The sequence below is a fragment of the Indicator indicator genome, chromosome 12, assembly GCF_027791375.1.
Source record: "Indicator indicator isolate 239-I01 chromosome 12, UM_Iind_1.1, whole genome shotgun sequence".
NCBI lineage: Eukaryota > Metazoa > Chordata > Aves > Piciformes > Indicatoridae > Indicator > Indicator indicator.
Genome location: NC_072021.1, coordinates 21041935 through 21186113, shown reverse-complemented (window position 1 = coordinate 21186113; position 144179 = coordinate 21041935). Strand labels below are relative to the sequence as shown.

General features: G+C 41.1%; 2 protein-coding genes across 2 annotated transcripts; one reads left to right on the top strand and one right to left on the bottom strand.

The window, feature by feature from the left end:
• The first annotated feature begins 38676 nt into the window (after nucleotides 1–38676).
• Nucleotides 38677–71009, top strand: SLC45A4 (solute carrier family 45 member 4). Its single transcript, XM_054385364.1, has 8 exons — nucleotides 38677–38914; nucleotides 63668–63856; nucleotides 66671–66850; nucleotides 66961–67172; nucleotides 67227–68036; nucleotides 68500–68599; nucleotides 69567–69778; nucleotides 70618–71009. Exons 1-8 carry the CDS (start codon nucleotides 38677–38679, stop codon nucleotides 70978–70980), a joined length of 2304 nt encoding a protein of 767 aa, XP_054241339.1. The 3' UTR covers nucleotides 70981–71009.
• Nucleotides 71010–83315: 12306 nt separating this feature from the next.
• Nucleotides 83316–122096, bottom strand: DENND3 (DENN domain containing 3). The gene is made up of 23 exons (XM_054385380.1): nucleotides 122013–122096; nucleotides 115918–116191; nucleotides 115110–115225; nucleotides 114458–114597; nucleotides 108825–108936; nucleotides 107148–107267; nucleotides 105547–105765; nucleotides 104083–104204; nucleotides 103488–103643; nucleotides 100743–100839; nucleotides 98843–98946; nucleotides 98356–98534; nucleotides 97047–97568; nucleotides 96651–96913; nucleotides 96028–96198; nucleotides 94983–95112; nucleotides 94395–94502; nucleotides 92421–92560; nucleotides 91158–91318; nucleotides 89456–89589; nucleotides 88345–88460; nucleotides 88081–88218; nucleotides 83316–83812 (listed from the first exon to the last, which is right to left on the bottom strand). Exons 1-23 carry the CDS (start codon nucleotides 122094–122096, stop codon nucleotides 83612–83614), a joined length of 3807 nt encoding a protein of 1268 aa, XP_054241355.1. The 3' UTR covers nucleotides 83316–83611.
• Between the last annotated feature and the right edge of the window lie 22083 nt (nucleotides 122097–144179).

The window sequence follows — 144179 nt, the reverse complement described above, 5'->3', positions numbered from 1 at the left end:
AACTGTGAACAAGCAAACAACACTCAATTCCATGAGACAAGAGATACTCATAGGTCATTAGAGAGAAAGTAAAGTCAATGAATGCAACACACACACATAGAGAAACCATCTTGTACTCTGAAAATAATGGGAATTTCTGCATCTGCATATGATTTTAGAAAGGTAAATCACACAGATCACCACTGAGGCAGGTGGTGGAGTATCTGTCCCTGCAATGTGTGAAATCTTTCTGAAGTTTTTTGTGGTTCTAATAATATTTGTGAGCTGAGTTGGAAATGGTCATGGATCAGCTGAAGAGCTTCACTTTCTTCCTGTCATTATCAGCACAGTTGCCAGAGGTCTGCTACAACCAGCACTGTATTTTTTGTCACATACAGATTGAAAGCAAAAGTTTGAATGGCTGTAAGTTTTCAGGGGGCTGGATTCAGGAACAGAATTCAGACAGTGCTCAGAGGACTGAGGCAAACACAAGCCCTGGAAATACAGAGGACTCCTGTTTATAGGCTTGTCCCTGTCCCTGAATTTTACGTGTTTTCCAAGGACATGAAGTTGGTCCAACAGTATGTCCCCTTTCCTGACAACTTTTAAACGTCCTGGCTTCAGCTGCATTTCAGAGGGAGGCAACACCAGAGAGTGGATGAAATGCTGCAGGTTTGTTAAAATAAGCACTTAGAGGAGACAGTTTGCAAGTGGTTCATCTGGAATACGGATTTTGTGGTATTTGATGTGAGTAAATCCACTTGGTGAAGAGACTTTGTATCTGCTTAAATCGCAAGATTCTGATTTAAGTTTGCAGTCAACAGCAAGGCACAGACCCATAGGAAGAAATTGTTTGGTGGAATACCTCATTAGCAGTAAGCAGAGCAGGGGAGGGAAAAGGGAGTGAAAGAGAAGCAGTGTCTCTCATTTCTGGGAAGTGAAGTGCAAAACAAGCCAGAAAGGATGACGTAAAGCCAACATCCCCTAAAACCCACACTTGCCCCTCTAAAAAGGAAGAGTTTCTGCAGCAAGATAATGGAAGATAAATACAAAAGAACCAGGCCATCTGACAACTGATTACCAGGACTATCTATTAGGACAAGACAAAATACATTTCAGCTCAGTTCAAAGCCCATAGTCCCCAAATTCTCCTCTGAACTTCTCTAGCCACACTCTAACCACAGCCTCACCAGCCCATGCTGCGAGGTGGTGAAGTGTTGTTCCTCAAGGGTCAAAAAATAAACCTCTAAAGGCAACATCACGGGCTTGTTGGGCATCACAGAAGGAAGGTGAAAGGCACGGTGAAGTGTGGAGCCAGCACTAGCAGATCTTCAGTTCCAGTCTAATAGATGGTGTCTGGTGTCTGCTCTGTACCTGTTGTATTGTGAATACCTGTGTATTTGTGTCTCCAAGGGCGCTGACTGGCAATTTTTGAAAGGCCTTTAAGAAAATATCAGTTGTGAAAACATTTTTTCTGGCAGATTCTCCAACATATGCTTCTGGTCTGACCCAAACCACTAACAAGGCAGGGGAAGGGACGAAGAGCAAGGAAAATACATGAAACACTTGCCAGTTGGGAAAAAATATTACTTTGTTCAAATTTGGAACAATCCATTCAGGCCAGTTCTTGTTTAATTGGGACTGGAGAGGGCGTTTTTTAGCAGAAACACAACTGATTAGTTGACAGGAAAAATCCAAACTCCTCAAAAACATTTCTGGTCTCTTTTCGAAATTCTCCACAGCAACAGCACTTCCCTAGGGAACTTGTTAAACCTCCCAAATAACCTCATTGCTAGAAACCTGCTCTCCTTTTAGTTTTATTAATTTCTTTATCTCAATCCATAACCTCTTGAATCTGCTCTCAAGGTTGTAAATAATCTCCATTCAAATCACTACATTCTGAGCTCCTGTTTCCTTTATATGCTCTGGCCCAGGTAAGTGCTCAGATGTCCTTACGGAGAGTATCCATCTGCACTCAGCATAAATGCATTGCCAGTCCAGAAAAATGGCCTGACACTCATTCAATTCAACCCATATTCCAAAAAATACTCCCTGCTGCATTTTATTCACTAATGACAGGAGAGAAAAGGAAAAAAAAAAAGGTAATACAAATTTCTTGGTCCTAACAAAGCAATCTTTGAGATACTTAAATTAGGAGCTTAGTCACCAGGCTCCCTTTATAAATAAGGAAATAAGTTGCTGAACTGATAGGATTGTCCAAGAGGAGCAGCAGGAAGTACATCTCTGTGCTGTTGAAAGCATATGTCACACATAGAGCTCTAAAAAAGACCAGTGCCATCTCCAGGTCCCCCTCCAGCAGGTTACGTTGTAGCCCTAGGAAGACCTGATAGGTGTGGGAGAAAGATTATGAAAATGCTTAAGAAGAAACTAGAAAGTTCTGCTGGTTTTATAGAGGTCAGAAGTGAGAACTGGAGGGTGACTGACCCAGGAAGAGACATTATTTGCAAGGGCCTGACCACTACCTGCCAGCCTTCACAAGCTGAAACAAGGCTTAGGACTGTTGCATGAGTCAGTCAGCATGATTTACCCAGCACAAAACAATTCCTTTTTTAAAATAGGGTTTCCTACCAAATTGTCTGGGTGAATAAACTCATCCTGAGAACACACGATCAATGGATGAAGAGGCAAACTTGCTCCTTTTGAGACCAACTAGCTTTTACATCCTTTGAGCTGTAAAGCAAAACTAGCCCCCAAGAACAGCAGTGTACAGTATCCACACTGTGCTTCAGGTAGAGGGATTTCAAGCACTGCACAAAAATTAAGACTGGAGTGACATTCAGTTCTAGAGAAAGGGAAAAAATTGTTGAGCACAATTGTTTTGAGGGGGGTTGGACTAGATGGTCTTTCAAGGTCCCTTGTAGCCCCTAACATTTTGTAATTCCCAAATGATGAATCTGTCACTTTTCACCCAACCGTTAGTGGGGAGAAGCAATTAAAAGAATATTTTTAAATCTCAGTATTTTGCTGAGGAGCTTATTTCCACTCCAATTAACTTTGGACTTCGGAAATGCATTTTATTTTTTCCTGAAAGTTTAAAATTGCTTTCATATGAGACACTTTGGGGTCTGAAGTTGTTTGGTTGTGTTTGAAAATCAAAGCAATTAGACTAAAAACTATTCACCTAATTCATTTCAGTTTCTCAGTCACAACTACAACAACAGTCTGCTCCGGGTTATTCTTGAAACTTGGGTTGCTTAAGTCATTTAAATATATTTCTATTCCAGAAACAAAATGAGAGCCAACAATTTCACAATTAAAGGCTTGAGGGCTATAAAACTTGGCTTCACCTAAGACTCTTAACATTGTTTTTATTATCTTAATCACTAGGTTCTTTACATACTAATTTTCCATCCCATTGCCAACCAGTGCCAATCCAACTCACTTTTCCATTGCCCAGGTGAGTGTTACTCATTTTTTCAGGGGAATGTAAAAAAACCCTGAATGTAGTCAGCACAGCAGCACCTATTTTTTGCAACTGCTTGTGGACCTCTGCTAACACTGAGTCACAGCTGCAGAAGTCACTAGCCTAGGTGTAGCTCCTTCTATGTTGCTTCCTAGGGTTTTCCAAAACCAGAAGGAACACTGCTGGTTTTCCAGATGCAGCTCTGATGACACAGGACTAAACAATTTGAAATCCTGTCTATGTTGGGACCCATAATATTGCAAATGCCAATTAGGTACGTGACTGATTAGGCAAGGGGAGAGATGAGATAAATCACAACTGTGGTTGTAACAGGCCTTAGCAGAGCAAAGATTAAAGCAAGTCCTCCAGGAAGGCTATAGAGGATTCAGGTCCCACCCAGGTGATCAAAACAGACGTGCTCATTAACACCTGCACAGTTTGAATCCAGCTGTAGCTAAAAGGCTGCAAAACAAGAAGGTGACTTGAACAGAGATAAATGTTCAGTTAACTAGAGGTCATGTTTCAGTGTCTAGAGCTATAGACCAAGCACTTGTGTTGGGACCAGATAAAATATGGTATTTTATTCTGCATTGGACCAACTGGCTATCATCTATAAACTAGGTTGTGGAGAGTTCTTCCCTAGAGACTTTCAAAACCTGCCTGGATGCGTTCCTGGGAGGCCTGCCCTAGGTGATCCTGCTTTGCCAGGGCAGTGGGACTAGATGATCTCTAGAGGTCCCTTTCAACCCCAAACATTCTGTGATTCTGTGATTCTGTTAACTAACCCATGAAAAGTTGTGTTATTACAAGAAAGCATTAAAGAACAAAGACCTCTCAAGTGAAACTCCAGTGGAGTTGGATTTCCAGCAGGAGCCTGTGCAACCAGAAAATGAAGTGGTCCTTTTTACACATCCACCAGTGTAAACTGACAATAATTCTAGCATGCATTCACCAGGGTAAGGCTGATGAGAGTCACTTGAAAAAAAAAAAAAAGAAAGTCACTTGAAAATAATTTCAGACTTAACAACCTCTTGTACTTCAAGCTTTGGCTCAGGATTTTGGTTCATTGCAAATGCCAATAGGATGAAAATGTATCCATTTTTCAATTTGGCTTTTACTAAACATAGAGAGAGCAAAGTAGAAATATTTCTGTGCAGCAATGGAAACCTCATAAACATCACAGTCATGGTTTAGCATAAGGCAGCTCAGAAGGAAAACTGACTAATCGCAATTCATTGCTGAGGCTATGAGAAACAGAGCAGTAAACTGCATAAAAACCCAGAGAAGCTGGTCTCTCCACTGCAAGGCCAGAAGTGACTGACGTGAGTGAGCCCTGCAGTTGTCAAATGCTATCTAGCAGCATTTTACCTGCTCTTGACACTTAAGTGAGGTCTGAAACCCACAGTTCTTGAAGACCTGTCAAGTCATCCCATGTCAACTACAAACTGCACTGGAGCTTAATTCTTCACAGTTTCATTGTGAAGATAATTATAGACCACATAAATTCAAGAGGCAGGATAAATTTTTGCAACTGGTAATACCACTTTTTAGCTGTGCAAACCAGGAAAATAATGATAGGGAACTCTAATTTTTCAAGGCATCAGCTCCTCATGAGACCTCACAAGTGGCAGCAGCAGCAGCAAACGCTGTATTGGCATCTTGCCAACGTAACTGCTGTTGGCTTGAGCCTCTACCACAAGCCATTGATTTTCCATGTGGGGATGGTGTGGGAATGTATCCACTGCTTTTACTGCAAATTTCAGCCCAGGAGAAAGGCAAAGAGATCCTATACATGCGCTGCCCTGTTAGCTTAGGACTGTTGACATTGCTCTAGAGTAACAAGAACCAGCTGGCTCCAGAAAGGTAAACTCTGGGAAGAAGATGGGGCAAAGAGCTAGGTCATGGTCTGTACCTGCAGGTCCTGTCTGAAGCCATTTGGCTCTCAGAATTCAAAGTCAGTTTTAGTTACCACAGGCAACCTAAACTGACCAGCAATTCTGCCTGTGTGGGTTCCAGTCACAAACTCATAGGTGGCATCTCACTGTCCATAAGACCTTCTCAAGGCTTGTCTGCGTCTAGATGAAGTATCTTTGGTTGGCTTGCTGCAAGCCTACAGCCCTCATCCAACAGGCAGAAACAGAAGCATCCCAATGCTTCCCAATGCTTCTAGAGAAAAAATTTTTGAAAGCACCAAGGGACACTGGCCACTTTACATAGATATTAAAGTTCCAGCTTTATGACAGCGTATGTTGGAGGAGGTTGGGAAAGGTAAACAGCATCTTCAAGGCCAGACCATGAGTTTCCCATCAGATACCTCACACTTAGTGAGAGAGACTCTGAAGTTACAGGCCAAATGTGTAAAAGATGAGACCCATTTTTCACATCTTGTTTACAAATGTCCTGGCTAGAAGACCTCACCTAAACTTCTGGGTGCTCAGATTTTCTTCAAGTCTAGCCTCAGGCTTCCCAAACCCATGGCCACTCCCCATTAGGAGAAACCTCTAAGAGGTCAAACTTCATTAAGCCTGAAAGCAAGTCAAAACAATCCTGTGGGCTTCTGTCCACCGAGGTGAAGAACTACTTTTTTATTCTGAAGTAACAGCTTTCAAGGGTTTAGAAGCCCCAGCAGTCTCATGAGGCTTGGATAATCTAGGAATCCCAGCGTTTCATATAAAGCAATTCACACTAGATCTGAACACTGGCAAACACTCAGCTAAATCCATTATCGCATGATAATGTTCAAACATTTCATTAATTCCTAACCAGCTGTCCTCTGCTCCCTTACCCCTTTCATCATACAAACATTTCTTCAACTGTCTGAGGGAGGGGAGAGGGAGGATCAGACACAGCCTCATAAAATTCCTTCACCCACTTTGCCTGCGGCAAGTTCTTTTGACACGCATGTAAAATAATAGTGGGGGTGTTGTTTGTTTGGCTTGGCTGGGTAGTAAATTTTCATAACAATTTTGTAAGCCAAGTACCTGTGAAATGGAGTAGAGAGAACTCAGGCAGCTTGTTGATGATCCCAAGTCTGGTTAATTAATGTATCTCATTAACTAGGGAAGACCCCTTGCTCCAATTGTTATGCCAAGATAGAGGGAGAGGCTTTTAGAGAAGGATATTGCTCTGCAGTATTCAAAGGTCCCATAGATTTTTATGTTTTAAGTCATTACCAAACAAATCAGTGGAAGCAAGGATAAGGGATCAGCACCTTGGGGGTTTCTCAAACTTTATTACTCACAAAATAGAAACACACATAATCAGGAGTTCTAGAGAGAGATTTGAAGGTCACTTCTGGATGCTTTCTTTAGCCCTGGCACTATCATTGAAGTGGCTCAACTTGCTACACATCAAACTGAGAAACAAGACTTGCAAACATCACCCTGCTGAGGAGGAATCTGCTCACAGCAGACCCTCCAAATGGAAGGAGAGCTTGCCTCCATCCTGGCACTCAACCACAGTTTAGGTGATTTTCTCTGAGTCCCACAAACATCAGTGCATCTCCCAGGCAAACACAGCACACGCCTGGACAGCACATCAGCCTCTTGACTGACACTCAAGTCTTCCATGCCAAGACTTGAGGATACACTTATTTATTATGGGTTAAATATTTGGAGTTGAGTAAGAACCTCAGAGGGAAAAGGTGGGTCTGCTTCCCTGGATTATTTTTCTTCCACCCCCTCACTCTCATTATGGAAAACTGGATTTTTTTAAACTAAAATATTTGATAGAAAATTACCCTTTCTGACTCTAGGCTCAGCTAAGGGCTAACAACTCTGAAGTGAAAATCACATGAGGAAATACAATGGAGAAATATCAGGACATGTATGGATGTTGCCAAAACAGGTCTAAAATGTCAGCATGAGGAAAGGACTGTGTGTTGCGACAATAGCATGAAGCAAAAGGACCCCCCCCCCCAAAAAAAAAAAGTGTTTTCATTTCTTTTTTAAAGGGAAGCGAACACATGTCAGGGAGCCCAGGCTGCCAGGCTGCCATACATTTACAGGTAACAGGAAGCACGCTTTACTTTCAAGATACAACTATGCTTGTACCTTGAGATCCCTACTCAGTGATTTCAGTTGTGTTAGGGTCTCATATAATTTCCACTAAAGTCTTTTCTCTTACCATGAGTCAGTAGACTTTTCTACTACTATAAATATATTTTGGTTTTACTGAGGAATAAACTTTAATGTTTTATTAAGCCATACTGCACACATTCGGTTGTGATATGATGGATGTTGTTTTACTGTCAAGAGTAGGTGTTACACGGGGTTGTCATCAGGATGGTAGTTTTATCTTTACCATTTGGGCAATTAAGAGAATTATTATGCCGCATTTTTTTAAAAAAGCTAACAATGTCATTACAACATTTATAAACAGCAGTAGTATGTCCAAAAAACCATCATTCTTTGGATAGACTTTGGAATCCTCACCAGATTAGTGCCCTGTGTATGATTGTGGTCATGCATGCTTTTCAATCTTTGGTTTGAATTAGCCTAAAAATAGATACATATTGATAAGAGCATTCTAGAACAAGAGATTAATGTATTTTTTTGTTTGTTTCTTTATGGCTTGCAGTCTCAGTGCTTTTGTTAGTCTCAAGACTCATACTGCTTTTTTTAGTGTGTAGATGTGTATAGTTCTTCCATTTTGCCTTCTGTGGTTTTCCTTTTTCTTAAGCCTGGTATCCTTCATGGTTTGTTTATTCATGGGCTGCACAATTTAAAAAAATAAATTGTTTTGGAATATATAGCTAACGGCATGTCAAGAAACAGCCAAAAAATACACTTATGCAATGTAATGTGCATTTTTACATGCCACTCACACACTACGTTATGCGTCCCTAGTTTATATAAGTAATGAAGTATTACGCTACTCTGTCCAATATAGTCAGCAAATTAAAACTAGGAGACATTAAGTAATTAAGAATAAATCCCACATGCCTGTGCTAAAAAAATGTGGTATTTTATGGCAAGTTTGTAGGGGGTGCTTACAATGTGACAGCATTATGGCTTCAATGAAGACCAAAGTGTACAATCGCTGCAAGCTGCATATGGATTGCAGCAATACTGTGGGTATGGCAAATGCTAATTGCCCTCTTGCACAGAGCAGGTGAGGGTGACCTGGTGTGGCACACCCTGTTGAAGCACTAGGCTGGACATATGGAGAGGAGATAGAGCAGCAGAGACGAGGAGAGGAGGCAGGATGAAACCCTTCATGTGGCCAAACCTGAGGGGTGTTATTTTTCCCTCACAATAAAGAAAACTTTTGACAATTTTGAGTTGAACATTTGCAGTATCTCAGGTACAGAATTGTTTTGGCTGGAAAAGAACTTCAAGATCATCAAGTCCAACCATTATCTAACTACCAAGTCTAGCATTCAACCATGTCCTTCAGCACCACATCTATGCATCTTTCAAACACGTTCAGGAACGTGGTTTCAACCTCTCCTTGAGCAGCCTGTTCCAGGGCTTGACAACCCTTTCAGTGAAGAAGTTTCTTCTAAACCTCCCCCCTGTTGCATCTTGAGGCCATTCTCTCTCATTGTATCACTGGTTACTTGGAAAAGAGACCAACATCCACCTCACTCCACGTCATTTCATGTAGAGCAAGAAGGTCTTCTCTCAGCCTCCTCTCTCGACTAAACAACTCCAGTTCCCTCAGCTGCTCCCTCACCAGACCCGTTCACCAGACCTTCCTTCGCCAGCTTTGTTGCCCGTCTCCGAACCCACTCCAGCACCTCAGTGTCCTTCTTGTAGTGAGAGGCCCAAGATCGAACCCAGTACTCAAGATGCAGCCTCACCAGTTCTGAGTGCAAAGGGCAAGCACTTCCCTCGTTGTGCTGGTCACGCTACTCTTGATAAAGATAGGGAAGGACGTCCACTCCTTCACTTTCCAAGTTGTTAAGGTGGAGTTGCACTTGTCACCACTTTTTCGGACAGAGAAGCCGGGCCCTGCACCACGCCACTGCCAATTTTGAGTGGCAAACACGGCTGCCCCGGCGCGCAGATCAGGCGGTAGCTTCCAGCCAGCCTCGGCGACTCTTCGCGCTCTCTTTCCGGCCTGGAGCCTCTCTTCTGCCGCGGCACAGGTACTCGTCCTTGCCCCCAGCAGTGGGAACGGCCGCTACACCTGCCTCAGGGCCGGCAGCCACCCACCCCAGCTCTCCTCAGGCGACACCAGCGCCCAGCGCCCCCTGCCCCTGGGGGGATGCCTGATCGCCCCCGTAGCCCGCCCGTCCGTCTGTCACCCTAGCAACGCCCCCCACCCCCCTGGGCCACTCCTCTTACTGCATATTCATGACCCCCGGAGCGGGGAGGGGGCGGAAGCGGAAGCGGGAGACGGTTTCCGAGGAGCCCGGTATAAAGCGGCCGCTGCTGCCCGGTGTCGCCCGTGCTCCTGCTGCCGTGAGTGACCTCACTCCTCCCTCCTTCCCCCCCACCCTCCCCGCCGGTCGCCGCGGCCACCTCCCGGCACCGCCGCCTCCCCCGCCGCACGGAGCTGGTCCCGGGTGCAGGGGGAGACCCGGGGGCAGGTAAGAGGGCCGGCGGGTGACGGGTCTCGGGTAGAGGGAGCGGGCAGTTGGTCCCGGGAGTGAGGGCGGCTGAGGTATGAGTGGTGCCTGAAGTGAGAAGGGGCGTATGAACTTAAAGGAGCCGTTGGGGAGCTTCGAGAGGAGGAGAGAAATGAAGGGCTGGTGAAGGAGGGTTTGGGGTAAGGAACGTGAGGGTCTGGCGAAGGTGAGGGAGGGTTTGGGGTGAACAAGGAATGAGGAAAAGAGTTTAGGGTGAGGAAGGTGACGGAGTGAGGAGGTTTCGGGGTGAGACAAGGGGTTGGTGAAGGTGAGAGGGTTTGGGGTGAGGAAGATGAGCTGGTGAAGGTGTGGAAGAAGGGTTTGGGGTGAAGGAGGTGAGGGGCTGGTGAAGGTGTGGAAGAAGGGTTTGGGGTGAAGGAGGTGAGGGGCTGGTGAAGGTGTGGAAGAAGGGTTTGGGGTGAAGGAGGTGAGGGGCTGGTGAAGGTGTGGAAGAAGGGTTTGGGGTGAAGGAGGTGAGGGGCTGGTGAAGGTGTGGAAGAAGGGTTTGGGGTGAAGGAGGTGAGGGGCTGGTGAAGGTGTGGAAGAAGGGTTTGGGGTGAAGGAGGTGAGGGGCTGGTGAAGGTGTGGAAGAAGGGTTTGGGGTGAAGGAGGTGAGGGGCTGGTGAAGGTGTGGAAGAAGGGTTTGGGGTGAAGGAGGTGAGGGGCTGGTGAAGGTGTGGAAGAAGGGTTTGGGGTGAAGGAGGCGAGGAGAATTCGAAGAGCTGTGGGACTGAAAGCAAGGAAGGGCTGAGAATCTTTTGGGTGAAGGACTTATGGGGCTGGAGAGGTGAGAAAAGGATAAGGAGCTTTGCGGTGAGGGGATGGGGGATGTGGGGCTGTAAAGATGGGAAGGAGATGAAGAGCTTGAGTGAGATGTGAGGATGCAGAGGAGGGGAAGGGTGTGAGAAATGAGGTGAGGGAGACATGGCGTTTCAGACGTGGAAAATCAAAATTGTTGAACTCTATGGTGAGGGCAAAGGGGATGTGGGGCTGCAGAGGTTGGGAAAAGATGAGAAACGAATGTTAGGATTGGAAAGGCTTGGTCAGGATGTTCTGGGATAATGAGCCCTAATGAGGGAAAGATGAGATGTGAAAGAGGTGGCTGTGTGCCCCTTTGGGGTTATGTTGGGTGGTGAGTATGCTGGAAAAGGATTTGACAAAGGGACAAAAGATGGAAATTAGTGTAGCTTTTCAGACTACTAAACTTCACCGGCCTTGCATTTGAATCATTCCATGCTTAATCTGTAACCTGATCTTTATCATGAAACAATTGAGACTCACCTGACTTAGTCTGTGATGGTGAGAGAGTTCTGGGGGAAGAAACTACTTGACACCTGAATCTGCTATGAAAGCTGCAGTTTTCTATAAGATCATGTTATCAGTGATTTGCCCTAATTTAGCACCTTAGCAGGTGCAGCAAATGTTTAACCTCGAAAAATACTTAGCCTGTGGGGCAGTTTTGTGGTAGTGATTGGCCTGCAGTATTCTCTGTGAGTAGAGGCGGGAGGGAAGGAGAAGAAAAGATCTAGCCAAGGCTTGCTCTTGGCACTCGGTGGAGTGAGTGAATCGATGTTGCTAGGGCTTGGCGAATGCAAAGAATTACAAATGGGAAAGGATAGGAAAGGTACTGCAGGATTTTGAATGTTGGGTGGAGATTTCTTCAGGAGAGATGTTAAAGAAATGAACCTCCATGGTCAGGCTGCACAGACAGATAACTGCAATGTTATGAGGATTCTTGAGATGAAACTGCGTTATTACAGTACATATCCTTAGTGCTATGTATAACCTGCTCCAGTATGATCTGCATCATATTCCACTGCCTTGATCAGAGAGTGCTACAAAAATATTTAATGAAATATGGTTTGGCAGGCACTTGAGTTCAAAGAAAGAGCTGGTGAATGCTTTGTTTCCCTCTAGAAGTCAGACTTTTTCATGAATATCTGGCAGAAGTTCTTGCTGATATGATTGCAGTGACTTAGCTTGTGCATGCTTTCTTCCCTCACACCAGTATTGCAAAATTTTCTTCCTTGGTTTAATGACTATACTGGATTGATAATGTTCAACAAGTCTAGTTTTCCCTTACTAAATAAGGTTTTTCAGACAAAAGATATTTATTTGATACTGGCTGTAAACGCTTCCAGAAGTATTTTTACTGTAGGTTTGAAAAGCTCACACTACCTTAAGCTTCTAAGACTTCATCCAGTAGTCTGGTATCCAAATGAGTTCCCATGTCTGTCAAAGGTAGTGGCAGCTGCTGTCTTGGAAGTGAGAGCTTCATTCCAATATTAATGATATTAAATTAGATATTTAAGGGAGCTTCATGACAAAATAACAATTTCCATGATGCAATAGAAGGGATCAGTGGAACAACTTCTCTTTCAGTTAGCTATTTGTAATATCAGAAGCCAGTTTACATGGGTTGGCTTATGCTGCTCTAGCAAGTAAATGATAGTTCTTGCACTCAATTATGAATGACTGAGGCATCTTCAGTAAAATTGAAAACGTATGGTTCTATAGATAACTCTCTTGCGTAATGCCTGTTAACTCCTGGTGGAACCTGCTGCTCTCTGGGAGTTTGTTGCCAAGAAAGGAATGAGCAGTATCTGCTGACATGATCGTGTTTGGATGCTGGGGGGCTGCTTGCAGTTGAAAGCAGTCCTTTCCTTCAAAGTTAAAATGTGTTTCACAATTCAGTTTGTTTTAAATATGCCTGTACTGCCTTTAGCTGACAAAGGATGTCTTCTGTTGGAGGTATCCTTCATTAGTGGTAAGAGTGGTTAGAAGACTGACATAGTAGGCAAATGTCACTCCTTCTGTGTCATATTACAACAAAATTCATGAAGTGCAACTTCTGTTCATGTGCCCTTTTCAGTGGGGCAGCGAGTACAATATTTACAAGGCTTCCAACCAAGTGTGGTGTAACTGGGACTGAAACAATAGACATGCTTGTACATCTAAGTACATGTGACCTTAATTTTTCACACTGAGGCAAATGTGTAGCCTATTTGAGGAGCTTTCTGAAGCAACTCCCTTTTGTCATGCTGTGTGGAAATACATGGCTCTGAAGAGCTTAGAGAAAGCAGGCTGCATTTGGACCCATCTCACAAGGCTGTGACCTCAGAGGTTAATTACCTTTAAACTCACTCCAGTTCTTTTACACAGTAGCATTTGATCTTGTCTGGCTTAATCTGTAAACTTTGCCTGTGACACGCTGCTGTTGTTAGTTGAATACTCATGACTTCAAGTTTACTTTTCTAGAGTAGGTAGCCTGTTTTGCCCACAGTATGTGAACACATCTACTTGCATGTTAGGCAAAACAGTGAAATCCTTTCTCATAGTCCATCACAAGAAGCTGTGCACGGTAGTTCCTTTTGAGTTTAACCCCCTGCTGTGACTCCTGACAGTAGAAGCCACCCCAAAAACACTTGTATCAAGTGAAGCAATGTGTTGAGCAGCAGTGCACATGTGGTTGTGTCATGCTTGAAATATAAACAAGCTTCACTTGCACTTCGAACTGACTTTAATGTGATGGTTAGTGTAAAAGCATGCTGAACAGAGGCAAAGCTGTATGATTTGAGTGGGGCTTTCCAGTTGATCTGCCAGGAGAGCTCCTGTGGAAATGCTGAGACTGTCATGTGATGGAAGGGGAAGCTGTAGCAGCTTGCAGTGTAACTGGTAACATGAAGAACTGTTTGTACTTGATTTCAGTTTTGCAAGGATCACTCCCATGACCTTTACCTGCACTGTCTCCAAGATCCTAGGCCGTGACCTATTCCAGCTACTGGCATAAGGTTCAGCAAAACTGCACTGACGATATGCTGTTTCCATTAGAAGGGTTAAATGATTTGATAACTATTCTGCTGGAGCTCCTGGTCCTTCTGTGTGCAGCATGTTATCAGTGTTATTAAACAGCTTCTACTCAGTGTGGTCAGCTTGGTGCAATGGTTATCACTTGGAAAATATGCTAAACTCAATACTTTTCCTAAGAAGAGCATTACTCTTGCCTTGTAACTGCTTTAGTGAGTTCAATATTCTCTAGCAAGCCTAAGCATTTAAGTTGCCCTAGAGAAAATATAAAGAATTCTGGCAAATTCAGTTGCTATGAAGTTGAAGGAGAATGTCTGCTGTAAGCATGAGTGACACTGCACTTTAACTTGATGGAGCTGGTGTTTCAGTTTGAGAACTGCCTTCAAGATCCTGGACAGATGAGAAGTGAAGCCTAGAAGCAGATGCATTTAAGCTATGGAGCTGTGCTGTGAACTAAAGACTTTACATGCTTTTGGTAAGCTGCTGCTGGTCAGGTGACTGTTTTATGGTCAGCAGCTTATCAGTTACACACATGTCTTGCATTTGAGTCCCAGCCCTATGTGGAGGAACCACCCAGAACTTCCATTAGTAAAGGATATTATGGCCTCCAACTGGGACTGTGAGGGTCTCTTGAATCCAACCATTTATTATCCTGAATAAACTGGTTATTCTGTTATACTTCTGTATCACAGTTCACTTCTCCAAGTGCAGTAAGATACTCTGCATAAAAGAGATGAGTTCATACTATTAAATTTAGACCTCTGATAGAGTTGAAGACTGAATTTGCCTCCAGTTAAAAGCTGTACTTTAGGCATCTCAGCAATGGATTCAGAGCACTGCAAGGTGTAAGTCAGAGTGGCTGGTGTGCTGTTAACTACCATCTCAGGGAGACTGGCACACAGTAGCTTAATTAAAGCCCCTTACTGCTGGTGTTTCCAAGAAGTGCTGTGAAGTCATTTATACTGCAAGTGGCATGCTGCATTGTAACAACTCGGGAGAAGCAGCCAGGTTTTCTCATCAAATGTGCTGTTGGCAAGTGACTCTGGCAAACATCAGGACACAAGGCATTTGTTGGGTAATGATTTGGTTTGGCTTAGGTGCTGTTTCTGACCTTGGTTTGGCTCTTCCTGACATGTAGTCTGTGCTTGAACATGAATTCCAATCTAGAGGTGATAGCAAGTTGGTCTCCTTACTATGGACAACTAATAAAACTCTTAAACCCCCATTAGAGTTGAGGAAGACTTGCTTTCATGTCCCATCCATGAAGGCTATAGGCTATTGAGCTATAGTCCCTTTAGCTTGAGGACACCTGGCTGGTTTGATGCTTTAGGTGTGACCTAGTAGTCTCTTTTGCAGTGTTATATGAAGACTGATCTGGGGGCCTGAGGTGCTCAGGGAATGGACTGAGACCTGCTTTCCTTGCAAGAGTGAAGCTGTCAGTCAGTTGCTTCTACTTATGTATCAAGGCATAAAAGGGTAGGAGTTAAACAAAGCTTAGCCCTAAAGAATAGACTGAGAACGCTTTTAGAAACCTTAATGTGTAAGCAGCAGTGGGAAAGCATTGCCCTGAACTGTGTTGCTAAACTATATCCAAGGTGGATTTTATCAGTGCTGTGGGGGAAGCAAGACTGTTGCTCTTAACAGTGCACTGAGTTTCCTCATCTTGTTTTAAATGAGAGCTCTAATGTTTTTGTAACTGAAATTGAAACCAGTGTTATGCTGACCCTGCATATTTTCTATCCTCTGCTGGCTGGCCTGGACTACTTCTGCATGCAGTACAGTTCATTTATTTTGGAGACTTGAAAACAAGCCTCTATCACCCTTCAGTGCCAGATAAATAAATGATCTAACTGGGGGCTGAACCCAAAGTGCTCTTTTACAAAAGCACAACTGCATATCACACTTATCTTATTAGTTCTGTCCTTGAATTATGATCAGTCTTCCTGGACCACATCCAGAAACCAGTGGCTTAACCCAACAAGCAATGACTACAGAGCAGTCAGATTTCTGTGCCACTTAATTTCCTATCATCACTTACATGCAGCAAATGATCTTCCAGAATACACTTAATCTGAGCACTGTTTAACTTACAAACTTGATTATCAATCAAATGGGAGTACAAACAGGAGGAACAGGAATTAACTAAATAAAATAGTCTTGATGCTGGATCTTTGCTTCCAGATAACAGCTTCAGGGTTAGTGGCTTTGGTTGCTTGTTTTGCTTTGTTTGGTGTGTATGTGTGTTTTGGTTGTGTGGGGGGGTTTGTCTGGGGGGTTTGTTTTGGTTGGTTGGGTTTTTTGTGGGGTGGTGGAAGGCACATGTAAGGCAAAATTACTTCTCCCATTTTATGAAGGGAACATCTGAGCAAGTATACTGGCCTGTGCAGTCTGGCTTTGGGTACTCCCAGAGGAGTGATTTGAAAGTCTGAACTATTGCTCCTTAGAGTAATGTGGCTGGCCAGCAAAATCCCAGGAGTTCAAAAAATAACCCAAAACAAATGCACAACTTGCTTTAACTTTTACACATCTAGTGCATGTCCTGTTTGCTGTCTGAAAAGTGTCTGAGGGAATCAGCTAATAATGTAGGTTTGTTCTTTTTCTTGGCTCTTGTTCTGCTTCTAACTTCAGTATAGAGAGAAAAAGGCTGACACTTCTCAATGTGGGAGTTACCATGATTGTTTCCAACATCACAGCACTTCTGTAGCTCCAGCTGCCCTTCGCATTGGTTGTCGCAGCAAAGAGGAGTGTCTCAACAGTTACCTGTACTCTTCCTGGTCTTACCGTTATTGGTGGCCTTACATGTTGGAGGTTTTTCTGCTCCTTTGCTTTCAAATCACATTTCAAATTTGTCATCTTCCAGGTAGGATCTCTTCTAAACTCAATATGCAGCAGCTCAGTATTAGATTTGTCTACTAGAGAAACTACTGAACCAGATAAGATGCATTCTCTTCCAGATGGTTGATGGAATACTTTGTGTGATAATTCAGGATGCCCTTTGAAAATATGCCTTTTCACCCTATAATACTAGTGGGATCTCTGATATGAGCTGGACTCAAGTGCTAGATAAAAGTATATCTAATGTGGCCTTTCAACTGTGTATAATCCTCATTTAAGATGTGTGTAAATGGATTTGGGTTCCCATCCAGTCAGTTGTGTGCTAGAATCTTCCATAGGTGCCTGTTCATCCAGTGGACTTGATACTAAATTGGTAATAATTCTTGTAGTTGGGCATGTAATAGTCTCTGGTATGGTGACTTCAGACAGAACTTCACTACTTTCAGGGTATTTTTAGCCTGTTCATGGCTAGATCTAAGTACTATCAGAGTAGTGAAACGCTTAAACAGGTTGCCCAGAGGTGGTAGAAACCTCATCCCTGAAAATATTGAAGGTCAGGTTGGATGGGTCTCTGAGCAACCCAATCTAGTGAAAGATGTCCTTGCTCACTGCAGGGGAGTTAGACTTGATGACCTTTAAAGGTCCCTTCCAAACCAAAGCATTCTATGAATATCACTTTATCTACATAAAGCCTAATGTGTTAGGGATGTTTAATATAAACCTGACGCTGTACTCCTGGAACAGGTTTCTTTGCATTGTCCTATGTACAAGTCACTTCATGGAAAGTTACTTACACACCCTCCCAGTGCTCAATAACTGTAGACAACTAAACATATGCTCATCAGACTACAAAATTTCAGCTCATTTCAGCAGTCTAACACTGCACAGTATTTCCCTAAGATGCACTTAAATATCTCTTACTTATTAACTATGCTCCTAAATTAACACTTTAAGAGTGTTCCAGTTCAGTGTTAAGGCTGGTTACTGAATAACTGATTGTAATCAATGCCTAAATTTATCACTGGTATAATAATAGCTACACTATTCGCTTAACTTAAGCCTCTTTCAGAAGCTTTTGGTCAACAGACTCCTGTTGGCTAAGTAGTCTGTGTAGGTATTTCTAAATATCTCGCTTGCCTTGATGGTGGAACACAACCTCCTCCTGCTGGGAATTTAGTAATTGTGTCCCTGACAGCCTTCACTGACCTTCAAAATTTTAGGGACTTTCCCACTGACAATAGGCTTGTAAGTAGCCCATGGTCGAACTTCCCTACAAGAAAAAGCTTTAAGTCCCTACATAGCAATTACTGTATTAATACTAAATACACTATAGCTTGCAAAAGTCAAGTTTAGGGAATAAGAGTTAAACATTACATGCAGAAATTGCTGCAGTCCAAATGATTTGGAGATCTTGCCTTTAGGAAACAGGATAAAAAAGCTGCTGTAGCTCAGTGCTTAAAGCATTGCATTCTCAGTAAAATTGCTTTATGCTTCAAAAAGTCTGAACTACAGAGATGTTCTAGGAGAGGTCTTGGTAATAGTTCCCGAAGCTTTAATACTAAGGGTATATTGTCTGATAAAGGCAGTCTCATGTTAATGTTTATTTCAGTTTCGTGTTTATATCTCTGCCATGCAATATCCAGCTTGCATCTAAATTAGTGTGGTCATGGTGGAAGCACTGTGCAAATGAAAGCAACACTTTGTTTATCTCTAGTGGCAGCATTCAGTTCATTAATATTGCATCTACCTTAGCTTGGAGAATGAGGAAAATGGAAAACCTGCCAGTGACAAATATTAAATAAAAATGGGTTCCTTGTTTTTGCTTCTCTGACTGACCAGCATATGTCCTAATTTTTACCTGGTGTAGTTGTGCCAGTGCTATTAGTATGCTTTGTTTTCTTGCTCACTGATATAAGAATTAAATTGCTTTCTTTTTAATTGTCTGGGTAGTAGTGACATCTTTTCAAATAACAATAAGAATATGGGCCAATTCTTGGCTTGCATTACATTTTTAAAATATTGGACAGAATGGAAGCAAACCAGGAAGCCAAGGCTGGAAACTTCTTGACTCCATCATATCTGATAAAGTAAGTGAGAGCCCAGAACTTTCCTTCATTAATTTGTAACTTCACTGCACAAAGTTGCTTGATGGGAGCAGCTCAGACTTAAAGCTGTGTAAGTCTGTCTTTTTGTATCTGAAAAGATTTAGGCCTGTAATAATGCTGTCACCCTTCAAAATTTTCAGGAAAGATTGGGAATACAGAGGGCTTACATGACGACTAGTTTTTTTGTTTGGTTTTGTGTTTGTGGTGTTTTGTGTTTCTTAATCTGGGTTTGTAGTTTAATGCTAGATCTGCATTCATAAGACTTCTATTCAGGATGTTGGTCACAAGTTTGAACTGCAGATTATGCAGGGAAAGCCTTCAAGTCTGGGTAGCTTTTCTCATCAGTTAAGTGCAGTTTCACTCACAGCATGTGTGGGGAGGTTGTGTCCAAAATGACAGACAAGTGTCACTGCTCATGATCTAGTGCAATTGAGTGTATGGCTTTAGCCTGTGACTGCCAACACTTCTGAAATCAGCTTAATTGCAGTAAATTGTGGTCACACCTTCTCCTAATGGTAGGAAGTGTTCAACAGAAAGCATGTGAGAAGGTACCTACATGGGTTCAGTTTATTTTTCCACAGTGAAGAAATGTGGGATCAGATCACCTGAGATCCTATGCAGATGACTGGGTTAGTAACCCCATGTCTGTCCTGAAGTAAACTGGAGACATGAACTAATGTATCCAGGGGTAATCAGCGTTTCATGCTGAAACTGGGAAACTTGTCTGTGCTAATCTTGGTTCTGTGTTCTGAAGGCTGATAACGCTTTATTTGCAGAGTTCTGCACTCCACATGAGTGAAGGTTTAAACTCTGGTTGAAGCTTAGTTTTTACAACGCAAGAGTTTTTATCAAGGAAAATACAGGATATAGCTGTCTGTTTCTTCAGGCTGTGTACGCTGAGTAGTGACCATGGTATGTCCTTGAAGGTGAGCTGAAGAGTTTTCATAGCCAAAACTTTCTTGTATTATCTGCAGTCAGTGAAAATTGTTTGTGTGTATAAGTAGGAAGAGCTTTGAATTCTTTTCTTTCAGGATTTTTTTCCTAGTAAATGAGTAAGTTCATAGAATCACATGGGTTGGAAGGGACCTCTAAAGATCATCTAGTCCAACCCCCCTGCAGTGAGCAGGGACATCAACTACATCAGGTGGCCCAGAGCCTAGTCAAGCCTCACCTTGAATATCTCCAGGGATGGAGCCTCAACCGTCTCTCTGGGCAACCTGTCCCAGTGCTCAACCACCCTCATTGTAAACAACTTTCTCCTAACACCTAATCTAAATGTATTCTTCTCTAATTTCAAACTATTTCCCCTTGTCCTGTCACTGCAGGTGTTCATAAATGGTCCCTTTCCAGCCTTCTTGCAGGCCCCATTCAGGTACTGGAAGGTGGTGATTAGATCTCCCTGGATCCTTCTTTTCTCCAGGCTGACTGTCCCCGGCTCCCTCAGCCTGTCTTTGTGGCAGAGGTGCTCCAGCCCCCTGATCATTTTTGTGGCTCTCCTCCAGACCCACTCTGTCAGGTCCATTGAGGGCTCCAGAGCTGGACACAGAACTCCAGGTGTGGTCTTACCAGAGCAGAGTGGCAGAGTCACCTTTCTTGATCTGCCAGCCATGCTTCTTTTTGATTGGCCTTCTGGGCTGCAAGCATATGCTGTCTGCTCATGTCCAGCTTCTCATCCACCAGCACCCTCAAGTCCTTTTCCACAGAGCTGCTTCCTATCACCTCCCCCAGCCTGTCTACCCCAGTTAAGTTATCTTAAACTCGCTGCCTCTTGATTGAAAAAGAGAATGCGAACTAAGATTGTGTCACATCATGGCTGTTGTACTGTGGAATTTCAACCTACAAACTTAAGTATCTTTTGGCTTAAAAATAAAGGCTTAAAACAAAATGGAAATGACCTTTTGATCTGTTTTGCTATATGATCTGTACTTCCCAGAAGTTCATGGGTCAAAAGTCTGACCTTTTTAAAATATTTTTTTACAGGAAATATGTTCAACTTAGAAATGTGCTACTGGAAGAACAGAAACTCGAAGCTGTTACAGAATTACAAAGGCATCGTACTTTAATGAGATAACAGATGTGGTGCCCCTGTTTTGTCTGTTAAATTTTGGCTGCTACACAAAACAACATTAAGAAACTTCAAGTCTATTTAGGCTCTTAAAACCTAAAACATTGAATTATATATTATGCTTAACTGTGCACTGCTTTAATCAAATCTTGTTCCTCCCAAAAATCTGGCAGGTGATTGTTCAGACAATAAACACATAAGTTTATTGCATAATATGGTACTGTAATTGGAAACGTAGAATGACTAAGCAGAGTGTTCTAGGTAAAGCTGCCAAAATACAGCCCAGAAGAGCAAGCTATGCTTTTCATTAAAGTAAGCTTCAACAACCATGAAACTTTTTACCCTAAGGGCTTCCTCACCCTGACAAGTCACTAAAATGGCAAATGTCTCCATGTGCAGTCCAGTAACTTACATCAACTTTAAGATCTTAGTCAAATACTGAATGTATTTTTTTGTTCACATTACACAAGAACTGAATAGTTTTCTTCCTCAGCTTCCTGTTAGCACTGAAAGCATGCCACTGCACATGCAGCCTATGTAAACGTGCTTGTGGAACTTGGTAGCTAAGCCAGAGTGTCTGTGCTCACAAAGATGCAAGAATTGAGCAAGCTCAGCTAGTAGAGCCATGAGAAAGTTATCAGTAAGTGTGGTGAGGAAGGAGTGAACCTTCTTTAGTCATAATGGCTAATAACACTTCTATTACTGACAGCATGTAGAGAATATGGTAAAATTCAGGTTATTACCTGGGCCAATCATTGCTTTGATGGAAGGATCACTTCATGGTGTTCTTTAAACAACTTTTATGCTTCAGACCTACTGTCATGCCTTCCTTTGTTTAACTGAATAATCTCATGCCCTTCAGATCCAGTCATGTCTTCTGGCTGTTGTCCTTTCCATTTCCTCCTCCCAGCTTTTTCCACTTGGGTCAATCTATTTACCTACTGCATGCTTTGCTTACTGAAGTGTTCAGGCTAAACGTTGTTGTGCTTGATAAGGAATCATTAATCATGAGGTGATCCTTATTTCTAATGTAACACAGGACAAAAGTTAAAATACCAGCAAATAAACAAGATACTGACTTGGGTTCTGCTTCTCTGCTATAATCCACGAATCTTTCTGAAAAATATGTAATCATTTCTAGTTAAATTGCTACCATGAGTAGTGCTTGAATAAATATTTGCTGGGTTTTGGTTTTATTTCAAGCTGATGATTCTTCTGAACCAACACTAGGAAGCTGCCAAAATTCTATTTAGAAAAGTGTCCCACCTGCTTCTGTGATAATTTCATCTGTTACCTTATACATTAAAATATATAAATGTTACTCTATACCTTAAAGAGCTTTAATGTATGGATGTGTAGCACCTACCACAGCATGTAAGACTTGTGAAACCCTACGTAACTGCTAATTTATTAAAACTTTAATGTGCTTTGAAGCAGGGCTTATTTCTGGAAGACATCTTGAGTGACCAAATTCCAATCATCTGGAATTGATTCTAAAGGTCTCTGAAACCAGGGAAAGCTTATAACAAACCAACCAGTATGGCCAAGTGCTTGCAACACTAGGCAAAATTAATATCAGTGTGACCTGGATAACTGTGCTCAAAGCTTTATTCAATTGATATTTTTGCTTTGCTTGCTCATGACTGCCATATACCATAAGCAGGTACAATACTTAAGGTAATTTGGACTAATATGTACATTGCTATATACAGATGACAATTTTTTCTGGTCCTCAAGGACTTAGCAAAGTACATGGTAGAGTTGTTCCTTAACCCAAATGAAAAGTCTGTAAATTCCAACAAGCTGTTTCATATAAACACCTTGCAAGCAGTGAAGGAATGAGCCAAAAGCAGTGATACAATTCAGGAGTAAATGTGCTATCCCTTATCACCTCCTCATGCAGTAAATAGATGTAGCTACTTCTGATGTTAGAGAAAGGAATCCTGTGAGTTTATGGGAACTAGGTTGGAAGCCAAGCCCCTATCTTGTACCAGAATAAACTGATAAGAGAAAGTATTCAGTTGAAAGTAGAGCAGTTCTTTTCAGGTCTGCAGATCTAAAGCTTTTGAAAAGATGAGGTTAGGTAATATTGTGCAGTATTCAATCAAGTACCTCTCTTTCATTTTGGAACTTCAACTCACTCATTTGTTGTGGAAATGGACTGCCTTCCTGTTTTTCCTCACAGATGAAAGCTTGTGATTTCCTCTGCATCACAAATAAAGCATCCCATTCTCAAATACATGTAGTTAAATACCAAACAGGTGTATGTGTGTTGACATACTTTCTGACCTCTGCTGTTGTGGGCAGTTGTCATCTCCTGGAAGTTGGACATCAAATCAGTTTTGAAAATGGAGGAACTGGTGTGTTACAGCAAGTAGAAGCCACGAAGACTTGATCTGGAGTGACAGATCAGGGAACTCTATGTAACATCTGGAATACTGTATGATAAGACTCAGCTTTCTAGAGGAGCAATGAGAGAAATGTATCCATTCTACTTTTGGGATTGGAGAAAAGGCAGCAGTGAAAACTTCAAGATAAGATCTGAGTGTCTTAGCTTCCTCTATGCAGTTTTCAACAGCTTCTGCTGAACCACAAAAATTAAACCATAGTGAAGAGTAGAGGCAAAAAATCTTGCACCAGTATTTCTTTTACCATACAAGCAGAGCAGCTGAGGTGCAGACAGACTAAGAGTTGGACAAGGTGAGGGAAAGTCCATGGTGCCACCACAAACTATTTTAAAAAATATTTTACTTTAGTTCTTTATTCTTAAAGTCACAAAACCAAACCTTTTTCATCAGGTGGTCCAGTTACTGCGACATCCCCCAATCTCCCAAATTTCCCACTTGAGACTTCAGCATCTATGCAGAGTAATAGAGTGAGAAATTATTGCTTGTTCTGTGACTGAGTGCACTTGGGTAAAGGGTCTGATGCCTTTTGAGGATATTAGATGTCTAGCAGGACAACCTGCCAACTCAGCTGTTGCACTTCAGTATCCTGCTGTTCTGGAAATTTTGGTATTGCCCTTATTGTCCTTCTCATGCTGTTTTGAGTGTCTGGACATACCAAAGCAGCTTTACCTGCCTACAGAAATACCTGTGATAGCATCTGACCACAAATTGATTCTGCCTCTGAGAACCATCTGGAAAGGTACTCAAGCTCATATCCAATTAGCTGTGCAAAAAGAAACAACCACTAGATTAGCTTTGTTTTCTAAACAATCAGCTTGTATGGGCTGAACATCTCACTACCAGCAATGCAGCATCTAGAAAATGAGTTACATGCAATCACTTTGAGCTTAGAGCTAAATTAATACCGTCTGTGAGTTCTTGACCTTAAATAGCAGTTTTATGCAAAGAAACTCTCCTCCTACTAGAAGAAGCCTGTCTAGTCCAGTAGAAATTATTGCAACAGCATTTTTGTCCTTATGGACATTGGAGAAAAGGATGTTTTAGGTAACTTAACACTGCACATCTGATAGTAACCTCCAACAGAAAATGTTTGTAAGGCCAACCACTATTGAAGCTGGCTAAATGTAGGCTAGCATCTTTACTGCCTGCATGGCCTGCTTGTGGTAGCCCCAGCTGGCTCATAACATAGTTATAGTGCAGCTAACAAAACCATCATGCTAATTCCACTTAACCCCCCTACTCCTGGAAAATGCCCGTGGGAATGTAAAGGGGCACAGGTGCTATACCCTAGATCATACAGTAGTGCTTACAATTGCATCGATGAGATCTTCCCCTATCTCACAGTGCAGCTTTGTCCTTAAAGGATTCCATAGGTAGTCATCCCCCCTGCACTTAGCACTGGTGCAGCCTCACCCCAAGTACTGTGTTCAGTTCTGGGTCCCTCAGTACAAGAAGGACATGGAAGTGCTGGAGCACGTCCACAGAAGGACAGTGAGGCTTGTGAAGGGCCTGAAACGCATGATCAGATGTGAGAAGCATCTGAGGGTGCTGGAGTTCTTCACTCTGGAGAAGAGAAGGCTGAGGGGAGACCTCATCATACTCTACAACTCTCAGAAATTTCTTCACTGAAAGGGTTCTCAAACATTGGAATTGTCTGCCTGGGGCAGTGGAGTCACCATACCTGGAGGTGTCAAAGCAGCATGTGACCTAGTGCTTAGGGACATTTATTGTTGAATCTTTAGTGCTAATGTTAGGCTTGGGCTGGATGATCTTTGAGGTCTCTCTTCCAACCAGACGTATTCTACAGTCCTATGATACGTAAAACTTCTGTTGAAGATGGCAGCTGTAATTTTTGCAGTAAGCATACAGAAAAAGGTGATGGACTGACAGAGCCTGTGGCTGTGAGATGTGTTTGCTTTAATTTTCACCAGTAAGAACTGCTGTAGTGACTGCTGACAAGACAGCAGACTACTGAAGTGCTTCAGGTTTGGTACAGAACTGCTGTAGCGATCCAGATGTGTGCTGCTGGTGACATGGATGCTGGATCTTGTGCATCCTAGAAGAGGAGAGTGGCTGGTGGTCATTCCCAAATTAGGTGGAAATTAACAAATTCTGACAAGCCTTTGCCAGGTGTTTCATAGTGCTACAAAGTAAAAACTGGAAGGGGGTCTAAGTATTTCCCTGCTAGCAGGTCTTCATGTATCAAGTTCAACTTCCAAGCACTTGTAGCCTCTTATTATTTTAGCATGTATGTCCGTAAATATCTTACTTGGTAAAACATATTACTAAAATAGCATGTTTGTAGTCCACAAACAAAATATGTCCTGATCAAGCTGCTCTTAAATGCAACCACCAGCTTTCTACAAGGTTGCTTACAAATTGGGTGCCTAAATCCTGTTACTTGTACTAAATTTTTCTAAAGCAGATGGTTTATAAATACACTGTGTTGGTCTAGGTGTTGTCTGTCCCTTCATTATCTGTATTTCATCTCCTAGAAGGTGTAAATCAAACTGTACAATTCATCTACTTTGCTTGAAATACTCTTTATGGAAGTTCTTACTGTATTGTTCCTAAATGCTGTAGATATCTTCTGAAATCAGTGTGATCATGCAGCCCTTCCAAGCACCGATTTATCTGTATTACTGACAAAACAGTATTCCTCTGGTATTACTAAGATTTATTTTATTAATTATTTTGTTAAGAGGGAATACTTAATTTTAGTTCTTTATCTTGTACCTTACTCAAAATATATGGGCTGTGCATCACTGCTAGGTCATTTCAAATGTTTATTGAAATGATTGAGGAACTAAATCAAATAGCTCTTCTTCATGGTAATGAACATAAGCATGTCTTATGCTGGTATTTGGGACAGCCTGAAAAACTGGACCAGGGATCTGCTTCAGTGTTGCAGCTGCACTTTTGTGGACTGTTTCCTCAGTATTTGTTTGTAATCACTTGCGCTTCAAAAGGGTGGCACTGAAGATGTTTGCCAAAGGTGCTGCACCATAACTGCAGCTCTGACCTAGAGCTGTTTTCTCTGCTAGCACCAACTAAAGCAAGGCTTGAGGTCATAAGACTGAGCAGCAACTATTTTGCTGCACCCTTTTGCAGCACAGTTGCATTAAGAGGAGTTAGACCTTGGGTGCCAGGGAGGAAGTAAGAAAGAAATTATGTCTAAACACCTTTATCCCTTTCTTTCAGTACCATAGCAGTCAGCTCCATTTAACATTTCATCTGGGGAGGTAAGAGTATTTCACTTGGCCTAGATGGAGGGAAGCTATGTGAAAGGGGAAAGAGATGAAAGAGGAGGGATGTCTTTTGTTTAGGTTGTAAATGATTGCTTAATGCCAAGTTATAGTGATAGTATACCAGTTTGATATGTGTGCCCACTTAAAGGGAAATGAGGATATTTAGAATGAGATGATATAACCAGTTGTAGCTGTTTACAAACCCTTTGGAGAATCTGAAATGTGAGACACTTCTGTGTTGTTTTGGTTTTTCTGAGGGAGTAATTATTTCCTCAGACATAGTAAAATTGGGGCAACATCTAGCTGCTCCATCTCTGTCAAAGGGTGAACAAAATTCTGTGGAAGCTTTCAAAAGCTTAGCTTAACAGTTTTCTGAGATTGAATGATGGTAATGCGTTTAGTGACTGGTAATTGAAGATAATTCTAATGAATTAGACTTTGCAGACGTTAATGATATGCTAGAGGAAGTCAGCTTATGAAGATCTATGCTGTGCTCTTTTTTGTCTTGATCTGTTGAATAGCTTCTGTAATTGTCTAATACATATTCTGGCAGTATTTTGGTTTCTTAAGCATTTACAGTCTGAAAAACACAGCCTGCAAATTTTTGGAGCAGTTGAATATAATTAGTCAAAATGCCAGTACATGAAAATGAAGTTGCACTCTTCATTGCAGGTACAGTAGCATCTGCAAGGGATATCTAACTTTGCATATTAAGTAATTGGTGTGGCAGTTTCTTACGGCTGAGTATCCATGCAAAACAGTAGTCTCAACCTACTGTCGAAAGTATTGCTCATTCTGGCGAGTGATTTGCAAATGGTTACAGTGGTGTACTTTGTTTCCTACACCATGTGATAGGGAGGACAACCTTGGTGAAGGAACTTGCAAAAAACGAAACAAAAACAAAACACCAAAAAAGGCAAAAAACCAAACCAAACAAACAAAAAAAAAAAACAACCAAAAAAGAGCAGCTAGTGGTAGTGATGTACTGCTAGGATTATTCTTGCCCCACCAGCCCTGCAGGGTTAGACATTGTCCTTCCTTCTCAGGAAAATAAGATTGTTGCAGTTAATCTTCTTGGTAATGTATTAAGATGTTCTCTGATGATAGCCTTTTTTTTTTTTTTTCTCTAGTGTCTTACCTCATTGAGACAGAGGGAATGAATAAATTTGAATCTCATAGGAGATGACTCTTGTGTTCAACATGGTTTATTAGGCCATGCCTAAGATGGGCCTTACTTAGCTTGTGCTGGTCTGCAGTTTGGCTGTGCTTGTTTGAGCAAATTAGTGGATTTTCTCAGTGATGGTTACTTGCATCAGTGTCAGACCATAACAGCACATTTCTGTGCTGGCCTGAGTGATTTCTGTCCCTGTGAGTTTTTTGACTTCTTTGTATTTATGAAGTGACTAAGTTGTTGGGTTTTTTGTTTTGAAAGTACTTAACTGTTAGTGCTCACTGTCTTGCCCTTACGTTAACATTTACCTAATTTTGGGGGTACAATCTGCTACCTGGAGATCCACCTGTTATGAGTAAGTCATGCTTGGCTTTGTACCTTAGTGCCTCTTTTTACCAGCATCACTGGTCCCAGCTGTCACACTTTCTGTTAGCTGAGAAGGCTTCTCTATTGCTATTTACACCCATACTGCCTTAGCTGTTTACTTGCTTAGTAGCTCTGTATTAATAAAAGTAAAGGGAACAGGAGCATGTAAGAAGTTTTTTACCTAGCAGTAAAACAAAAAATTTAATCAAATAATACTATCTCCCCAATTTAAGACAATGAAGTATTTCCTACTGAAAGCAGGAGCAGGAGTCATTTAAAAATGTAATCTGATCTAATATTAGTAACAGCTTGTGCCTTCAGGGATCAGCATTGTGTCCAATCCACTGAATAAGGTCTGTCTCACATTAAATTCTGGATCCCTTTTAAAAAGATGGCTTCCTAGCATTGTTTCAGTAACTTCATAAAGACCCATAGTTTTCTACATCTTTTTCCCATTAATATGATCAGGCTGGGGAAAAGACATTGGCCCCCCAGCTGTCTTAAGAAGATGTTCTCCCTGATGCCATGAGGACCTTCATTGCGCCACCTTATGTCTTAAGCTTTCTATTCCTCCTTGCATGTATGGGCAGGAAAAAGCCTTTAGGGAAGTTTGTCATGGACAGATTGCCATCCATGAGCCAGAAAAATCTTGCTCTTGATTATTTTCCAACTAAGCTGGAAGGGGGTGGAAAAAGGGTCCCAAGAAAGCAAGGGAGCTTCTAGTCAAGGCCATGTTTTATGAAAAGAATCCCTACAGAAGACTTGGTATTATCAAGGCTGGAATTGTAAGCTGGTTTATGCCAGGTTTTAGTAATTTCTGAAATTTTGTCTACATACCAAGGAAAGGGTGCAACAAGTTTTCATTAACCCTTTCAAAATGAAGCAGCACACACCCTTGCTCTTATATTTAGGGAGAGAATTGTTTGGATTTTATTGGTTTGTTGGGGGAGTTGAGGAGTGAAGATGTTGTGTGTTCATCCTTAATATCAGGAGAGCTACCAGAATAATTTGCTTCTCCTAGATGAGTATATTTTTCAAAAGTTACACCCTCTTTTAAAAATCATCAAGGCAGACGTTGTAAAAGGCATCAACTAATTACAGTGTGTGGAAAGCACTGAGGGCAGGCAAAAGTTTGCATTGCAAGAAGTGGAAAAAATGCTGCTTCTGAGTGAGGTGGATTGCTCCATAATGTTTTCATTAGCAATGTGCTGCAGAATGATTTTTCCCTGTCCTAGACCTTCCTTTGGTGGCCTAAATTGTGTGGTAGCCTGAGAAGTAGGTCATGATGCAAAAGCATTGTGCTAGGTCCAGTGGCATTTTAGTTGATTTTTTTGTTTTGTTGGGTTTTTTGGTTGGCTGTTGGGTTTGTTTTTAAAAACTAATCTTATGTTTCAAGATAAATTCATAAAGCTCATCCAAGCCTTCATTTGATGTCAGTCGGAGGGTTGCTTAGGCATGGTATCCTTGTAGAACAAGCTGGTTTGGGCTGTTGTTTCAATGGCTTTGATTACCTGAATGGTGAATTAAATGTTAGTGCATGTCAAGCGTGGTTTTGTATTGCACCGAGTTAGCCTTAACCTTTTTCCTTCGGCAGGCTTTTAGTGATTCAAAACAGGTTAGTCCAGTTTAATGTAAAACTCTCTTAAAATCAGAGGTTGACTATCCTCTCAAGATCTGGAGTAAGGTTGCTCACATATGGAACTGTTAAGTCATGTGGTATAACTGCATTTTAAAAAAATTATTCGTGATCAAGTTTGTCTTTCACCTTCTTACAGGGTTAATACAGTTTTGGGTTTGGACATGAGCCAGCTGTGTGCCCTTGAAGCCCAGAAAGCCAACTGTACCTGGGGCTGTGTCAGAAGCAGCATGGTCAACAGGGGAGGGGAGGTGATTCTACAGAATCAGAGAATCAGCCAGGTTGAAGGAGACCTCCAAGATCATGAAGTCCAACCCATCACCCAACCCTATCTAATCAACTAGACCACGGCACTAAGTGCCTCATTCAGGCTTTTCTTAAACACCTCCAGAGACATCAACCCCACCACCTCCCTGGGCAGCCCATTCCAACAGGCAATCACCCCTCTACTGAAAAAAAAACACTTTTACTAGGCTTTAAACTAAAAAAGAATAGATGAGACTAAATATAAGGAAGGAGGAAACATTTTGCAATGAGGATGGTAGAATACTGGCACAGGATGCCAAGAGAGGTGGTAGATGCCCCATCCCTGGAAACATTAAAAATCTGGTTGGACAGGGCTCTAAGCAACCTGATGTAGTTGATGTCCTTACTCACTCCAGGGGGGGGTTGGACTAGATAACCTTTAAAGGTGTCTTCTAACCCAAAACATTTTCATATTCTATGAAAGCAGTAGTTAAATGTCTTCCTGTTTGCATTTATGTGAGAAATCTTAATGGGAATTTAAACAATAACTAGCTACTTTCTTGAACCAAAGGCCTTAATGACTCATGTGCTGGTGCTTCTAGAAGTCCTAGAGTTTCTTGAGTCTAAGCTTCTATGAAGGAAGAACTTAATCAGACCACAGAAGGATGTAGCCCCTTTGAACTTCAAGTAGATTAGTTGAGCACATTTTTCCAGCTGGGCCAGAAGCTCAGGTATGTTTTCTAAATGCTTTTCTTCCTAGTGCAGTGGCTGAACACTTGTCTTGACATGGGCAGAAGCAGCTTCCCCTGTGGCCAGTTCAGTTACTATAAACGGCTGCTAATAATTATCAACAGAGCCACAAAACAACTGGGGAGAAAATAGCTGCCTGTTGGCTGAGCAAGTTATGTTCTGCCTTGCATCTGGCAAGTATGAGGAAGCAGAATGTGATAGCTCTCATAGCATGACTGAAGAGCTGCCTTCTGCCTTCTGAAAATGAGACCTCTTAAGCTGGGCAGGTGAGTCTGCTTTTTGACCTTATAGCCACAGGGATCCACTGACAACTTTTTTCTGTTAGCTGCAGTTTTATGCTGGCTCTGGGTATTGCTACCCAAAGTAATACTTCTGGCTGCCCCCACTCCTTCCTTCTGTCCTTATGTTGGTACGGAGCCATGCAGCTGTGCAATCAGATAAAACCAAGCTGACTTTATAAAGTGTGGTTTTAGCTTCTTGAATGTGTTTTTGTCAGCTTACTTTTCAACCTAGATCAGTTACGCTGTCTGGTTTAGATGCTTGTGTGGCTGTGCAGGAAGGGGTGGGAGTGAGGAACTGGGGTGAAGAAAAGGAAGAATAGACTGCAGCTTTTAGAGGAAGTACTTGTTTATGCCAGCATAAAGCGATTGAGAAACCTGTAGTGTAAGCAGTAAAATAAGCCAGTAATGTGTTTTATGTGATATTCCTATACAAACAACTGACTGTAAAACAAAACTACCTTTGCTAGCAAAACAGGCTGTCCCAGCAAAAGTGTAGTTTGCTGTTAAAATTTGAAACTACAATCAGTTTTGTATTGCAAGGAGTATCTATCTGGTTTCAGCTGCTGCTACCTCTGTAGTGGAATCTGTTGTCCCTATCGCAGATCTGTAGAACACAATTATGGGTGAGTCATCTGTACAAAGTGGGAGGGATCACCATCTTGTGCTTGAGAATTGTCAAGTTTTTCTGAGGTAGTGTAGCCATACTGCAGAGGAATGAAGGTCAGCCTTGCCGTTAAAAATTGCTTTTTCACAACAATATGCTATTTGTCTACTGGCATGGCGGAGCACCAGAGGATTTGAACTCAATGTTACTAATTATCCTTGGACAAATGCCATTTTACTCTTGAAAAGGCACAAGTCCAAACAATGTATCATTTTGTAAGCCAGTCAGATGCTGAAGCAGAACCCAGTGTCCATTTTGCATTTAATCATGGAAGGATTAATAAATGTTTGTCTGAAACATAGGAATAGGAGTGTTCAGCCAAACATTTATTTAATCTGAGAAAAGGCCAGATAAACTCAGGATGCCTTTCTTTCCAATGCTAATGTTAAAGTTTTACTTAAATTGGTCTAGATAACTTCAAAAGATGGCCAGCTTACTTGAAAACCTTAGCATAAACAAACTTGGCAGAAAAGTTAAGTATTTGAGAAATAAATGGAAAGATGGGGCAGTTATAGGCTTGCCAGCTGAGCATGATTCCCAGGTAAAATAGTTGATTACTGACAAGCATATGTCTGGGATGCACTCACTGAAGAAGGGAGGGTAAGGTGTGCAAAATTCTGGAAGGAAAAAATCTTGTCCTATTAGACTGGCAGCTTCTGGACTCTTACACATTTCCTGTCAAACATTCAAATATTTCATGAAGTAGAAGTACATCTTCCTTGGGTTTTTTATCGGTGGTTTTCTTGATGTGTCATACAGAAGGGTCTCATTAGGATTAGTTAGTCATCCAATGACAACTGTGAGCAGAGTCATTAAAGCCTACTTAAATTCTGTAAGAACTGGCTCTTAGTTTTTTTGCCTTACGAAGTGGTAAGCAATGAAAAGACATTTGTATGCAGTCATGACTCAAGGCGTCTCTTCATCCTTCCTTCCGGTGCTAAGAAGATCATAGAATCAACCAGGTTGGAAAAGACCTCCAAGATTATCCAGTCCAACCAATTGTCCAGACCTAAGCAATCAACTAGACCATGGCACCAAGTGCCTCTTCCAGTCCTCTCTTGAACATCTCCAGGGTCAGCGACTCCACCACCTCCCTGGGCAGCCCATTCCAATGGGCAATCACTCTCTCTGTGAAGAACTTCCTCCTAACATCCAGCCTATACCTCCCCTGGCACAACTTGAGAATGTGTCCCCTCATTCTGCTGCTGGTTGCCTGGGAGAAGAGACCAACCCCCACCTGGCTACAACCTCCCTTCAGGTAGTTGTAGACAGCAATGAGGTCACCCCTGAGCCTCCTCTTCTCCAGGCTAAACACCCCCTGCTCCCTCAGCCTCTCCTCATAGGGTTCGTGTTCCAGGCCCCTCACCAGCTTCATTGCCCTTCTCTGGACATGTTCCAGTACCTCAACATCTCTCTTGAATTGAGGAGCCCAGAACTGGACACAGTACTCAAGGTGTGGCCTGACCAGGGCTGAGTACAGGGGAAGAATAACCTCTCTTGTCCTGCTGGCTACACAATTCCTGATACAGGCCAGGATGCCATTGGCTTTCCTGGCCACCTGGGCACACTGCTGGCTCATGCATGCTCAGGACCTAGCAACGTTCTTAAACTCTTCCTGGGATACCTCCCCTTTTTTCCAAAGGTGATACACCCTCTTTTTTTTCCCTTAATTCCTTTAGAAGCACCTTGCACATCCAGTCTGGCTGTCTCCCTCATCTACCCCTCTTCAAGGTAGAATTCTTTTAAACTATAGAACCTCTCTTTGAGCTAGAGTATTTCTTGCATCACTACACAGTTCCTGTGGAGCAAAACTGAGTGCTGTTCTTCACTATGATTCAAGGAGACTTGTATGTAAAAAAGTAATTATCATGTAAAAGGCAGATCTGGAAGACAAGAGATGGCTAAATAAGTGATTGGAAGTCAATGCAGCAAACTTTAAAGACCAGGATGGGAAGGGAGTAGTTTGCCTCTGCTCAGCCCCTCACCTTGTTCCTTTAGATATTAAATAGTCTTTGTACAGAACCATCTCCATCCTTTTCAGTTTGCTCATTCCAGTTTTTCTTAGATTGTGCTTATTTTTCCCTTCAGTATTTGAGATTTTGTCACTTGTAGACACACTAATCCTGTTGTCATGAATAGTTTCTTATACCAATAAATGCCTTAGGAATTGCCTAATGGCTTCAGAGGAAAGGCCTCCTAAAGATTCAAAATTTTCTCTTGGTGTCCAGTTGGGCCCATTTAACTGTTTTCTACTTGCCAAGCTTTATTACTGCTTACTAAAATACGTGTGATTACGTGAAACTTGCTGCATACTCCATAGCTTAATTAAAATCATATGCTTCAGCAAGGGTTCAGAAAATCTAGTTACTTGTCAAACAGTACGTGCCTTATTAGCAGGAGCTATCTGGAAACATGCATTAAAAATAGTTCAGTCTTAAAGGATTCAGGCAGGATTACTGTTAACACCATTTATTTTGGTATTGATGGGTTTGCTACCACTCTTCTGACCTCCAGGTGATAGTATCAAGTGCAAAAACAGTTCTTGTCAGCCCCTAAGTCCCAGACTAAAAGCATGCTGCGAAGCGTGATAGAAGGCATTTTCTTCAGGCATTGTGTTGCATAATTGTCTAGCATGGGCTTTTTGTGCATCTCTAGCATCTTAAGGCTTGCTAGGGAAAACCACTGAGTTTTGTGGGCCAGAAAGGTGACCTGTACAGCTATTCCTCTTCGAAAATGCATAAAGGCAGGCAGTAATTTTCCTGTGGTTCAATGTTTCACATTCTTTGTCTGAACACTACATATTTCAGGCACAGGATTGTTGTGATGCAGCCTTGTCAAGCCTGCAATATGTTTTGTGCTTCATACAGTCTTGTTATGACTTATGTATAGTAAAAATAAGGCAGTAAAAAATAAAACAAGTAAGATTACAAGCAATTTAAGCAGCTTGTATAACATTTTGCTTACAGCTTAGTTTTCAGACTATATTACTTGCTTGTTTTGTTGAAATATTAGCAACAGCTTTATAGGTTTTGTCATTGTTGCAATATGGCCAGAGGTCAAACTAAAACATGTGCAGTTCGGTTGAAGAAGAGCTGGTGTAAGCACTCCCCTCCTTCCGTAAACACTTCAAGATCAGGATTATTTCTTTATCTAAACTTCTCTTCATGCCCAACCTCTGTACAACACCCGACATGAACCTCTTTCTATGACTGAAATTCTTCATTCTACTTCCTTATTACTTCCTTAGTCATGAGAATGCCTTTTTAAACTTTATGGAAAATATAGTGAGAGTGCCTGGCAGAAGGGCAGAAGCATTCCTGAGATAACTGCTTTGTCATGCTTGTTTACTTTTTAAAATCATTGTTTACCTGCTATGTGGCTGGCTGGTCAGAAAAGTATAGATGAAAAGGAAGCTGTCTTGAACTCTTTGCCACCATCCCTCTTGGCATCTGCTTGAGGAAGGGATGTCTACTCTTAGTACCCAGTCTGCTGCCATGTAAAATGTGAGCTTAATTCATCCCTTCTTAAAAAAAAAGAGGTGGTGTGTTGCTTAGGTGCACTCCACACAGTAAAGCCTTTGAACCACGTGAGAAAAGGGACTGTATTGGAAATTGCCGTGGGTGTTCAATACCAACGTTTTTTACAGTTATTGTCAGTGAAGGTTTGTTTTGTGTAGATGCTGATGTGGGAATGTGCCCTCTTGTCAGAGAGGCTGCACAGAGACTCTAGATGCCCCTTTCCTGGAAGTGTTCAAGGCCAGGTTGGATGGGTCTCTAAAGCAACCTGGTCTAGCAAAAGGTGTCCCTGCCCATGGCAGGAGGACTGGAACTAGATGATCTCTAAGGTCCCTTCCACTCCCAACTGTTCTAGGATTTAGTATTTTAATCCAGCTTCTCTTTAGATGCCATCTGGGAGTTCTTTGCCTTTTTAAATAAAAGCATCTGTAATATTTACTTCCAGTAAGGAAGTAAGGAAGAATGTCACCATTCAAACATGCCAAATTCAGAATGAACTTAGAAAAAGCAACAGGAGAATCTAGATTGGTCTAAAATGAGTATGAACACAACCGAGCAGGATTTATGAAAGATCTGGAAGACCTTTCTGAAAGGCTCTTGTTATTCTCTGACTCTTGTGTTAGACACACACTTGGAGACAGATGAAAGTGGTGCAGGAAGACTAGCATTATGCTTACCACAAAATTGGCATAATGGAATGGTAATTCTCTGTTCCTTCAGATAAAACCTGTCCATTGTGCCTCTTGCTATTTTGCTTGAATACTGTAACTGCTTTCTCTGGCATGTTTAAAATGCACTGCTGTTCTTATCTGCATCAATTACAGCTTCAAAGTCTCCATCTATTATCTATTATTCCTGTCTCATAAATTATCTGATTGCTCCCCATCATCTTCTATTTCAAGAATAACTTTTCCAGTCATCCCTTAAGAGTCTCACTCAAATGGGCTAAACTTCAGAAATCCTCTTTTGTCCTGCCTCTTTATCCTTTCCAATGACCAATGCTCCCAATCTGGTGGCATCCTGCTTGCGTATGCAGGCTGCCCCAGTGCATCATGAAACACGCTGCTGTGATGAACTACCTTCCTCTCCATGCTTCATTCTGCTGCCCTGTAACTAGGTATTAAATGAGGTGTTCAGGGAAATTGAGTTAAATCTTTCATAGACATCAACAGAAGGGGAGATTAAGCATAAGAAAACACATGCAGACTTTAAAGCCATCTTGTACAGAAGTGTTCTGCATGGCCCTCAGTCTGTAAAACAGCACACAAGTTCTGAATGATTTCTGAATAATAGGTGCTGACATATAAACTTCAAAATTCTACTGACTGTAATTTTGCTTGAGTCTGCCAGCTATTTCAGTATTTTGAGTAGTCTGTAATTAAAGCAATTGCTTTTGCTTAGGAACTTGTGCTTTGTAGGTTTTGTTCACCCAGAACTTGTTACAAAAAGTGTATGTGTGGGGGTTTTTAGTACAGTATTTCATATTTATGATAAACAAATAGTCCTTCAAGCATGAAGCTGAAACAACTGGCACTAAAGCAAAGTAAGAGAATTGTGTCCTTTCATCTCCTGACACAAGTTCAACGCTTTACTAGCTACTGGAAGGAGGTAAATGCAGGAGCTTAGCAAATCAAATCCTGAATGGTGGAAAGAAATCTTTATAAAAACCAGGTGCTAATGACAAATTTGAAGAACTACCTGTCTGTGCCAAAATTCAGTAAACCAAAGCAGTGTGCCTCAACTGTTCAGGGTGAGTGGAGAAATCCTTCTAGTTCTGAGCTATTTAATGCTTACAGTTAAAACTTTGGACTTAGCTTGTAACACCTGTGCTCACTATTTTAATATCTGCCCAGTGATTTTTTTTTTTTTAAAGGTTTGGCTAGCTCAAAAGCAAATTATAGTATTAAGTTATTGAGGTGATCAAATCAGGGAACTCTGCTAATCTAGGGGAGCCTGACGAGAAAAGCCCAGAACAAAAAATGGTTTTGAACAGAAGAACAAACTATACACAATAAACCCAGTGGAGCTACAGCTCTATAGGAGGGTATGTATCAGCAACAGAGTGCTCAATGTGATGTTCCCATGCTGCACTTTTACTAGAACAGAATTGCTGCTGTGATGTGCTTTAAACTCCAAACATGTCATGTTTTTCTTAAGGCTCATTTTCGGGTTCACTGCTTAATGATCTGGTGGATGCTGTAGTTCACAAAGATTTTTTTTGTTGTTGTTGCCACAACTGAATGGCTGGAAACTGCAGTATGGGGACTTCAGGCCCGCTTTGCTGCCACAGCCAGCATCTTGTGGAACCGTGGCCCTAAGGAATTTTGTTCTAGGACATGGGTTTGGTCACTCTGAGTGCATGGGTGTTAATATGCATCCTGCTAGTACAAACACTATGTAATCTGAATTTATTAAAAAATTCTTCTAAGTGCTTACACACATTTTGAGATGGTACAGTATGTACAGCTACATAGACTGTTTATGAGATAGAAGGGAAAAGTAAAGGAGAAGCTTGCCTTGCCTGGTTGGAATATATTTAAATGATTTTCATGTGTGGTAGGAGATATTTGTATGATTCTAATCTTCATGGACGTCAGAAGCCATAGAGTGTGTGGGGCCAAGTTGCTCTGGTCTTGTATGCAGAAAGTGAAGATGGATGCATATGCTGTACATACCCTCATTAAAAGTTTAGATATTCAACTATAAGTCCTTAAAGTTATATATTCCTTATGGCTTATTTTCTACCATGATTGCTTGAGGAATATCTCCATTATAGCATGGTGTGATGGTTACTGCAAAGTAACTGGCAGCTTCCAAAAGTCTAAATGGAGAGTCTGAGTCTATGGTAATTGATGAATCATCTTCCTGGCATAGTACTGGAATATCCTATTCTGTTTCTGAAATGGAATCTGCATTAAAGCTCCCAGAATTTGTTAGTCTTGTGTTCAATGTTCCAAGGATCTCAGAAAAATACACTGGTATATTCTTCTGTGGCTTCATGTAGGACCACAAACTGGAGGAACTTAGGAGTACAGTGAAGCGTCATTTAAATAGAAGGAGTAACTGCATTTCAATGGAAAGTCCAGAGGTAGAAGAGAAGGTAGAATGAAAGACTTTATACTAGGTAGGCAAGGACAATGGAAAGCATGAAGCAGGAAATAGGGTATATGGTCAAGGGTGGGGGAACAATAACCTGAAAAAGCTACTGAAATTTTTAAATGCTTACTTTTTGTTGCAGATTAATCAGCCACTCGATGGGGATTAACAGTGGAGCACCTCTTTGTGTCGCCTTTCCACCTCTCTGTAGCAAGAATAACAACTTCAGCACTTCTTCAATAATAATTATGAAACTGATATTAACTGAATGGCAATTATGGATTTTTAACTCTAACTCACAGTAGACCAGCAAGCCATATGTTGAAATTCCTACCAAATAGCTTTTTGTTCTTGATGTCTCATAGCTATACAAGAAGTTGTACAAGAGGAATATAAGCATTACTTGCCTGAGGAACAGAAGCTGAAAGAGAAGACATCCTAACTTGTTTGTGGAGTTATGGTAGTATTATTTATATAGATATAACAAATATATTTTTTTTATGGTAATGAAAATGGCTCCCCAGAATGCTGACTCGGAATCTATGCAAGTTCAAGATCTACCTGTGGCACAGCTTCAGAAACCAGAAAACAAGGAGAATGAAAGTAGGGAGGAGACCATTAGTGAAGGATCCATAGACCGGATACCTATACGCCTGTGGGTGATGCATGGTGCAGTAATGTTTGGCAGGGAATTTTGTTATGCCATGGAGACAGCTTTGGTAACACCTGTATTGTTACAAATAGGTAAGTAATTCTCACTTCTGTTAATCAAAACTTGTATATTTTTGCACTGATTGAAGTCAAAGGAAGAGGGAAGTGCAATCTGCTACCTAAAACTACACAATGTAGAAAGGATTTGGGGTTTTTTTGATGGTGCCACAGACTGAACTGTTACTATGTTTAAGTGGGGAGGATTTCTATATGCATTTATCTTCTGTATAATAGATACACCCTCCGTAAAAAATGGCACCTCATTTAAGTCTAAAGCTCTTTATTAAAAGGTAAGTGTCCTGGAAACTAGAAACAGCATTTGAGTGTAAATGATGGCAATGAAGAATTTTTCATTTATGAAGAAGTGCTTCACGCTAGAGTATTTCAGAATAAAGAGATAAATTGGCTTTTCCGACTGCTAGTGAAATACTGCATTTATTTCAATCCACTAGTGAGTCTTGTTTTACGTACTTGATCTGTCTGGTTTATAGCATGTGAATACATATGAATAAACCATGATGCCAGCAGCCTCAGATAATGTGAAGGTAATGGGCTTTAGAGAAGGAATAGGCAGTGTCAAATTTCATGGTGAGTACTGTAATTTGGTTTCCAATAAGTACTTACACTGTTAACAGCATCCACTATTACCTTTATCAAACAGAGGAAATTGTGTTCTCTGTCAGGTATCAGAAAATATTACATGGAACTGAAGGGAAGTACCAGGCTGATGAGCATGCTTTTAGGAGTGAATAAATCAGCCATGTGTGCATTATATAAGTATGTGTATAATAAATGCATATTACATGTTTGATGTTTGGTTTGGCATGTACATGCAGTTGTGCCTTACAGCATGCTCAGTTGTGGCCAGACAAACATTCAACCAACTCCAAAAAAAACAATTCGCGGAATACTCTTTACAACATTGTTTCAAAATGTCAAGGTAAACATCTCAAACAAAACAGCTGGTTTTTTACATTTCTTATCCAAGTGTGCAATGTAAAAATTTTCAGTCTTCCTGCAGTTAAAAATGTGTTTTCATATGAAACTGCCAGTCAGCTTTTTTAAAATCGACAGGGGTCAGTAATCAGTGCCATGAGAGATGCTGATAGTTATGCTTCTGAGTTCCTGAAATTTTGCTTTTCAGAGTTCATCAAATGTCATTTTTGGATCTAAAATACATGCAGCTTCACCTGGGAACATTTATAATGCCCATAACTTGTTTTCATGTTTTGTCTTTTGGGTGAGCTGAGATTTAGAGAACTAAATAATTTGTACTAGCAGTGTTTGTTTAATTAGTGTCTACCATGAATGCATAAAATTACATACTGCTTTGCATGGAGAAACCCCCAGTTCTTTAAATGACCTGTACTTTTTCATTATCTTTCTTGGGTTTGCTGTAACTCAGATGTTTAAAATGCATAGCTGGCCAAACTGACTTTAACTTGCCATTACTGACCAGTCTACTAGTTCATGTGTCTTTTGTGAGCTCTTCTAGCAGATCTGTTTCCTCCAGATAATTAGTATCTCTTCCCTTCCGTCCCTACCTCCAGTGATCAGAATAACACTGGGATTTGGGGGAAGGGAAGAAAAGAGCTCTCCTAGAAAAGCAATCAACAAAGCAATGCAAAAGCTGTGGGGATGCCATGATGTGATGTTCCATGCCACAGAGATAAGAAATGGAGGTAGCTGGTTACAAATGCTAGCACTCTGAGAACTAAGTGAAATCTTTCATGCTCTGGCTCATGTTCCCTCAGCAGGAGAATAAACAATGTTGGATTCACTGAAGGGGTTAAGTTACTCGCAGGTGACTTATCTAGCCTGTTTGCTAAGTACTTCTTACCTGGTTTTGTTTACCTTTATCAACCTCAACATCTGTGTGCCTCAACATGAGCTATATTTATTCTTCACTGTTGTATATAGCTGTTGAATTGCTGCAATATTCCCTTTGCTTTTTGCTCTGTTAAAAGCAACATTCAGTTCTTTTCATTACCAGTAAATTGAGAAACTGTTTGAAGATTGGTACCTGGGGAAGTGTGGAGGCTCAACCAACTGAATTTGTTTATAATAAATGGAAAAAACAGAAGTCTTTTGGGTATGCACAAAAGACTCCTCCTTACAGGCAGATGTGTGTGCCTTGTTCTGCACCTTGGAGAATTTTGATTACTGAAATAATCTGAGATTCTTACTAGACACCACCATTAAAACCTCAAGCACATGAACATGATGTTACACGCTTTCTGCTTGCAGGTATTTGACTTTTCTAGCATTTTATATGCCCTTGATCATTGGTGTAGTTTTGATTTGGTAGATGTCCTTTGCATAGTACCTTTCAAATTCCAGTGATTGAATTCTTGATGTGTTTAAATTTTCTGAGGCTTTGCATTCTCCACAAAACTAAAGGCAGCAGTGACAGCTGCTTAGGTCAGTGAATACTATGAATTGGAAAGGTCTGGGAGTGCCTGAATTGCTGTATCTGTAGTGAAATAAATTCTGGTGACTTTATTTCTTTATTGTTATGCTTAGATTGATGTTACATTGCATTGTCAGAAATGCAGCTACAAATCTATAATAGCCTTGTAGTCATAACTGGGTTTTAGTAGCTTAGCAACAAGAACAAGCCAAATACATATTGCACTGCTTTTTATTCTCACTCTTTGATTTCTTAGTATCTGCAACTTAAGAGTTCAAACTGAAGCAGCTAACTCATTTAGAGGAATTTGGAGGGCATAAATATGTACTAAATATGACAGGTGGCAGGCTGACTCCAGGTGAAATTGTATTACTTGGCAGCTTCACAAGTTTTCATCCTTAGAAATCTCTTATCAACCTTTTTTAGAGACCAGTTCAAGCAGCATTTCCTCCCAGATGGGTTAAAACTACTATGAAATAAACTGTTGGCAGCTTTAGCACTCCAAGGTTACTTTTTCATCAGTCCAAGGTTTTTGAGAAATAGTGTTGTGTAACTTTTGAGTATGTTCTGTGCATTAACACCGTTTGCTTCCCCTGTCACGTTTCAGCCACATGCTATAAACCACACAGGAGAAGGACAAAGCATTTGTCTTCTGAAATGTCTGGTACTTAGTGCTGCTTATCTGTGTAAGGGAATTAAAATCACTGCTATTGTTTATAAATGACAGTGTATTTTCTTCCATCATTAAACTTGGCTTCCAAGGATTGAATCTCTAAAATTACTTCCAGCTCATAGGAGTTCATGGAAAATTTCAGTACATTTTAAGAATTTTGCAGTGGATTGAGTGAATAAAAGCGAGGAGAAACTGATGACTGGTATGGTGCAAACCTAGGAAACAAGGTTATTTTTTTCCTTAAATTTGTTCAATGAAATCACAACACATAGCTTTTGTTAACAGTTTGAACCATTAATGAATGGCATAGTTTGGTAATTTGAGATACTTTCAGTTGTAATTGAAGACCAGCTTGGTTTCTAATCCACCCAGCAAATACATTTTTAGTTCTTCTGAAAGATGGGATCCATGTGCCTGTTTCATTAAGAGTGTGGAAGGAAAAAATCTGAATTGTTATTTGAGGTGGCTGCTGCTTTCAGCATGAAAAATTTGTCTGCCCTAATGAGTAGTGGTAGCTGTAACCATGAAGTTTCATGTTTTGTTTAATATGATAAAAGCTTTGCCAAGCTTTTTCTGTTGCTTCAAAGGCTCTTCACAATGCTATTGAATGTTTTATGAATAGTTAATAGGTGCAGAATTTACTGTCAGCACCAGAACTGTTCCTCATTCTCCTGCATCAGGTAAATGTCTTAAACTAGTGTTTTTAAAAAGAAGCTGTACATTTACCTAAGGAAAAACATTAACAGTTTGAATGTGCTGCTTACTTTTGTCACTTAAATTTCAGGATATTTCTCTAAGATGATACAGGAATATTCTTGTTTTTTGTGCATTTCATATCCAAGTGCCTATCTGTGATGGCATTGCTTTGTTTTGCTGTGAGTTAATGAGTTATTTTAGTCTAGCATTAAATACTGAAATTGGTTGTTTTAAGCTTAACCCTGATCATGGTGTTCTTTTGGGGCAATAACACTTAAGGAACAGTGTTTCTGGAAACTGTGTTTTTCAGAGCTAGTTAATAGATTTTAATAACAAGACAGGCAGAGCTAAGCAGAGCAGAATACCATCAACTACTTGTTTGATAAAAAAAAATTTCTCTTGCTGTGCTCTTGAATCAGCTCATTTTATATGAGACAATTTTCTAATATTCAAAAACCTTCCAGCCTAAAGCTTAGCAGACCATACTTAAAGGGTCTTGAAATCTAGTTCATGTGAAATTGCCAGTATAGAAGTGTATTAAGCAATAATTCAAACTGCTGATTCTAAGAAATCTTGAAGTGGTGGTAGCTGAGCAGTCATTATGCTGAGGAGATTTAATATTATGGATTGAATTTTTACTATGAAGTACTGAATCTATCCATTCAAATTTAGTGTTGATACCTGTCTGAGAAGAATGCATGAAGGTAAAGAGGAGATTATGAAGAGGTATTTAGAAACCAGGCATGAAATGTTACAGATAAGTTAGCTTTTAGGTATGTTTCTTCAAAGGAATTAAGGTATCAGTTGCTGACTCAGTTCAGTGTGGAAAGGAATAGTCTTCCTAAGGCTAAACCAGAGATCAAAAGAAATTTAAAAACTTTAAAAGATCTGGTAAGGGAAAAGGGAACAAAGAGATTGGATGAGCTTTTAGAGGCTGCCTGTAATTTAAGTGAAAAAGGCTGATGCTGGAAAAAATCTTGCAGCTGGAGGAAGGTCTTCAACATAAAGCAGCACTGACTTGTTATTTCAGCTCGGCTTAAGTAGTCGACTTGATTCCTCATCTCTGCCAGGGGTCACATTTGTTACATGTATTTATAACTGTCTTTATAAAGCTGCATCTTACCATTTGATCTGTGCCTTCCCTTTCCTTGTTTTACCAGGCAGAAACTGTTAGTTTGAGTCGTGGTAACCTGCTCTTTGACCTGACCTGCTTTTAAATTCCTGTGCAATCTAGCTGCATCTGGACTCCCAGGTATAGCTGCATTTGATAGAGAGAATTGCAGGATCTGAATTCCTCCCTGGAAGAATTAATGGCTTGAGAGCTGGCATGTCCCAAGAGGGACACACAGCTAATGTAAGGACAAGAATTGAATTTACAGTGCAAGCACTGTTAGAATTAAAATTTTCAGCATTATTAGCTTTGAAGTTAGTCTTTAAAATCAAGTGAACTTTGTATTCAGATCTCAAGTAATAGAATGTATAAAACAGCAAATATTGTGCCTGAGGCACATGGTAATTGCCCTATAAAACCTCCCAAGCCATCATTACTTACATATTGACTAATTTTATTCCCAGTAAGGGGTTGTATAAGACTAATTTTGCTGTACTGTTGGTTTTTTAACCAACAAGTCAGGCTTCTGTTTCATGTATTGCTGTTATCTTAGATAATGCATCTTTTGACCTCAAATCCATAGCAGTACAGTCTTTGAACACACCTTAGTGGAAGGGCAGGTTAAGGGTATATTTAAGGCACCTTTGAAAGAAAGGTGCTGTGCAACAATTAACACTTTTAATCCTGAGGGCAGTTTAATCCTTGCTTTTTCATATCAAGGCAAATGCCACATGGCCTGGCAGTTGTGCAATAAGTTACAGAGCTTTTCCTTTCTAATCAATGTTCTGCTTTTCTTTAAGTAACACCTAATGTGGCTTCCAGAAGCATAACTGATAACACATGGCAGATTTTCAGCTGGGGTAACATGAGGATTAGTGCTGGCTTGAGGATTGTGCCGACTGTGTGGCTTTGGTTGAATAGCCTTACTCGGAAAGGGAAGTTGTGTGGAGGAGTTCAGAGGCTTCTCCCATAGCATGAAACACATTTCCTATTACTTAGCAGTAGATAACTTTTTGTCCCCTTTTTCAACTGAATAAGGTCTTCAAAAAAAGTTGCTTCTAAAATAAGTCTCATAGTTGCTCTGGTACCATTTTCTGCCATTCCAAATATTTAACAGAAGTCCTTGATCTTACAACTGTGTATTACGGGAATGGTAATTTTTTTCCCTGGTATAAAGTGTTCACAGAAAAAACTGCACGTGAGAACATTTTGAATCATGGAATAGTTTGGGTTGGAAGGGACCTTAAAGATCATCTAGTTCCAACCCTCTCCTCCCTTTTGAGAGCTTGTGTGATCTGAGGTTAGTATGAGTTGACTGTAAGTGACATGCAAGAAACTCTAACATATCTGAGAATTGTGGACTGACAGAAAAAGCACACTGCAAGACAAAGCAAGTAAACTGTACAGAAATGCAGACTGCCAGCTTTTATATAAGAGAGGAGATTTAAAAGCAATTTTAATTCTGTCATCTTTGTTTTTCTTCCTGCAGCAAAACACATCGTAGAATGTGATTTGTAGAAAGAGCTTGAAGCCTGCAAAAATAATCCTTCCTGAAGAAAGAAATTGACCTCTCTGCCCTTATGTAGATGTTTCTTTGTGCCAGTAAACCCTTCCTGTCCAGTGTGCTACCTCCTTTTTACCTTGAATGGCCAAGGTTTAAGGAGCTAAACTTCTGGGAATGACTTAGGAGTACTTTGACATTTGTATGCCCCTCGTTTCTAATTATGAGACTATAGTAAATTATAAGCAGAATTACTATTTTTTAATTTGCATATAAGCATATAGCTTTTACATTTTCTTTCACTCTATTAAAAATGGTTTTTTACTTCTTTTAACATTGAGTCACTGAATCATCTTGCAGTTCTTTCCTCCACACATACTGGACCCACCTTACTGTTATAGCTAAGCCTGTAGTTTTCTTTTACTTTCAAGGGTAGCTCTGGATAAGAAAGGGGCATGTATAGGACTCAAGCAACTGTAGGATCCCTCTATTTGTACTGCTTTCTAAGATTTCCTGTAGGTAGTGGGGAAAGGATGGGAGAAGTAGGGTCAGACTTTGGCCTGCTATAAATGTGCTAAAATTGAGCGGTTTCAAACATGCACCAAATTTGCAGAGCCCACATTTTTTATACTTCTGTCTAAACACCTTCCAGTAGAGCAAGACATTAAATGAGCCTGTGAGTGTGTGCACACAACAGCTGCATGAGCTTCAATTTCCTGTTCAGAATTTGAGTTTGACCCTCAGCTCTGACTGAGAGGTAATTTTGCCATAGTGATAACAGATGAAACACAATAGTGCTTCCATGCTCTTTGCTGAAGTAATTGCCACCAGGGCGATTTCCCGGCAAGCAATTGTCTTTTCTGCTTTTCTGTAACACTTCAGCTGTCTGAGTGGGGTGCTAGTAGTTGAGACTTGCAGAACCAAGATTTGGGTGCCCAGCTCTTGAAATTTGCAAGGCCAAGACTCAAATCAATGGTTTTCTGTTGAATGTGGATTGTGAAACAGGTTATGAAAAGAGAATGGCTGAGAACTCCTTAATGAACAGGAGTCTTACTTTTCAAGGAAATAAAATTAAGGCCACTTTTGAAATGAAAAGAATGTCAACAGGCTGTTGCCAAATCACATAATGCTTTAATAAAGCTTGCTTCAAGAGGATTGTCAAAACTGCAGCCCCTTAAGCTCTGTTCTCCTCTGAGTCTCCTGTGTGCTTGTTGCAACAGTCTTTCTGTTGTGATGCACCCTCTGGGACTCCATTTTAATCATCCATTTTTAACTGAACAACAGTTGAGGAGGTTTCAGATATGTTTCCTGCAGGCTATTATGCAAGAAATTATTGGCAAAATTTTGAGATGCTCATTCAGTTTGACAATAAAATTTGATACAAGTCCATTTAACTAAACAGGGAGAAACCAGGTCATAGATCTTGTTTACATTGGTTTAGATAAATCTCCCAGTAGCTAATGCCACTTCATAAACATTCCTCTCTGAAGTCTTGAATTAACAGTGGGTACAAAGCAGTATAGATGCCATTTTTTCCATAAATGAAGACAGCACTCTACTGTGCTAACATTTGGTGATGTTCAGTTGGAGCCTCATCGTGGACATTTTTCGCTATGGTAGATGCAGAGCACATAAACTGAGTATGACCTAAGAAATTTGATTTTAAAGGGTCTCATCAGACAAGCAGCATAACCTGCCCACACTCAGACCTGAAAGCCTTCAATGAATGGGCTGAGTAGGTGGTGAAAGGGAAAGGAAAGACTTTTAGCTGGGGGCAGTGATGGGCAGGTAGTGGTTGGCAAGGGCGCTAAAGTACTTAGCAAGTGCTGATAGACCTGGTTAGGTCTACCTGGTCATCTACCTTCAGCCTGCTTCATTAAAATGCCTTTTTTCTTTGTAAAATAAACTTATTACCTGAAAGCAAGAACTGCAGACTATACTGTCAAAAAATTCATATTACTGTGACAGACAATCTTCAGAAACAGCTTCCACACTCAGCTCCAGGAACTTTAACACGCTTCCAGAACAAGATTACTTTCACTTATAGATGTGCTGATACAGAGAAGGGTGAATAGAAAGAATCAGTCCCTACAGTGGCCTGGTTCTGTCCTCGGTGTTAGTTTTGTCTTTTCAAGTGTCTCACACCATGAGGCAATGCAATCTCTTTTAATATGCCAATAAATTTTGTATAGCTCCTGCTTAGATCATCTGTACCTTGAATTTCTGTCCTGATCTGGATCCCAACTTAAGTTCTTTGTCTCAAGTGCTAAACTGAACTGGATGATTTTCTATGTTCTCATGTGTGGACTGTTTTAAAACATGAATTTCCTCCAGAGGTCCTCCAGGGTAATCTGCAAATTCCAAAAATCTCCTGCTGGCTTTAAATGAGCTCTTTTCATAGAATCATAGAATCAACCAGGTTGGAAGAGACTTCCAAGATCACCCAGTCCAACCAATCACCCAGACCTGAGCAATCAACTAGACCATGGCACCAAGTGCCTCTTCCAGTCCTCTCTTGAACATCTCTAAGGACAGCGACTCCACCACCTCCCTGGGCAGCCCATTCCAATGGGCAATCACTCTCTCTGTGAAGAACTTCCTCCTAACATCCAGCCTATACCTCCCCTGGCACAACTTGAGACTGTGTCCTCTTGTTCTGCTGCTGGTTGCCTGGGAGAAGAGACCAACCCCCACTTGGCTACAACCTTCCTTCAGGTAGTTGTAGACAGCAATGAGGTCACCCCTGAGCCTCCTCTTCTCCAGGCTAAACACCCCCTGCTCCCTCAGCCTCTCCTCATAGGGTTTGTGTTCCAGGCCCCTCACCAGCCTCATCGCCCTTTTCTGGACATGTTCCAGTACCTCAACATCTCTCTTGAATTGAGGAGCCCAGAACTGGACAAAGTACTCAAGGTGTGGCCTGACCAGGGCTGAGTACAGGGGAAGTATAACCTCCCTCTTGTTCTGGAGGTGTTTTAATACCTCTTTTAAATGTTCTATCTGGACACTTCTGGAAATTGAAGTGTTTCTTTGAAGAATGGAGATCAAGTTTGCACGCTTCAGACTTCATGTGGGTGGCAGGATAATTAATACGAAATTACATATTCTAAAATTAGGGTTAAAGTTTGACACTCTGGGAGAAATCTTCACAAATCTAAACTCAAAATGCCTGCCTTGGGTGTTCAGTTAAATGATTGTTTACCACTGTAGACTTGTTGTAGTGGAGACAGTTGCAGCAGTCACTGCATTTTCCTTGCCTGATTTGGAAAGTCAAACATAGTGTCTTACCAAGCCAGACATTTTCTGGCAAGGAAGAGTCATTACAGGCATACCTGCTGTCTTACATGGACTATATCAGGTGACTTTAAAATAATTGTTTATCATAATCAGATGCAAATTAAACAATTTCACGGGATGCAATGCCACTACAGCCTCAGAAACATCTGATCTGGTGTTTTGTTCCAAGCTACAACAGAAACGAAGACCAGATGCACTGTGCTCTGCTCCTTCTTTAGTCATTATTCTCTAAAACTTTATAAAAATAGATTTCAGTTTATTATTAGGCAGTTCTTCACTATGTCTGGTTTTGGTTTTTGGTTTTTTTTTTTCCCTTTTTGGTTTAACAAGGAGCAGTATGGAAGAAAGACAGTTTACACACCTGGACTGCCTAGCATCTTAGAGGTCAGCGCTGGTGACCTGTGGGATACCCCTTCTCTGGTGATTTGCTTGGTACAAGCACACTAACAGTGGAGAAGCTAAAGAAGTGTATAAGGAAGGTTTCAGGATACTTGGGGACAGAATGAGAAAGTATGATGATATAATCAGTGTAAAAGCTGAGGGTGGCTTTTACTCTGTAATTTAATTAAGGAGTAGGCTTAACAAGTGCTCCCTCCTTCTCTGAGGTAGTCAAAGTCATGGGTCATAAATCCTGTGCCAGGGATTCCATCAGTTTGGACAGCAGTCAGCGTGTGTGAGAGGTTACAGAGATAAAGGGAAGGTTATTTTTTGGCACTATGGATTCCTACCCCATTGTGACAGGTTTAAATTTTCAGATGTTTTTAAGCTGTAACCTTTAGGGGAGGGATTAGGTACAACCTCTGTCAGATATGAAAGGACTGCCACATTTGATCTTGAAAATTATTTAGGTCTCAATTGTAAAAATTGTTCCCTTTGGATGACTGAATGATGCTATGTTTCAGACTACACCTGTAACTCATATATAAAATTCATCCCATCCTTCTATGAGTTCAAAATACAAGCAGTAAAAAAGTAAAACTGCTTTTCACAATATGATGAAACAATTTGTCTGGTTGTTTAGAAGAGCTCTGTTCTCCTTTGTCCCCATTAGAGTCTAACTGTCATAACCTGCATGTTTGGAAAGGAAGTGTTTGTTGTCGTACTTGCTGGTGTGTTCCACTTGTTTAACTTGAGGTTTTATTGGTAAATTTATCCTTCATGAATAACCTCACTTATTGTGAAGCATAACATATGTAAAGATTGCAAATAGAAGTGCCTGTCGTAAGAAGCCTTTTTCATTTTTTCTGATTCCATTTTTCTTCAATCTATCAATTCCAGTTATTTGGTACAAACTGACTCCATGGATCTCATTATCCTTCACACAAAAATGCAAGTCATGTAATTTTTAAACAACTCAGGGCTGGTTAGCCACTCCTTCTGGACACAGTAAATTGTTTTATTTGGAGTGCTCCCTGAGACTTGGGAGTTAAATTCTACTTCAGTTATCAAAATTTCCAGCATCTGCAACTTTGTAGTATGAACCTGCAAGCTCAAAGCACCAAGATCAAGATTTTTATATAGCTAGAGTCTGAAAGATTCCAATGTGAAAGCAGCTCTGCTTTTAAATCTGTTATGTCTGTAGAACATGATTCTTGTAAGTTAATGTTTAAGCCAGGGCATACAAGTTTATGGAAGGCATATAAGAAAGCTTGCAAGTTTGAGGCAGGCTGTGTAAACACCAGCACCATCTTTTTAATCGGGCTCTATATGTCTGAGAGGATGGTTTTCCATAATGCTTTACATACAAGGCAGACAGTTGATGGTATGAATGGATATCGATGACAACCACTTTTGGGGGGATAGGTAGCCCTCAGGTGATTAAAATTCCCTGTATGAGAGTCCTGTTACCAGCATTTGTCTGTGTAAAGATTGTTAAAGCAACTGGTGAACTGCAGTGTTTTTCCTGGAGCAATGTTCTACATGGAAAACCATGCCTGTCGACTCCAAACTGCAGTTCATTTGTTGAAGCAAACAGCAGAAGCACTAATAGGATTTGTGTTTTGCTTGATATAGCCACATGAGGAATTAACCTCGATAAAGGCAACTGTGCAGAGGAATGCAGTTTCTCTTTAGGAGCTTAGTATGGGTTATTTTTACAATTCCTCTGGTATTTAAGTATACACTCAATAATGAGTTAGAAGAATCACTGTGTTAATACAGCAACACTTTAAAAATAGCAAACAGTTTGAATGTGAATGCACCATTAATGTTCTTTGTGCTGGTGAGGCTTCCCTCAGCAAAAATGATTGCGGGCAGAGTGTTTATTCCTATCATAAACAAACCTATAGTCCTAAAGGCTTTAGAAAGGTGAGGAGGTTGATTTTTGCAGTGCAGTAACAATTAACAATACCCTATTTGTAAGTCTGTTATGGGAATGGTGGCTTGTTGGGAGACTGAGTATTGAAAAAGTGAGTAAAGCACTGCATGACAGGAATGGCCTAAGGAGCGTAGGTATGATCAGTTCATTTTTTTTCCTTTCTGACTAGTTTAAGCATTTCTAATGAGGAAAAAACGCCAGCTTTTTGAACATGAAGATTATATGAAGGTACCTATAATGCTTATTAGCTGTTTGGGTTTTTTTTTTGCGTTAGGTCAGCTAGGGTAATTATAGAAGGAGCTGCCTCCACTATTTACTGACCCTTAAAAGGACCATGCAAATGTTATCCTGACTGAAACTTAAAGATCAACTGTCTGGTCAGTAATCTGCAGAAAGATGAAGGTTCTCAGATGGTATCTTACACAGGACAAAAAACACCTTGTGTCACTGTTTCCACATCACTTCAAATCTGTAGGCAACTGGAGGCTGGAAATGAACTATTTTCTTTGCTGCTTGCATTTCTAGGGTGTGAATGTTGTGCTGACCATACCCTGCCTGGCTGCTTGCTTGACAAAAAAATAGGGGTTTGGGCTTCTTTCAAGTCTGTTTGCCTTCCGTTTTCAAGTTCTGTTCCTGGATACATTGACCAGATGCCATGCTGGGATGGGTACATGCCAGTCATTTGTTTGGCAACGTAAACCAGATCCTCTGTGGTTTCCTAGGGCTTGGGGCTTGGTGAGGTAGAATGGATGCATCAGGAGTAAACCTCTACTACGGTGAATGGGAGTTTAGTATTTAGGTAATCCCATCTAGCCCAGTGTTTGTTAGAATGCTGTTTTAAATGTCTTAACTTTGAGCAAGCCTCATAAAATTTAGTATTTCCTAGGCATGCTCTTCATCTTGCCTTTTCTTATGTTAATCATGCTTCTGAGTCTCCTTGAGGTCTGGTTAGAGCAATGCAGAAGGGCAGTCAAAGTGTCCTTTTGACCCAACCCTTGTGCTGCAGAGCAGCACAGGACCAGACCACCCAAGGAAGGTCTCAGGTTATGCCTACTTCTGCTGGGCAGCTCCCTGCCATCTCTGAGCAGCTCCATATTGAATAGGTCCTCGTTGTAAAAGTATAATTGTAATTGAAAATGTTTGTTAACTAGATTTTTTTTTTTAATTATTATTGTTAGGGAGTAGGAGAGTGTCACTTCAATCTGGGCTGAACACAATTAACAGTTCAGGTGTGGCTCTACTTGGAGATAAAAATAGATGTTAACATGAGGTTTGGGTCAGGACTCGGTTCAGCTGTGTAAGTAGAAGGTCCTGTTCGAGGTATTGTTGTGGTAATCACTGCAACAAAAGCTCCACTGTTGATTAAGAGAACAGGCTTGCGAGTTGGTGCTGAAAGATTTTCTGTTGTATATGTAAGAGTCTCTTGAGTTCAGGGATTTTAAAGCGCATTTGAGCCAAAGTGCCTTTGTTTATAAATTTGCCAATATTCTAGAAGTGGTGACGAAAAACCCTATTGAGCTTTGGATAAACTGGGATGCTGCATATCTTCAGGCGACACATGTCACTGTAATTGATGTCTAATCTTGCAGCGAGAGCGCCCTGTGAAGTGCTGCAGTCTTACGTAATGCATGCAGTCGAAGTGGGGCATCACGTACCGCCGATGCATGTTAATGACATCCCGTAAAGGCAAGGGGAAGGATTAGTGTGGCAAAACAATTTATTGATTGCTGTATTCATACACGTGTCTACATACATTTAGGCACTTGTGAGCGATGGGAAATGGATGCTAGCATAGTTGTGTGTGACCTTTAAATTCTGTATCTGCAGCTTGTTTAACTGGCTAGCAACCGGAGACAGTCTTTACAGCCTGGGAATAATAAATACACTGACAGTGTGAAGTTAGCATCTGCTTCGTATATTCCTGTATGTGTATACTTCGATACAACCTGCATTTTTCTGACTGTGAAGAAAGTTTTCAGCTTTTTATTTGATGTAAACACCTTTGTTATATCCCTTAAGCTGCTAATTCAGTGGAGGTTCAAAGGGCATTTTTTTGTATTACTGCTAGTTCAGCACACTGGATGTTGCATCAGATTAAATCTGTATTCAGATTCAGCTCATTAAGCACTGTGATGCAAATTTCTTATTAGTATCAAAGTGATATATTTCTGAATATTGGTTAATAAGTGAGAGGGGAAGAAAAGTTTAAAAAAAGTTTCCCAAGAGCCCAAAAGGATGGCACAGATAGCATAGAAAACTCCTGTGGATCAGTTTCATCAGTTGATGAGAGCTTTTAGTAATGTTCCAGTTACTTGCCCTCTCTGAAGCTTAGTTATCTGCTGCAGCATAGAGAAAGTTTGTTTGTCACTCAGTGATTTGAGTATAGAAGGTTTGTTTTCTTGGTTTAAGTAAACCTTACACTTTTCACTGGTCTGAATGTACCTTGGCAAAAATAAATAACCATCCTTGTGGTAAGGATATAATCTGTGCAACCTGTAGGAATTGCTAAGCATTTTTACTATAATGAAAAAATCTGCAAAAGCAATTTATTTTCTTGGTCTTTCCCTGAGTAGGGCATGAGTCATACACATTGCCTTTGATTCCTCCTCTTCAGCAGCAGCAGGAGTAGCTAATATTGGCACATGTGTCTTTCAGTGGTTGCTTGTTGTATTGGGTAAGGATATAGAGAGATGGATTTTTACAGTAAGCTAGAAATTCTCCCTGAATTACTACAGGTTACTCTTGTGGCAGTAGGTTAGTAAGAGGGTTATAAATTTTAAAATAAATAATTAAAGCTTTAAAAGCTTTACTTGACAGCAATCATACTAAAAGGAAAAATATGTTTACCTGCCTGTAGAGCAGTGCATGTGTTCTCTCTCCAGTGTCTCCAGACCTCAGCTGTTCTCATCCTTTTGCTTCCCCTCTCCCCCTTTTGCACATACCTTTGGCTCATTTCTCTTAACATATGCTTCTCTTTCCTGACACAGCACCATAAAACTGGGTTATAAAACTAGAAATTGTCAGGGAAGCCACATAAACTTTTCTATAACTTTGGCAGAATGGCAGTATAGCAGCACAGCTTAATGAAACACTGATGACTCCAACAGTTGCCAAATATGAGAAGGGCAGGACAGTTGTAGGAGGTTGAGGAGCAATAATTGAGCAGAGAGAAAAGGGGGAAACCAGATAATGAAATCCTTTAAGAGGCCTGTCACTTATTTCCTTAACTCCATTTTTTCAGAAGTGTTATATAACATGGTTGCTGCTAGCATGCTATTGCATGGGTAATTTCAGAAGCTGTTGTGGTACCAGAAGGCAGAACAGCTTTGCCAGAAGGGGATGTTGCTCTTCTATGGCTTAAAAACACCTCCAGGACTCTACGTGAAACAGCCCACTAATATTTCTGTGCTGAAGCTGTTGACAAGCAAGAGTATTGCTTTATTACTAGCTTAGTTATTCCTTCAAAATGGGTGGCTGTAGTCTTCTTGTAGGCATGGCATGTAATGGTTGTAATGGTTTCCAAATTCTGGGGAGTTGTTTCTGCTGTAAAAGTGTGACTTGTTTGCATCCAGCTAGTCAGGAAATTTAAAATTTGAAGTACAAGTTTAAAGGACATTTTGGGCAAGTTTTACAGCACCTCTGACCTAACTTAATCCTTTTATTATTCTTATTATTTGTTCATATATATAGATCAGACTTTCATCTATAATCTCATGACAGGGACTAACTAAAGCAGGTGTACTTTAAAGACACGGATCTGCTATAAAAGTTTTGGATGTTACAGTGATGCAGGTAGTGGCTTCCTGTCCTGAAAGAGGAAGACAGGCAGTGCTCCAGCCCTCTGCCCTGCAAAGCATCTCTTTGATTCTCTGTATTTGTTCTGATTTATTCACAGTGGGCTGCGTCTGATTTTTACTTTGGAAAGAATTTTCTACATTTTATGTTTGGATGTCAGTCCTTTGAAGTACCTTGCTTTTTATGTCAGTCATAGAGTCATTTAGGTGTGAAAACACTTTTGAGATTATCAAGTTCAACCACTCACCCAGTGCTGCCAAGTCTGCCACTAAACCACGTCCCTCAGCACCACATCTACACATCTTTTAAATACATCCGGGGTGGTGACTCAACTACTTCTTTGGGCAGCCTGTTCCAGGGCTTGACAACCCTTTCAGGGAAGAAATTTTCCCTAATCTCCAACCTAAACCTCCCCTGGTGCAACTTGATGCCATTTCTTCTTGCCCTATTCCTCGTTATTTGGGAGAAGAGAACAACACTCACCTTGTTACAGCCCCCTTTCAGGTAGTGCTGGAGTATTGTAAGACCCACTCTGAGCCTCCTCCACACCAAATAACCCCAGTTCCATCAGCTGTTCCTTGTCGGGTTTGTTCTCCAAATTTTTCACCAACTTCATTTGTCATCTTTGGACATGCTCCAGTACCTCAATGTCTGTCTTGTAGTGAAGGGCCCAGAAGTGAACACCACATTTTAGGTGCAGTGTCAGCAGTGCAAACACAGGGGGACAAGCACTTCCCTGGTCCTGCTGGTCACACTGTTTCTGGTAAAAGCCAGGATGCTGTTGGCCTTCTTGCTTACCTAGGCATGCTGCTGGCTCATTCAGCTGGCTGTCAACCAGCATCCCCAGGCCTGTAGCATTCATGGGGTTGTTGTTACCCAAGTACAGGACCTGGCATTTGGCCTTGTTGAACTTCATGCCACTGGCCTCGCTCCATTGATCCAGCCTGGCTAAATCCCTCTGAAGGGCCTTCATACCCTCAAGCAGACCAATACTCTTACTCAACCTGATGTCATCTGTAAACTTACTGAGGGTGCTTGTAATAGATCCTTGTAATATTCCTATTAATTATTTGTGCTCTTATCACTCCCCCGAGTGCTAATATCCCCATCAAAATGGAGGAATTGTCCACTCATGTCCCACAGCTGATTTCTCATTTGCAGTAAGGAGGCCACCCTATCCCCAATCCACAGTAACAACAGACTGCGGGAGGCTGCAAACCCAATGCTCCCAGCCGTTGTGCAGCCATCACTGCTGACAAGGAGCTGAATGGGAGGGGGAAGGAGAGGATAGACTTCTTCCAAGTGGGTGATAGTTTGTGCTCCAGAGAAGTATGTTCAAATTGCAGAGTGCACGTATCCTGCTTGTAAGATGTATATAATGTGTTGACAGCTTGTGAATGTTGCAGGCTAAGCAGAAGAGCTTTTACTTGACAGGCACAAGAATAATTTCAGGATGTGAGTTTTACCAGTGCGAAGATTGAAGCCATGGGTTTGATACTGCTCCTATTTTACGTGGTGTTTATTGCAGTAGGTCGTTCCTGAGACACTGAGTGAATAAAGATGCCTGACAGCTTGATAGGCTATCAGGTTTTGTAGAAAGCTAGCAGCTATTAGAAATTTCTCAGTACCAGTTTTGATCTGAGGTTTTCCACCTGCTCTTTTGCAACTGAAATGAGCCTTATGATCATACATATTAGTATAATTTTTCTCCAGAATGCTCAAACTGAGTGCTTGTGCAGAAGTGAAGGCTCAAGGCTGGGCAGGGGTAATTTGATGAAGAGCAAGGTTTTCACATAAAGTCTAGCATTTGGTTTTGTTTCTTTTTACACCAGCAGATACTGTAGCATTAGGTACAAGCTAGAGACTGTCTCTTCCCACATATAACTGATTGCAAGTAGTGCTTAAAATTCTTTCCTTCTTAAAAGTTTGTACCCCCATATTTGGAAACTGCTCCTCATAATAATGGGCACCAGAAGAGATTAGTGTTCTTTTTCTTATTAATTCCTGTTGGTCAGAGTTCTTATTTCAGTCCACAAGGTAGAAGGTGGCTTTTCATGGGTGCAATAAACTCAGCATACAAGTACTAACTGTACCGCAGTAGTGTTCAAACCACCAGTCAAGCACATTCCAGTGCATTGGTTCACCATGTATTGGCTCAGATACAGTTTTCTTGGCAGCTCAGTTGTACATGAGCTCTGAATCATTGGAAATCCTAAAATCTGAGGGGAGATAGCAAGAAGCAAAAAGATTTGTGGTTGAGGTTTCATGGTGTTAAAGTTGTCAAAATAGGCATGCAGCTTGTTAGCAGTTTTTTCTAGGGGATTCAAACATGTGGCAACTCTGTATTTTTATTTTAAATATAAGGAAGTGGATATTGGGCTGCATTTATTAAACTATTACAGCCACCTTCTGAAATCCCTGTTCCTCATACTGACGTTCCAAAGCTCAAATGCCTGAGTTTGTGGTGGTTTCTATGATTCTGTTGTTGCAAGATGAAGAGCAGACACTGGCATTCTGTTTCACAGCTTTTGGACAAGCATTGGGTTTGCTTGTTACCCTCTTGAAAAACAGTCTAAACAAAGCAGCATGTGTAAATGATGTATTTTTAAACAGATGGATGTGAAATATTTTCAGCCACACATAATATTTTATGGAGGGATGAAATTATGGAATACAAAGTATTTGCAGGGCATGACAGTTGCTTTGTTAGTTCAGACATTTGTATGGTGTTTACTTGAAGTGTATAAACAAGTCTCTAGGTGGTGATTTCTGACAAATGAAAATGGGAGTTTAGCATCCTATTCCCATATCAGATCTTATTGTTAAGCTTATAAATAACTATTTTCTCCCCAATAGAACTTATCAAAAAGAGTTTTTGAATAGAAACTGCTGCATGTGACTTAATCTTTCTTCCATGTAACTTGTGACCTCACACAGCCCTTAGACTGATGGTGACACAGTGAGCATTTCCTGTGAACCGTGAGCAGTGCTGGTCCCACTATTGTTGGGCACTTTTTTGTCTGGGAAAAAACAAACCCTTATTTACTAGAAGCCAGTGTCCTGTTTGTTTGTAGCTGGCTGGGAAATGCCATATTACAAGGGTCTCAGTGGCAGTCGTTGCTGCTAACAGTAGCTGTTGTTGTTTTGCTCTTTTTTCTCACTGATTTGTATGAGACTTAGGAGTCTGCCTTGTGACCTGTTCCAGATTCAGTTCATGGCACAAATACTAACCTTGTTTATTCAGTATGGTTTTTTTGTCTTTTTTTTCTCCTCAGTGTTTCCTCAGATTAGCTGTCAGTAAAGGGCTAAATAATAATCCTCCAGTAATTATTCCTCTCCTAAGAGGCCACCAGGTTACTTTTGGCAGGTGATGATCCACTTTTAGAGCCACTACCTTGAAAGGCAAGCACAGAGGTGGAAAGTTACAGATAAAATAAAGGAACAGCATTGAACTGGTAATGGGACACAGCTGCTTTGGCCTTTGAGTCTGCATGGAGGCTCAGCAGCCTTTGGTACAGGCATGTGCTGCATGATACTTCTCTTGGCCATAGAAAATCAGTCCCAGCCTAGTCACAGCCTGTTCCAGGTGGGTATAGTAGCTCTCAGCAACTGGAGTGTTTTATACTTGGCTGTGAGAGGATCATGGCAAGGCCTCTTGATGAGAAGCTTGCTGTGCAGTACTGCCTCGAAATCTAGTCCAAACCAGCATCCCTACATCTGTTCTGCACATCAGACTGGATGCTGCAGGGCTGCTGGCCAGGCACATCACCATAGCCAAGTTCATTTAAAAAATGTGCTGCCTCTGTGTCCTTGACGCTAGATGGAAGTATCAGAAGGAGCATCTCGGTGTCAAAATATTTTCTCTCCCTTAATTTCTGTTCATCATCTTCTTCTGCCTTGGACTTGCCTTCTTAACTGTATTCTCAGTTTCAATTATTGTATTAAATGATGAAGTTCTGTAGCTATAGCAGCATATGTGTACAGAGAAAGGAACTGTTAGGGATATGTCATTACCTTTCTGAACTGCCTACAGCCCTTCACGACATAATTTCTATAAAATTTCATTAATTTCTATAAAGCTCATTCTTGTGAGGCAGCAAATCTCTGGAAGACTTGGAGGAGGCTGTGTTGTTTGTATGCATTTGTGCATAAACAAATATATGTATATAAACGCACCATCTCTATTTCAATTTTCACTCTTATTTTGGTTCTACTGCCAAATCATGCACGCCAACCTCAATATGCATGTCATGTATGCAGACATTCCAGATGCCAAAACCAGAACAAGTTCTTTTAAAGGAAAAAAAAAAATACTGTGATGCTGGAGTTCTCCTTGTCTCGTTTATATGAAAATGACTAGCACTAAAGCAAACCTACTGTTGAAATTAAGAAGGTCCTGTAGACTCTGCCAGTATGAAGCACGAATTTATGAAGAACACATGCAAGAATGTGTTTTGAGGTCTTGCTTTATGGGGCAGTGCAGATAGTGCTCAGTGCCTTAGCTCTTTCCTGGAAGACCCATGGTAGAACATGCCTGTGAGCTTTATGAAAGTCTGCCTTTCCAGCAGGAATACTGAGCGAAGGTATCAGAGGTGACAACTAAATCTATACAGACAGAGAAGCCTTTTGTAGGCACCAAAACAGGCTCAGAGTTTTGGTTGGCTGGGTGGACCACAGCTTATCAAGAACACATCTCATCTTTAAGATATAGACCATAAATGCCTGGGGAAGCTCTAGGTAACTAACAAACTTTACTACCCATCCCTGAAGCGATTGTTCTGTTTGCCTGCCTGTATGTCGCTCAGGTAGGGAGTCTGCTGTCCAGCAGGGAGATTCAGGTGAGGATTCTCCCATCAGCAGATAAACTTTTCCTGTGTTGTTTTAGCTTGCATGTGCACCAGCTTCCTGCCATGAATCTTCTATAACCCCACTTGAGTGAACAACTAAATTATAATGTGATGGCATCACAGTTTACATACTGAGAGTAAAAAGTCCTGTGCTTCACTTAATAAATGATAACCGTTATGAATTCTGCACACCTGTATACAAAACGTGAGGATTTTATAAACTGCTAGCTTACACGTGGAATGCAATTTGTAGGGTTATGGGAGTGGTCCTATACCATGACTTCTCCAGCAAGAGAAAAAGCAGGTTGTGCTCATGGTGATGGTTCCTACCATTCTACAACCTCTGGGAACTGCTCACATTTCACTTCAAAGTTACCCCTTTCCTGTTTGCTTGGAGGAGCACTGAAACCTTTTTAGAAATTCCATTTTTCCTTGCTCTAGGGCTATGAATTCTTGTATATTTTGTTATCATCCCTTCTTTGAAAGATACTTTTGTCAGTAAGAGCAGTTGTATAAAAGTATCAGTGGTTTGTGTAAAGAAAGATCTCCAAATATAATGTCCTTGGATTTTCAAGTATCCTTTTTACCTCTCCATTAAAGCTACAACCTTAGCTCATTCTGAAATAATTTTCTTTTTCTTTTTTTTTTTTTTTTCCAAAGTAAGCCATTTTTAGAGTAAATACTTGGATTTAGACTTTTATTTGAAATACTTAGGTGCTGGGATGATCACTATTTTCAATCAGTGAGAATAACCCTTCTCAAGAGAGCATTTCAATCTCTCTTCTGATTCACACACAGAAAGATAAGACTTCCTAATTGTAGGCATGTAATAGAGGTTGGGTGAAAAGCCTTTTTTTCCTTTCTTTTACTGGCCTGTAAAACCAAACCAGAATGCAGGCCTTAATGTGACTTTGAGTTATTACATGCAAGCAAAGTTGACCTTGAAAGTACTGAAGACAAAGTAACAGTGGCAGTAAAAATCACTGGGTTTTAATACCCTTAGTGCATTTTTATGACAGTTGGTCTTAACTGTGGCTATAAAGCATTAAAAATACCTGTCTTGCCAATAGAGAAATGGACAGAGTTTAGTATTGAAGGAAACATGTTCATAAACAGGTTTTTCATTCCCTGTGGAAGTGATTTTTGATTCATAATTTCAAACAGGTTGTTTCCAATACTTTTTTTGTTGTTTAAAATCTATGTTTACCACAGAGAAGTGTCTCTGTAGACTGGAGTCAAAGTGGTGGCCTTAAGGACAAAAGGACTATCAGCTGTGTAGGCTCACTGTGTCCCTGGATATACACTCCTACTGCTTGTCCCTGCTCTGCCAGTGTTTCCTTGTTGTTTCTGCTAAACAGTTCTCATTAAAAGGAGCTGATTGTCTTAATGGATGTTGGAATATTAATAGTCTCTTAATTCTGTCCATTTTACTTACATCTGTTTAAGGTTGTTTATTCAGATGAGAGAGGGTGATGCATGTAACACTAGTAACATCTCTGGCTAGCCTTTATCCCCTGTGTTTATTTAAAGCAACTGTGTGATTTACTGCAAAACTTTCTCAACATCTCTCAAGTGTTTACTGATGGATGAGCTTGACTGTGATGTCCCAGCTCATAATTCACAAGTCACAACATAATTCAGAAAAGAAACTTCGGTTCTCAACATACTGCCCTCTTGCAACGATATGACATCAAATTATTTCAGATGTTGGTGATCACTGCAATAAAGATCAGTGACACTAGAGAAGCTACAGCTTCTAACTTTGTTTGAAACAGACTCACTGCAGTGATTTGGCATCACACAACAGCAGCCTTTGGTGCATAACTGCTGCTCAACACGATGGCTCTGTGGATACAAAATGGGATGAGTATTTACACATTCACCTTGAAAGGATCATAATCTGCCTACCATTTAGTTTTGCCTGCCTTGAGCTAGATGTTTCCTTTTCCCCATTTCTGTTAGTTTATTTTTAAGCAGATGCACCACACCCCCTCACCTATGCCAGCCCAGGCATCAATAAGTGTTTGCATCCTGGAGCAGGTGAGATGCCAGTTCAACACAGCGCCTGAACCTGCTTGGGAAGGCTGTTTGACACGGTGAAGCTAAAGAGAATGTTAAAATCACAGGGAGATGGAGGATTTCCCTGCACTTTTATTAGGATTACTGGCTTGCTGACTTGCACCTATGATTACAGTAGTGTTCACAAAGAGAAGCCAGGTGGTACAAATACTAGGATTTAAAGGAATGGTGCCCACAGCAATGGGTTCTTGAACAAGACCTTTAAACCTAATATGCACTGCTCCACTGCGTTAAGTATGTTTCAGCTAAGACTTTTGTGTCAGCCAAGTCCTCACCAAACACTTGGAAAAGCAAAGAGGTAGTGGTTTGAACCATGATTTGAACAAGGTGCCAACTTACAAACACAGCCCCTTCCTAGAGATCTGAAACCTGCTGCAGGAGTCAATAGTTAGATGGTAAGTGCCAATGTGGAGTATTTGCCTCTGACAGAGGGTTTTACCTGCCTATATGAAGGAAAGATGGCTAAACCATGATGCCATCCCCTGGTAGGGTGGTCATAGGCATACTTAGTACAAAACAGGTCAAGCAGGTTCAGAAGAGGCAAGTGACTTCCAGTAGCTCTGTACTTATCAAGGTAGCTGTGGCTATTAACTTGTTCATTCTCCCAAGTTGGGTCAAATCTCATAAACCTTGGCCCCAGATCTGTATTTTGAATCCTGATGATGAATTTGGTTACTTATGGAAAAAAAGTAGCTTATTTTCCTGTAATCAATCTCAGCATCGCCACAGGGCACACAAGAGTCTTGGGAAAATCTGATTTATCTCATGGAAGGAGTCAGCATTGTTAGTCAAGAATTGATGGCACTTTAAACAGCAGGAGATTAGACTTCCAAATTTGAAGCATAGGCTATTTTGAGCAGAGATTGGTATAATCCACCTTGGTAATGGATGCCTCAATGTGCTGAACAGGGAGTACAAGGTACAGGTTGATCTCACCAGCAAAGGTCAAATACTATTCACACGATATAGGGTTTGAATAATGAATGGTTTTCCTTCCTGGGATAAAAGACATTGAGGTTTTTTTAAGTCTTGGCATCAGTTGGACTGTAAGAAATTGATTGTTTTGTTGTTATTGCTTTACTAAGAAATGTGTCAAAGTGGTTACCTGACTTGTGCTGATAAACATGAGAGGGAGGCAAATCTCCAAGGACCCAAGTGTAGCTGCTCGTCTGGGCCAGTCTGCCATCTGCAGGCCATTACTCTCCATGCTTGAGAGGACTAAGACAAAACTTGGGTGTTTCTGTCCTTCTCCAGAAGTTACTATTTGTAACAAGTTTTTTTTTTCTAGGTAAATATTACACAAATCCAATGATCTTGTGCACAGGCACCTCAGTTCGGGAAAGCTTTTGCTTTTGTTGTCTGTTGATCCATTTTATAAGTAAACATTTTTGTGCTTAGAAATGAGACATTACAACAATCAAATTCTGTCCATCATTCTCAGTCCATTAAATCTGTAGTGTCTCTTTATGGTTGTGTATTAGATTACCAGTACCACTACAGGGGCCAGCTCTTGTGATATGTTAGAAGTTTTGCAGAGAAGGGGACATGTGTATACAACAACATAGCTGTCCAGGCATCCCAAAGATCTTTGTTTTTATCCTCTACAAGCAGATAAGAAGATGCAACAAAGCTATTTGGCTTTTACACAGCAGACCTTGGGTGCTACATCTTCACAGAAGCTATTGCCATTGACACCTCTGTCAAAAAAATTCAGGCCGCTCAGGAAAATTCATCAATTCAGCAAATATATTCAAGTGCAATTTTTTTCACAGTAGCAACTAATTTAGACTAATGATATTGCTGTTAGCTATCAGTTTTTATTTCAGTAGCTTAATTATATCTATTGTTGCCTTCATATGGCCTAGGTATTTGAAAGGTAAATGATTTGTGACTTCCTTAGCTGGTTTTCTAACCGTTAGTATTAATGGGGATAGGAGGGAATTTGCTGTTTGTAAATTACTGATCAATTTACAGTTTTCAAAAGTATAACAAAGTTATGCCTATAAAGCAAAATATTTGCTGTGTACCACATAACCTTTAAATGATTTCTCTCTTTGTTTTAGGTCTTCCTGAACAATACTACAGCCTCACTTGGTTCCTTAGCCCCATCCTGGGCTTGATCTTCACTCCACTTATAGGTTCAGCTAGTGACCGCTGCACACTGAGCTGGGGCCGCCGGCGGCCTTTTATTCTTGCTCTCTGCATTGGTGTCCTGTTTGGAGTTGCACTTTTCCTTAATGGTTCTGTTATAGGTAAATAATGAAGAAATCATCTGCATGTATCTTCTGCTAGCATAGCTGCTTTAATCTTTGCGTGTAGGAAGTAAAGGTAATGCTGGGCAGTAGCTTTAATATTATGTTTCGTGTTAAACTCACGAGGAATGTCTGCTGCACTGCACTCACACTGTCCATCTTGCATGTTTTCATTTTTAATCGACAGTTATGGTGCTGTGCTGAGTATTGTGCAATGGTCACACGGTGTTGTTAATACAATGGTTGCCAGCATAATGTTTGCAGTCACCGAGATGAATTTGGTCAATCCTTGACATGGGAAAATTGTAGCAACCTGTTCACAGGGAAATGTTTCCTGTTGTGATCCATTTTCCCTTTAATGCATATCTGGCAACACATCCTGTTTCCAGCATTATTTCAAAAATTATCTTTTCACTTTTTCTTGTGCTTTTCTTAGACCTAGTATTGAAAAAGTCCAGAACACAGTTAATATTTGTTTATCAAAAGCTACGTGGGAAAATAATTTTTCCTGAGCCCCCAACAAAGCTGGTAAAAATAGTTTCCCTTGAACATAGTTTACTACAGAACTTAATCTACAATCTCTTTGTAAATTTAGCGTAGGAGAGGTGACAGCAAGTACAAATGTTTACATCATGGTTGTACTGATGCAATTGAAAGGAACTTAGCACCTAATAATATCCTCTTGGCTCTCTCTTTTTAGGGTTAGATGCAGCTCTATTGTGAATAAGTTTTACTAATTGAGGGAAATGAGTGGAAGGTTACTTTGGCTCAGCATGTTAGCTTTGTAAAGACCAACTGTGATGCCATGTGATGGTTTTCAGTTTTCTGCAAGCTGCAGTGAACAGACTTCAGATGAACGACATTTAGCTTACGCTTTTTTAATTTACCCAACCAGTAAATATTATTTGAATTGCTATCATATGGTATCAATTGTACTTTATTGTTCTGTCTTCAAGACTTATTCCTTCTAGTTCAGATGCATGCAAGATGTTAGACTGGTCCTCCTACAAGATTTTAATGGCTAGGCAGCACTTACTGCCACACAGAAGTTAGTTCAGTAGCTACTGATAGTGGCAAGCAAACCTCATACACAGTTTATAGACTTATGTTGAAGTGTCTCAACCTCTTGTATATCAACCCAAACTATTGTCTTTGATTTTTCATTAACTCTTTTTTGCACAGTTAATAAGCATTGCTTTCTGACAACCTGTGCTTTCCAGTGGTACCTCTGTACAATCAAACTTCCTTAAAACACAGAGGTTGTTGCTACACACTCTGAAAGTGAGCCTGGAGTGAACTGAAGTGAGGGCTGTTCCGTCATCTTCTGTTCCATACTAGGTGATAGAGGTTTGCCACAAACGTTCAATTTAAGACAGCACTTGAGCTGCCACTTAAAGCAAATGCACAACATGATAACATGATAAAGCAGTATTAGTCTTTCATTAATTGAGGTTTTTGAAATGGTGGCGTGTGTCACTTTTCAGACAAAAAGGACAATGCTTACTAGTCTCTCACAAAAAGTAGTTTGCTGGAAAAGGCCTCATTTCTATCCAAATTTTTTATTAGATGAACTCTGTATGCTCTCGTTGTCTGTCTGCTTCCCATTTTATTGTCACATTTTCCTGCTAGTCACCAGTTACTTGCAATCCTAATTTTGGTTTGGGGCTACAGGAGATGATACAGAAATGAGGTGGTCATTGTATCATACCCTTTTTCATAACCTGGCCTCTGGCAATAAGAGTCATGGGGAGGGGAACAAGGAGCTCAAGAGCAAGCTAAAAGAGAGGCTGGCTAACCCTAATAGTAACACACCCATATCCCAGAAGAACAGCAGTGTATGGATCCTGTTCACCTCTTCTTCTTCTGGGCACTGTTCTGCTGATTCTAACAAGTCTGAAGCACTGACACTGTTGGTGTTTTCTGCTGCAAGGTTCAGCTGAGCATGGCACACGTAAACTTTAGCTTTTAGAGGGCCTGATACAAATGAGGTTGAATATGCAGGAATCCTCACACTCTAGATTTAGATGAGTTTTGGTGGCTTAGCCAGTTCTTCTCTTCCCATAGTCTTTTTCATCTGTTACACTAATGGTTTTATCAGTCTTGCATGTGTGACTTCTAAATCTCTCTAGTTCAAGTAATTCATGCTTTTGTCAATGATTTGTTTCATGACAAATTCTCCAGCTTTAGTGGTGCCTTTCTACTCTGTAGGCAAAAAGCATTTCATCCCATGCTATCACCAGAAGCTGACTGAAGCTTTTTGCAATGCAAAATACCTTCATGTTGCTTCATCCTTAAAAGTTTTGCTTATAAAAGTGATCTAGAAAATAGGAATGTTTAAGAAAAGCAAAGAGAGGTGAAGGGGTTACTTTATCCTGGTGTACTTGCATGTCAGGCTCCATGTCAGGAATGCTGCCAGCAGTTCAGTTACCTATGTTTGTGACTGACAGATGAAGCATGGCATTTTGGGTTTGGGTGCTCATTTTTCCCACCATGGCTATCCTTCTAAAAACATCTTCAGTGTTTGAAGGAAAATACATATGAGAAACATGAAATAATATCCAATGCTCTCAAAGGTTTAAGAGCAACTTTAAAAATAACGTATTGAAAAATAAATATCAGCCTACAAATGCCGAAACATAATCCTTGGCCCAGACCACTTATGAAACTGCCAAAGTTGAAATTGGCATTTTATTCTGTAAAGGAATGCTTCCAGTAAGTGTGTTGGCCACCTTTCTTTTAAGAAGCTTAACCTTGCTCTTTGTAATTCTCCTATTTTAACTGACAAGCTTGGATTCCTTTTCCATTTTTCCTCAGGTCTGGCTATTGGTGATGTCCCGGACAAGCAGCCCATTGGTATAGTTCTCACAGTGCTTGGTGTAGTGGTGTTGGACTTCTGTGCTGATGCAACAGAAGGGCCAATTCGGGCCTACTTGTTGGATGTGGTGGACAGTGAAGAGCAAGACATGGCCCTTAACATCCATGCATTTTCAGCTGGTATGTAGTTAGTCAATACGTTTTTGACAGCTGTCAAGTCTTTCTGATGACCAACTTGTGACTGAACTGATCTTTCATGGACTCATGTCTCCTTTTTTTGTCTTCCACAGGTCTTGGAGGAGCAATCGGTTACATGTTAGGAGGGCTGGACTGGACACAGACCTTCTTGGGTGGTATTTTTAAATCTCAAGAGCAAGTCCTTTTCTTCTTTGCAGCCATTATTTTCTCTGTCTCCGTTGCTCTCCACCTTTTTAGCATTGAAGAAGAGCAATATAACCCTCAGCAGGACAGGACTGATGACGAAGGGGACACACTTTCTAGTGTCAAATTCAGTGGTAGTCTCCCTCCTCTGAATCGACTGAATATAATTAGTGAGGAAGAGCCCTATGGAGCCACTATGTTCCACGACGATGTTCAGTCAGAGCATGATCTCAATATGGAGTTTCTTGAGGTGAACATTGTAAGAAGTAAGAGTGACTCAGTTCTGCATATGCCTGATGCCACATTGGAAATTGAATCGGAGCTGCTTTTTCTGCATGACATTGAACCCTCCATTTTTCAGGATGCTTCATATCCAAATACTCCCCACAACACAAGCCAAGAGATCATGAAGTCCAAACTCAACCACCTGTCTGCTTTCCTCAGGGACAATGAGAAGGAGGAGGAAATGTTGCTTGATAATCACTTAAATGAAGACAAAGTCCCAAACCTGAATGGCTCCCTGCCAAAAGAGTTCCTCAATGGACACGCCAGAATAGGCATGAAACAGTCCAGTACTTCAAACTCCATGCGAAGGCGGAGGCACATGTTCTACCGTCAGCCCTCCTACACCTTCTCCTACTATGGCAAGATAGGCTCTCACCGCTACCGCTTTCGTCGGGCCAATGCTATCGTCTTGATCAAGTCCTCACGCAGCATGAATGACATCTATGACATGCAGAAGCGGCAGCGGCAGAGGTACAGACAGAGGAACCAGAGTGGCACGACAAATTCAAGTGGAGACACCGAGAGCGAAGAGGGGGAAACTGAAACCACCGTCAGACTCTTGTGGTTGTCAATGCTAAAGATGCCAAAGGAGCTGCTGAGGCTGTGTGTCTGTCACCTTCTAACTTGGTTCTCCATCATTGCTGAAGCTGTGTTCTATACAGATTTCATGGGACAGGTCATCTTTCAGGGTGATCCAAAGGTAAGAGAACATTTACCATTGGCAGGCCTGGAGAAGAGAAGGCTCTGGGGTGACTTACAGTTGCTTTCCAGTATCTGAAGGAGGTCTACAAGAAAGCTGAGGAGGGAATTTTTACAAGGGCTTGTAGTGATAGGATGAGAGGGAATGGATTGAAGCTTCAGGAGGGTACATTTAGACTGGATATTAGAAAGAAATTCTTTACAGTGAGGGTGGTAAGGCACTAGAATAGGTTGCCCAGGGAGGTCATGGATTTCCCCTCCCTGGAGGTGTTAAAGGCCAGGTTGAATAAGGCTTTGAGCAACCTGGTCTAGAGGAAGGTGTCCCTGCCCATGGTGTGGGTGTTGGATCTAGGTGATCTTGAAGGTCCTTTCCAACCCAAACCATTATGTGTTTTCATGCTTATGGTTACTCATTTCTGAGATATGCTCGTTACAAGAAAACTTTACATTTGTGTTTGTTGCAGGCCCCTTCTAACTCAACTGAGTTACACGCCTATAATGCTGGAGTTCAGATGGGATGCTGGGGACTGGTTATTTATGCTGCTACTGCTGCTGTTTGTTCAGGTAAGAGAGGGCACAGACAGTGGAATGCACGTATTTGTAAGCTAAAAACAGTTTTGTTTCAGTTAGCATCCCCTTCCCTGTTTGGGTTGACAGATGTTTTGGAAATGCATTTCTCTTGGTCATAAGGGAAAAGACTAATTTAAGAGTCAGCATAAAAAAATCCCTTCAAATGCAGAGATGGAAATATGACCCAGAGGAGTTAAGTGGCATAAAGTACACAATGGTATGAAAGGATAATGAATGGCATTTAGCAAGTCATCAGGAAATTAAAAATATGTTTGTTACTAGATCCAAGCGTATGTAAGAGGGGTTTTGCAAGGGCTGCTTTTAAAATCAAAATGATGAGTATGTATTTCTGAAAGTCTTTCGTGCTCCCTAATAACAGATAAACCACCTACAGACAATTTGGTCTTGGAACACAGGCTGAAATTGAGAGGGTTTGCCATACATAAATTCTGCCTTTTACAGCACTTGCACAGGGTCCATCTGCACAGATCAGTGTGGTGGGGGCTGCCTCTTTGTTGAGACATGCCAAAGTGAAGCTCACATGGGCAGCTTGTTTCTGAGCACAGACTGAAACGTGGCTGTAAACATCTGATCGCTTTGTTCAACAGATGTGCTTGTGCTAGCATCTCCTCTGTGCTTGGCGTGAACCTGCACTGATAAAGTTGATAAAGAGGTTAAATTAATGAATGGACTGAGTGGACCACATTTGAGCTTCACAGCATTTCATTCTGCCTCAAACCCATAGCATGGTTTAGGCAAGTCCCTGAGCTCATTCGTTCTCTGGTTTCTGAAGGAGCAATCCATCCTTTTCCCAATGAGGCTTAGCTCTATACTGCTTAGGCAAGCCAAATGTGCAGTGAGCATCCAAGTCCTAAACAGTCTGTCAAGTTGTCATGGCCACATCAATACCATAAAACTTCACCAACTAAACTGACCTTTGTTTTATTCTTCATCTCTGCAGCCTTGTTGCAGAAGTATTTGGACAACTACGACCTTAGTATCAAAGTGATCTACATCCTGGGCACACTGGGTTTCTCTCTTGGCACCGCAGTGATGGCTATGTTCCCCAACGTGTATGTCACCATGATAATGATCAGCACTATGGGAATAGTTTCTATGAGTATCTCCTACTGCCCTTACGCACTTTTGGGACAATACCATGATATTAAAGAGGTACGTGGAAGATTTTCAGTATTTTAATCAAGGCTGAGCATTTGCATTTCTCTGAAGATCACAGTGGCAAGATGGATTTATTAAATCCCATTATTTGATTTGCTGGGATGTGTGCCAAAGCACAAATTCAGCCTTGATGTTAAATAGCAAGAGCTGCTACTTAAATCAAATGGTATTAGCATCAAGTTGGCTCAGTGGGGTCACAATTCTTTTACCCTGTGCTGAGCTATAAAAGATTTGGGTGCATATGAAATAACTGCTGTAGTATTTGTTATATACCTCATTGTTACTGCTGGGTTTGGTGTATTATATGAGCATTAGTCAGGTTCTTCACCGTCTTGGACATTGAGGTGAGTCTGGAAACGAAGCTGCGATTCTGGGGATACATAGGGCAAACCAATCCTGCTGGAAACAAGCACAGATTTACATTCCGCTTTGTAGCACTTCCATTTGGATTACAAAGGATAATTTATTTTAACGTATTTCTGCATTGGGATTGGGAGGAGCATTCATTTTGTAATCATAAAAGAATAATTGCCACTGTTTCCTGTCAATTTTTTTTTTTTTCAAAACCTAATCTTGGAGCCAGTTCACACTGGGGGGATGCCCCAGTAAATATCTGCCTGTTGTTGCAAGATGAGGAGGCCATTGGTAAATAGTAGATAAGGAGGTTGTTGTTCTGGACTTCTACAACCTGTGTGATGCACAGGGATGGCATTGAGTTGACCACGTCTGAGAAATTTGAGGAAGATACGAGTGTATAAATCTATTTTCAACTATTTTTCTCGTTTATTTCATCCATTGTTTTACCTCCTAACTCGTCTCTCATCTTTTTCCAGTACATTCACCATAGCCCCGGGAACTCAAAGCGAGGATTTGGCATAGACTGCGCTATTCTGTCCTGTCAGGTTTACATCTCCCAGATCCTCGTGGCCTCTGCGCTTGGTGGTGTGGTGGATGCGGTTGGCACGGTCAGAGTCATTCCCATGGTGGCTTCAGTGGGATCTTTCCTGGGTTTTTTGACAGCTACTTTCTTGGTGATTTACCCCGAGGTCAATGAAGAGCCAAAGGAAGAACAGAAAGGACTAGGCCCTCCGGAGACAGCTGAGGGCAATGGCACAAGCACAGAGAAGCCAACTGTGCTGAAGCTGACACGCAAGGGAGCTGCCATGTCGGAGCTGGAGAGTGAGTCAGCTGTTTGAGGACATCGCTTGCTGATCACCCACATTCCAGGGAGTGCAGGTGCAGGATCAAGAACTCTTTTTTTTTTTTTTTTTTTTCTCCAAGAAAACAGATTAGGATCTTCACTACTTGTAACTAAAATTACAGAAGAAAAGGCAGTTTCATGCAAAAGTGTAAATGAAATTCTGTAGTCCTTAATATAGGTTTGAACAGGTAGCTATGATGCTAATTGCTTTCTCTACAACTTAGAAATGTCATTTCTGAACACTTTTATTAAGAATACATTTAGACTTGGAATAAGTTTTATTAATCTGCATGAGACTCACAGTGTATACAATTAGCAGGTAGAAAAATTACGTTTTCGGCTGGTTTTGAACTAACTGAAATGGAAGCTATCTTGACTTCTAGTCTCTTGCTGGGTTCTTTGTCTGAACATTTGAGGTTTCACTAGTGTAACAGCTGAATCAAACGCTTAGACATCTTGATCAAATTTTTTCATCAGCATGGTATTATCAGTCTGACAGCTACAGTTCTTTAATGTTCATTTTAGGCTTCATGTTTTTGTTAGTGCAATTACTACAAAATCATTTTATTTGCAATTGCTTTCAAGAAAAACAAAAGCAATTACTGCAGTTTCTGAGAAACTGCTGTGAATCCTTTTAGTTATACTGTTCAACAACTACTCCCAAGTCTGCTGCATGTCAGGAGAGGGTGACATGGGGTGTGATGAAAGGAGCAGCAGCTGGGAAGAGGTGACCGGCACTGGCAGGTTTTTATCACAAGTGCTGAATTCGGTGAATGTCGTTGGAATACGCTGTGACAATTTTTAGCTGGGAGTTTTGCTGGGGAAATGGGGGGTTTTCTCAGCATTTAAACCTGATCATCTCTGGATGAAGCTGCTATGGAGAAAGAGTGTCTCTGGGGTCAGCTTTGTGGGAGGGTGCATGTGGATTCTGTCTGATGGGAAAAAGAAAGTCGTTGATTAATTGCACTTTTTATGATCCTTTAACCCGCTGGCTGGGAATACAGCAGCCAAGGTAAAGGCACAGTGTCAGTACAACAAGATAAACTGAAGGCCTACCTCTGTCACTTTACATCATAGTCTGGGTGTATAAGAATCTGTCAGAAACAGTTTTTAGGCCTTAAAATTCAATCCAATAGCATGTGTTGCTGTTCTAGTCCCTTTGTTGGAGGAATTGTAGGCTGGAACTCTTCCAAGCTGCTGTACCAGTGTCATCAGCGCAACCTCCATGCCCCCTTCCTTGATTCAGGACATAGCTGCGGTGCAAAGACATTTTTCATTGAAGAGCTTAAAAGAGGTGTGCTAATCTGATTTAGAATAGTACTTGGCAGCATGCTCCACTCCATGGGCAGCCAAAGCTCAGAGATCCAGCAGCCATTTAAAGCAACTTTAGAGACTGAACTTCTGTCTGTCGTCTTAGAAGAAGTGTTTGTGATGCTATTTACTCATTTTCGCATGGACCTCCGGGCTGCAGTCGATCCGTGTGCTACACAGACAAATCACAGCTCCTTGTAAGATTTCTGCTGCCTCAGGCTTCTCATGCTACAGTACTTTAAAGTGCATGTGTAACTCATGCTGCAATATAGTCATTCAGCAGAAGAATATATATTTTAAAATGAGAAGCAGTTTTTACTCAATTACTTGAAGTGTCAATGTATTTAAGAAATGTATGTTTTGGGATGAGTGAAGTTGACGCAGTCTTGGCCAGCATCACTGACCACTTCCTGGTGGTGCAAGCTGAAGGCTTGCAGTCGGTGCCGCTGCCCTCTGCTCTCAGGGGTAGCAGGGTTGTTTTTAGGCTGGTGAAATCGCTGAGCACTAAAGTACATCTAATCACACAGGACTTAGGGGTGGGTTGTGGTTCGCTGGGGTTTTTTCCAAGTGTCTTAGAAAGTCTTTTTTTCTTTAAGGTGGCTTTTTTGTTTGGGTTTTTTTTTATTATTATTATTATTTAGAACACGTACTGTGAACTGTGTTCAGACAGGGGAACGATACTACTGAAGGACACCTTGTTGAAGAAATCAGATGTGAGAAATAGTTTAACTGAACTTCTGCCGTGAATTTTATCATCTCATTTACATTTAATATATATTCTGGTGAAGCTCATACAGAGCAGAGCTGTGTTTCACCCTGTAACTGGTGTTCATGTAAAACACATACTGAGATCAACATTTTTTTAAGTGGCTTGAATATTTTCTTGGCTGCCAAGTATTTCCTACTTTAATCTCTATTTGTGGAAAGGTTCTTGTATAGTTTAAAAATCTGCATCTTTTGGCTGGTGCCAACCATAATTACCCCTTCCCCCATGAGCTTCATGGGTCAGTGTGGATTCAAATCACCATTACTCCACCCTGCACCTTTGCAAGCCAAAATTTCATTCACAGCACCATCAAGCTGATGAAGGTCTAGCAGCAAAGAGGGAGGATAAGTTGAAGCTCCCTCTTGCTTCACAGCCAGCAGAGTGAAACTCTTTTGGGAGGTGAGCTCACATTTATTTATCTTTCTCAGTCAGGGAAAGGGTGAGGATGGAGGAAGGATGTTTTGAATCCAGAGGGTTTTGATGAAAGGCAGGGAAGGTCCAGTTTTGTGAGAGACAGCATTTGGCATAGCCTGGTTTCTACAAGTTGGATGCTAAGGTCCATATTTGGAGTTGTTTATGGGGCTGTTTAATTGCTGTTTGTTCCACGTGAACATGCAGGCTGCTGTGTAGCAGGAAGCTGTTTCACTCCCCTGTAAAGACGAAGGAAATAATTATCCATTGTAAACACACTGAAGTATTTGTAGTCTTGCCAGTAGAATTAACTTAGGGGAGCTCCTGCCAAAGTATCTCCTCCTGTTCCTTCGCCAGGCAAGTGGTGAAACCACCACGCTGGCTTCCACTGTGCTTGCTGGTGAGGGCTCCCAAGATCTTTCACAGTAAACCTTCATCTTAAACTCATGAGTTTCCTTTCTAGCCCTACCAATTCTCAGGGTGGTCTGGGCAATTTTTTAATTTGTGTGTCCCCTGGATTTGACACAGAAATTATTTAAGTTTCTTGTCACAGTTAAAAGGTAAAATAGTACAATTTCATGTGTTTATTGCGGAAGTTGTGGGAAGAGAGAGTGGAAGGGGCTTTGTTTTATTCCTGGTGACAATAAGCATTGTTTGTTGTTTGTCAGTGTTCCTGTAGTCAGATTCATCCCACATGCTCCATCGCTTTGGACCTTTACTGCAGGCGGCTTCAGGTTAAGTGGTTTTGTTCTGTGTTGCTCTGTACTGTAAACAATTTCAACATATTCTGCTGCAGTCCTTCTGGTGAGGTGCAACACCATGCACACGAGAGACCCTGTTTAGTGCTCAGGATGTTGAGAGCTGCAGTTGGGAAGCTGCACATCTAGAAATGTTTCAAGAGAGCAAAGAAGCTCAAACTTCAGCCACTCAGAAAGGTGTAACGTGCATTTTGCACTGCTTATTGCAAGAGTCCAGTCAGATCTGTTTATGGATGGCAATTTCAGATTCCAGAAGCAATAATTTCTTAGGAATGTTTCTCTTGCTGCTGGTTAGATGACTTTCATAGAGATTTATTACCTAAATAGCCTTTTAATAACATGAATCTGGTTGTTTGCTAGTGCTGGCAGTGAGCAGTTATGGAAAGGTGGGGGTTGTTCATCGTAAGAAGGGAGGAAGCCAGTAAATCCAACAGAGGCTAGTGCTGCTTGAAACGCACAGTGTCCTTTTCCCCTTTCACTTGGAGGCTTTTTCTAGACTATGAAATATTTCTGGCATGGCAGGCTGAAAAGGAGGCAGCTGCAAATTTAGCCTCCTGTTTTTCTTGCCAATGCTGATGCTGGTGTGTGGACCCCATGATGAAACAAGCTTGTGTGAGGTTTTCCACAGAGGCAGGGAGCAAGGGCTGAGCCTTTCTTATTCCTCTCCAGTCCAATCTGAACACCTCCAGCACTTGGACTGACAGTGACAACAGTGATTGTTGCCAGGTACTTTGTTGCAAACTCAATTTCATCGTTAGAAATGCATCTGCCTGCCCTTGGTTTGTGGTGAGCTTGGCCTCCCTCTGACGTCAGCAGTTAAAGGCAGGATTTTTGGTACCAGTGGGGGCTTTCAGCTGTGAGGTTGAGGTCACATTTCCATATAAAGGTGGAGGAAGTCAAAATTTGTTCCCATGCAGAAGAGGAGTTCAGGTGGAGGCTTCTTCCTGAAGGTGCATCGCTGGGGCCAGCATCTGCTTTTGGAGGTCACTCACATTTGCAGTAATTCTGCATAGCTAGGGCATGCACCAGTCCCTGCCATGAGCTGTAGTTGGGTCACTGAGAGCTGGGTTATTTCAGGTGGGCGTGTGTGTGTCTTTGTAGAGACACTGACATACACACTGCTCAGGCCAAAATAGCCTTGGTGGTTGTGTGCTCCTTGTCACTGTACACAACAGTGTTTGCAGCTGAGTTCTTCCAGCTTTCCCTTGTCCTAGTCCTATGGGAGATGAGCTCAGCTATAAATATATATCCTATTTAACTGAGTAAGTAAACTCCTGCATGATACTCCAAGCACATGTAGCAGCTTCGGCATCTGAAGTATCTATTGTGAAAGAGAAGTTGGTTTTATTTGCAGCTGTTTTGTCCTCATTTCCTTTTAATAGGCCAAATAAATATAACAAACACCAAATGTTGCACAGAAATGTTATTAATGACTGTGTAGAAGAAATACCAAATTTTATTTTTCTTTGCAGAAACTTTATGGTTACAGAGTCCTCTAGCTGTTATTCTTCCTTAAATGACAAAGCTGAACGTTTGTAAAGTGTGTTGAAAATGGTCATTTTTCAGAAGTGGAGCTACCCAAAGTTTTCTGTTTCTCATGTTGCATCCAGAACAAGCCTTTGGCAGAGGCGAGCTGCAGAAGCTCAAGTATCAACTGGTGTTTTCATTTTGAGACCCAGAGCAGCCCAGACAGTTAGGAAATTGTTAGATAATAACAAAAAAGGCCCAACTGCCTTTTCGTAGTATGGCACAAGCAGTGCCAAGGTCTGCTCATCCGGATGCTCCAGTTTTTCCTGTAATTTCAATTAACATCATCTCCCGGAAAACTAATTCTGTGGCTCCTCAACCCAAACACCCCTGCAGCTCACCTGTCTTTCAACCTCACTTTCCCTTGCCCCAGGGAGAACAGGAGACCTCAGAGGATGTCCAGGAGGGACAATTTTCTTCCCCCTCCAGAAGAGGACATCTGTTAATATTAAAAGGCTTTCAACGCCCTTGTGACCTGCCAGAGCTGTAGTGAAAACCCAGGACACAGTTCAATTTTAACTTTTTCTGATACATTTCTTAAATTTTGAAGCTGGGGCAGAAGCTCTTGGAGCATTCAGCCAGACTCATCATCTTACTTTGTCTCCACCTATTCAGTCCTTACCCATATTCAAATTGTTGTTAATAGCCCCCAAAAAAACCCCAGACTTTTCTCTCAACAAACTGGCAGCTCCCAATATTTTTTTTTCTGATGTAACATGAACACTAAGCCCTTTTGGTAGCCAAATGACCAGCTTATTTTAAATGCCTCATATTAATAGAAAGCTACATATAGGCATCTCATAGTGGAAAAAAAAAACAAAATTAAAAAAAAAAAGAGAATATTTAGTTCCTTTGTGAACTGGCCATATGACAACTACTTTTTTATCAACTTATTAAGTTGGGGCACTATAATAGCTCTTGCTGAGTTTAGCAATGTTTATAAGCATGTGTTAAACACATACTGTTGTTTTATGAGGAAAAAGGGAATAAGAAAAGTAATGTCACAGATGAATGTTTGAGTGCGTAGACGGCATAATGTTGTATGTATGATTTTTATTTCTACACTGTTGAGCTTATTTTCTGTTGTAAGGTTAAAAAGAAAAGATTTGTTGCATGAGAACTGTTTTATTGTGTTCTGCACTTTCTGTTCTTTTTGTATAATCTTGATTTTTTTTTTCATTTATGCATAGAAGAGGAAAATCAGTTTAGAAATATTCTACTCCACAAGACATTGTGTTCTGATCTGTTGTTCTCAAGTTCAATCTTAATAAACATTTCAGTAAGAGCTGGTGGCTCACATTCCTGTGCTGTTTGTAGGGATCATGAGTAGAGGCACATGAGCAGGCTCCTGCTGCTGCTGCTTCCCCTCACCCCTGTATAAGACAAACAACATTCACCTGCTTCCCAAAGCTTAGTTTATGTTTCTAACAATACTAGGACTAAACATTAGCTGGCAAAGAAAGGAGTGTGCAATTCACAAACATTTGATAAACTCAGCTGACACCTGCTGGCTTCAGGTGTAACACAGGAGGGAGCACAGATGGAGGAGCAAACTGGTGATACCTGGGAGGGGTAGATGCCCCTGGCTGGTGAGTCTCCTCCTCCTACCCTGGTTGCTCTGACCCCTTCAGGAGAAAGGGCGTAGTGGCTGACTCCTGCTAAGCCAGCAAAAGCTCTCATGCCACCACCATGTGCACTGCCAGAGCTGAGGGCTGGAGGGGCTTCCCTCCGCATGGGTGACTGGGGGCTCTGGCACTTGCCATGGCAGCAGGCAGGGGTCTCATCCTTCCTTCACCAGCACATGAGCCTTTCCCACATCTGCTTTACCATAGTGTGGGATCCTTCTGCACAGGAGAGCCTGGGAGTGCTTCAGTAGGAAATAAGCATAACCATAAGCACGGCGAAAGAAACCAGTTGACCTCCAAACGGATTAACCACTTGGACCATTGCGAGTGCCCAGGGAGGGGAAAGCCAGAGGGGCCTCTGTATCAGACGGCACGCTCCAGCTGACAGGCTTAGACTCACAGCGTGAGAGCTCTGTTGTCCTGCATTGATTCCCAGCAGTTCACCTGCTGGATTTGATCTGTGACTTCTCCTGAGGGCTCTTCTTGGGAAGCAAGATCCAGCAGCTCAGAGAAGTTACTGCCCACACGTGGTTTGGTTCATTTTTGACTAAGCACAGCTCAGCTGCGCTCTTTTCTCCCTGCGCCTGAGGTTAAAGAAGTGAGAACATAACATGCAATAAATCTGACACTGGCTTTTTCACCAGCACCAAGGGGAGAACAACCAAAGGTCCTGCATCACCAGGCAAGGAGCCACTCCAAATACTTGCAGATGGCCCACAGCAGGGCTGTGCTGCTTTTGGCTGGGGTGAAGTTGATTTTCTTCATAGTAGCTGGTGTGGGGCTACTATGAAGTATGGTAAAGTGAGCAAGTGGCTGTGTGGTGCTTAGCTGCTGGCTGGGGTTAAACCAGGACAAGGACAAAAGCCTCCCCTCCTCACTGCAGTTGGCTCAGCAGAGTCCTGGGCATTTGTCCTCACCATGGGGAACTCTGACCACCTAGCAGAGCCCAAAATTAAGTGGGGATTAAGTGGCATGGACTGTTCAACATCCTTACCTTCTGGCACACTTAAAAGGGAAGAGGCCACAGGGATGTGAAAGCAGCAATGAAATCAACCTGAACCCCCCCCTTCTCTGGGTCTCACCAGGCATGATACCAAGATCCTTCTTCTCCCAAGTATCTGCATGTCAGCCCTGTGCCAAGAGACAGGGAGAACAGAGCAGCCTTCTCCCTCCTTTCCAAGCTGTGGCCAAGGGAGAGCAGAGGGGAGCAGAAACCTTCCTGTGTGATCCACAGCAAGAAGGGAGAGGTAAGAAAGCACATTCCTCAGCTCAGGAGACAGAAGCCTGGGAGTTGGATCTGTGATCCCCAGCAAGGGGTACCAGGTTCCTTCTTGGGGTGGGAAATAGGTCCTGGGTCTGGGCTGGCTGGAGTGTGGCAAGGAAGGGGTGAGGACAGAGCTGCTCTGTCATCCCCGCAAGTTACTGTTTGAGAGAAGGCAGCACTTACAAAACAGTGACCTTGGAGTGGCTGAGAAGGGTGGGGAGAGAGCCTGCCCTAGTGGTGCCTGTGCTTTCTGGTCTGGAGTGAGGATGGAACAGCCAGCAAACCAGGAACTCCTCCAAGCCCCAGGCAGCCACAGTGAGGTGGGTCCCTCCCTCTCGGGCTATGCAGCAGCCAAGGTAAGTCTCCCATCATGGCAGGGGGCAGGTGGTGTATGGTCCCCATGTCTATTGCCAGCCCCAAGGGCTGCTTGTCACTGCCTTCACAGAGCTGCTGCTGGCTGCAGGCTCTGCTGAGCTGAGCCCTGCACCCAGACCCTGCTGTGCATGCTGTGGGATTGCCCCTACATGTACCTCCTGCATGCCCAGACCCACTCCACTACTGCCCACCCTACAGCAGCTCCAGCCTTGCTGCATGACACACTGGTGGGCACAGAGTCCACTGGGGACATGGGATGTGGCTAGACACATCCTCTCAAGCTGGGTTCCTATGCAGTGGGCAGCCCTTCCCACTCTGAAAAGGAGCATAGCAGCAGCCACCCAGCAAGCAACCAGCCCTATAGAGCCACAGTGATGAAAGGGACTTGCAGAAGGACAGGCCAAACAGGCAATGTTTACATCCTTTCCTGCACCTAGGAGGCTGCACCAGTGCCAAGTAGCATTTGTGCAGCATCCTCCCTGTCCTGACACCCCACTGCTGAGACCAGGAGACCTATGCCAAGGCATGGGGGCAAAGCACCATGGAGGGGGAAGCCAGACACCAGAGGGAATCCCAACATTTACATCCTACCTTCAGTTCCCAAATGAAGCTGACCCCACCAAGCTGAGACCTACAGCAATGCCATGCAGCAAACAGCCCCCCAAGCCCACCTTGGGGTGCACTGCCTCCCTGGGCAGTCGTGGAGAGACAGCTGGGAACATGGCAGCTGAAGAGGATGCAGACAGAGCAACAGAGGCAAGTAATTCATGGCAGGGAGGTGAGGATGAGTTTTTGCTCCATTCTCTCTGAAATGCTGACAGCAAACGGTAGGACTCAATCAGCACTGATGGAAAAGGGCCTAGGCCTATCACTAGACCCACAGCAGCACCGGAATGAAGGCTGGAAGGCAGAGGAATCCCATGTTCCTATCCCACTTCATGGCCCCATTGGCTGATCACAGCCAGCAAAAAGCAGCCTGAATTTCCAAGCAGCTCCTGTCTCTGCAGCCAGTTTCTTTCCAGAAGCAAACACTGCCATCCCTTGGTTTGAATCACAGAGGATCTTGAGTTGGCAGGGACCCAGAAGGATCAAGTCCAATTCCCTGTTCCTTGCAGGACTTAGCTAAAACTAAGCCATATGATTACTAGTCTCATCCAGATGCTTCTTGAACTCTGACAGTTTGGTGCCATGCCCACTTCTCTGGGGTGCTGAGGAAGTCTCAGAGGAGACACATCTGCTGCATCTGGCAAGAACTTTTTACCATTGTGCCCTGTACCTTAAGTCACCGTGTTCTGCTGGGTGGAGAGGACAGGGAATCCTCGCTACCATGCACCTTGTCTGCCTGACAGGTCTGCCCCAGGGGAAGCTGGGTGCAGTTCCACTCATCTGTCTCCCTCAAACAATCCCTGATACACCTCACCTCCTCCTGGAGCTCTGTCACTAAGCAGGCACACCTCCACAGCTGTATTCCCTGCTGCCAGTCCCATCCTGGTGTCAGAGCAGAGGACACCCTGCAGCCTGTACTTGGATGGCTGCGTGTTCTCACTGGAGCTCTGTCTGGGAACTGCATCAGTCACAGTGAACGAAGAGGGTGCAGGCTGCTGGCTCCCAGCAGGTCTCTCTGCTCCCTGAGGAGCCCTGTTCAGGAGAACCAGGAAAAAAAAATCAACAGCAAAGAGAAGCTGAACATGAACCTTGAACTTCAGCTGGCATCCAAGAAATGTGTAACACCTCACTGAAGCTGAGGAGAAAGGGACGGTGGCACAAGTTGGACTGAAGGGAGGACGGGGCCAAAGTAGAAGCCAAGTAACCCAAACAGCAGTAACTCAGTAATGGTGCAGGAGAGGGATGAAGTGTGCTGAGTTGTCTACTTAGTGCCTCTGCTGCAAGGAGCAGCTTTGTTCCATCTCTCAGAGGGAGTTATTTGGAGACAGGAAGAGCAAGGGAAAAGAGAACAGACTGACAGGATGCAGGGGCTCTGTCTGGTCCAGCAATAAATGTAATAAATATTTGTAAACCTTCTGTTTTCTGTTCATATTCAGCAACCTCTAAACACTGCTTTGAAAGAGTATTAATTTCAGGGAAAGTTTAAAAACTCCCCATTCATGTGTTTTGAGCCCTGACAATTTGCTGTTTAACTGAAAGGCCCAACACACAGTTTACAACACCCAAGCCATCAAACACTAGTATCACAACTTGCAGGTGCTCTTGCTATGGGCCAACAAAGCATCATGACAAATGAGCACAACCAGAAGAGGGTCTCTGCCTCAAACAGCTCACCACAGGAAGAAACAACAGCTGGACAGAGAGACCAGCACACAGCTCATGAGCCAGCATCAGTCAGCAGGATCAGTGTGGGCTGCACATCAGTAACTAGACATGGTTGCATTTTAGTAGACATCGTGGCACAGAACAGCTCTAAGGACCACCAGGGATCTGAAGATCCCTTCCCCTGTGCCTTCCCACCACCAAGGGGCCCATGGGAAGCAACTGAAAATCCACTGAAAACTGAACAGAAGTGCACAGTCCTGTTGCTGCAGGTTCATTTCCACAGCTGTGTCACTGGAGCAAATCTGAACCGGTTACGTAAACAGATACCTGAGCTGTCTCCTCACACTGCCAAGAGACAAACCAGCACTGCACTCCTCAAGTCAGTTGTATTGGTATTGCTGATCCTCCTGCTCTTGGGGATAGGTTCTGGAAGGACCTTTCTATTGTATGGTTTGGTCTGAGGTGGTAAAACTCTCCTCCTCTATGTGGTGTTCAGTGGCTGGTATTAAAGAAAGCAGTGCTTTGAAAAAGGAGGCAACTAGTCAGTCAGTTATGTCCATATTCAGTGCGTCACTTTGGAGTCTTTTATCAGTAGAAGAATTTACAATCACAGAAATCAGCATTTGCCAGTTTTGTCAATTTGTCAATGCCAGGCTTAAAAAGTCTGCCAGGAAGGAAAATCAAGGCAATGACAGGCAGGTGGCAGGTTGGTATAGCTGAGTTCCTCTCTGCAGCAAGAGGAATTTCATTAGCAGCACTTGTGTGCCTCTGTAGACAGACATCTTTAATTCACTAAATAATTCATTTCACTTACCACCACCAGACAGCTGCCAGGGGAGGAAAGAAGAAACCTGGAAGTTAGAGATGAGGGACTCAGGGGAGGACACATTACCAGCAGAAGCTGATTTTAAGGAGAATATGAGAGAGAGAGAAAAAAACAGGCACTTCTCCTCCTTAGAACACAGACAGGATGCAAGGTACTGCTAAGAATCATCATTCGTGTATTGAGTCACACAGCAACAAGAACAAGGTACAAAGAGAGGCCAGAATACCAATATAGTGTTTAATATTTTTAAATTGAAAGAAACTAACAAAACAAATACAAAGGTAAAATTTCAGTTACCATCATAAGATAAAACCTTTCATCAGCACACTGAAAGAGAAATACTACAGGGATGACACTTACAGTAGTTTACTCTTCCATCAGGCCTACACTGCTTTATTAACAAAAGCAGCAGCCCATTTTTTCCTTCTTTTTACAGTACTTTAAATATTGTATTCCACTTCACCCAGCACTCAGATAAAACTATTCTGTGTAGACTTACTGTTTTACTTGTAAATAATTGCCATAAATGGACAAAGAAACCCCAATGTACACCAGGAAGTGATTAGGGAATGCTGCTCAAGACTCCTCTGGACTCAGTGATGCTCACTTCAGGAATTAAGGAGCACTGATGATTGTGCAGTACGTAAAAATTCAGCAGTTTCTACCTGAAGTAACAGCAGTTTTTCTGATTACAGAAACGGGAGGAGTTGTAGAGGTTTGTTTGCACAGTAGCTGAGAGGTTTCTTCCAAAAGCAAGTATAACAGACACAGCAATGAAATAAAGTGCTTCAGATTGAAAAAAAAAAATCAGTTTCACGAACTGTTACAAATGCCAAGTGCTGTGCAATGCTTTTAAAGGAAATACAAGTTTAAAAAGCAAAACAGTCACTGAGAATATCCAAGTATCTTGTCTCACCAGCAGGGAGCTTTCAGTGCTATCAGGAAGAGCCTGTCTGTGTCTACATTTTAAATGATACAGCACCATAAATATACATACGGGGGTAAGGGACAGTCCTCGTGGCTACATCTAGCAGCTAGTTCAGAAAGATACTCAGCATTCATAGTAGCTCCAGAAATGCAAAAACTGCTCTTAGTTTTTTTCTTTTCAGTGCCCATGCCCAGCTATTACAGGCTGTAGAGGCAGTATTGAGCTCATGTACGGCCCAAAAAAGGGCTCCAGTGGAATTACTGAGCTGGTTTCAGTTCTCTTAATGCCATCTGCATCATACAGTGTAGCCTAGAACACTGACCCTTCCCAATGACACATCAAGTTTAAAAGCCAGTGACCCCTCTCTTCACATTTCTGTTTCTTCATCAAAGGTGCAGCAGGAGTATGAGGTGTGAGGGAGGTTCGCTTCTGCTGCGAGGTAAGGGACAAAAATGACTCAATAAATACAGAAGAGTAACACTGACAGGTGGCTGAAGTATCTACAAAATGCAGAGGATCTTTCACTTTTTTGCTGGCACAGGTAGAGTGTTTTGAAGAGCTTAACTATTCAGCTTTCCAAATGGCAATCTTCCCTTCTTCCTTTCCAGAGCCACTGAGGACGTACCTGTCCTCTGCCGAGCACAGTGCCTTCACGGTATCAGCATGACCGACCAACTCTTTCTCTACAGTCCTCTTCTCAGCACTGATCACATAGATCTTCCCTTTGCTTTTGCCTTGTGATCTTCCACTGCTGCCAACCCACAGCTGGAGTGAAAAACAAAACACCACCACAGTCACTTTCACTACTTTACATTTCAGTCTTGGACACAATTGAAGAGTTTTATGGACCACACTGACAGTGAGGGTGCTGTCTTGATAGGCTGGAAAAGGGAAACACTGAACATGTGGGTACCTGTTCATGTCTATCTCAGGTCCTCAACCTCCTCCTGGAGCTCTGTCACTAAGCAGAGAAGTTCCTCTCCCTGGGCACACCTTCCACAGGAGTGCTCACTGCTGCTGGCTGGTACTGGTGTCACAGCAGAGCACATCCTGCAGCAGGGTGCCTCCATGTTCCCACCACAGCTGCCTGGGAACTGCCTCAGTCATGGTGGGTATAGAGTTTAGAGAGGACATGAGCTTCTGCCAGGTGGATACCATCACTCCCTGGTCAAGATGGCAGAGTTACAACACCCTGTTTGCCTGCCCTGGTCACCAGCACTCCCCAGGGGGTTCTTTTACTGGTGTGAATTGTGCTGGCACTGCAGGATGCCCGGGTTCAGGAAACTCCCCTGTGCACACAGTGCTGGTACTGCAGCTGCTCACCTCAACAACATGACTTGCCTTCGGTCCTACAGACCAGTGCAGAAAAAGGGCAGAAGGTGTCACTTTACCACTGTCTAAAGCACAGCATGGCCATACCTCGAGTGCTATGTGCAGTCCTGCTCTCTGAACTGCAAGAGCGGAGAAAATCCAGAGAAAAGTAACTCAAACTATCAGGAGAAAGGAAGAGCTGTCATATGAGCAAAGATGGAAAAAGCCAGGCCTCCTAAGGCTGGAGAGAAGGCAGTTAAGGAGGGATGACATTGAAATTTACAAAATTTGAAGAGTGCAGAGAAGCAGAAGGTAGAAGCAGAGTTCAACACATCCCACAATTAGAGAAGTAAGGGATGTGGAAACCAGTAAGAGTTCAGTTTCACTTACAGGAAAGTACTTCTCCCTGTATGGCTGGCAGTGAACTTCTGGAACCTGCTGCTACAGGGAACTATGGCACCAGTAAGTTCAAAATTAAATCGGGTCCAGAGAGCCTGGATCCAAAAATAGATAACGAAGGACAGAGTTTACTACCCCTAAAGAAGAACCATGGACAGGGAAGGAGCTTAAGGCAAATGGACTGCAGCTATAGGCCAATTTAACAGGCTCCCCCTGCACAGCACTGCCATCACCACCACCATTAGAGGCAGGACATGGGGTCAGATACATATGGTCCAGCACAGAACACAGCTGTGGTCCTCTAGTGCATAGCTTAGCAGAGGGTAAGTACTCTGTGTTACATGTCAGCAGTGCTTGCCAGAATCATCCCACTTCACATAAAACCAACTGCACAATGTGGCACTCAGGTTTCTTAAAGACAAACAATAGCTTGTTTTTAATTCTAGCACTTAAAAGCAAGCCTGTGGCAACAGCCCTACCACTGTCGTTAGCCTCCAATAACAGTGTTGGGCTGCAAATTCATTCTCAGTATCTGTAATGCTGTGTAGAACAGGAGTATGTGTGCTCCAGCTACTACAGCAGGCTACAGATTCCTCCTCGGACAACCAAGGCTGCTGAGCTGTTGGCAGGCTGAAACAGAGCAGACTCCATGCTCAGGTTCAGGAGATGGATCACACAGGGATATTGTCCAGTTGTTCCTTTTGTATCAATGAGTGGGACTACAATGTTAGTTAAGGCAAAGTTGAATGAGGAGTAAGCGGGAGAGAAAAGTAACAAAGTTCTTAAGTAGAACAAAAGAGTTTAGTGCGTTGGGGTTTTCCAAACAACCCTCTATCTCCCTTAGAACAGAGGTTAAATCATAGAATCATAGAATCAACCAGGTTGGAAGAGACCTCCAAGATCATCCAGTCCAACCAATCACCCAGACCTGAGCAATCAACTAGACCATGGCACCAAGTGCCTCATCCAGTCTCCTCTTGAACATCTCCAGCGATGGCAACTCCACCACCTCCCTGGGCAGCACACTCCAATGGGCAATCACTCTCTCTGTGAAGAACTTCCTCCTAACATCCAGCCTATACGTCCCCTGGCACAACTTGAGACTGTGTCCTCTTGTTCTGCTGCTGGTTGACTGGGAGAAGAGACCAACCCCCTCCTGGCTACAACCCCCCCTCAGGTAGGTCACCCCTGAGCCTCCTCTTCTCCAGGCTAAACACCCCCTGCTCCCTCAGCCTCTCCTCACAGGGTTTGTGTTCCAGGCCCCTCACCAGCCTCATCGCCCTTTTCTGGACATGTTCCAGTACCTCAACATCTCTCTTGGACTGAGGAGCCCAGAACTGGACACAGTACTCAAGGTGTGACCTGACCAGAGCTGAGTACAAGGGAAGAATAACCTCCCTTGTCCTGCTGGCTATATAATTCCTGATACAGGCCAGGATGCCATTGGCTTTCCTGGCCACCTGGGCACACTGCTGGCTCATGTTCAGCTACTATCAACCAGCACCCCCAGGTCCCTCTCTGCCTGGCTGCTCTCCAGCCACTCTGTCCCCAGCCTGTAGCACTGCTTGGGGTTGTTGTAGCCAAAGTGTAGAACCCTGCTCTTAGCCTCGTTAAATATCATCCCATTGGCCTCTGCCCATCCATCCAGCCGGTCAAGGTCCCTCTGCAGGGCCCTTCTACCCTCCAACAGATCAACACCTGTTCCTAATTTGGTGTCATCTGATCTGGAAACTTACTGATGATGGACTCAATTCTGTCATTCAGATCATCAATAAAGATATTGAACAGGATGGGGCCCAGCACTGATCCCTGGGGGACACCACTAGTGACTGGCCTCCAGCTGGATGTGGCACCATTCACCACTACTCTCTGGGCCCAGCCCTCCAGCCAGTTCTTGACCCATTTCAGAGTGAATTTGTCCAAGCCACGAGCTGCCAGCTTTGCCAGGAGCTTCTTGTGGCAGATGAAGTCCAGGCAGACTACATCCACAGCCTTCCCTGCATTCACCAGGCAGGTAACCTGATCATAAAAGCAGATCAGGTTGGTCAGGCAGGACCTGCCCCTCCTGAATCCATGCTGGCTGGGCCTGATCCCTTGGCCATCCTGTAGGTTCTGTGTGATTGCACTCAAGATGACCTGTTCCATAACCTTGCCTGGCACCGAGGTCAGGCTGACAGGTCTGTAATTTCCTGGTTCCTCTTTCAGGCCCTTTTTGTGGATGGGCATCACCTTGGCCAGCCTCCAGTCATCAGGAACCTCTCCTGTGAGCCAGGACTGCTGATAAATGATGGTCAGTGGCTTGGCCAGCTCATCTGCCAGCTCTCTCAGCACCCTAGGATGGATCCCATCAGGTCCCATGGACTTCTGAGGATCCAAGCGGGTCAGCAGGTCCCTTACTGCTTCCTCCTGGATCACAGGGGGACCATACTGGTCCCTGGATCCATCTGCCAGTTCATGAGGCCAGTTGTCCTGAAGACAGCCTGTCCCACTATTGAAGACTGAGGCAAAGAAGGTGTTAACTACCTCTGCCTTATCCTCATCTTTTGTTACTATATTCCCCTCCACATCCATCTCCACTATAGGGAAGGACATCTTAAAAGGTTTTTCAATCTTAGTTCACAAATCTAACCAAGAGCTGAATACACAGAAAGCTTTCCTATTTCATGAGCATTTCATGGAAAATGTCATTTTTGAGGAACAAAGGAGGGAAAATCTGAGAAAGCCTGAGGAAGCTGCCTTCGCAATAGATGTATATTAGCTATTTATTTGTAAATTAACCCTAAGCCTGTCCATGTGGTATCACAACTACAGTCATTCTGGTATCATGCAGAAAGATCTGGTACACAGCATGAGGCCAGCAATGACAGAGACACAAGGTGCTATGGTAGGAAACTGTTGGTTCCTTTCATCTCTGCTGAGTTAGGAATGAGGTAACTAAAGAAGAAAAAGGTCATCTACAAAAACAAGCCAGCTAATTGGCATTTATTGTTTGTCTATTAACCTTTTCCAAGGCTTAGTCTTAGCAGCCCCGAGATTAAATACTGAGGGATCTAAACTTTCCATTTCTATGGTTTCCCAAAAATGTCAGTGGCTAATAGAAGTCACCAGGCATTAAATTACTGCAGAGGCTTTTGGCTTGAGATGCATTTTGGTGTGTAACTGCAACACTGTGCTGGTCATTAGGTTCTCTGATTTCAAAGAGGAATCAATACCTATGCAAACACCCAGTAAAGTAACTAATGGCAGGCTCACCAGAGCTGCAAACAAACAAAACTTTAGTAAAGAACTCCACAACAGGTAAAAACAATGCAAACGTCTCTCACCTGGTTTTTAACTTTTATCATACAAGTAATCTGAGAGCAATCTTGAAGATGAATCTTTTGGGGTGTACTTGAAAAGTCTTTGGTGTTCCAAACATACAGGTCACTACTCCCTGAGTAGGATGCCCACACTTCATCTCTCTAAAGCACAGAAAGATGTTTCACATGAGCACTGCTGACAGGAAGCATACTGCAGTTAAGTAACTATGGCTTGCAATGCCTCAGTTGTACTTCCTTTAAACTCTATTAGCAGTTTAAATTTAATACCTCAGGAAAGAGTTGGAAGCAGAGGAAATAAGAACACACATCCTTCAGGTGATGCTCAATTTTCATCTGTAGTCGAAATTCATGCGTTGACACTACAAGTATGCAACTTCCAGTACCTTCAATATTAAAGAGAAGCAATTAGCAACAGAAGTGCCTACTTCCTCCATCTCTATATGCCATGGAGAAAAAGGGCAAAATAAAATGGATACTTTTAACAACTGTCTTGTTTCTCAGCAGTTAAATTTTTGAGATACTTCTTCCTGTTTTTCACAGTATCTGTTTTGTAGATCTGTTCTTTCTCCAGACACTGGCTGCTATTCTGCAATGCACATACCTGGCAGTTCAGACTCCAAAAATGAGAGGAGAAGAAACAAACTCCTTAAAATTAAGACACGCTATACTTAGGTTTTCAAGTACAAAATATTTTCACCTACAGAACTGAGACAAGTTAACAGGGCTGAATCCTTACCCCACCACAGCAATTGCAGCAGCAAAACTGCCCACAGCTGGACCAGGAATTTTCAAGGCTTTAGCTACCATTTTGTTAAGATATGTTTGGATCCAGGCTCTTTTATACAGCAGCACTGGGAATCACTGCAGCGTTCTTGAATTGGTCACCATTTATGAAATAACTTCCTTTACCCTAGCATGAAGCTTTACCTTATTCATATAAACTTCTGCAGAGGGGAGGACAAATTCCTAGAAGTAGCCAAAATGCAAGTGTGGGGGTTACCAGGTCAGACCAATACCATAAAAAGTGAGCTGAAACACATGTGATTGTAACTGCTTTTGTCCCTACAGACTTTAGAAGTTTTTTGTTTCTCAAAGTTTTTCATTTCAATTTACAGGTACCATCCCAGGAGGTCAGACAAATAAAGTCCAGCCACCCTTCAGCAGGCACCATAGCTCCAGGGGTGACACAAGCTAGCCATCTATGTAAGTGTTTTGGAAGATTTCCTACAGAAGGCCACTTAAGCAGACTAAGTGGAGAATGGCAGAAGAACATCATGTACACATGAGTTTGAGATTAATGTATAGTTCTGTCTAATAAAACAGGATATTATGTGAAGGTGTAATTTATTCTTTTTAATTATTTGAGGAATAAACTTACAGCACCACAGCTGGTCATTATGAAGTTTGATAGAAGTGAGATTCTGGCAGGGCAGCTGAAAGACCTGGTTAACTTTCAGAGTGCTGATGTTCCAAGCAATCACTGTTCCGTCTAAACTGCTTGAGTATGCTTCACTGTTGGTACAGATTGGTGAAAAACAACAATAGGGAACTTTACATTCTGTGTATGCACTTTGTTCTGAACTGGAAGAAAATTACTTGCAAAATAACCAACTTTACAGTAAGCCAAGTTAACATTCTTCGTTTTTAAAGACTGGAAGAGTAAAGCACAGTAACCATTTCCATCAGAAAATGGATTGAATTCCAAAAGGCATCAAGGCCAAAATCGCTCATTATTAAATAGCAAAGCATTAGACTTGTCCAGTTCTTTTAAACAAGGTGACCAGAGTCTTCAGTGGGCAGGAGCATGTCCATCCTGTGCCCAGCACAATGCCTAAGGAATGACCTAAACTTCCTTTCCTCCCCTCGTTGTATTCTAGGTACCTGGCTGTAGACTACTGAAAGCACGTTTAAGCAACCAGCAGCTCTGGGTTGCAGCCAGCGATCTAAGCTTCAAACTACTGGAACCAAAGCATCCTAGTACAGATTTTGTCTTCTTCTTAAGATTATACTTTACCAGCTCTGCATCACTGGAAGAACTGCAGGCTAACTCAGACCTAAAGGAACTACATTATACCATGCATGAGAACTTAAGCACAACATTCCCTGAATGTCGTTGCCTGTTGGATTTTCTCTCAAGTTAGGACAAAAAGTTTCAAATTTGTTTTTCTTTGCTACTGCACCTGAGCAAACAAATTATACTATTCCTTTGATTTTTGTTTTTTTTTATCTTTAACATCTGTTGTCTTCAGGTGAGAAAATCTTTTTCAGAATGTTCCTAACACCTAAACAAACTCTACCTGAAACCCAGTTAAGCCTGCTGCACCACTGGCAGAGCTATGGCTGATGTCTGGTCTGGCCTGAGAGTTACAGCTCCCATGGGAAAACAGCAGGTTAGGGTCTCCAGCCAACATTCTTCCCAGTTGTACCAAAAGATCAAAATCATTTTGCCTGAACAAAACAATAACTGTATTCTTTCTTTTACAAACAGGCAGGACATATCCAGAAGTGTGCTGTAAACATCTAGTCGATGATGTGCCCAAAACAAAAATGAAGTGGTCTTTAAACTGCATCTGCACTGATTCGTCACTGGGTGCTGCCAGTTCCTGGCTGCTCTCATCCTCATCCAAAAAAGTGTTTCTTTGTCCTCTTTGTTCCAAAGAACATAATGCTCTTTCTTTGAAAAGAAAATTCTTAGTTACCATATACAATATGAGAGCTACAAAAATGGGCTAAATGAAGGCTTATGTTAGCAGGACAAAGGCCCTCTCTTCTGTGCCCCCCCATTTAAAACAATAAATTCTTTCCAACATCTACGAAAATCAGTCACTGGTTTCCTGTATGGGCTCCTTTACGTGAGCACAAGTTAACCTTTTGCTTTTGTTTCAGTCAAATAATTAAAGCACAATGCTATCATTTGGATCTTTAATTAGTCCTCTATTCACTGATGCCCAAAGCCTCCAGGCTGGTGATGTTTTAGCTACATAAAATGGCTTTCTACATGATTCTTCTGGTGGTACAGACATCCTTCACATTTGCTCATTTATTTACTTTCAAGAATAGAACATTGTAATTAAATGTACCTGGGTATTCCATTCTTCTTCTCCACAATGATGTCTGTAACATCAGAACGATGATCATTCAGTTGCTTATTACAAGACATACTGTGGGTGTTGATTATATAAATAATGGAGTCTTGAGAACCAATCCACACTTGACTCAGTTCTACCATGACCATACACATCTGGGGAGAAAAGGCAGGACTACTTAAAATCTAGAAGAAAAATCCACTCTTTAATGTAACATGGAATGAGGCTCTATGAAGATGCCACAGTTTTCTGGTGATTCCAGTAACAGATCAAGACTCAGCACTACAGTATTCTGTCCTTTGATCTGCTCTGGAAGTAATGAGAGAGTTCATTCTTCAGTAAATAGGATTAGTGATCTATCTTGGTAACTGACTTAGAGTCATGTTTCCTGGCCCAAACCATGTAAAGATTACCAAGGGCATCAGGGCAAATCTCTTCTGGATTGGAAACCACCCTAACAGTCTGATAAAAACACACTTCCTGCTTCAGTTAGTAGGGTCAGAAAATATTGTCTTCTCCTCTACCACCTCTGGAAAGTCCTTCCCTCATTCAGAAACCCAGTATTCTTTCCCTCCTGAGTTCTATCAGTTTCAAACTTTCTTGCTCTTTTTAATCCTCTTTAGAATAGGTCAGTAACCAGCCCCTCTCCTGGATTTCTATCTTCCTTCCACCCAGCTCTTCACCACCAGCTTTACTTCTCCCTTTCTGACTCTCTCCCACACTCACCCACAACAGTGTTTCTCAGCTCTCATACAAGGAGCCCATCCAATCCCCTTTCCTGTGAGTTTCTCACTCAGCCTGCAGCTCTAGTTCAGCTTCCCCTTTCACTGAGAGACCTACTCTTTTCCGGTGGTCTTTCACAAGCGACTCTCACTAACCTGATGGTTGAGTGATCTTTTAGAGCATTACTTCTCTTCAATACCATCCACCTGGTTTCTTTACACCTTTCCTCTCAACTTCTCTTTATATTGATCTTCTTATTTCCAACCTACCTTCCTGCCCCAAGAACCCAGGGCACTAGGCCAGCAGGCTCTCCCAATATCCACTCCATCACTTCTCATGATTTTACTTGTTTCATTATGAATCATTCTTACTCCTTCCCTTTCTCTAAAATCTGCATTTCTCCAAGTTAACTGAAGCCCAAACAACTCAAGTGTCTTTCTACAACTTTTAAGGAACGACCAATTCAGGGTCATAGAGGCTGTAGCAACAAAGCCACCAAACTAAAGTAGCATTTGTGACGTGTGTCAGTCTTACCAGTTTAGAGCGACCTATTTTGAAGCAGTGTTGTTGAATAGACCAGGTAGATGCATCAAAAACCACTACTTTCCCCTCATTTAAAGCACACCACAGTTTTGGATGAGCATTGCCAGGTCTTTCTGAAGGGTCAAGATGCCCTAGAAATGAAGAACATAAGATGAGAGAGATAAAAGATAAAAAAAAAAAAAAATCACTTTTGGAGATGTGTAGGAAAACCATGATTAGGAAAGCAGCTTTCCGAAAAAACATCTGTGTTCTGAAGCTTGTATCACCAGTTAAAGAAGGACACAGTTTTCACAATGAATTTGAGCTCACCTGATGATTTCACTTTACACTTCAAAGTAATTCAGAGCATAGATAATCTTTTTCATTGATGGCTAAGTACTTAGCTAACTGGGATCCCAGGAAGGCTTTTAAGCCCTATAAAATACAACTGAAAAATCCAGTCATTTTATTTTCTCCATCAGAGCTCCACTCAAAAGCCTCATACTACAAAGGAAGAAAAGAAGAATGTGGTGAGCAGGTCAAGGGAAGTTCTCCTTCCCTTCTATTCTATCCTGGTGAGGCCTCATCTGGAGTACTGTGTCCAGTTCTGGGCTTCCCATTTCAAGGACGGGAAACTGTTTGAGAGGGTACAGCAAAGGGCCACACGGATGATTAGGGAACTAGAACATCTCTCTTATGAAGAAATGCTGAGAGACTTGGGGCTTTTTAGCCTGGAGAAGACTGAGCAGGGACCTTATCAATGCTTATATAAACATTTAAATGAAGGGTGTCAGGAGCATGTCACCAGTCTGTTTTCAGTGGTGCCCAGTGACAGGACAAGAAGTAAACAGCACAAACTTGAACACAGAAAGTTCCACCTAAGCATAAGGAGGAACTTTTTACTTTGAGGGTGGTAGAATGCTGGAACAGGCTGGCCAGACAGATGGTAGAGTCTCAGTCTCTGGAGTTATTCAAAACCCACCTAGACACCATCCTGTGAAACCTGCTGTAGATGAACCTGCTCTGGTGGGGAGGTTGGATCAAATGACCTCCATAAGTCCCTTCCAACTCCTATCATTCTGTGAATCTGTGAAAACCACCACTGAACTCACCACCACTCCCACCACACACAGAGCTGCTCCCACCCACTTTAACTTCAGAATTCCACTAATTTTCCTTTTCTGTCTCAAACTGTCCAAATAGTAGGAATCACATATGAATTTATATCAGAAGCAAGGGGATTACACTAGATGATATTCAGAGGACCCTTCTGAGTCCTACCATTCTGTGAAACCATTCTGTGACTAGTAAGGTTGTGAAGTTGAGTTAGGAACTTCCAGAACAAACGTATCTGCTACCTAAGAACTTTGTACAATAGGCGTGAAGTTAACTTTTTTTTCCCCCCAATGCTTTTAAATTCATCCGGTACAAGTGTGCCACACCACAGAAAAGCTCACAAAAGCTTTCTTCAGGGACAGATTTAAATTACACCTGATGAGTAGTACATTTGATCAGATACTATAAAATGAGAGCCACAGGCATACAGGTCTGGCTGGGATTTCAAGGGGTGGTACCCTTCCCTGCACCGTGGTTCAAACACCCCAGTATGACTCTACTGAAAAATAAATTTAAAAAAATAAAAGAACACTGGTTCATGGTGGAGCATGATTCATCCACTCTGCTCAATAAAATGAGGTAGAAGTCTTAATGGGAAGTCAGCACATTAACATATAATTGAAGTCTATTATAAAGCACTCACACAGAGGAAGACAAATAAAGACTGTGAAAGCTACGCCTTGGAGTATCTTAATATGCAATGTTACTGTTCCTCTTTAATGATCTCCTATTTTAGTATTCAACTCACAACGAAAGCATGTCAGAATGTGAACAAAATCAGGCAGTCATAACACCGGGTGTTGTGAGATAACATGCTTTATGGGCTAATTAAGGTTGAGCTAATGTAAAGAGAGTAATGCATCACCTTACCTGGTGTATAAAGCAAGACATCTATTGCCTGTGGAAATGTCTCACCAGCTGAGGGGTTGATCTTGTGCTTTAATGTCTCTGAAGTTGTTTTGGGGACCATCATTGGCACTAAAATTGATTTTGAAAAAGGTCATGAAGTGCACAGATCAGCCTAAAATAGGGCTATATTTCTTATGAAATAATAGTTCTGCACCATTAATTCACATTTCTCACTTCCTTCCCTTTAACCTTAACTGACTACAAAAGCTCAAACACTATTTGTATGAATTGTGGTAGCAGAAGCACGCAGTTCTGGTAGCAGAAGCATGCATACAGCAGCCAAGAAGTCAAAACAAGCACAACAAAACCACAGCACCCAACATGGTGACAGACACCCCAGCCAATGTTCTGGTGCACAGATGTAAAAAACCCCACAACCCTAAGTTTTCTGTTAATACTGTTTAATAAACTATGCCTGTGAAAGTGAAATCAGTTTAACATCTTTTTTATTTCCAGAGATAATCAGTTTGAAAACCAGAAGATACACAGAAAGAACCAAGACAGATCATGCAACAACAGCACGCTTGGCAGCCTTGCTATGTGACTGACCTTCATTTTTCATCCTGTCAAAATAAGACAGTTTAGAGGCTGCATATATGGCTTTGGAGGACTGCAGGGCGCCAACCACAGCATCCATCAGGAGAACATTTGTCAGTGCTTGCTGAATATACTGAGGATCCTAAAGACAAAAGTTTTACTGTAGTTTTATCTAATGCTTATTATTCTTACAAGTCCCCATGTTCAACGATCACAGCATGTCATGCTTAACACACAGACTAGTCAGCTACTGCTCTGCAGCACAATTCATGCTTCTTGCTGTCAAATCCCACTCCCACATCCTACGTTCCCCTCCCAAGCAAGGCCATGGAGCAGGGAGCCAGGAGCCAGTGTTAATTCATTACACTGAAAGAATAGCTCAGATTTGGCACATTGTTTATACAGGATGTGCTAATGAAACCACATGAATGGCACTGATGGAAAACATGCATCAGACACAGGATGGATCCCCATTTTCAGGTTGGCTTCATCTTCACAGGAGGAAAGTACACACTGAGCCTCATCTTGGCTAAAATAATTCAAATACTACATGAAGGATCATCAAGCTACATTTGCTCTATCACATTCAGCAGTCATGAAAAATTAAAACTCTGCTTGTATGATCCTTTTTCTCAGGGTTTCTTTGGCAGAAAACATTTTTCCTATTCTCTGAAAGGATCTATAGTCATCAGGGTTCCAGTATGACAAAACTCTTTCTACACATCATATGTTGAAGCAAGGTGGAGAAAATTTTCTGTTAGTTTGGCTCACTATTCTCATATGTTGTAAACTTCAGAAGCTGTTTTGCAGAACTGGTGACTAAATTAAAAGTTCCATGCTAATGGATGAGAAAAAAAAAATCTTTTTTCTTTTTTTAATTATTCCAGAAGTGTTATATTTAGAAGTAACCGCAACAAAAGAAGTTTATTACTTTATTACTACTTAGCCATTGTTTGCTGAAACAGAAATTCTAAGATTGATGCATGATATTATTCAGGACAGAGACAGAAAGCATACATTTCATGCAGTTTTTGGTTAGAAATTCCCATGTTTATACCTTGTGATCATCAGCCATTTTCTTTCCAGCCCACATTTCTTTCACTATCAGGTACCAGAGATCACACTCAGTTTTGAGGTTAGCTTCAAAGATTTCTTTTTTAGATAATGTTTTAATCCTCAGAGTAGGTATTCTCAAAAGCAGGAAAGCTACAGTCGTGCTCTTAACATCCTGGAAAAAAAGAAAACAAGGAGGATGTGCCCTGTAATCACAGATAAGGTGCAGCACTCACCCTGGAGGGCAATATTATCTAACCACTACCAATTATTCCAGTTGTTCATACAGAGCGTTAAGCAGAGATTTGTTTATGAGAATATAAGTTCCAAATAACATCCTAGAGACTTCGCTCTACAGTGGATACAAGGTGGCTTCTGACACCACAGTCAAATAAGTCCACTTAATACTTACGTAATTAAACTCTTCTAGCTCTATATCCCATGCGCTGCACTTCCCATATTCCTGTACAAAGACCCAGAATGTTATCTAATCACTCATGAATTGCTGACTTCAGAGGTGCTTCCTACAGTCCCTACTGAAACTTTGACAGACAGGTCTTTCTGCAAAATGGAACAGGGCCTATACTTGTAGGTAGGCAAGAGAACAAGCAGTGCCTGGATGCTCACCTCTATATCCCTGAAAGCAGCAATCTGGACATAGCCAGGACGTCCTCCTTCAGTCAAAAGGAACAAACGTTTTTGGGTCAGAGCTATTTTTCCTACACCATAATTAGTTTTAACTGAGCAAGATAACTTGTAAACACATTCATTTTTATCCAGATGCTCTATTACTGTTGGAGGCAGATTCACCTCTTGAGCTTCTGCCTCGGTTTCTTTCCAGTAGTTGTAGAAATCTCTGAATGTTTCAGGATCAATTTGTTTCTGATGTCCTAAAAAGTTAAAAAAAAAAAAAAGAAAAACAACCAGAGACAAAAAATTTCATTTTTCTTCATTAAAATAAAAACAGTTTGCAATTGTGATTGCACAATGAAGAAGGTCACTTAAAACATATCTTATACTCACCTACTGTCAGGGCATCAAATAACCGATGTATAGTGTCTATATCTCTGACAATCCCAGATTCCTGGATTCTCTTCACAAAATCATCCAGCTGCATGTGTGTTTTTGGCAACGCAAAATTCTTCACATGGTCATCTATTTTCAAGACTTCTCGTTGTTTTTCCATCACTCGACTTATCAACTTCTTCAGCTCAGGTTTGCGGTCTGCCTGCAAACGCTCAGAAGGAGGCATGGTTTCCACAATTTTTCTTACAAGATCAGTAGGGAAAATCCTTAAGTCTGTTTTATCTAGGTTCTGAAAGTCAGAAAGTGCATTTAGTAGCTTCCCTTGCATCAAGCTAATAAGTCCCCGGAGGTAGAAGTACCTTGCCAGCAATGCTGAGTTATCAGGTGGTAAAGTATTTATAGCTTTGCTGAGATGGTTGAAGAAGTCTGCATAGTAGGAGTGAACACACTGGAAGATCAGAGGAAAGTGTATTTCTGGGATTTTGAATGTACTGATTGATTTGGAGGGCATTTTTACAGCTAAAAATAATAAAAAAGAAAAGTAGATTGATTAGTATAAACAGCGAGTAAAAGTGAGAGTATCTTTCTAACCTACATGCAACACTACTGTACTACACAAAACAAAGAGAATGCCCATCCCAGTAACAAATAATTGTATCACATGAAATTCATCTGAGAATACAGCTGTGCTAGAGACATAAACGTATTTCTATGTCCATTATCTTTATCAGAATATTCCCTAACCTGTTAATATCAATTATAGGAAAGAACAACAAACAACAAAAACCCCCAAACCAATGCTGAAATAAAACAATGACAAAAACCAAAACAACAACAAACAACAAAGGAAAAAAAATAAACCAAACATGCAGTTTCTTTACTGTCTTAGTTATAACAAAGACTGATAAGCCTAAGCCAGTGTTTAAGGGTTGAAGAGAACTGGACATAAACTGGGTGTCAGACTTGGTAGAGTGGGCAAAATGGCAGGACTTGATGATCTCTGAGGTCTTTTCTGGTCTAGATGATTCTGTGATTCTAGGATTCTGTGAGGACTCAACATGGTTAAGGAAGCAACTCTCCAGTGTCAATTCTATTATGACCAATCAGTCTTCTGTGGTACAGCAAAACTTGCAGCAGGCTTCAGACTGATTTAACATGCAAGGAGAAACACAGACAGCTCCCAGCTCAAAATGACTCTGCTTATCATTTCTTTCCAGCATCTGGCAGTGTTTCTGTGAAAATCATTCAGTAATGTCATCCATAAAGCCAAAAGACCCTGCATTTGTTCAGCACACCTCTCCCTTACCAATGCCTGTTTCTACCCTTCGAAGGGAGGAATTCCTCATCGGGCCCTCTGGCAGTTTGATATCTTGCAGATTGGGCATGCTGATCACCATCCGCCTGTTAATGCACTGGTGATTAAATCGTTTGGAAGCCATTTTCTCTATAGTCAGCCTTCTTGGGGTATGAAACATCAAGTTTAATCTGAGAAAAATAAAAATAATATAACTAGTTTTAAAATTCAGTTTGCACACTCTAAATTACCACTTGGTTTTATCTTTTTGTATACAATAATATTAAATTACAATTACAGAACCAATTTACAACTTCAACAGCCATGGCTGGACATGTTCATATCACCCTTCTGCAGTAATCTTAGTAATGTGGCCTATCAGTTAGTCATAATCTTACTTACAGATGACCTAATCTCTTACCAACAGAGTTAAAAGGGCTTTTATCACAGATAATCAACAGAAGACTCAAAACCAGAATAAGAAATGACAAAACTTTACCTATCCTCTTCAGACTGGGTACTCAGCTCAAGCCTAGCAAAGGCATCCATCTTTCTGTTCAGACGGGCTTTAAGAAAAGAGTGAAACATGTAGGTCTCTAAAACCTGTGAGACACAAACTGGTTAACTGTGGGTCATTTACAAATTACATTTTTATTAGCAAGATTTGCTCATTTTTGTTACCTTTACACATGCAAAGCTGAGAACTTCCAATTTAGCAATCATGTAACCAAAAATACTTGAAAGCTTCAACAGCAGAAAATCAAATCAGTTTCCCTTCACCTTTTGAACTTTGATGGTATCTGTTTAGTGGCAAACAGTAACCTCAGGCCACCCTCCAAACTGAAAAACGGAAATACTGAGCAAAACAGAGTTGTAGCTACAACAATACAAGTTTAACAGTGTATTTTCTGCCTATAACTAAGTGCTGACAATACTGTCTATGGCTTGCAGAAGAGGTTTGTGGCATTCCAAATTAACATTATACCATCAAAATGAAAAGACAATTGAGTCATCTTCTGGTAAGCCCCCATATTGTTTCCTGATTATGTAATTATCATGGTGTCATCAAATGACTTCTGAAAGGTCAAACTGCTACTTTTAGGATAATGGACTCCATAAAAAATATCAAGTGTGAACTAGAAAGAGTGGAAAGCTACCATCTCCCACCACTGTAGATTAAAACAAGATGTTTGAAATAAACCATTGAGAAAACTAATCATTGAAATAACTCAGGAAACTAATCTGTTAATTGAATCAAATGCAAACTTCATCAAGAAACAGTATTGTAATACCAGGAATCCTGTCTTTGTTTACACAACTTCCAGCCTTTACAAACTTAAAGACAATTGTACCTTTCAACGTAAACGGGAAAGAATCGTAACTAATTTCAGTGCTTTCATATTAATGGAAATATTTCACTAACAAACAGGTCATTCTCGTTCAAGATGCCTCTTAGCAATCCATTTGAGAACACCCCATAAAATGGCCTCTACGGAAGGACTAAGATTTCTGACTGTATTTGACCAGTAGGTGGCACGTTTTGTTGACAATTGTATACACAGGCGATGACAAGCTGCAGGAACTGACAGTCCTTTCTAAGGGGTTTTAAGAGTCCTCTTCAGAGAATTCTAGATACCAGTGGTAACTACACCATACTGTGTCATCTTCTAAGATTTACTTGAAAGCAAGCCTCTCACTGTTATTTAGTATTTGAGTCAACTGCTCAAAACTCTTCTTAAACGTGCACATCTGAATTTTAAACTATTTTTACATTTCAATTCATAAAATTGCCTCTCTTTCATTTACAGTATTAGAAACAGTTACTGAAACTTTTTTTAATTACTTCTATTCCTTCGAAATCCTAATCTGAACATTTCCTATAAATGGATCCCTGGAGCATAATTAAAGCAAATGTAAAATGGCAGATGCACTTTCTCTTCCCTGTTCAACCTTTGTTTGTACCCACAGGTTTTCTAAACAAGCTGTATCTTCATCAGAAGAAATGAAGACACAATAGTATTTTACTTTTGAGAAGCTTAAACAACAGCACATCTTACAGTTTATTAAGCAGCTTCTTAATTATTCTAATCAAGTATCTGTTAGAAACTACTATGCAAATTGCATCATACAGTGCAGGAAAAATATCTCACATTCCATCAGGAACTAGGTTTTAACCCCAGACGCCCCCAATTCAGGGAAACTGTTTTCCAAAGAATTGTTTTCTCGTTTAACTAAACTGAACTTTCTATTTGGTTAATCATCATGACACTTAAAACAACCTCACAAGAGTTTATAACTTCGGTTTTCAGCTTTCTGTGTCAATACCAAGTTCTCCTAGAACACTGTACAAGGCTAAGATTAATAATAGAGAATCACAACATATTTAACACGGAATTCACCTTTTTGTAAAATGGCTGGTCTCCAATCACCCTTGTCTTCAGAAATTCTTCACTGTTAAACACTCTATGTTCATAATTTAGATGGTCTTTTACCTCCCTGGAGACAAAAATAAAGAAATAGGTAAATATGTTTGGAGATTTCTAAGCAAGTTGCACTTTTGCAGTAGCAGCCCACTGATACTACTAAAAATATGCTGCAGCATAAAATGGCAAAATAGAAAGAAAGACACTGCAGTATCAGAAGACAAACTCAGTTTTAATGAGCAAGTCAGTTACTGAATCACAGAAAAAGAATACAAATTCTTCCAAGAAGGCAGCTACCTGATGCTACTGCCATTTCAAATCAGCTAATTCACCTAGAGTCTGTGAGATCAATTTTAGTAACTCACTGGTGAGAATCTCTGTTTAAATCATAACTTTGGCTCCAATCCTGGAATTACATTTACATACATGGCTCCTGAATCCCATACAACCCACCTGGAGCACTAAAAAGAAAGTGTCTCTATCCACACAAGCAGATACAAAGATGAGATCTGACACATTGCATCTGTAACATACACGTGAAATAGAATAGGTCATGTAATCTTTTGCTGCACTCTCAAACTCTGCTCATAAAGCAGCAAAAACTGACAATTGTGTTAAAGAGACAAAACTACAGAAATATAAGAGAAAGCAAGATAAAGAACTGATGCATATTTTAGTATATGCATACTCACAGCAGGCAGCAGAAGCACTACCCCTGGAAAACCAACCATCACTAGAAATTCGTGTGCCCTGAAGGTCAGACAGAAAGTGGGAGTTTTTCCAGAAAAAAAAAGCTATGCTCTGAAGACTGTGAGTAGGAAATTATAAATTAAGACAGATATGTGCAAGTAGCTTAGATCAGGGCTCTTTTATTATTACATCTTACTTCATCTACTCACACCAGGCACTGACAAATAAAAAATTCCTATGAAAATAAATTAATTAAGAAAAAGAAGTTGGTGAGGCAAAACTTGAGTGCAAGAACAAAAATGGTCTCACAAACATACGGAGGACAGGTCTACACGTCACTTGTCTTTCACAGAACAGTGATAAAAGCTATTAACAAGCCATACAGAAAAAAGATGTTTAGCAGAAATACACAATTCTAAGTAATTCTACATAACTTAGCACTGTTTGCCTTAAACATGGAGCCTCCACACGCACAAATACTGCAGTGCTTCACTGAAGACAGTAGCAACTGGCAGCACAACCGTATCAGAGATTTACTTTCTTTCACTCCTGGACACTGGTAGATAGAGCATTAGAAGACAGGAGAAACAGGGCTGGAAAAAAAAAAAAGAAGCAGTTTGAAGGAAAGGAGAAAGAAAGGAAGAGAAGAAGCAACCTCTTCTCAAAACATTATCTTGTACAGAGCAAAGCATCTGCTCATTTTTTATAGCCAAGTGTTTAGTGCATTAAGGAGTTCAAGCTTTTAGCTGCAAAATGGATTTTTATCTGGAACATATTGTTGTCAAACACTGAAATTCCCCAAATCCCACAGTGGCAGCATATCAGGTTGTAAATGCATTTCAGTTTCCACATCCATCTAGCAGGAAAGACTGCCCTCCTGGGAGGCCCAGTCACCTGTATGGCTCTTCCTAAGATGACCCAACAAAAGTGAGCTGGTTAAGAGAGACCTGGTATTTAACCCAGCACATTCTAACTGAAAGCATTATGGAGCTTTCACATGAACAATTTGGTAGCTGATCCAAAGGGGAGCACCATCTCCAGCAAGAGGCTGCAACAAATAGCCAGGGATGTTTGTCTCCACAGCATCTGCAGACCTCTGTCCGTATGATCAGATTCCTTAGAAATGCCAGGTAGGTAGTTTCATTTTCACAGTCAAGTATGTTCACTTCTATGTAAAAAGAAATGAAGCATATGCAGAGCAGCCACCCATTTGCTGCACTGTTTTGTACAAGTTGCCTAGGATATTTCCATTCCCTACCCAAATACAAGCAAACAATAGCAGCGTTTATGACCAGAATGCTGGCTTGATAAGATAAAGCGACTGTAGGTATAAACGTATTACACAAGAACAAGGAAATTTAGCATAGCTGGACCTTCTAGAGAAAAACAAAACAAAACAAACAAAACCCACTCCACATCATTATTAAAATATCAAGCCCAACCACACCCAATACCCAGCATTTCTTTTGCCAACACTGTATGCTTGAGTTTAACAGCTTCTCTCCCCGCTTCACTCTCATGTGGTTGCACTCTCCAGACACCTTGTCCGTTCTCAGCACTTGGTCAGTTAGCCAAACAAGCCCAGGTGTTCTGAACTCCTGACTCTGCTTTCAGCTCTTCTACCCTGCACTGGTTTTGAATTCATTTTTCTCTAAGAAGAGTGACCAAGACTGTGTCCAGTTACAAACTGGTATCTCTACTGAGCCTTAAGCTTTTCCTAATTATGAAATATAAGGACTGCACTTCTTCTCCTGCAATCTTCAGACAAAAGACACGCAAGTTCAAATTAGAAGCTTTATCTATGATGTCTGAGCAATGCATATGTACCCAAATAAATTAATTATTGATAGTTCAGCAAGCTAGCGGGACCTCCTTCTCGAATTCCCTCACAAAACTTCAGAGCTTTACAAAATATCTATAAAGTAAAAAAAAAAAGAAGAGTACTTTCAGTGACAGTGGATGTGTCTTTACCAGTGCCATATGCTCTTATAAAAAAAAATACTACATCCTGAAGATAAAAATACTATTCACCTGAAGATATTAACAATTAACTGCAAAGTCATTTGCTGAACTTCTGTATTCAGCTTCTGCTGCCAAGCCCTTCTACGCATTTGGAGTTCACCAAGATCTGTGCCGGCTCGGAGATGGCAGAGCTCTAGGTCATAATGCAGCTGAAGACTCTCCACTCTATACAAACAAGAAAATTAACAAGTTACATCCTAACGCCAATTCTTCCATACCTGTGGAAGAAAAGGTCATTTAGGCTCCATGTGTCTTAGAGCTAGAAAGTGCAAGATTGAGCCACAAGCATTGGCAAGCAAAAAAGAACCCTCAAAGTCCTACCAGTACCCGACAGGGCATTCTGTCAAAAACACTGAAGTTCAGACAATAATCCATATCAGTAATAAAAAAAGAAACAAGCATTCCAGGTATTGCAAAATAAACATTTATGAGTTCTTAAAGTCACCTGTGCATTTATTAATTGATGTTTTCAACTTGCCTTTATCAAATACAGTGGGGTTTGTACAAATGAAATAATACAGTAACTAATACAAAAGAAAAGCTTAGAAAGAGGGTTGAGCATGATTTGTGTGCTATGATAAACACAACTTCAATGTTTTTTCACCTTTTTATGAAAGTTTCTGCAGCTTGTGCTGGAACATCTGGAATTTCAGGCTTCTCTTCAGCTGTTTTTGAATGTGTAATATCTCCATTATCTATATTGATTAGAATTAAGTCTTCAGTTTCCTTTTAACAAAAGGAAATAGAATAACAGTAAGTATATTAAAAAACAATTACTTCTTTATAAAGTCTTCATGCAATGAATTATTTCAGCAAGAAGATAACTCAGAAAACTAATGACTTTTTTCCCTCCCAACCAGAAGATCACATGGATAACTAGAAAACTACTTTCAAGAAAAATAAAATGTCATTAAATGAATAGATATTAATCTTTGTACACAAACATTTGTAACCCAATATGCTTTTCATACAGTATTAAATTAATATTGGATCTCTAAGCTTATTCTTGAAAAGGTATACATTGGAAAATATGAACAAAACCATATAAATAGGTAGGCAAAGATGCTCCCTAAAAGCTGATTTACTCCAGTCCTTGCAGTGCTATTGTTTGTCTGTAGCGTATTTCTGTGTTTGTGTTAATCTCAAAGCACTTTGCCTCTTCACACAGAGGTAAGGCCCATGCTGATCTCTCACTCTGCAATTTTAATAACCTTAAAGATGAGATTGCAACACAGTCTATATTAACAAACATAAAATCTTTTCAATTATACCAAAGTGTGGTTTCTAATCTGTACCTATTTTTGATAGTGACATCTTTTTTTTCTTTTTTTTTTTTCTTTGCTCATTTTGGACTGGACTAGATGGACCAGTTTCACTTTGTCTAATAATCAGATGGATTCATCTAATACAAACTTACACATTTTTCCTCTTCAAACACCCAGAGAAAACCTATGTTCTACTCTCAAACAGTATATTCACATTAGTCCTGCCCTGTGAAGCTTTTTCTTAAATCTATGAGTAACCAACATTAATGTTAACCCCTGAAAGAAGCTTAGTTAACTAAGATTCTGAAAAAAAGACAACAAAAACAGCCCTCAGAAAAACCAAGATATTATATCTTTTACATTGCTTTCTCTTTTTTGTAAAGTACATAATCCCACCACAAGCAACAGCAGCATCATTAAGAGTAGTTTCAGATGTGTGCTCAATTCTTAGCCCAGATTCCTGGAAAAGGCAACAACTTAATCCCACACAACTCTGAGCAAAAAATAACCTCACAGATCTGAAGATAAACTACATACAAGAGACATGCAAGTAGAATAATTTCCCCAAATAAAACCTGAAGTCGCAAAAAATCCTATTATCCTGCAAAGTAAGGGATACAATAATAAGCTTTTTTAAAATACAGCAGTGGTCACATCAGTACAGCTTCATTACTTTTAATTTCTTCACTCCCCACACAGAAAAATAGCAAAAGCAAGTTTCTAGATGCATCTGAAAGAAGTTAAGGGAAAAAATGCTCTGAAAATGAGCAATAAGAGTGGAGTGGTAGCAGCCAAAACCATACCTTGCTGACTTCTTCAAAATGATCAATATGACATCCCATAAGAAACGATGTTGGGGCCATCACAAAATCTAGCATTTGACGAGACAGAATGGGCACAAAAGTGTGCTGCCACTGAAGAGGATGAAGGTACAACATAAAGCATTCAGCAACAAGCGTCAGCAGAGCCCAATCAGAAGAGAAGAAAACTATTCTCTGCTCAGTCAAAATACAGGTCATAACCTGGAAAAGACCAACAAGCTGAATGTTTATGAGAAGTTATATCTAGAACACAAACGATAGGAATGAATACTTTGTCTCCTTGCAAAACTCAGCCTCCCAAGTTGTGTTTTTCAATAGCTACCTTACACATATCCAAATTGACATAATGTCCACTTAACGACACCAAACTAACTTTTCTGTTAAGAAAACAGAAAAGAAGAAAAAAATTTGTCAGTGGGAGTCAATGAGTTTTGCCACCAATATCAGCAAGGGCAGGATTTAGCTGGAATTACTAAGACCTGCCGCCTTTCTATCACAGTACTAGATTGTAAACTGGTTGTAGAAATCATAGTCTTCATCTGGGTAAGCAAACCTGGTTGTTTTGATGATGAACACAAAGATTATCTAGGTTTTGGGTATCTCAGACAAATATCTGTTCAAGACTCTAACTAGTAATGTTCCTTATAGTGCCACTGGAGAGCAGTGCTTTCACAGAGCGCTTCAGAAGCTATCTGGGCATGCTCGCTTTTTCCACTGATACGCAGGGCATCTAAGTGCCAAACTCAGATTCCTCAAGTTAGGTAGGATGAATTCAAGCCAAGAAGAGTAATGGCACATGCAAGACATTTTGTAGGGATGCTAACACATAAAATCCCATACTCAAGATGCACCAGTTGAGAGGACCATTTAGGATCTGAGACAGTTTTACTCATAACACATACACAGGGGCAGAAGCCCATGTTGGTGGAAGAAAGGGCATGTCCAGAAAACAAGCCACTATTGCCTGCTTTCAGGACCAAGGAAGTTCACAAGCAACTATGGACAGAGGCCTTCTCCAATCTCTTCTTTTTAAGAGGAGGTGGCAACAGTAATAATACTGATCATGGTCACACTTCACAGGTGGCGTTTGAGCAAAGAATTGGATCAGGAAACCTACAAAGGATGTTCCAAAACAAAATTATTGTACTATTCTATGAAACACCAAAAATAATTTCGCAAATAGATTTTTTGTATTTTCTTGTCTACACCATTTCCACCAGTGTTACTAATCCATCCTACAGGTGCCTCTCTTACACAGGAAAATTATTTCTATGAATCTTGTAAAAATGCATTTTATGAGAATTCAAACTAAAATCTGTCAATCAGCTTGAGAATTTATATTTTAAAATACATGTTTAAGAAATTTAGCAGGTGAAATAAAACCGATATGCCATAATTTAACCTAGTTAGAAAATAACAAAATATCTTAGCAGACAGTGGATTTTATTGTGCCTTATCTCTGTTACGCAGAACTAACACTGTTCCGGTTTTTTGGATAACTAAAACATCTTTGATTTTTTTCAAACCAGAAATTACTCTCATTGTCAATCTCTAATACATTTAAAAAAATCTGTTAGCTTTACCTGCAACACCTGCTCTGGCTTGAAACACAGCAATGGAAGGTGAAGATCCAAGTCAACAATTGGACTGTCTGGATCCTCTCGTGAAGGAATTATTATTTGGAGTGGTTTCATATTAAATACCTGTAATAACAGATGTTTTCCATTTATCTCCTAATGAAAACATTCCCACAATACATTTAATTTAGCATTTCAGTTCCAACTACAAAAATATTAACATTAACTGAGAGCAAGAAAATAGCTATTTGCATACTGCAGAAAAGTGAAATGGAAAGAGGGGCATGTTAAGAGGCTGGTTTGAAAGATTATCACGGCCTTTGTGTCCTTTCATTCTCATAGTTTGTTTAGCCAATAATACTTTAAATATATATTTAATTTTTTTTAAACAGAATTTTACTATACTTTACTATAAGCATAATGAAATAATGGACCTTGTAGATACAACTGCAAATTCAAAAATATTGATAAAATTCATACAGGAAATTAAAAAAAAAAATAACTGAGCAGAGGTGCTCACATTAAGAAGACAGAACAAACCAAAACAAATGTGCTCTTTTGGCGTTTTCAAATTCTCCAGCTCAAATCTCTGGAAGATCCTGCACATGCTGCATATTTCAGCACTTAGCAGTTGGGTTAGCCAGCCATTCAGACAATTTTCCAGCCATACTGTTTTTCTCCCCTGCTCCTAACCCCTCATCCCAAGGTCACAGAAAGCAGCTATGGAGAGGCCCATGACTGAAGCACCACTTCCCACTTCAGTAGACAAGAGAGAGTGTGCTCAAATTACCAACTCAGCTAGCAGCTAACTTGATTTGGGAAGGGTTATGAAGAAGAAAATAGAGCTCAGAATTCTCAGCTTCTACACTGAATACAAATATTTATGTGAGTTTCTCCTCCCAGCTAGGTCTTAGTGAGGCAGCAGCCAATCCAGGACATTTAATCCACTACACACTACACAATGACTCCGCAGAGTCATTCAGACACAAGAAAAGAACAAGTCCAGAGCTGTGCACGCTGTTCCAGCAACAGATTTCTTTGGCCTCCTTTCTTTCACATAGACTGCTCTATTTCTCAGTCACACCACTGCATGTCATCACACAATCAGGATGACAGCCATAAGAATCCACATAAGGCAATGTGCCTTGGTATCAGACACAAAATAGGGAACTCCCACACTTTCTTTGAGTGATAGTTACATGATTTAGTGGTATTCAGACATGTGTAAATCAATGAGCTGGTATTGCCGTGTGTTCACATGAAAACTCAGCTTCTGTTCTTATAGAGCAGTTACAGACTGGAGTTTCCAATTACTTGTAGTAGAGATTTTGTGGGCTGCCCCTCTGGAAACCGAAAGGTAGATTATGCTGTCTCCAGACTTACTACGGTATCTTGGAGAGTAAGAGCCAACATGAGCCAAATCCTTCTCAGAAGAATATTAAAAATTAAATAGCATGACCAACTGGTATGCCAGTGCTGCAGCCAGCACCATGGTCACACTGTTATGTACTAATAAGGTATAGCCTTCTTTTCAAAGCACAGCTACTGACATCAGCTTTATATCAGCAAGTACAATCTCTAACCCGACAATGAAGAGCACTCCCCAATTTATAGAAAACTACATCTTAGTGCTTTATAAAACACAATGCTAAAGCAATTATTAAATTCACTATTGGTAATTACCAAGTGGAGTGGTCCTGGTGGCGGGCTGGGTATTAAAAATAACTTTGCCGCAAACTCTTTTATATGTTCCTCGACATCGAAATCCCTGAAAGGTCGCAGTTGCACCAGTAAGCTGTAATTAAATTATAGAAAATTATTCATAAATAATTACATGCAAACAGAAAAGAAGGCTTTTTGCTGATAACCTAGAACTAAAAAAAAAAAAATATTAGGAGCAAGGAAGCTATTATTCCAGCTAATTAAATTCTAATTTGTTAGATACTTTAGCAGCTCCATTTAATTTTAATGATGCTGCTGTGTCAGAAGCAGGATTTTCTTAATTTCCATGAATAAAATACTGCTGTATCACATATATCAGAGGATGCAGATAGCACACTGGCTCTCATGATGGCAAAGAAAACCTAGAAGTGAGATGCAGCTAAAGAAGTGTCTTCTACTAGAGACTTCTTGAGGAACAAAACACCCACAGCTGCAACACAGTGCCATCCTCTTTCTTCTATCCCAAACATCAGACATCAGCTCTGGAAGGAAAACAGCATCAGAGGACAAGAGAAGTTGTAGACTTGGGCTTAACTGCAGAGCAATGTGAAACAACAGGCATATTTAGCTTAAGGCCTAGGCCTGCATGAACACTGCCCTTTACTCTTGTTCCTTCTTTGCATGGACAAAGAACAAATACAGTTATGCACACCTGCCAAATGTTTCTCTTTTATGACTCTATTACGAAAGCTGTGTCAAAGCCACAAAGGTCACATGGCTTTTATTACATGCCATATCAATCCATGAACATTTAAACATACACACTATTAAAACTGCAAATTGTAAAGTCCAACAGCATTTGTAGTCAGATTTGTAGTCAGAAAGGGCATTTTATTCTATAGAAGATTCATGTGCATGTTTATAGAAGGAAAAAAAAAGGAAAAAGAAAAAATCCAAACCTTTACAAAATCAGAAATTTAATCCTGTAATCTATATACACATGAACTAGAAACTTAATATGGTTATATTCTCCCTTGAGGTTTTATTTCCGTTTGCAGTTTTACTGGTTTCCTTCAGAAGACTACTTGTTCTTCAGGAAGAAAGTGGCCTAGAAAGCAACTAAGTAAGTCCAGAGATATATAAGAATCCAGGACATCATATCTGTGTATGGCATTTAGATTCCTGAAGAAAAATATTCTGTCATATTAAGCTTTTAATTGGATTAATGAGACATTTAAGTTCACTAAATTAACATTTGGAAACTGCCCTGGGCTGAGTACTAGGCTGTTAAATGTGCTCCCAAAAAACCATGAACTATTCAGGAGTGCAGAGGAGGCAGGGGCAGGGAACTTCAAGAATTATCAAAGAAAACTAGACAGAGTAATCAATGTAAACAAATACACTCTCACACTTAGTAGTGCCTTAGATGTTGCCTAACAGAATAGACCTTTTTTTAATTCCTGAGATAAAAAGCACATACTAACACATCCTGTAAATGTTACAACAAAAACAACCTGACCCTGACACTGAAAATGCAGCAGATGTACTGAAAGGACAGTAAGAGCTCCCTAATCAGCACACTGTGCCTATTAATGCCACATAATAGCAGCTGACAGTTCTGCACTGCAAAAGTCTGATGAAATAAATGAAGACATCTCTGAAACATTAAAGGGGAGAGCTAAGGAGTTTATGAATCTTCCATTACCTCTATTAACTGTCCAGAGACAGATGTTTCAGAAAGCAAGAACATCTAAGAATAGGTCCTTTGTGCTGTTGCAACGCTGGGAGCTACTTGCACACTTCCACCTTTTCCCAAAGCAGCTGACAGGACTAATACACAAGGTGGAAGATTTGCAGTTTGAATGAAGCCTATTCATCCACGCAGGATGGGAGTTCACCCAGAAGGAGATCACTGCCAAGAATATTTTAACTTTCCATGTAGTCTAACAGATTGAGGTAAAACCACCTGAGAAAAATGCCAAAAAACATGTTTTATCTGGGAATGCTTACGATGATAAAACAGTTTTGAGGACAGTTCTGAATTAAATCAAGCACCGTCCCACCTGTTAGCAACCCCATACACTACAGGTTCTAGACAAAATAATCTATGCACAGTAGAAACTTGGAAGAAAAATCGTTTGCTGCAAAAAGGTCCTGAATGGAAGCAGAACCCTTTAAGAATGCTATTTCATAGATTCACAGAATGGTTTGGGTTGGGTTAAGGGACCTTAAACATCATCTAGTTTCAACCACACACCCCCCCCCATGGGCAGGGACACCTTCCACTAGACCAGGTTGCTCAAGGCCTCATCCCATCTGGTCTTGAACACCTGTAGGGAGGGGGCATCCACAACCTCCCTTGGCAACCTGTTCGAGTGCCTCACCACTCTTACTGTGAAGAATTTCTTCCTAACACCCAGTCTAAATCTTCCCTCTTCCAGCTCAAACACACTCCTCTTTGCAAAAAAGCCCTCCCTAGTTTTCTTGTAGGTCCCCTTCAGGTACTGGAAGGACCTTTCAAGATCAAGCCTCCATTAATAAAAAGAAATACAATTTTCTGCTAGTTCTCATGAGGAAAGGACTACACACTAAAAATGGGTGGTTTGAGGTCCACCAGCAAGCGTTTTCAAATCCCCAGACTCAGAGAATGATTAATCAATTGAAGCATCCTGCAAAACACCACTGAAACATACTAAGGATACAAATGCACTGTTGAATGTGTTATTATTTTTCAAGTCTGCAAAGCACTACTAGTTGAGCACATTTGCTAAATCAGAAGCATTTAATTAGATTTTTAACTCATTAGCCACCTGAATACAGTTACAGCATCCAAAATGACAATAACTCCCTTTCCAATTTATAGGAAAATAATGTTTTCTAAGTTACAAAAAGCTGAAACATCACCTGCTGCACACAACACTCAAAATATATCATGGATTTCCTCACTGTAATAGTTTATATTCCATTCAGAACAGCCACACACCCCAGCAGCTGTTTCATGCCATATGGAAAAATTTTAGTAACGCAACCAAGATAAGGACAAATGGTACCTCTCCACCCCTTCCTTTCCTCTCACTCAAGTATACTCTGGCACAGTAAAGTAACTTTAAAAAATCAAAATACAGTCAGGCAGACATTCTGAAATTGTCTGTCAAACAATACCAAGAAAAATATGCACAATTGTGAGATTACTTTTAAAATAATAAAAAAATTAAAAAATCATGGAAACTTAGTCAGTAGAGTTTCCAGTACACTGAGAGAGGTCAGCACCTAATGCAGCTTTGTCACTTGCTTTCCCCTGCCAGGTACACACAGTGACATCTTAGATCCAGATGCAGCAACAAAAAGGGGATAGAGGAGCTCTGCAACTGTATGACAAATTCCTCTGTTAAATGACTGGGACACACACACAGACTAGCATGGAAGTTTATTCAAGTATCTGCAAATCACTTAGAGCTTACATGGTAGGTTAATGATGATAAATCTGAACTCTTCTTAGAAATCAGTGCGGACTCAGCTTAAAGGGAAAAGCCATCCACAGCAGCTACTTCGGGTAATAAAACTTTAAACAGGTGCAAATCAAGGCCAAGATGTTTAATTACAATGTTTAAAATGGCCACCCAGAGGTAGAAGTTTGAATCCATTGAGAGTGAACTCCACCTGGTTCCTGACTGCTCTAAAAAAATACAAGACTTAGAAACATTTTTTGTAACCGCTAGATTTTTCCATGGTTTTCCTGAATATTTTCCCACTTCTCCCTTAGTGTGCTCTTTAAAATTCCCTTCACAAATTGATTACTTCTGCTAGTAGTGTGCTCTTTAAAATTCCCTTCACAAATTGATTACTTCTGTTAGCTCAGAGATGTCTCACTTCAGAGAAGAAATGACTCATTTATGAACATTCAAGGTCAGGTTGGATGGTGCTCTGAGCAACCTGACCTACTTTAGAATGTCCTTGCTCACTGCAGGAGAATTGAGCTAGATGACCTTTAAAGGCCCTTTCTAAGCCAAACAAGCCTATGAATATACTACATAAACCACTGATGAACACCAATACTGTAAAGCTGAATCTATGCTATCTCCCACCCACTAGAAAGCTAGTGTGTGGTGAGCCCTTATACAGACCAAGTTTGCAGTATCAATGAAGCATTGTAATCCTGTTATAAAGCCTGAATATCAGCAGTAAAGCACCACAGCTCAGTATATAGCCCTAAGTTACATACAAAGATTAGTGTTTACTTGAGACTATGAAAAGGCAGTGATGAATCAGGTCCTGTAAAACTAATAGCTGATGTAATTGACTTAAACATAAGGAGTGGGAAAAGTGATCTGAGCAGGAAAGGAGTAAGGAAAACAAACATTCCTTTTTTTTTACTGATCCTCTCAATTTCACTAACCTGTGAATACCTACTTTCCATCATATCCACATCAGAACCCCTTACAGGTGTTTTGAAAATGACAGAGCAGAGGTATCTTGAACATCAGTGGTGTATTCGCTCATATTTAAGGACTGCCAGAGTGAGTAATTTCTGGTATCACCCTTTTTTGAAGGCATCATCTGAACTGCCTAAGAGAGAGACACTGCTTTGTTTCTCCAGGGCTCTCTTCATCTAAACCTGGGAAAGCTCTAACTAGATCCAAGTCCACAGTGTTGCAAAGAGGAACATGGGAGGGAGAGAGTGCTCAGGTCTCATCCTGGCATGGTATCAGGTTAGGGGCTAGCAATGCACCTCAGTACCCAGGAAGCACACCCTTGCTTGCTCATCTCCTCCTCCTCCCAACCACTGGCAAAACAGACTGGAAGACACAGGCTCCAGCGTAAAAACCCAACATCTTTCAAAGGCCTGCAAAAGGTAAACAGCTGACTTCAAATTTAACTCTAGAAAGCCTGACTGGAACTTAATATTTTAAAAAAAGCCCTCTTCTACCTTTAGACTACAGGCCTGCAACTGAAGATCACTCAGTAATGTCCAGTGTACAGAGACAGGCTTCCTGATGCAAGGCATTTTTAATCCTCTTCAGGACAGAAGCACATAGGTTTTAACAACTTAAGAAAGCAACAGACAACCTCAAAATATTGCTAAATAACAAAACACATTTATGCTCACTTATCTTTTAATTCAACCACAAAGTGGAGTATTTGAGTGTTTTTAATCAGTGAAGCTGTCTGTGTCTTTAAGATTTTTTCCCCCTAGCTCTAAGACGGACAAATAATCACTGTTCTCCCTCAAGTGACTCCTAATTAGCTAGTGTCATTAACTGCTTGTTAATATATACATTTATGTTCTTATTACATTTATTTGGTGCATTACAAATAAGTTTTTGAGCTTTCAGAGCGTTTTTACCAGTGTGGGGAAAAAAAAAAACAAACTTAGAAATCTGCTCCCTGCAATTTAGTAATTTTGACTTAACCAAAAACTTCAAAGACAATGAAGACAACATGAGAACTAATTTCTTTGATATTTAGAACTTGTGCTTATATTCACATTACAATTATTCTTTTCCTCTTCCACACACTTCATCTTCCACTACTGTAACTTAAACTAACGCCTGTTTTAGCATTCTGCAGCTATCCTGAGCACATCCTGCAAATTCAGGTATTAAAACCTGCACACTGTTACTTTCAGAAGAAACACGTAGGATAGCAAGTCTTACCAAGAGAGACAATCCTTGAGGGCATTGAAATACGGGTATCTGGATATAACACAAACAGCAAATGGTACAAAACAGACAGGCATCTTCCCAGTCTGCATGGATTCCCAGTGGGCCTGCCCATTCGAGGAAATGCAGCTATCCTGCAAGAAAACCACAGATTAATGTGTTTATGGTAAACATAAATTTATACCTGATATTTTTTTGAGAATCCTAGAGATATGATACCCAATTCCTTCTAAATTTAAAAAAGATTTGGATATTGATCTCCCTTAAGTTTTTTAGAAAAAAATGTCAGCCTTCCAGGCTTAGATATATGTATCAAAAAGAATTTCTGCATTTTAGAAAGTATTTAGAAAGTATTTAGAAAGGACACAGGATACAATTATCACCAAAAAAGTGTCCAAGGCACAAAGTCTGCTCCTAAATATTCAAAACTCCCAGATGAAATACTTAACAGTTTTTCCTAATGCATTTCTGTTCCAATATATTTAATTTACAATGGCAATATAAAGTATGATTTGTTCTGTATTCCCACTAACATAAAAACCTATATATTAACTTATTTCAGTAATTAAACCTGACATAATTCTCAAAGTGTTTTAATTTATATCTTTTACTATGTTTTAATAAAAGTATGAGTTAAATAACATACTTGCATAGGCTGGTAGTACTGTGCTACAACACCATATGTTCTGTTACCACAGACATCTGTGAAGACTAGGAAATGAATGTGGTCATCTTTTGATTCAGAAGTTATATGAAGTCCTCCTGCAGTGAAGACAGAAACATTTTTTTTTAACTACAGCTGCTTGAAAACCAATTCATGACAAATACTGCACATTTGCACTTAATTTCAAGAGAAGCATCTCACTTTAAGGAAATAAAATGCATATATACAGTCTGACCTAAGGGTTGTTACAAATGCTGTAAGCTGCACATTACTGAAGAAGCAAAAATATTATATTATTATTATGCATTTTAAGTGGTAAAATACAATAGATGGGGTTACTTCCTCCTTTTTTTCAAGTCATTTATAAGGTCTGCAGTAGTGACATGCATATGAATATTTCTACAATTAAACCTGGAGGATGCAGTCACTACTTCTGTGTATCTTAATACCAAATAAAAAGTGAACGTACTCAGCCATTTGGGGGAAAAGGGGATTTTAGAAGTGTGCACATCTCACTCAGACCAAGATTTACCAATAAGGGTAAAGGAAATTTCAGCTTCCCTCCCTTGCAGGTGGTGCAGCTACTACTGTTAACAGATCTGTTTCACACCACACAGCCATACAGAGTAAGAGTACCAGCTGCTTTCATCACTGGCCTGCTCACAAGCAGACACATTTTTAAACTGTGAAATACAAAGAGATAAAAATTATAATAATAAAAAAAAAATTCTGTACTATGGGTCAACAAATAGATATTCAAAAGTTCTCATGAAGTGAGAAGTCACCATACCTGGGAAGCATAACTGTGGCAAACCAATAAGATCAACATCCTTTGGAACGGTAACATCTTCAGTGTCAGGTGCTTTCTGCTCCCCGTTGAGACTCTTGACATTTTCAGTCTTTGGTTTCTCTTTTTTCTTTCGGAAAGACCGGCGTTTATTTCTGCTCAAGCTATTACCAACATTAATCACCGGAGTATCATCTCTGCTGATAAATGGAGGCACAAATACAGAAAGAACTTCTGGATCAAGGGGAGGGAGGCTTTTAAGTTTTCTTTGTGTACCCTACAAAAAAAAATAAAACCAGCCATTAAGTTGACAGTCATCTTGATAGATTTTCTTTTTATCCCTGTTTTCTGTCTACCCCTAAAATAGTGGGTTCAGACTACATTCTCCTTAATTATTTTTTCCTTCCAATTTCTTGTTTCACATGTGTTAATGCAAGGGGAATAATCTGGGCATTTTCAGTAGGGAAATAATCACTCTTCATCACTGAAAATGAACAATATCAGTGTTGCGCCACTGGCATAAGAAAACTAACAAATATCAAATATGCAATTTATTCCTTTGAAGTGTTAGGATATACTTAAGCTATACTAAAATAAACACTGGTAATGAGAGAAACCAGGCAACAAATGAATGAAAATAAAGAAAACCAGACGAGCTCCCTAGGCAAATCTTTTTTTTCAACTTTAGAAAAAGCTACATTTTAACTAGGTATAGCCTCTACATGAAGACAAACAAAATCAATTAAAGCCAGAAATACTTCCCAAAAAAACACATGAGCTTTCACAATATTTCACTTTATAAAGCAATCAAGAAAGTACAACTAAAAATGACAATCACTGTTACAATAAAGACAATTTTAAGACACTGTTCAACATGAAGCCATGAAAATTTCTCTATATAGACTGATGAGTAAGTGGAAGAGGCATCCCAAGAGCATGTTTGAAATTATGGGGTTTAGCAGGCAGCTTTGCAAAGCACTACTGCACTGAAAGCCCTTGCTGCCCCATTATGGAAAACCTGTGAAGGAAGTGACAAGAGAATTCCTTGTACTTGGGAGCAGTTTTTGTACTCTTGACCATATAATAGAGATAAATACCTGCATTCTCAATTACTTCACTGTGATCTTAATTCTTCCTGCAAGGCCAAAACAGCAAGCAAAGGCTTTGTTTAGTCAACGGATATTTGGAAACAGGAAAGGCGAGCCTCACTGTGGCTAAAACTTGTTTCGTTTTCAACTTTTCCTCAGTGATACAAAGATAGATAAGAAAAAGATGCTGCTTTTACCTTCAGACATGATGCATGGATATAACTCGTATTTAAGATGGCCCTCTCTCAATATTTCTCTACTTTTAAAAATTCCTACAACATACAAAGCTCTTGATTCACTGAAACCAATCTTTGACAATTGAAGTTTTGGAACAGAAAATCTGAGCTTATTTGTCCTAGTGGACGAGTCCACCAGTAATCTTCTTCACTTTTAAGCATCACAGGAAAAATAAGATGTATGAGTTACTGCATCTTAAGCTCCACCATGGTCTATAACAAGATACTTGAAAGTACTTCAAAAAAATAAGAAGTGAAAAAACACTCTTTTAATGAACACACAGTCTGAACTAGAAAGAAATTAAGAACGAGAAAGATAAAATTTCAGGTAAGTATCCACTGGGATATCCAAGAAATAGCAATTACTTCAAAAATCACATGAAAAAACACGGTACTGAATGCCATATCCTGCCATGCTAAAAACTTCAAGTGTCGTTTTCCTTACCTGGCAGCGACATCCATTTCAAGTGAAGAAACTGGAAATGCAGATAAATCCAACATGATCATTCTCAAAATAACATGCAGCTAAACATTTCAGAAGGAAATTAAGAATCAAGGCTCATCCCTGAGGCTGTTATGCAAGAAAAACACAGATCTGCTCAAACAGTTGCAATCTTGGCACGTTTGCCCTGCAGAGGTTTTCATCCAAAGTTGCTTTGACAAAACAATTCTGACTTACAGTGAAAGCATCTCTGCTCTACAAATTGCCAGATGACAGCCAGCAATTTAACAGCCTCACAGTGTAGCAGCTCCTAAACTGGCAGGTCCTTGACATCTTGAACTATAGGAGAGGCATTAAACACCACTCTTTTTCCTACAGAACAGCACTGTCGACCCTGTCACTGACCCAGTGACTCAGTTGTCAGCATTCAAGTCTGCTCTTATTAACGCCTATGGCCAAAGACATATTTTCTTACCTTTTCAGTTCAGCAGTAGTGAATAAGCAGCAACAGAACAATACTCACTTGTTTCTACTATTCTTTGAACATTTTTTATTCTCTGCTTCTACTGTTACTTTTTTATTTTAAAATGCTTCTCTCCACTGAGTCACAGAATGGCAGGGACCTCTGGAGATCATCTAAGTCCAATCCCCCTGCTAACACAGGTTCGCCTAGATCAGCTTGCAAGCAAGTTTTGAAAGTCTCCAGAGAGGGAGACTCCACCACCTCTCTGGGCAGCTGTTCCAGTGCTCTGTCACGTACAAAGGAAAGAAGTTTCTTCTTAAGCTCAAATAAAACTTCCTGTGTTCTCGATTGTACCTGTTGCCCCTCGCCCTATCATTCGCCTCCACTGAGAAGAGCCCAGCCCCACTCTCATGACATCCACCCTTTAGATACTTACATGCATTGAGAGGATCCCCTCTCAGTCATACCTTTGCCAGGCTAAACAGCCCCAGGTCTCTCAGCCTGTCCTCGTATGAGAGATGCTCCATTCCCCTAACAATCCTCGTGGCCCACCACTGAACTCTCTCTGGTATCTGCTTGTCTCTCTTGAACTGGGGAGCCCACAACTGGACACAACACTCCAGGTGCAGCTTCACCAGGGCAGAGTAGAGGGAGGAAAGAACTTTTCTTGATCTGCTGGCCACACACTTAACACACCCCAGAATACTGCTGGCCTTCTTGGCCATAAGGGCATATTGCTGGCTCATGGTGAACTTGTTCACCAGCACTCCCAGGTCCTTCTCCATAGAACTGCTTTCACAGCAGGTCAACCCCCAACCCATACTGATACACAGGGTTATTGTTCTTTTCATAGCTTCTTATAAACACCAGTGTCTTTCCTGTAATTCTCCAAGACTCCAGAAGTCAGGGGGTTGTATTCCCTCCTTGTTTACTGTTTATGTTCCTGTAACAGTGGTGTTGTACGTGACACAGATAAGAGACAGGGTTTTTACAATGACTGAGCTATTTTAGATACAAACAAGAAGTAGTGTGTTGAAACCACAGATTCAAGTGTGATGTCATCTCTCTGGTGTTTCCTTCATCTCATTTTCCTATTCCCATCACTGAAGAAGCTAATTTCATTTTGAATGTCATGAAAGAACTGGCTTCTCTAAGGAAAAATTGGGCAGGGAAAAGAATGAAGTCTTAGAAAAATGAGGTTGGAAGGAACCTCTGAAGGTTCCAGTGCAATCCTCTGCTCAAAGCAATGATAACTTTTAACTTCCATCAGGTTGCTGTGGGTCTCATCCCATCAAGTTTCAGAAATCAATTAGGAAGGAGATTCTCCCTGCCTTGTACTCTAGCCCTCATGCAGATAATCCCAATGGGACAGTATTCCAGATGTGACCTCAAGAGCGTTGAGCAATAACCCCTTTCCTTCACGTGTGAGCTATCATCCCAATGATGCAGGCCATTACAGAGGTACTGCTATAGCTGCACATTGCTGATTAATGCTCACAGAATTGCAGAATAGTTTGGGCTGGGACACCTCATGCTAGACCAGGTTGCCCAGAATCCTGTCCAATGTGGTGTTGAACACTTCCAGGGATGGGGCATCCACAACCTCTCTAGGCAGCTTGTTCCAGTACCTCAACACCTTCACAGTGAAGAATTTCTTCCTTAGATCTAATCTAAATCTACATCTTTCAGTTTAAAGCCATTACTCTTTGCCTTATCACTACATGCCCTTGTAAAAAGTTCCTCTCCAGCTTTCTTGTAGATACTTGAAGGCTGCTACTTGATGACATACCTTTTGCACAACTTGACACCCAGGAGGCATTAGAGAAGAAGGAAAAAAAGGGTTTGGTGATTCTATTTGCATCAGCAGAGGCAGCAAGCATAATACAGATACTGTAAGAAACAAGATCTGCATCACTAACTGTGATACAGACACCAGAACCCAGCAATGGAGCCAACAGGAAGATCTGAGACATCTCAAAGCCAGCTTGTACATCATCCTTGCCATATTACAATCTACCTTTACAGCTGAAGATAACTTAGGGGAAAGAAATCTTATTAAAGATGGATGTATGATTTTCACTATTGTACTTCTCATTCTTACAAAATACACATTTCCAACACTAAAGAAGCAATCTCTGTCTGAAAATAGCAGCCTTTGATCTCTTCAAATTGAAATCTCAGAGTAATAATTATCTTAGTAATAAGGGCAACTGATGGATGACAGCCTAGAAATTTCAGTCTAATGAGTTTCAGTGCAAATCTGTATCATTTTTCCTGGAATCTGCACTGAAAACAAGTAAATCATATGAGATTATATTTCTCTTTGGAAGTGTGTTATATCATTCCTGCTGACCTCACTAACTTTACTACCACATATTAAAATACAGTTAAGAATGCACAAGCATACTTTCAAGACCAAAATCTGAAGCACTTGCAAAAATTTTTCCCTGCTATTTAATCTGTAAATATAATCAGTGGTCCACTACTTTGCATTACATGTTCTTATTTTCTGTCAGTAACGTCTCTGCTTTCTACATTCACTGAAATCAGACACAAAACCTATCCCACCATTTCCTTCCTGCAGAAGGAAAAGGACACAGAGTCAATCTATAAACTTTCCCTAAGACAGTGACTGAAATCCCTGTGGCGTAACAGCTTGCAGGGACATTACTGTAATTAATACTGACAAGGCTAGAGACTCTATTTTTTCTGGCACTCAATTTTATACCTTGAGCAAAGAAGTAATCCAAAACTTGTGTGTGGCTCCTACTTTTTGCAGTCAATTTCTCATTTGTTGTTCTACACACTTATTGGAAGCAATACAATCAAACTAAGCAGACTGGAATGAAAAAACTATTCCCTTTCTTTTGGATTTACTTCTCACACAGATGCCAGAATGATATATACACATCCATTTCAAAACCCTGGTGTTGACATTTGTGGCACAACTATTTCCCCAGTTTGAATGTACACATGAATAAGATCCTGGAATTTGAACCTCTGCCTTAGCTGATACCACTTAAGAAGCTGACATCAGTAAAATCTGTCTCCTGAGCAGTGAGCAGCAACAAGTTTAACAAAGGCTTCTTTATCTAATGCTATTAGAGCACACAATCAAATTCGAGTTGAAGCATGACAACTCGAGATCCCTGGGAACAGCCTGGCTTTGCAGCACGTGTTGGCACCACAGCTACTCCCACCTAATGAAACCATCAGCACATTTCAACAAAGCAAAATCAGGAAGAGGATTTTAATTGTTAATCCGTGTGTGAAGTGGCTACAGTCATAAACAAATTATAAACCACATATTCAAAGCGGAAAGCAACCCATCAACTCCTGCTGTATCTGAATTGCTCGGGTTGTGCCAAGTTCAGAGCACTAAGCTCACAGGGAGATCGTTACACCTTGTGGTGTTCTAAGGATGTAAGTTACCAGGCTTTATTCCCCCGAGTTAGCTTTTATCTACACCGGAAAACGGGACATGGGAGATCATCCAGTAAATGATATGTATTGTTCAAGCATTTTGCTGTTCCTGCTCGTATAAAGCTACACCGGAGTCTCCATCTGAGATCAGACTTCCCAAAAGGGGTTAATTACTTAACACCACTACCAACCTACTCCTATTCCGCTGATGATCCTCTGTCAAAATAAGTTTTAAGTATTCGACCTCTATCCCATGACAACAAAAACAAGACAATCCCATAATCCGCACTGGGAAGAGAGGCCGGGCCAGGGAGGAGCTGACCCGGCTTTAGACTCTGGTTAAACTCCGACTGCGCTGCTCCACAGACCAGCCGAGGCACCAGACCACCGAGTCCCGCCGATCCTGAGCGTCCTGCGCTTTCTCACCGCAACAAGTCCCCGCTCACCTGGACCAGCGCCCTCACCCGCTCCCTGGGCACGCCGACCAGCAGGCAGATCTCCATCAGGCCCGGGGGCAACACGTCCTCCATGGCAGAGGGAGGCAGTGGCAGCGAGCACAGCGGGCTGCGGGAACTCCTTCCCGCGGGCTGGGCCGGGGCGCGCGGGGGCGGGAACACTCTCCCCCTCAGACTGCGGCGCACTGCACCCCTTCCCGCCCCTCCTGGTAATGCGCATTTTGATTGGTTTTATCTCCCGTCGCTCTGAGGACCTATGACCAGTCTGAAAGGTAGAGCCTGCCTGCGGCGGCCTCGCGCTCCGGACGAGGGCGGGACGTCACCACTCACCGCCCGACATAGGGGCGGGCGCGAGGCTGGAGTATCGCTGCCCAAGTCCCGCTCTGCATGTGTCCCCCACCTCGCCTCACCCCATCTCCCCTCGCTCCATCTCCCTGCCCTGCTGAGCGAGTCTTCGCGGAGGACTCCCCACTCAAAGGGGAGGCCACTGGTTTCTCCTGGCTGGTTTCCCAGCAGGTCTGTTGGGCCGGAAGAGTTGAGGTGCTTCAGGGTTGCCCGTCGCCGGCGTGTCGGAGGGGTAGATGAAGTCATGGTCTGGCGCTATGACAAGTGGTGCCATTCCCGCCTGTTTGCTCCAGGTGAGTCAGTAAGGGTATGCTACTAATAGTCGTGTATTTATCATGGGTCATAGTTTCAATGACCTATAAGCACATAGCTGAGTGCAAACTGTGTAGTGCTTTGCCTCTGGAGCAGCAGAGTTCTCGGTGGAGCTGCCTTCACAGAAACAACACAGGGGACTCCGGGATTTGTTTTTGAGCCTTTTAAACAGATCGTGAGTCACTGTGTATGTATTGGCTCTGTGCAGATCTTCACTGAGGGAAATGTTTCCTTTGGGACTGGTGTGTACAGTACGCGAAACTGCGGAGAGCCGTCTCTCTGAAACTGGAAGGATAAGGTATCATCTCATCACAGCCACAAACTTTTTGTGGGCTAGAGTTCACATACTTCAAACACACACCAAAAAAAATCCCCCTCAATAAATTGCTCCAGGCTTTCATGATTTTGCTGTCAGCCCAGGGTTATGAACAGATTTCTTCGAAATGTACAATGAACATTAGAAACACAAGAGCTAGTGGTCTTCATGGGGATTATCTGAACTTTTGTGGTGTTAAAGCTCAGGATCACCTGGCCTTCAGTGCTCTCAAATATGGAGGAAGTCACAAATGCAGAATATAGGAAATTAGATAGCATTGACTAAAAGAAGGAAATTCCTGAAGACCTGTAAGTTCAGAGATTGCTTCTTCAAAGTGATAGAAGATCATGGGCTCAAAGATTTATGTTAATTAATTTTAAGGTCATGAGGAATTGTTAAAATCATCCTGTTTAGCTTGTGTAGCCCAGACAGAATAAGGGCAATTCCTCTATGAAATCTGTAGCTTCTGGCTGGCACCATGAGTTCCTATAACAGGGATTACTATCAGTCACTGTTAGAAGTTTGGCATCTCATTTTTAGCTTCAGTGTTTAGCTTATTTTTTTGCCACTGGATCATGTTAGAGTTTGCATGCTGTTTGAACAGATTCTTCACTATGAAAAGGCTTCTCCTTGCAGAGTTCAAGATGATTAATTATTTGAGTTTACTATACAGTTAACACATTTTAGATCTTTCCTAATCACTTGTGTGCATCTTTTCTCAACTTTTTTCAAATATTCTTTTTAAATTGTCAACACCCAAAATCACCTTTACTGTTGTTGAATATACAGTGGTAAGTCACATTGCTATTTATAATTGTTAACCACACCTAATTAAAACAGAGAAAGACTGATGTATGAATCATTCAAAAAGGTTATAGTGTTAATTGGTAATCCACTGTAACCCTGTATGGTTTTCTTAGGGTTATTACTTCCAACATGACACCCCTACATCTTGCATTCATTGACCTAAGGCTATGACCTAGTGTTTGACCACATTAAAAGAAAATAACAAATGAGCCGAGGCTATTATCTAATCCATGTCACCCTGTAGTTAATTAATTTGTATGATGATTAGCTTCTGATTCTCTGCTATCTGCAGTGATAAATTCTGGATGAATGTTTTTCATAATTAACGTATCCCTCAAAGCTAGGGTATGGTGAAGTTGTTACCACAACAGAAGTACAAGATGAAAGGTATTCATGTGAATCTGATGAAATCTCCAGAACTCTGAAAGTAGGAAACCTGCTATATGGGATCACTGATAAGAGACAAAATAATTCATGAAATGGAATCCATTTGTGCTATGAAAAGATTTATGTAGTTAAATCAGTTTTCTCCTAAAATTAATTGTCATCTGAGGAAGGAATGCCACATTTATTATGTTTGATTTTTGTAAGATCACAAACAGTAAATGTTTAACTATCTCATGTGGTACTGAGCAGCTTAGAGCTATATGCAGAAAAAACTATTTGTTTTGATGTCTCTTCAACATGGGTAAGGCCTTATCATACCTGAGGGTCATATCTGAATAAAGATTTGTTGAGATAGAAATCTAATTCAGCTTCCAAATACCAAGTTTATGTTTTAGCCAGACTGTCTCTGTTAAGAAAAGAAAAATTACATTATCATAGAATCATAGAATCAAAAGGCTGGAAGAGACCTCAAAGATCATCAAGTCCAACCTGTCACCCTAAACCTCATGACTACTAAACCATGGCACCAAGTGCCACGTCCAATCCCCTCTTGAACACCTCCAGGGATGGTGACTCCACCACCTCCCTGGGCAGCACATTCCAATGGCCAACCACTCTCTCTGTGAAGAACTTTCTCCTCACCTCCAGCCTAAACCTCCCCTGGCGCAGCTTGAGACTGTGTCCTCTTGTTCTGGTGCTGGTTGCCTGGGAGAAGAGACCAACCCCCTCCTGGAGGGGAGGTAAGATAAGATATTGTAATAGATACAAATAAGGTAGTGTAATACATATCAAGCTACTCAATGTATCTTCATGATAGCATCTTTTATTATCTTCTTTTATCTTTGGTACCATTAGTAAAGGATTGAGTTCTTAACCCTTAAGTGTTCCCTCTCAATACATATGATAAAACCACCTGATAAGAACAGCTCTGCAGTAAAGCTGTGAAAGGAATTTTCCCTCTAGAAGCTCAAGGAGTGTAAGATATAAAATGCCTAAGTGACTTCATGAGTTTCAAAATATTAAGATTATTGAGCACGTTCTTTTAGCGCTGATTTTTATTCATCCCTTGAAATTGTGTTGAGGACTCTGTGTAGGCTAACTCAGTCCTTTGTACATGAGCACTTAGACTTTCATCATGATGTATATAAGGACGACAGGAGTTTCTTTTTGATACTGAATGTAGACATCATTTGTATTCTGCAGGTTTATTGCTAGGTTGCTCAGTTCAATATCCTCTCTTTCACTTATGATGAAGGTTGTTTCATAGCAATATTTTCCAGTAAGAACTCAGATCACAGCTTCATTCCTGGCTCATAGGAACATAGGTTTCTGTTTCTGTGCTAAGCAAGATTGTATAGGTAAGAAGTCTATTCTGTCTATTAGGAACTGTGTACTCTAGTCACAGAGAGGTACAGGAAGTAAAGTATAGGGAGAAGGATTCGTTTTGAACAAAATTCAGGTAGGTCAGCTTCACATATTCTCTTCAGTGTCAGCATTTCTCATTTTATATTCCTTCTTCCAAAATAATGAAGCAGAATTCCATGAATCTGCAAAGAAATATCTTTGTTGGCAGACAGAATATTTCTTTCATAGCAGGACAATACACTTTCTAAATTTACACTGATACAAGCAACTGCTTGGTGACTGACTATGCAAATTGAATCATTATTTCAAAACTAGAGCCCTGCACAGTCTTTTAAATTCCTCTCTTGGTGTCCCAGAAGTTTATTCCCGTTCTTAATACTGCTACAAAAATGATAATTTGTTGCCCCAACTATTGTCCAACTGAGTGTGATGACTTTGACCCCAATATTATTCTGTGAAAGGTCACCAGGTTCAGCATTAATGTATCAGGGGCAATCCCAAGCACAAGTATAGACTGAATGAGGAGTGACTCGAGGGCAATCTCAAGGAGAAGGACCTGGTGGTATCAGTTGATGATAAACTCAACATGCGCTGGCAGTATATACTTGCAGCCCAGAGGTCAACTGTAGCCTGGGATGCATCAAAAGAAGTGTGACCAGCAGGACAAGGGAGGTGTTTCTCCCCTCTACTTTGCTATCCTGAGACCCCAGCTGGAGCAGTGCATCCAGTTCTGGTGCCCTGAGAATAAGAGGGATGTGGAGTTGCTGGAGGAGGTCCAGAAGAGGGCCATGAAGCTGATCAGAGGACTAGAGAACCTCCCCTGTGGGGACAGGCTGTGAGAGCTGGGGCTGTTTAGCCTGGAGAAAACAAGGCTCTGGGGAGATCTTATAGCAGCCTTCCAGCACCTTCAGCAGCATTCAAGAAATCTGAGAAGGGACCTTTCAAAAGGGCTTGTAGTGGTAGCATGAGAGGAAGTGGCTTTAAGCTGTATTCCCTAATATCCAGAATTAGACTGGATATTAGGAAGCAATTCTTTGCAGTGAGGACGGTGAGACACTGGAACAGGTTGCCCAGGGAGGTTACACCCCCCTCCCTGGAGGAGTTCATGGCCAAGTTGGATGAGGCCTTGAGCAACCTGGTCTGGTGGAAGGTATTCCTGCCCATGACATGGGGGTTGAAACTAGAACATCTTTTAGGTCCTTTCCAAACTACACCATTCTATGAATCAGATGGAAAAGGGGACAGGTCAGGGATCACTACCTCTATTAACAGTTCCATTTGCGTCTTCTTTCTTGCTGGTACTGGCTGTTTTGTGCTGCCACCATTCATGATATAACAGCATACACATTTTCTGCAACATTCGTTGCCACTGAGCATGCATCTTGTAAATAGTTTCATTGACTTTGCACAAGTTTCAGGACAAGACCAATTTTTAAAACATATCACCAGATGAGATTTGTATTTTCCCCAGCTGTGTGTGTACTGGAGAAGTCAGCTACTGTCAGTTCTCAAGCTGTGGCAAGTTACTCCCAGTTGAAGTGTTTATAGGGAAACTCACTCCTTAAAGCTCAGATATGAGTGTTTATTGAAGGGCTTTGTGATGTTTCTCTGCCACCCCTGAATTACGTAGAGCAAGTACTAAAATCTGTCAGCAGTGAAGTCTGCCATTTCACACTGGGAATGCTCTTAAAGTGCTTTGGGTGTCAATGCAACACTTAATCTTCATCATCTCTATATTTCTGATAAGGAGGTTGGTTGTAGGTTTGGGGGTTTTTTTTTGGGGGGGGGGCGGCATCTAACCTCTGCATCTAATGTAGCAACACTAAGCTGTCAGGTCTTGGCAAAGAACCAGACTACTGTGAGTGCTCTGAATATTGGAAGCACTTTACATTGTAGGTATTGTGAGATATTCCTGAGGCTACAGAAGAGTTTATTCCTGAATCTAATCACTAGGATCAGTTTTAGCAGTGTTTTATTGATGTGGGATGCACAACATCTCTAAAATCTGACTTGCCTAACATGGCATTTATTATACTTCCAGTTCTTTACTGTCTGGCACAATCTCAGGCAGCCAAAGAGATTTTGCATCTGCTTTTATAGTAGCATTAAGACTGCATAACATTTGTCCCTTTACTGCAGTGCTGTGAAAAAAGTGAAGATTCACACTTCTGAAGTGGTGGGCCAAGAGAAAGGAAAGGCAAATTAATGCTAATAATACTTAGCTGCTTCATCATGGGTATGGACCATGGGGTAAAAGGAATTCTCAGCAAGCTAAAGGGCAGATCTGCCATGAGGGAAAGCTAAGGAGAGATCTAATTGCCATCCACCTGAAGATGGGTTATAAAGAAGAACAACACAAACACTTTCCAGAGGTGCACAGTGAGAGGACAAGAAACAGCTGAAAATTCTAGCAAGGAATATTCTGGTTGAATATACAGGCAAAGGTTTTCACCACGAGAGTGATGAAGCACTTGAGCAGGTTCCCCAGGGAGGCAGCATAATCATCTGTAGAGATTTTTGAAACTTCTCTGAATGAAGAGCAGGGCAACCGGATCAAATTATGAAGTTGTTGCTGCTTTAAGCAAAGAGTGGGACTAAAGACCTCCAAAGGTCCTTTCTAAAGAACATTTGTCTTTGATTCTATATTTAATTAAGCCCCTATTGTTTTATTTGCATCCAAGAGTCCTAAGTGATTTAAAAGTGCAAGAGACAGAGAACAAAGTTCAACCATTTGCGTAGCTAAACATACCATATATTTTAAGGTGTACTTCTGTATCACTTTAAAAAGGAGTATATTTATATATAGCCTGACATGGCAAATACAGTTAGGCACATGTTGTTGTGTCACATATGCCTGACTAGACAGGATGTAAGTTCTTGTAAATCATTAACTCCTGTTTACTGCTTCAAGAGCTCTGATTTGCATGAGGGTGTCATGCTGCAACTTCTGCTGTCAAGTCAGGCATGCTGTGCTATCACAAGGCCAAGGAGGATACAGCATAGCTGACTTTATAAAGGCAAATTGCAGTAGCACAAATACTATCCAATAGTCTGTGCTTGTTTTCCATGTTGTGTTTCTCCTAATAGTAAAAAGCAAAACAAAAAAAAAAAAAAAAAAAAAAAAAAAAACACAAAACAAACAAAAAAAACCCCACCACCAACAAAAAGAAAAACCACACCAACAAATTTGGAGTTGGGAATATCTCATCTATAGAGGTGAATTATTCATCAAAGGTGTGATGGTTTGAAACTGTCTTTTTAATGTTTCCTTGCAAAGTTCAGAACAGAGAAAGTGAAAGAATGTAAATAAGTCACTATTGGGTGTAAGAAAGCAAAATAACGATTGTTCTAAACACTTCCATTGGATAGAGAGAAATGTTTAAGAACTATTACCCAAAACAAAGTAGGCACTCTGCACATTCTGCATTCGGCAGTGGGGGCAGTTGCTGGGCTGTCTGGCTGCTGTTTCTTCTTCTCTTCTGGCTGAAGATAACACACTGACCTTGGCAGCTAAGTTAACAACTTTCTGCTTAACTAACTCTGCTTCTCTGTCCAGGGGGGTCTGGGGGGGGAAGCTCCTGGGAGAGGGAGGCCCCTTTGGGAGGGTCCCCTTGGGGGGAAGCAAAGGGAGATCGATTGTGCTTTTTCTGTTGATTGTATATATTTGTGAATGTTGTGAATTTTGTATATTTGTACATATTCATTGCATTTCATCTGCTTGTAAATACAGCTTTTCATTTGCTTCCAGACTGGGCTAGCCTGGTTGTTGTTGGTGGGGGGGGAATTTCAGCTCACACCGACACAAAAGGTATTTTAAGAAATCATTTTTAGAGCAATTTAGGCTTTCTTTTCTGGCTTTCTTGTGCTGTCTTTCCTTATTTCAGTGTATCTTTTGTGTTTGGAGAACTTGTCAGTGTCCTATTTAGAGCAAACCTTTAAACCTTTTAGTAGGAGAAAGCCACCAAAATACAACATTTCAGAGTGGTGAAGTAAAAACCTGACATAAATGGATATGACTGAAAAATTATGGAAGTAGATTCATGATCCACAAAAATTGACCTTATGCCAAATTAAGCACCAGAAAGAGCAAACTCTTTATGACTGCTCTGGACTTCCTAGTGTAAGATGATCCTTATGAAAGGTGGCTCTTAGTTTTCTGTGTTTGTAGAGCATATACAACATCAGGGCCTGGTCAGCTGCCAAGTACTATTATAATGTTACAGGAGTGCTGACAATGACTGTGAAAGAGTGTTTTATTTTATCAAGAGATGTTGTGAATGCAAAGGCAGTTATTCAATTCTGGAGTGGCAAAAAGAGTTTGTAAAGCTTCCTTTTAAAAGAAGCAGTGACTCAGAAAGTACTACTCATAGCCTCTAATTTTTTCACCAAAGCTGAGGGGAAATTATGCCATATAAAAATACAGAGAATTTTCAGAGTTTGTATTAAGTACATTTGTATGAAAAACTAAAATTACATAATAGCGCAAACTAGAGTTGGAAACAAATTTGTTAATACTTCCACAGAGGACTATATATTTTTAAGTCCTGGTTAAAAGAGGCAGACATCTTTTGAATTCTCGCATTATGCAGACCAAAGGTTTAAGCATTTTCTTATTAGTTCAGTTCTCATCTACATTTTATGTATTGCTGAGTTCACTTGCTGCATCTTTTCTAAAATTAAGCCTTCAACCCTCAGTTTCTTCTTCAGGATCAAGCCCACATAACTCATTATTGCATTGCAACCTCCATCAGGGTAGGAGGTGTTTCTCTAAGTGCAGAACACTTACCCTACAGAGCAGGGCACTGATCCAAGGCACGTGGCGAACAGCACGGCAACAATAACTCAATGCTTTCTAGTATTTCTTTGTTCTGCCATTGTTTTAAAGGAAAGCTGCTTTACACCTTTCAGCAGATTGCATTTTGGCCCCTTCATGGCTCCAAACATGGTTGGAAATGACATAAATATAAATTCTGTGCTGTCCTATATTTAAAAAAAATGCACCAAAAGAAAAGGGGTTTTTAAAGCGTGCTAGGAATGTGTATTTTGGCACAACCTTGTGAGACATTCCCTTTCAGGCCTTTCTTTAGGCAGTGCAAGTTACTTACAGGTCAAAAAGTTGATCATACATTAGAATGCATGTGTCTTTAATGACCAGCATACATGCTTATAGTAAAAGCTGGTACAACAAAATTTGTAGTGTTTTTCCTGTCTTTCCTTCATATAATTAGAAGAAAGCATCATCATTTAATTAAGACAGCACATTAATGGAGTTCATAAATGAATTCTTCCTGCCAAGTATATTCTTTAGTTCATACTTCCCTGGATTTTCTCCTGGGTTTGACAAGAATTTTCACAGAAGCTTTCTTGCAGCCTTTTGCTGCCAATATATTGCAGCACCAGTAGGAGCTGATTGACTTGAACAAGATATGATCACCTCTTCGTAATGACATGCATGATTAGCCCTGCAAATCATGTAATTATAATAGAGATTTCAAAGGAAAGAAGGCAGTTTATTTATATACCATCCAGAAACATTCTGTCTCTTGATGAGGAGCAGAATCTCAGCATGGAAATCTTTAGAGTTACTACAACAAAACCAATCTGAATTAAGCAGGAAGGAACTGAAGAGCCTATTAATGAAGCAGTGCCAAGGAAAGTGTTACAGGGAACTGTGCTGCAGTATATATTTACACTATATTTTAAAGGCTGCACTTCAAAATTAACGTCTTTAAAACACAAATTTTGTTTGTGAGAAATTGAGTTGGTGAGTGATATGGACCTATCTAAATCTTGTGAAATAACAGCCATCCCTTTGTGGTTTTCAGGAAGACAAAATTCAAGCCTTAAACATAAAGAACACAAAAAAAGCTTTGGCACTAAGCAGAATCTGTAATTCAGCACTGAGCCAGCTACTGGATCCCCATACAATATTTTTGCACTCTATTTTTCCTAATACCTAGGTACCCCTTGGGGACTTGAAACACCATTGGTGCTTGATGCCATACAGACCTGTGGCATAGAGCTTACAGTACTAACAGCTGAGCAACATGGGCTTGTTTTGTCTTTATTCTCTGAATACACATGGCATTCAGTTCTGATAAGTTCAAATACATATTAGAACTTAAATATAACAGCTACGTCTTCCAGACAGGTGATTACATAAATATGCAGAATTCATAGCCGTGCTTTTGTATTAATTCTAACAGTATCTCACATTATCAGGCCATGTTTTCCCTTATTACCCTTCACTACTGGTCTCATTCAGGCAGCAAAACCAGCTCCAGGCACATGCCACCTCTATAATGAAAAAGCGTCCATGACTTCCTATTCCATGACAGAGGTCTGAAAAGCTGTGCTTTTCCCTCCAGCTTCCATCAAGGAATAGGGAGGTGTGTGAAAAGATTCAGAGGTTGCCAGTGTATAAGCAACAATTACTGTTTTCTACTTTCTTGTTCTGTTTAAGGCAGAAAGAGCAAGCCCAATTTCTCATGGTCTTCCCATACATTTTTTCCAGCCCAGATCTTCATCTTTACCTCTTTATCTGTTTCCCTTGCCAGGAAGCATTTAGTCTGAGCCAGGCATCTGTCCTCACTCCTCAGGATGACAGTATTCAGATTGCCTGCAATGATAGCAACCCTGAACTATCTGTACCTGGATGGGATGTTTGTAGGTATCCTCTGTTTTCAGTGCTTAACGTTTGTTCATGTTACATTCACCCTTTAGCTGCAGCACCACTCAAAAGCGTCATGAAAATACCCAATGAATTTTTTTTTCCCTTTGTCACATTACAAGACATTTTCTGATTTGCAACAAGGAGCATGCAAGATTTCTTTGAAAGAAAAGGGTCAGGAAGAAAGCTGAGGTCATCAGATTTTTCACTACAGGCAGAGTGGCCCTAACCTTTGGCAGTGGAGCTTAGAATGGTTCCTACAGAAGTCATTGGGACTTGTACTCCAGTGGTACCTAAAGCCGTAAGAATCCAGACTGCTAAATGCAGTATAAATGCAGTAGTCTTTGCCCTAAGGAACATTCATGCTTGCTTTCCTCACCTTCATTGCAAATTCTGCCCCAGCATAGAATGGAAGCAGTTAGTGGTAGCTGTAATGGTGACTGCTGCTAAGTGAACACTTTTTACTGCAAGTTGTGTGGATGCCAATGCTGATTTCTCTTCAAACACTGTACCAATTCCACAGCATTCAGCTACCCTCAGTATGTCTAAGTCTGAACTGAAAACCAGAAGCCAGTCTCACTCTTGCCATCATCTACCCATTCAGTTTTTCTTCCTTAAATTGACAAAGAGAGGTGGTGAAATTCCCAGCCTAGTGAAATTTGTATTAGTCCTGCTTTGAGTAGGGGGTTGGGCTAGAGACCTCCAGAGATCCATTCCAACTTTTTCTTTGATTCTATGTTTTATCAAAACAGGTGTATTGGGTGTCCATGTTCAGGGGTGCTTTCAAGAGAGAGGAGGTCAGGAGCTGTCAGGCAGCCAGCTTAAAAATGGACCCACCACAGGATACAGCTGCCATCAGCAGCACTGGTGGCACCTCTGGGAAAATATAGTTAAGAAAAGACAAAAAGGCTGCACAGCAGCTGAGAGGAGTCAGGAAAACAAAGAAACAATGCTGTAACCAAGGTCACTGAAGAAGAAGGGTGATGAGGTGTCCCAGGCACCAGAATAGGTGGTTGTGCCCTGAAAGAAGTTACAGCCCCTAAAGAGCCCAGGCTCCTGGCAGGATCTATGACTCATGGAGAGGAGCCCACACAGGAGCAGGCTTGTTGGCAGGATTTGCAGCCTATGGAGACCATGGCAGCCTGTTCCTGAAGGACTGTACCCCATGGAAAGAACCATGCTAGAGCAGTTCATGGAGAGCTACAGCCTGGAGGAAGGACCTACACAGTTGAAGTGTGTGGAGAACTGTATCCTATGGGAGGGACCCAGCACTGCAGCAGGGGAAGAGCTGGGCACCAGTTGCAGCTCTGCCACTCCCCCTCCTCAGACGGACAGGGGAGAGAAAATACAACAAAAGGCAGATGGATGGAGATGAGAACAAAGATCACTCAGCAGTTACTGTCAGGGGCAAAACAGACTCAGAGAAATTAGTTTATTATCAATCAAATCACAGTAGGATAATGATAAACCCAAGTATTAAAAATACCTTTCCCCCACCTCTCCCTTCTTCCTAGGCTAAAATTTACTCTCTCTACCTACTCCCAACCAGCAGTGCAGGGAGGCAAGGAATGGGGATTGTGGTCCGTTTATCATATGTTGTTTCTGCTGCACCTTCCTTCTCAGGGAGGGCATTCTTCACCCTGTTCCCTTGCTCCAGCATAGGATCCCTTCCAAAGGAGACAGTTCTCCACGAACTTCTCTAGTGTGAGTCCTTCCCATAGGCTTCAGGTTTTCATGAACTGCTCCAGTATGAGTCCCTTCCACAGGTTGCAGTCCTTCAGGAACAGATCTCCATCACTACCAAATCCCTGGAGCCTGTGCACAGAAGACTTCAAAAAGTGGTGCTCTCAGGCACTCTCAGTATAAAATGCTAACACCTTATGTGGTACCACTGTAAACCTGCATCTCTTTATGAAACCACTGAAGTGATGCTAACATTTCAATGCCAGGATTTTTTGTTTAGAATGTTGAGGAAAATATGAGTGAAATAAAATCTTGCAGCAAGGCTTTTCTGTTTACAGTTAGGCTACTTAAATCATTTAGTATCACTGAAACCATTTAATAATTTCCTAATTTAATTAACAGAAAAAACACCAAACTTTCAACTATCAGTTTAACTTCTTTGTTTTCACTCCTTATCCTTTGGGTGCATAAATACAATCATGGCACATAAGTGTAACTAACAGACTATTTTTCAGCAGGGTTAAAAAAAAGAAGACATGCCAGTAGTAAGACAATGCTACATGATGGCAAGCCAGAGTTACTTGCTGCGAACTGAAGGACTGTTTGGTTTCACATACAAAGGTGAGCAGGAGTCATTGTTATCTCTCTCTCTCCACTGTGGCTATTTTCTTTGTAAGTTTTCATCCTCTGGTCTCATTAGTGTCCGCTCTTTTCCAGAAGGAGCTAAAAAAACCCAGCTTCTGGTAGCACCAAGGATAGAAGGAATAAGGGAAGTACAAGCTTGGGAAAAGGATGCACACCTTTACTACTGAGTACTGTGCGGCATTTATCCTGCATGTGCTGATGAAACCTGCTGTGAATGTTTCAAAACTGAGCACCTGCTGATCATATTAAAGGAAAGCTCTGAAAAATTGGCAGCTGCAGAATGGAGTTACAGGCCCAGATGACAGCTAAGGAATTAGTAATTCCAGATGAAGAATATCATATGAGATTCACAACATCAAATTTAGCCACCTCTGCTTGCAACCATACCAGCACTAGCTGCACATAAAAGATAGGAAAAAACCCAGGAGGTGAGTTGGTAAAAATGCTTGGATGGAAACATGACTTTTCCTGGGGAAGATAAGCAACATGCTCTGTTATTACTGATGTAGCTAATATGTCAGATATGACACAGCCATTTGTGACACACCATAGACATGTGAGGTTCTACTGGGAGGAACCTGTCTTTGTAAGTGTGTGCAAACATCCTGGATAAGACCATGAAACTGTAAACAAAGGTGGAAAGGTCTGCTTTTGACTAGTAGTGATTGTGGGAAAATATGGCATGAGAACATAATTGTAGCTCTATAACCAGGATTTCCCTGTCTCCTGAGAATATGCACAAGTAAGCAACTCTGCAAAAGCTGGTAATAGTTAGGGATGTCCCACAAGCATTTGAACTTCTGAGCATTGCTGCCACTAACTTTTTATGTTAGCAGACCAAAGCAAGTCTGTTTCCTCTATTCTATCATGTTTCAGGCTTGTAGATGCTGCTTATCCACAGCAGTATATAAAGATGATCAGTTGGTTTTGAAAGTGTACCTCTTACGCCTAACAGCTGCAGAGCAACTTAGACCAGGGTTCAGACTGGCAGTGGGATAAAGACATGACCAAGAACAGAAGGAGCTTAGAGTGGATTTTGGCTTAGGTGCTTCGGTTGGTACCTAACGACTTGTGTGATAAACCTCAGCTTAATTGTTCTAATAAGGGAATAACTAATAAATACATGTAGGAAGTTGCAAGTTTCTCAAGAAACATTTGCACATCTGTGTGCACTTACAACTGAGGAATAAAAAATGCCACACTTGATGGCATCTGTGCATTCAGTGCTGAGACTCTTTGGAATGCTGAAAAAGATGCTATATTATATAGGGGTTTTTACATGTTTTCATCTTCTAACAAGAAGTTAGCAAAACTAGCAAATGACTCTGCCTCAAAAATTAGTCCAAAGTTAGATGACTGAAAAATAACAAGCTGGGTTTCCCTTCCCTGCTAGCCCTTTTGTGTCTAGTAGTACTGACAGCATTTCCCATATGATGCACAGCAATGCTGTTACTTGGTTACTCTGGCTTATAAATAAAATAGTTGTATCTGCACCTCTTTTCACCATGACTCACCTCTGTAAGATCACAGAATCACAGAGTGCTTTGGGATGGAAGGGACCTTTAAAGGTCATCTAGTTCAACCGCCCAAAACAATCAAAACATGGGAAAAATCAGTGCACTGCTTTCTTCTCTGTCAGACGGTGTTGGTTGCCGTCATGCATTAGCATTCAAAACCTGAACTGTCTGCTTCTTTGTTTCACTGTCTATGCAGGAAAAGCAGGTACAGTAGCTCCACAAGTTTTATTTTTAACCAGCTTATGTACCTTGCTCCATCTGTTCAAAGCAAACAGATACTGTGAACAGGGCAGAGAAGAAGAGGTGGTTACCTTTGTTCTATTTTATGCAACTCCTGATCTTCAAATTTAGTAACAAAGATTTCTTTCAAGCTCTGTGCAAGCATTAACTCATAAACATATATGTGAAGGAACAAGTAAGAAGCAACCACTTCTCAAATAAGGCAACTCAAAATATGTCAGCTCTGGAGGGGAAAAAATATGGGTTCTTAACTTGGGCTGGGCAATTAGAACTAAAACTGTCATGAATATTGCAACTGAGGTTTCTAACCTAGGTTAGCTAGTAAATAAATACTTGAAAAGGAAACTTGAGGATAAACCCAATTCCCTCTGTTAAAACCCCAGCTGACTTATCATAACACAAATGAAGAGCATACTTTCTTCTTTCGTTCTTTCTTTGTAAACACATCCTAAATGGAGGCATGGAATTTCAGAAGTAGCTACTTATTTTGGCTGTGTTTTTATATGTTGAGTTTTAAGTAGCTTAAAAGAAATTTTCAGGTATGCTGTCTCTTACATCTCCAGGTATGACTATCATGGCTTCTTGGCAGCCAGAGACATCTCTGAAGAAGTTTGGGGGAAAATTACTTAACCCTTTATCTGAAAAACAGATGTTAGATAAAATGCTGGTGAACTGTGGACTTCCCTTCCCTAATACAGCTGATAACAAAGGAGAAAAAGCTATTACTTTTAGTTCCTTGTCAGCATATGTACCCACTGAAATCAAAGCCCTGTCTTCCCCAAAAGGGCAAGTTTACTTGTACTGTTTCCCACAACTGAGATCGGGGTTTCCCCTACCGCAAAGCACTCCCTTTATCTTCCTTTTTGTATGTGGTTGTCTTCCAGCTGAGAAAACCCCTGCTCCTTTTGTCCACCACTTGACTATTAGTAGACCTAGTTGTAGATTCTCTGGAAAAACTATTTGATTTTCACTGAGACTTTTAGGTTCACAGAGGCTTGAAATATGTGGACTTAATGAAATACCCCTACAGCCAGAGACTGAGCTCATGGCTAAACTAACCTGAAACTAGAGCTTAGGACTTGGTGCATTTTCCCTATGGTGTCTACACAGATCTTCTAACCCACCACCTCTCTTCAAGAACAAGGAAATACTTGCCATGTCATAAATTTCTTTCTGGTATAGGGTGATCAGACCTATAATTGTCTTAAAGAGGAAAAATGCTGATCTCCTATGGGATTCCCACTCTGAAGGTCATGAGTAGAAGGCAAAGAGTTATTTCAATAGGTAATGACAGAAAACACTCATTCAAATACATTCAGCATATCAAGTGGCATTTTAAAAATTCTGAGGGCAAGATGGACACAGCTGCAGGCAACTGCTTTTGTCTAGGCAGGAATAGGGCACCAAGAGGTCACATTTGCTCAGGCCTGAATCATCTTGCAGAAATCATACTAGAAAGATCTTTCTAAAGGCATCTTGAAAAAGATCAGATTTGGCAACCTGAAATTCCACTCTTAAAACTAGGGCAGAGCAAATCTTATCAGTTTAAAAAATAATAATATACAAATCTTTGCAGTAATTCAAAAGGATACAAAACTGGAGGATCTGTTTTTTCAGGAAATGCATTTTAGCTGCTGCAAACTAACTTCAGACAAAGTCTTGTTCACAGTGATCCTCCCAGTTGTCTTCACTGCAGACAGCAGACCAAGAGTATCCAGGATCAGTGAGCTGTGTCAGGAATGGACTCTGAGTTGGAGTCCTTTACAAGTTATTTTTTGTTCCAAATAATAGTTTAAAAATCAAATTTTATATGGCACTGAGACATGCTTAAGACAAATGCTGGGTTTTGATATGATACTTCCTTCATTAGAGTTAGGTCACTTGTGCCGAGATAGGCTACCTGCTTTGACAGTAACATGCTGGCTGGAAGTCTTGCTGTGTATTTTAGTTCTCTTGCTCCCAGTGAAATGTTTTTTACTTCCTGAAAAAAGCATGCACTAGTACTGAAATCAGAACAGTGACAACCAGTATTTTAGCCACTGCAAATGAAAATAAACCCCAATGTGATATGGCAGAGTCAGCAATTGCTGAAAAATCCCTCCAGCAGCTTTCATCTTAATGACCTCCTCTGCTCATATCAGAAGGTTATGGTCTAGCGGCTTCCGATTTCTTCACTCATCGCCTGTATCAAATCATGCTGCCTTTCTTTAAAATTATTCTAATACTTTTCCCTAGAATGGTTAATTTAACAGTGCCCTGCTCTTCAATGGTATTTAAACACACTTAGACATGCTCATGAATTAACCTTCATAACCTCCATTATGTATTCACGGGTATCATACTTACAACACAAATTAGTTACTGTTAGATGTTCAAACAGTCAATTTCATGCCTTCTCTCATGCTTTGGGCTTACAAAAATATTTACTCTCTCATTAGCTTGTCTCAAATCCATCACTAATTTATTTTTTTATTCACAATACAGAAGCCTTTGCAACAGCTGTGCTGGCTGCCAGTCACAGTGATCAGTATTGCTTCTCTGTTGCCTTAGATTCCCCTCCATGACTGTACCCATCTGTTGTTTCTTGTCTTAAACCTCAAAAGCAATCTGGGGCAGGATTACCTTTTCATTTCAGATTTGTGTTGCTTCAGTCACAATGGGATCATTTTCTGTGACTGAAATTCCAACATGCACAATACTGAACAAATGGGGAAACACAGAAGACAAGGAAAATTACTTGCCTAAACTATCCTGTGATGGACAGGAGGCAGAGCAGTATCCATCTTCCTGTGTTTGCACTTTTTTTTTTCTCACAGTTGTCATCCTACTCATTACAGAGGAAATCCAAGAATTCTAGCAAGAATGAAAAAGCAAATTTAAAAAAGGAAGGAAAATTACAATGGGTAATTCTAGGGAAAGGGAAGACTTACTCATCCAGTTTTCCAAGAGCTTCAAACTTCTAGCAAAGCTTATCTGAAACATGTCATGGGTGCTTTTAACCACTAGGAGCCGCATTCAGACTATCTCCTGCCTATAACGCGCCAGGCAAATTTTAGCATTTAAGTCAGGGAATAGTACCATCCTACAGCAACCAGGGCTGCCAGATGCTGCAATCACCTGCACCTCAACCATCCTTGTGTTCAAGATTGCCAGGCTTCCAAGACTCTCAGAAATGCTTGACATGTCCCAGCCTGAGCTGAGACATAACCTCCATTATAGGCCCAACTCATGAACAGGTTACCTACTTCCAGTCTACGTTTCCTCACTGTCCCAGTGTGATCCCTTCACAATGAATCTTACAAAAAAACTTTTGGCAAAATTTGCAGAGAGGGTTACAGGCCTTTCTGCTTCCAGAGGGGTTTGCAGCTGTAATTCCTACTTCTCAGGAAATCACTTCAGCTAAAGAGCCTGTTCTCATTAATGACTCATTCTATTTTCCCAAAGCTCTGGCCTCCACAAAGGTCTGGAAAAGGGGAAAACGTGGTTTGGCTGGGATTGCTAATTGTGGGGGGTTAATACACTTTTTTGCCTTAAGTTTGCCTGAAAACCTGATGCCTTTGGGTGTTTGATTGGTTTTAAAATGTTTGTTCTTGCAATGCTTGAAATGTCTCTTGGAAACTGTTGTGCTGAGCAACCGAATCATGAGAACTGAATGGGTGTGACCAGCCACTGTGCGTGGCAGCAATGCAATGGACACACACTGGCCAAACATCTCTGTCTATTGGATGGTCTTCATGCATCTTCAGACTGGACTCTTTCCTAGCCTGCAGTGTAACTGAGCAAACATTCTACCTGTGCCACTCATTTCTCCTCTGTAAAATGAGAATCAGAAGGCTTCCATCATCCATGGGGATCACTTCTTAACATATGCAAAGTGCTTGGAGAACTCAGTAAAGGAGTGTGTGTGGGTGTTTTATATGAAAGATCAAACTGCATTTGTAGCATGTGGTGTGGACACACTGACAGCCTTTTCTAAAAGGAAGCAGAGCCATAGCTATGCAGTAGTGTTATTTTAAAATAGCTACACCGAGAAGACTTTCTACCAACTTGGAGAACTTGCACATGTAATTTTTGAGCAGCAGCACCAGTGAATCCTGGTTTCCTAGAGGCTTGTGCCCTGACTGACTCACTGCCATGTCTAAAGAAGCAAAATCACCAAGTTGAGCTTTTCCCACAATAGCAGTACCTACGGGGTGTTCTTCCCACCTGGGTTCTCGATGCATGAGTGTCCAGCCTTTCCTTTGGCAAGTGTGCTTTCTTTTCTACCCATCTGCCTGTTTTCACCAAGGTAGCATGAATTTCTGTTCAACACTTCGCTCTTCTGTCACATGTGACTGAAAACAAATTTAAATGTTATGAGCAAGAAAAAAAGGATGAGGGAAATCCATTAGGTGCCAGGTTCTGCAGGTTCATGTAGGAAACGAGTCAGAAGATAAGCAGTTAAGCTTCAGCCAGCATCAAGAAAGATAGGAGGATGCAGGTCTCATCAGACAGAAAGAAAATGCTCTGACAGTAAACAATAACAACTGTTTCATTCTCTTTCTAGGCAGCACAGAACATCCAAAAAACCTTTTCCTCTGGAATCCAGCATTGACTGGATTTTTTTGCTCAGCTTGTACACATTGCTGTATTCAAGAAGCACCTAGGTCTGTATCTGATCTCCACGGCAAACATCAAGAACAGATAGGTACATTTGCAAAATCTCTATTTTACTTCCCAACTCAGAGAACATAAATTCTGTTGAGGGGCCACATAAAAAAGAACTGACAACTTTCTGGAGACATCAAGAAGCCTGCTTTAGTATGTTGTCAGTAGAAAAACATTCATTGTCATGGTGCTAATATGTCACAGACATCTGTAAGTTTTGTGCTTTTCAAGGAATTAACAGTTGCTGCCACAGTCCCAGCTCTCGTGGAAATAGCCTTCCTACTCTGTAGGGTTAATGTTTGCAAACAAATGCACAATCATTTGTTTATGCTCAGCTGCATGGACAATGCAGAGACAGTTATGTGCAAACAACACCTGCCTTGTAGGCAGTAAGTCACATGCCTAATGTTAAATGTAAGTCATGTGTAAACTCATCTCTGGCCTGTGTCCAAATCCCTGCTTGCCCTTGCATACAGGAATATGCAACATTAAATGGCAATCAAAACTCTCCTTAGTTTTACTGAAGTGACAAACTCAGCTCCTTTTGGCCTTCGCCAGCACACAGGTGGGAACAACCATCTCTGTCCCAAATTAAATTCAGAAGGCAGGACACAAGCATTACTACATACATTACTACATTGCTACTACAGTAATACATTACTACAACATCTTAAATGACTTCTAACAACAGTTCAGAGACCTCCTACCCAGTCTTGGCAAAGCTTGGCTCCTCAGCCTAGTAGTTATGGGTAGCAGGTGGCCTGAATTGCTCTCCTGAACTCAGTATGCCACGTTGTTTCATCCACCACAGGCCCCATATGGTATGTCCACCATATATATTAAGCCTGCTATACAGGGTGAGCTGCCCAGCTGAGACTGGTATCTGCTTGTGAGTTCCTCCAGCCCTCTAAATTGTCTCTTGGATCACTGAGCAGAGCTGAGCTCAGAGTTCAGCTCAACTAGAGGAAGTAGCAGCTGAACAGCAATTAGGAGCAGCCTAATGCTGTCCCAGCCCACCCCATGAAGTTCTGACTCTAGGGCCTCCTAAAGTCTTCAGCCCTTGGCTAAAGGGCAGCATGCTCTAGGGACAGAGGTTTTACAGTGGGATCAGCAGGGCCTCATTCAGTACATGGTGTGAACACCATGAAGTCCTTAAAGTTATATAATTAAATTACAATTAAATATATATCATTATATATATATTTAAATATATTAAATATATATAATTATATATATTTAGAACTATTTCAGGATGTAACCCAAAAAAAAAAAAAAAGCTGTATGTGATCCAGTGAGTTTCCAAACTGAACATACACTTAGCAGCACTTTGAGATCCAGAGAGAGGAAGGACACTGCCTGTCCACTGATAAAACTGGTTGCTGAGGTCTGGCTTTGAAATGTTTTGTGCTTTGTAGTCAAAGGGCACAGCTCAAATAGTGCAAGGAGCTAGCACAACAAACAGTTTACCCAGGAGAAATTACCTCCAGGCTCCCATGGGAGCAGAGGTTGCCTGTATTCAGCACTCAGTGGATCACAATGTTGAGTGCCATCCTCTCACTTGACATGTGGTTTGAGGGGTGGTTTCAGTGGGTACTCAGTTAACCAAATAATCTATCTAGAGGTTGTAGCACTTCAGCTATGCTTTATAACTTCAAAAAAGGAACACCTGACAGTGCACATTAGTCACAGCTAAGGAAAACCTAAGGCGGCATTAAAATTAGAGCAAAGACTTGTCTCCTAGGAGAGACTAGTGTTTTCATTAGCTGCAAAATACAGATAAGATTTTGTGACTGTTTCCTATTTACATTTTGAGAGCCACAGTTGCTGGATATTCCCTTCATCCAGGACCTCTTGATTGCATCACACCCCTGTTGTTTCCCATGATTTCTGCACTAATCACTTATCTTCTGTAAAATTCAGTTCAAGCCCACATCTACCTTTAATGTAGGGAAGCTCCAAAAATCTGAAGTATGTTCTTTTTGCATCACCACAAATGTTTTCCTGCTGTGTGGGTGTGCAGCAAATCCTTGCTGTGAAGCTCTTACCTTCTGAGGTATAATAGAGAAGGAAACCTAAAGGGAAATGTCCCTTTTGCACGTTGTGGGGAGACCTTGTGAGCCAAAAAGCAGATGAGGTCGGAAGGACACACACAAGTGACAGACATGTCCACCTTTCACCACCCGTGCTGCACACTGCAGCTGGAGCAGGGTATTTTTCCAGGAAGGAAATCACCTCCTCACCCCCGATGGGATTTCCCCTACTATGCAGATGGCTCTGGTGGGAACTTCCTAAGCAGTTGCTCATCCTGCTCCTGCACTATCAGCAGCTGCTACCTCACTTCTGATACAGCTCTCGGATTTTAAATGGAGCTAGAGCAAAAAGTGCTGGGCAGCTGTATCAGCCCTGCCCAGGCAGCAGCACCTGTGAGATAAGCAAGGATCTGGCTACAATAAGGAGACTGTAGGGCCTTTGGTTTATGATCCAGATGTAATATTCTGTGAAGAAAGGATTTTGCTGAGTTATGTTCAGGACCAGTAATTAGACTGTTTCCATATGTTGCCCAGAGTGGGACTCTGAAAGACAAAAAAGATGGTGGATTAATCTTCTTTTCAGGAAAGGTAGAAGTTTGTTCTCTGACAGCATTTAAACAGCCTAGCAAAATCTTACATCAGGTTAAAGATGTGCTTTACTACAGAACAATTTCTGCTTAAAACAAAACAACAACAACAAACAAATAAAAACAAACAAAAAGGAAAGTAGACTATTTTTAAGTAAAGTATTTCAGATGATCATTCTAGCAGAGAAAGTGAGAGAAAAGGCAAACTCAAAGTTTCATGTTGTCTTCTCCATGGTGAATAATCCATTACTGTCTATTACATGTGGTACAGGTGGATGGGAATGGAGGAGGTGAATTCCTGATGCATCAGGACACAGCAGTTCAGGCTCAGAAGGAAGATGGTGTGTTCTTTGGTGTTATGGGATACAGAGGCAATACTTAGCTAGCAGTAATGTCCCAACAACACAAAATACCACAAGATTTTAATAATAAAACCAGAGCTGATTAGCCATGAAGAAACAGTTAGTTGGAAGGACAGATAAATGAAAGTTTGGCCATTTACTTGAAGCCTTGTATCAATGCATTAATCAGGAGGAGAGCAAGAGATGGATCTAATAGTGAAGGAAACAGTGTCCAGATAAATGAAAAAATGATGAAGATAAATCAC

Excerpts from the sequence above, each read along its gene's own strand:
- SLC45A4 (XM_054385364.1), top strand. The coding sequence starts at position 38,677 with ATGAAAATGGCTCCCCAGAATGCTGACTCGGAATCTATGCAAGTTCAA. Across the intron at positions 38,915-63,667 it reads ACCTGTATTGTTACAAATAG|GTCTTCCTGAACAATACTAC; the intron begins GTAAGTAATTCT and ends TCTTTGTTTTAG. Across the intron at positions 68,037-68,499 it reads TCTTTCAGGGTGATCCAAAG|GCCCCTTCTAACTCAACTGA; the intron begins GTAAGAGAACAT and ends TGTTTGTTGCAG.
- DENND3 (XM_054385380.1), bottom strand. The coding sequence starts at position 122,096 with ATGGAGGACGTGTTGCCCCCGGGCCTGATGGAGATCTGCCTGCTGGTC. Across the intron at positions 108,937-114,457 it reads CTCAAGGATTGTCTCTCTTG|CTTACTGGTGCAACTGCGAC; the intron begins GTAAGACTTGCT and ends ATTTAATTACAG. Across the intron at positions 96,914-97,046 it reads ATTTGATGCCCTGACAGTAG|GACATCAGAAACAAATTGAT; the intron begins GTGAGTATAAGA and ends TTAACTTTTTAG.